The 144,179-nt window shown below is 41.7% G+C and overlaps 2 protein-coding genes and 1 pseudogene across 8 annotated transcripts; 2 read left to right on the plus strand and 1 right to left on the minus strand.

Annotated features, from left to right (window-relative positions):
* The first annotated feature begins 16,135 nt into the window (after positions 1–16,135).
* On the plus strand, positions 16,136–29,614 carry KIAA1191 (KIAA1191 ortholog). Of its 7 annotated transcripts, none has more exons than XM_070377214.1 (9): positions 16,136–16,356; positions 17,346–17,544; positions 17,782–17,868; positions 20,784–20,962; positions 23,549–23,678; positions 25,671–25,795; positions 27,746–27,852; positions 28,004–28,146; positions 28,256–29,614. In XM_070377214.1, the coding sequence occupies exons 3-9, from the start codon at positions 17,841–17,843 to the stop codon at positions 28,462–28,464; spliced, it is 921 nt and encodes a 306-aa protein (XP_070233315.1). In that variant the 5' UTR covers positions 16,136–16,356; positions 17,346–17,544; positions 17,782–17,840; the 3' UTR covers positions 28,465–29,614. The 7 variants fall into 7 exon arrangements, with proteins under 7 accessions (XP_070233315.1, XP_070233314.1, XP_070233317.1 ...); XM_070377213.1 differs by having other exon boundaries at positions 17,432–17,544; XM_005901943.3 differs by having other exon boundaries at positions 16,137–16,356; positions 17,432–17,544; positions 23,552–23,678.
* A 132-nt stretch (positions 29,615–29,746) lies between these two features.
* On the minus strand, positions 29,747–113,299 carry SIMC1 (SUMO interacting motifs containing 1). The gene is made up of 10 exons (XM_070377212.1): positions 113,060–113,299; positions 74,607–76,178; positions 70,833–71,065; positions 69,980–70,049; positions 65,494–65,648; positions 57,857–58,009; positions 55,771–55,899; positions 44,424–44,580; positions 44,200–44,284; positions 29,747–30,528 (listed from the first exon to the last, which is right to left on the minus strand). The coding sequence occupies exons 1-10, from the start codon at positions 113,186–113,188 to the stop codon at positions 30,284–30,286; spliced, it is 2,928 nt and encodes a 975-aa protein (XP_070233313.1). The 5' UTR covers positions 113,189–113,299; the 3' UTR covers positions 29,747–30,283.
* A 22,033-nt stretch (positions 113,300–135,332) lies between these two features.
* On the plus strand, positions 135,333–137,080 carry LOC102274391 (protein FAM151A pseudogene; annotated as a pseudogene).
* The last annotated feature ends 7,099 nt before the right edge of the window (positions 137,081–144,179 follow it).

Raw genomic sequence — 144,179 nt, forward strand, 5'->3', positions numbered from 1 at the left:
AGACTCTTGAGAGTCCCTTCTACTGCAAGGAGGTCCACCCAGTCCATCCTAAAGGAAATCAGTCCTGAATACTCATTGGAAGGACTGATGCTAAAACTGAAACTCTAATACTTTGGCCACCTGATGTAATGAACTGACTCATTGGAAAAGACCCTGATGCTGGGAGAGATTGAAGGCAGGAGGAGAAGGGGCCACAGAGGATGAGATGGTTGGATGGCATCACTGACTCAATGGGCATGAGTTTGAGTAAGCTCCGGGAGTTGGTGATGGACAGGGAAGCCTGGCATGCTTCAGTCCATGAGGTTGCAAAGAGTCAGACGTGACTGCACGACTGAACTGAACTAACTGCTGACAAATCCCATGATCAGGAATTTTGGTCGTTTATCTCCTGAGTGTCTAGCATAGTGCCTGGCACACAGTAGGTGCTCAGCGAACACTACTGAATGAATAAAGTACCAAGAGCACAGGCTCCGCACCCACTGCAGAGCTCCAGAGATGCAAACACAGGAAGGGCAGTGGCAGCAGGACACGGGCTGGAGCTGTCCTGGGCTCCTTGAGGAGAGCGACCCATGGCCCACCCAGCTGTGTGGGCAGCGCTTAAAACTTTTCCTCAAAAAAAAAATTTATGCGTATATGTATGCACTCCTAAATATTTGTTTATACACAATCTACATAATACATAAAAATATCCTCACTCCATATGTGTATATATACATATGGAGTGTATACATATAAAATCAGTTCAGTTCAGTCACTCAGTCGTGTCCAACTCTTTGTGACCCCATGGGCTGCAGCACGCCAGGCTTCCCTGTCCTTCACCAACTCCCAGAGCTTACTCAAACTCATGTCCATCAAGTCGGTGATGCCATCCAACCATCTCATCCTCTGTCGTCCCCTTCTCCTCCTGCCTTCAATCTTTCCCAGCATCAGGGTCTTTTCAAACCCCTCACACCAGGTGGCCAAAGTACTGGAGATTCAGTTTCAGCTTCAGTCATTCTGATGAATATTCAGGACTGATTTCCTTTAGGATGGACTAGTTGGATATTCTTGTAGTCCAAGGGACTCTCAAGAGTCCTCTCCAACACTACAGTTCAAAAGCATCAATTCTTCGGCGCTCAGCTTTCTTTATGGTCCAACTCTCACATCCATACATGATTACTGGAAAAACCATAGCCTTGACTAGATGGACCCTGTTGGCAAAGTAATGTCTCTGCTTTTTAATATGCTGTCTAGGTTGGTCATAACTTTCCTTCCAAGGAGTAAGTGTCTTTTAATTTCATGGCTGCAGTCACCATCTGCAGTGATTTTGGAGCCCAAAAAAATGAAGTCTGCCACTGTTTCCACTGTTTCCCCATCTATTTGCCATGAAGTGATGGGACCAGATGCCATGATCTTCGTTTTCTGAATGTTGAGCTTTAAACCAACTTTTTCACTTCCTCTTTCACTTTCATCAAGAGGCTCTTTAGTTCTTTTTCACTTTCTGCCATAGGGATGGTGTCATCTGCATATCTGAGGTTATTGATATTTCTCCAGGCAATCTTGAATCCAGCTTGTGCTTCAACCAGCCCAGCGTTTCTCATGATGTACTCTGCATAGAAGTTAAATAAGCAGGGTGACAATATACAGCCTTGACGTACTCCTTCTCCTATTTGGAACCAGTCTGTTGTTCCATGTCCAGTTCTAACTGTTGCTTCCTGACCTGCGTACAGATTTCTCAAGAGGCAGGTCAGGTGGTCTGGTATTCCCATCTCTTTCAGAATTTTCCACAGTTTATTGTGATCCACATAGTCAAAGTCTTATGGCATAGTCAATAAAGCAGAAGGAGATGTTTTTCTAGAACTCTCTTGCTTTTTCGATGATCCAGCGGATGTTGGCAATTTGATCTCTGGTTCCTCTGCCTTTTCTAAAACCAGCTGGAACATCTGGAAGTTCACATATAAAATAGGTAAATATAAAAAAATGTGTGTGTATACATATATAATAGGTAAAAAATTACATGTAAGTAAATTAATTCGTGTACAGCCTTGACTGGGAATGGCGAGAGATGGGGCAGGACAGCCGGGGCCACCCCCTGGCCCCTCGGGGACCGCCAGAGTGGAAGGGCGCGGCCGCGGCGAGGTTGGCCTTTCCGGCTTGCTGTCCGCCGCGCCACCGTTGGGTGGGCTCCGGGCTGCTGATCCGGGCTGCGCGGCCCGGGAGCCGGGAGGCTGGCGGCGTCCGCAGCTCCGATCCTGTGCGAGAGCCCCAGGTCGCCCGGCTGCGCGCGGGGCCCCCGTCCCCGGCGGCGCTGGCAGGGCCGGCCCGAGGATGCTCCTGCTTCTGTCCCCCGGCAGAGGTGGGGCGCCGGCCGGCGGAGGCGCAGCGAGGGACTCGTGGAGTGTGGGAGCGCGGGCGCCGCCCCCTGCACGCTGGCTCTCACTTGCGCGGGCTTGCAATGAATGACTCTGGAGGCTGAGGTCGGTGCGACGGGGTCTGGTCACTGTCCCTGTTCCCCGAGGCTGGTAGCACAGGTACTCAAGCCATCCTGGAGTTGTACTGAAATCACGTGAAAAGGTGATCCGTTTCTGTTTTCAGTCCATTCAGACTGAGTATGAGAGAGACTCCCATTGGTCCTTGGATGGTCTTTAATACCTAACACGTGTTAATAAATACACCTTTTCAATCAAGATAGAATAGGCCCCAGGTCAGGAGTTTGGGGTTGGCAACAGCATCTGACCAGAATTTGATAACATTGCTTTTGTTTTCACTTTATTTCTTTTTGTTCACTTATATGTGTAATTAATTTCTATTCGTGGTAGGTAAGGTCGGCTGTCGATGGTGTTGATACAAAGTTGTTTTAAAATAAAGTAAAAATGACTCCATTTATTGAAAGATAAGTAATAGTGTAGTTGGTTTGTGGATGCAGAAAAGTGTGGAAATATAACAGGCTGGAGAATGACTTCCTTGTGTCTAGACTGAACAGGGGTCTTTTTGAAGAGGAGACTTGTCATTTTGAAGTTTTTCCTTATTTGAATGAGCTCTGAGAGCTAATTCCTTTTCTCACACCAGTGTCCTGGGTGACACACTACATCGGTGGTGCAATAGAATTGTTCTTATCACATAATTTGAAGCTGATTACAGTTTAAGCAGAGTTTTATTTTTTAATTAATTTTAATTGGAGAGTAATTACATTATTGTGATGGTTTTTTGCTGCACATCAAAATGAATCGGCCACAGGTATACTCCTATCCTGAACACACCTCCCACCTCCCTCCCACCCTATCCCTCTGGGTTGTCCCAGAGCACCGGCTTTGGGTGCCCTTAAGCAGGGTTTTAAAACAACTGGGTACTTAGTGACCCCAAATGATATGATAATGGTTTTAATTCCATTATCTGCTATGTAGGGCCTTTTTTTTTCTTTTTTTCTATTTTTGGTGTAATTGCCACTTCCCTCCTCTCACTCTTTTCAGAGTTCTGTTTTGAGTTAAGGGGATACATAAACACCCACTCCTAAATTGATACGGTTCCCCACAGAGTGCAGGTTTTCCTGGCCCAGAAGGAAGAGAAAATTTGCCAAATAGACATTTTCAACAGAAGTACTTCTGGGGGTATCTTTTGGAAATGTCCTGTCTTCTTTGCTGGCCGTCATCCGTCTTTCTTAATTTCACTCAGAGTTAACCTTTATAGCAGTCAGTTGTTGAAATGAAAACTTAACAGTCAACTGTACTTACAGCAATGATGGTACCACTTGGGGAAAACTCATTTTAAAACTTTGTTTTGTGAATTTCTTTAGCATGAAAAAGCAGTGTCCCTGCTAAATGAAATAGATATAGGAAGATTTCCATGATTGCTCACCCGAATTCTTCAAAAACTTCACCTGAAGGTTTGTATGTTTGTATTTCTATAGCTTATAATTTGTTCTTATGATTCCACTGCAACTCTAGGTTTCTACTTGAAGAACTTTTTGCAAGGTGCTGTTCTGCATCAATACTGGAGAATACTAGATCTCTAGAAAATTTGATGATCAAAAGTTTGGGAAATTCTGTCTTCATTCATTCTGTCTTCTACTTGTTTAAAAAAAAGTTATGGAACTTTTCAGAGTATATTTTATGGTAGTGTTAATAATAAATATTTAAGGGTGAATATTGTGTGCAGAATTTTTCATATGTATTTGACCATGGAACTGTTTCATCTGTTTTGGGGCAAAGGCTTTGTGGAACTTGCTTTGGGAAAATTCTGATATCACGATTTCATTCTTCCTCTTAATAATAATTCTGTGGTTTTGCCCTCAACCAGTATATAATATTTCTCTTCCACTTTTATTTCAAGGGTGTGGTTATCTTGAAAGTATTGATAGTTGGTAATTCACTGCTTGGTCACCAAACTTAGTTAATTTCTTTATTGGGTTATAGAAGAATTATGAAAATCAGACACAAGAAATACCCAATTCATAACCAGAAACTAGTGTAAGCCAATATACTTTGTTTACAGAAGTCTAGAATGGGTACCATACATTTCAGAAAGATTGCTTTTAAAACTTTAAGTTATCTGATAGATTGACTTGTGGGTACCACCATATTTCCCCATTATGATAATTAGGTTTTAGTATATTAACATAAAGGACAAATCACAGGTGCAAACCCCAGCATATAGAAATGTGTGAGGATTTTGGTTGTTGTTGTTACAGTGTGTTTAGGGTTCTGCTGGCATTTCTCTATATAGAAAAATTAATATTCGCTTTCCATTTCATATTTAAGTTTCTTGGACACTTGGTTTCTAATTTTATAACATGGGCCTTAAATTTTTTCTCCCATTGAGAGGATAAAAGTGAATATATCTCTTTAACTTTCTCTTTAATGCCCACGTATGTGTGGGTTACTTTTGGTACAGAGGGAGAAGTTAAGCTGCTGTTGGAAGCAAATAATGTGACTTATATTTAATATTTATCTGCCCAGGGTTGTCGTTGGGTTAAGATGTTGAAGATGTGTTTGGAACTTTGTTTTAGAGCTGTATTCTCCATTTGTTGTTCTGCTCACATATTTTAAACTCCACCTTATTTTAAGGGTGCGTGTGTCATGTATCAGTGAATGGGGGGAGATAAATGTTTCCTTGTCCCCCTTCACTCCAAACCACTTTATTAATAAAATGCTTTTGAAGATCTTAAGAATGTTTTTTTTTTTTTTTTGCTCTCTTTTTCAAAAAAATCTCACTTTCTTATACATTTTGAGGACATTGAAGTTTGTTTTTCTATGTGCTCAATCACTATTTTTATTTTGTCTAAAAAGCACCTCATTTGGTGTATGTTAAAAGGAATCAGTTGACAAACTTGGAAGTTAGATCGTACATATTCATTGAATTTAATGCAACATGTGGCTCAGTGATTATACATCAGTAATACTGTTATTCTGTTCCTCATATTGACAAACTCTGGTACTGTAAGTCATTATTTCAAGAAGGTATATGGTAGTCACAGATAATTACATTAAGCGATTCATCATTCAGGTTGACCCAAGTCTTTACATTCAAAGACTGCCTTTATTAACTCACATGCTGCTGCTGCTGCTAAGTCGCTTCAGTCATGTCCGACTCTGTGCGACCCCATAGATGGCAGCCCACCAGGCTCCCCGGACCCTGGGACTCTCCAGGCAAGAACACTGGAGTGGGTTGCCATTTCCTTCTCCAATGCGTGAAAGTGAAGTCGCTCAGTCTTGTCCGACCCTCAGCGACTCCATGGACTGCAGCCTACCAGGCTCCTCCGTCCATGGGATTTTCCAGGCAAGAGTACTGGAGTGGGGTGCCATTGCCTTCTCCACAGTTGTCCCTAATCTTCATTTCTGCCAGCTCTTCCCATAAACTTCCTGCACATTAATGTTAGAAAGAGTGATGGATGGTTTCTTTTTTTTCTTTTACATATAAGGAATATTATGGAGAGATGGGTTTTAGGGTTTCTAAGGTCAATGCAGAAGGTGCCGATCTCATAGAGACGAGACTGTTTCAGGGAGGGAGAGGCAGTTCCTTAGGAAAGCATCGCATTGGATCCTAACATGACACTTCTTCATAAGTCAGTTTCAGTTGTATTATTTTTCTTCGGAAGTTTGTTGGAGCTGTTTGCTGTTTCTGTTGAGCATTTAGATTGGAGTGCATGTTTCTCTTTAGCCCTAGAATCACCCTAGTACACATGAGACCTCAGTACACATTGACTGAGGAAACAGAAGACACATTTTGCATCGCACACTCACACTGACTTCAGGACTTAACTTGTTCAGGGAATGGTGGACCTAATTATTTAGTTTAGAGTAGGAAATGGCAACCCACTCCAGTATTCTTGCCTGGAGAATCCCGTGGACTGAGGAGCCTTGTGGGCTACAGTCTATGGGGTCGCAAAGAGTTGGGCACGACTGAGTGACTAAGCAACAACAATTATTTAGTTAGTATTCTATCTCTGTTTGCAAAGTGTACAGTTGAAGTCATATAAGTGAATCCTGTTTGAATTCACATAAACTAAATATGTTACTCTGTTGTATTAACTGATGACTTATTTACACTTTGTCCCTTTTGTGTCTTACTAACTTACGCCTTCAGAATCTTCAGGTTCTCTTGTCTTAAAATTTAAAAGTACTACTGTATTCATTAAAGAAAGTCTCTTACCTATTACCAGTCTCTTACTGATTTATGGGATTAGAGCCTGTGAGGAGAGAGAAAGGTTTCTTAAACACAAACTCACTGGTATTCTGTATTTGTCAGGTAAGTATATTCTTATAAAAATCTTGTAGGTAAACAAATATTCTGTGTGTCCTAGTGAAAAAAAGGAGGGGATAAGACAGTATAGATTTAGGTGTTAACTTTTAAAGTGGGAGGAATGTGAGTATCTTCACGTATGGTGCCAATTTGAGGAATTCTAATATGATTTCCTGTTTTCCTTCAAATTGTACTGAGTTGGGTTCCGTTGCTGCAAGCCAAGTTATTTTAATTGAATTTAGATTCAGACATGACTGTTTCCCATGGCTTCCATTCTTGTAGGCTCTAGTATACTTCTTTGTACAGTAAGGGTTTGCCTTTATTTATATTCACAGCATTAATCACCTATTAATTTTTCATTCTAGGTTATTAAAACATCACATTCATTAGTACAGTAATTAGAAAATCAATTATCCTCCTAAGCACCAAAAAATTTGAGAACGACTGTGATATTTAATTTCTTATATTTTAAAAGGTCTGGCTGAAGATTTTGATTTGAGTTTTGTCCCCATGTTAATATTGTTGTAGGGAGGTTTAGACTTATTAAATAGGTGTGTGTCCTGGAACAAGACATTTTTCTGGATCCTAGTGATTTCTACCATCCAGCTAAAAACTAACTGTATTACATTTGGTAGATAGTGGAGAATAAGGTGAAGGATTTGAAGGTGCATTGATATGTACTAAAAACAACTAAAAACAACACAGGCTTTGGGATCACACTGTTTACCTCTTGGGGAATAGCTGAAGAATCTCAAGCAGGTTACTTACCTAGTTGAAACTTAAATTCTAGTCTGAAAGTTTGGACAATAATAGCAACCTTCCAAGGTTTGTCTGGAATTAAATACAGTGCATGCGTGCTCAGTCGTGTATGACTCTCTGGCAACTCTGTGGACTGTAACCTGCCAGACTCCTCTGTCCATTGGATTTCCCAGACAATACTCTAGTATTGGAGTGGGTTGCCATTTCTTCCTCCAGGGGATCTTCTCAACTCAGGGATCAAACGTGTATCTTTTGTGTCTCCTGCATTGGTAGGTGGATTCTTTACCACTGTGCCACCTCAGAAGCCCTTAAGTATGGTTGGAAATGTTAAAGCATCTATTATGGTACAGCACATTCATATCTTAATTTTTTAAAGAAGTCTTTCCAGTTTAGGGCAGGAGAATAGAAATGCCTAGCTCTTTATAAGGCCATTGTTAAGTTTTGCCAAAAGTGAAACTAGTTGTGAAAGTAGAAGGCATAAAGAAAATAATTCCTGCTTCTTCTTTCTTTCTTTTTTTTTTTTTTTTTACAAATAGTCTCTCTATTGTCTTTAGGATAAATTTAGGAAGAACATGTTTAAGGGAAGATTCAGTTCAGTTCAGTTCAATTCAGTCACTCAGTCATGTCCGACTCTTTGCGACCCCATGAATCGCAGCACGCCAGGCCTCCCTGTCCATCACCAACTCCCGGAGTTCACCCAAACTCATGTGCATCGAGTCGGTGATGCCATCCAGCAATCTCACCCTCTGTTGTCTCCTTCTCCTCCTGCCCCCAATCCCTCCCAGCATCAGAGTCTTTTCCAATGAGTCAGCTCTTCGCATGAGGTGGCCAAAGTATTGGAGCTTCAGCCTCAGCATCAGTCCTTCCAATGAACACTGAGGACTGATCTCTTTTAGGATGGACTAGTTGGATCTCCTTGCAGTCCAAGGGACTCTCAGGAGTCTTCTCCAACACCACAGTTCAAAAGCATAATTCTTCAGCACTCAGCCTTCTTCACAGTCCAACTCTCACATCCATACATGACCACTGGAAAAACCATAGCCTTGACTAGATAGACCTTTGTTGGCAAAGTAATATCTCTGCTTTTGAATATACTATCTAGTTTGGTCATAATTTTCCTCCCAAGGAATAAGCATCTTTTAATTTCATGGCTGCAATCACCATCCACAGTGATTTTGGAGCCCAGAAAAATAAAGTCTGACACTGTTTCCACTGTTTCCCCATCTATTTCCCATGAAGTGATGGGGCCAGATGCCATGATCTTCGTTTTCTGAATGTTGAGCTTTAAGCCAACTTTTTCACTCTCCACTTTCACTTTCATCAAGAGGCTTTTGAGTTCCTCTTCACTTTCTGCCATAAGGGTAGTGTCATCTGCATATCTGAGGTTATTGATATTTCTCCCGGCAATTTTGATTCCAGGTTGTGCTTCTTCTAGCCCAGCGTTTCTCATGATGTTCTCTGCATATAAATTAAATAAGCAGGGTGACACAGATCTATTAAAGGACCTTACTGAATTTTGTTCTTTGGTGCTAGTGACCTTTCTCTAGCTGTTTTAACCAAGTGAAAAAAGGTTAAAGCTCTACAGTAAAACAATCTGACTAAAAATAAAGCTGCATACTTAATAGAAAGCCTGGCCCTTTGCTTATAAGTGGGAGAATATAACTGAATGTTTGATGAATGCAGAACTTTCATAAGATTTGAGACTATATCAGTTCAACTTTAAAATAAAGAGGAAAAGAAGTTCAAAATGTACAGATCATCAGATGAGAGTATAAATTATATGGGAAAGTGTATATAAAATAGAAATTAGAGAGGCTGTGGGCATCCTAATATCACATCTATCCTGAAGATATAAAAAATTAAAGTGTCTTCCAATTTTGCATTTTTAACTAGAGAAAAGTCGTTTTCTGTGAATACTTCTGTTTACCAAACAACCACTGATTTGGTTCTAAAAGAATTACATTCTTTAAGTCCTGTAAGAATTTCATCTGAAATAGTTTTAGCAGCATACAGTATCAGTAATTATGATATGATGTCAGCATAACGTTTGCATCTTCTAAAACTGGTTTGGAATTTGCTTAGTGCAGTTTTACCCAATTATGTTAGTGACCTTGAGAATTAAAAAAAAAAAAAAAAACAGTTGCAGCAGTGTCCTGTGAAAGAAGTTTCTGTAAGCTGAAGTTAATTTAAAATTACTTAAGATTGTCACTTATTTTGGGCTCCAGTTACAATTTTAGGACCTGGCAAAATTCAGTTAAAATTTCTATTTGCTTTATTCAGAGTATGAAGGAGTAAATTTCCCCCCTAATTTGTTTATGGAGACCTACATTTCATAAAGGACTTAAACAAAAGCATCTTGGGTCAAGGATTTGCATAAAATGTTCGTTTCTCTCAATGCAGTTAAATGGATGCTCTTTCAGAAGATGTTTGAGCATGCTTTGGCATTGCCTTTCTTTGGGATTGGAACGAAAACTGACCTTTTCCAGTCCTGTGGCCACTGCTGAGTTTTCCACATTTGCTGGCATATTGAGTGCAGCACTTTCACAGCATCATCTTTCAGGATTTGAAATAGCTCAACTGGAATTCCATCACCTCCACTAGCTTTGTTCGTAGTGATGCTTTCTAAGGCCCACTTGACTTCACATTCCAGGATGTCTGGCTCTAGGTCAGTGATCACACCATCGTGATCATCTGGGCCGTGAAGATGTTTTTTGTACAGTTCTTCTGTGTATTCTTGCCATCTCTTCTTAATATCTTCTGTTTCTGTTAGGTCCATACCATTTCTGTCCTTTATCGAGCCCATGTTTGCATGAAATGTTCCTTTGGTATCCTGATTTTCTTGAAGAGATCCCTAGTCTTTCCCATTCTGTTGTTTTCCTCTTATTTCTTTGCACTGATTGCTGAAGAAGGCTTTCTTATCTCTTCTTGCTATTCTTTGGAACTCTGCATTCAGATGTTTATATCTTTCCTTTTCTCCTTTGCTTTTCGCTTCTCTTCTTTTCACAGCTATTTGTAAGGCCTCCCCAGACAGCCATTTTGCTTTTTTGCATTTCTTCTCCATGGGGATGGTCTTGATCCCTGTCTCCTGTACAATGTCACGAACCTCCATCCATAGTTCATCTGGCACTCTATCTATCAGATCTAGGCCCTTAAATCTATTTCTCACTTCCACTGTATAATCATAAGGGATTTGATTTAGGTCATACCTGAATGGTCTAGTGGTTTTCCCTACTTTCTTCAATTTAAGTCTGAATTTGGCAGTAAGGAGTTCATGGTCTGAGCCACAGTCAGCTCCTGGTCTTGTTTTTGCTGACTGTATAGAGCTTCTCCATCTTTGGCTGCAAAGAATATAATCAATCTGATTTCGGTGTTGACCATCTGGTGATGTCCATGTGTAGAGTCTTCTCTTGTGTTGTTGGAAGAGGGTGTTTGTTATGACCAGTGCATTTTCTTGGCAAAACTCTATTAGTCTTTGCCCTGCTTCATTCCGTATTCCAAGGCCAAATTTGCCTGTTACTCCAGGTGTTTCTTGACTTCCTACTTTTGCATTCCAGTCCCCTGTAATGAAAAGGACATCTTTTTTGGTCTTGTAGGTCTTCATAGAACCGTTCAACTTCAGCTTCTTCAGCATTACTGGTTGGGGCATAGACTTGGATTACTGTGATATTGAATGGTTTGCCTTGGAAACGAACAGAGATCATTCTGTCGTTTTTGAGATTGTATCCAAGTACTGCATTTCGGACTCTTTTGTTGACCATGATGGCCACTCCATTTCTTCTGAGGTCTTCCTGCCCACCGTAGTAGATATAATGGTCATCTGAGTTAAATTCACCCATTCCAGTCCCTTTCAGTTCGCTGATTCCTAGAATGTTGACATTCACTCTTGCCATCTCTTGTTTGACCACTTCCAATTTGCCTTGATTCATGGACCTGACATTCCAGGTTCCTATGCAATATTGCTCTTTACAGCATCGGACCTTGCTTCTATCACCAGTCACATCCACAGCTGGGTATTGTTTTTGCTTTGGCTCCATCCCTTCATTCTTTCTGGAGTTATTTCTCCACTGATCTCCAGTAGCATATTGGGCACCTACTGACCTGGGGAGTTTCTCTTTCAGTATCCTATCATTTTGCCTTTTCATATGGTTCATGGGGTTCTCAAGGCAAGAATGCTGAAGTGGTTTGCCATTCCCATCTCCAGTGGACCACATTCTGTCAAATCTCTCCACCATGACCCGCCCATCTTGGGTTGCCCCATGGACATGGCTTAGTTTCACTGAGTTAGACAAGGCTGTGGTCCTAGTGTGATTAGATCGACTAGTTTTCTGTGATTATGGTTTCAGTGTGTCTGCCCTCTGCTGCCCCTCTTGCAACACCTACCGTCTTACTTGGGTTTCTCTTACCTTGGGTGTAGGGTATCTCTTCACAGCTGCTCCAGCAAAGCACAGCCATTGCTCCTTACCTTGTACAAGGGGTATCTCCTCACCAAAACCATGTTCAAGCTGGTTTTAGAAAAGCTGGTTTTAGAAAAGGCAGAGGAACCAGAGATCAAATTGCCAACATCCGCTGGATCATAGAAAAAGCAAGAGAGTTCCAGAAAAACATCTATTTCTGCTTTATTGACTATGCCAAAGCCTTGGACTGTGTGGATCACAATAAATTGTGGAAAATTCTGAAAGAGATGGGAATACCAGACCACCTGATCTGCCTCTTGAGAAATTTGTATGCAGGTCAGGAACCAACAGTTAGAACTGGACATGGAACAACAGATTGGTTCCAAATAGGAAAAGGAGTTCATCAAGGCTGTATATTGTCACCCTGTTTATTTAACTTATATGCAGAGTACATCATGAGAAACGCTGGACTGGAAGAAACACAAACTGGAATCAAGATTGCTGGGAGAAATATCAATAACCTCAGATATGCAGATGACACCACCCTTATGGCAGAAAGTGAAGAGGAACTCAAAAGCCTCTTGATGAAAGTGAAAGTGGAGAGTGAAAAAGTTGGCTTAAAGCTCAACATTCAGAAAACAAAGATCATGGCATCCGGTCCCACCACTTCATGGGAAATAGATGGGGAAATAGTGGAAACAGTGTCAGACTTTATTGTTCTGGGCTCCAAAATCACTGCAGATGGTGACTGCAGCCATGAAATTAAAAGATGCTTACTCCTTGGAAGGAAAGTTATGACCAACCTAGATAGCATATTCAAAAGCAGGGACATTACTTTGCCAACAAAGGTTCGTGTAGTCAAGGCTATGGTTTTTCCTGTGGTCATGTATGGATGTGAGAGTTGAACTGTGAAGAAGGGTGAGCACCGAAGAATTGATGCTTTTGAACTGTGATGTTGGAGAAGACTCTTGAGAGTCCCTTGGACTGCAAGGAGATCCAACCAGTCCATTCTGAAGGAGATCAGCCCTGGGATTTCTTTGGAAGGAATGATGCTAAAGCTGAAACTGCAGTACTTTGGCCACCTCATGCGAAGAGTTGACTCATTGGAAAAGACTCTGATGCTGGGGAGGGATTGGGGGCAAGAGAAGAAGGGGACGACAGAGGATGAGATGGCTGGATGGCACCACTGACTTGATGGACATGAGTCTGGGTGAACTCTGGGAGTTGGTGATAGACAGGGAGGCCTGGCGTGCTTCGATTCATGGGGTTGCAAAGAGTCGGACACGACTGAGTGACTGATCTGATCTGATCTGATCAGAAGATGTTCTTGCTTGCAAAGATGATCATAAAGTCATGCCTATTCCCATATGGAAGAAAGTTTGTTATATGAAAAAGCTCGAAGGTTTAGGACCCCCTGAGGCAGTTTTTTTGAGGAAGCTTCAAACAGCCCAAGAGAGAAAGGACTCTTGAGGATGAGAGTGATGCAGAGGCTTCTTGGAGCAAAAAGATAAGCCAGAGTTCAAAGGGGAAGACTTGAGTTAGGTAAGGCTTCCCTGGTGGCTCAGCTGGTAAAGAATCCACCTGCATGCCAGAGACCTGGGTTTGTACCTGGGTTGGGAAGATCCCCTGGAGAAGGGAAGGGCTACCCACTCCAGTATGCTGGCCTGGAGAATTCCATGGACTATCCATGGGGTCGCAAAGAGTTGGACACGACTGAGGGACTTTCACTCACTCACTGAGTTAGGTAAGTGGTGGGGGGGTGGTGGTAACAGGAGTGGGTAGCTCAGTAGCTTTGGCCCAAGGGAAGGAATATGGGGAGGTGAGCCTAGATAGGTCACTAGAGTCCATTTTGATGGACCTTCACTGATATGTCAGGGATGTGGGATGTTATCGGCAGAGGGGAGTCACTGAAGTCTTCATAGGAATCAGATAAAGACGTTTCCGATTTAAGAATATCAGCATGACCACAATGTTCTGGGTAAATTTAGGGTAGGAAGAAATTGTGGGCAGTTGTTTTAGGATGAGATGGCAAAACTGAGTGAAGGGCTCTCTCTCTCCCGCGTGCATGTGCTCTTTCTCTTTCTCTCTCCCTCTCCCTCTCTCTCCTGCTACCTTCTAAATAAAATAGAGCTGTAACACTGATTTGCTTAAGAGCCGTAACATGGTTTGTCCCGCACCGAGGGCTTTAATGTCTGTCGCTCCAAATCTTTGTTGTGACGAGACAAAGAACCGAGGAACATACAGGGTGCCATGCTGCTGCTGCTGCTGCTGCTAAGTCGCTTCAGTTGTGTCCGACTCTGTGCGACCCCATAGATGGCAGCCCATCAGGCTCTGCCGTCCCTGGGATTCTCCAGGCAAGAACACTGGAGTGGGTTGCCATTTCCTTCTCCAATGCATGAAAGTGAGAAGTAAAAGTGAAGTCACTCAGTCATGTCCGACTCTTCGAGACCCCATGGACTGCAGCCCACCAGGCTCCTCCATCCATGGGATTTTCCAGGTAAGAGTACTGGAGTGGGGTGCCATTGCCTTCTCCAATGGTGCCATGACTCGGGTTTAACCTGGCTGAAACAACCTCCACATGGAAGAGGCCAAGCACAGCAAGAGCCCAGCTCAGCGAAGCTCCTGCGCTAGAAGCGGAAGGCTACGAAACCCAGCGCAGGGGAAGGCCCATCATGCTGGACACTGGGACAGCGAAAAATGAACTCAGCAGAAAGCTCATGCGGCCCAGTCTCAGATTCCGGAAGACCTCTGGTTAAGGTAAGAGGTCCTCGCTCCTATGGCTGGAGGGGCCTTTACAATCTCTCGTTTCTTGTTTCCTCAAAACTCCGGCGAACAGGCGGGTGGCAGGGGGCACAATTGAGGGACTCTGTGGAGAGGCTAGTCCACAGCATGTCCCAAAGGCGCTATCTGCTGAGCCCCAGTATCTGTTACCCAAGCTGGTGGGGGTTCTTCTGTCCTTTGTCTTCTCTGTGCCAAGAATCAGACCAATGAAACTGTGAGCACTGGTCAGCTATTTAGCAAATTTTCCAGCGGGCTATGAAGGGGATTCCTTGGCACGTTTTTCCCACTGCTTTTTCCTCCTGTCCTTCAGCTCTCTCCCGGGACTCAAGCCCGGCCAAAACTAATGAAACTCAGGCTCTGATGTCTCATTGCAAAAATTAATTGAGAGACAAAGTGATAAGAGGTGGATTTATTAGGATCCAGAGAGAAGCCTGGTGGCTCAGACGGTAAAGCGTCTGCCTGCAATGTGGGAGACCCAGGTTCTATTCCTGGGTCGGGAAGATCCCCTGGAGAAGGAAATGGCAATCCACTCCAGCACTCTTGCCTGGAAAATCCCATGGACAGAGGAGCCTGATAGGTTATAGTCCATGGGGTCACAAAGAGTTGGACACGAATGAGTGACTTCACTTCACTTTACATCACCTGTAATTGCCTAAGATAAGATTCACCTGGAGAGCTTTTAAGTATTGCAGATTTTCATCCGCGAGTGGTCACCCCAGTAGGGCTGGCATCTGACAGGGAATTGATGATTTTAAAAATAGCTCCATGCGGTTTTATCTCCAGATGGCTGGGGAAATGCTGAATATTCATTGGAAGGACTGATGCTGAAGCTCCAAAACTTTGGCTACCTGATGGGAAGACCTAACTCATTGGAATTGACCCTGATGCTGGGAGTGATTGAAGGCAAAAGGAGAAGGGGGTTGCAGAGGATGAGATGATTAGATAACATCACCAACTCAATGGACATGAATTTGAGCAAACTGCGGGAGATAGCAAAAGACGGGATCTTTACTGGCTGTAGTGTATGTTGTCCCAAAGAGCTGGACGCAACTTAGAGACAGAACACCACCACCACCACCTAGAGGAGGCAGGTGCTGCTTGCTTCCCCTTTTGGTCCTGCTTACAAGTATGAACCCTGCTACTAATATGAACCCAGCAGTTCCTGGAAGAGGGTCCCTGCTCACTTCAGGTCTTCTTAGTCAAAGTGCCTTCACATCTCTCCGAACGTCAACTTCCCTAAATGAAAAAGGTTTGAGAGTGTCACTTTACCGTGCTATCTCAATCTGTCCTCAGCCTGTCACAGGCCCAGGCATAGAATGCTGGTCTAGGGGCGCTTTTCTTCTGGGAGCTGGCGGGTTCGACACACAGAGCCCTGGCCCCAAGACCCTCAGCGCCCGCGATGATTCTGGGTCTTGCCCTATCGTGGACTACAACTCCCAGCATACTCCAGCCCTGCCCTCATCCTGCCAGGTCTCGCGTGAAGTGACGCCGCCTCGGGAGAGTTTATCAGGGAGGCTGCCGGCGGCTGGTATCCTGTTCTCCCTCCCAGGTTGGCGTCTGGGACCTTCTGTGTCGTTACAGGCACAGCGCCGCTCACACCATGGCTTGGATCCGGACTGCGCAACAACCTTTCGAGAGACGTGGGTCTTTGGAGCCTCTTTAGTCCCAGGCCGCAGGCAGCTCCGCGGCGGCGGCGGACGGAAAGGTAACTGGAGGATCCGGGCCTGGCCCCTCCGGGGGCTCGGGCTCCGCTGTTTAGGAGGGGCCTGGCCCCCATCCCCCGCCAGGCCCGGGCCTGGGGCCTTGTGGTGCCCTCACTCAGGCTGGCTTATTCAGGCTCGGAGCTTGGCTGGACCGCACTGTGCAGCTTTCGCTCCGCCTTCTGGCGGCGGGGCGGGGCGGGGCGGGGCGGGGTGGGGGTGGGGTCCTCCCACCGCGGGGTTCCTCAGCGCTGACGCCCCCGCGGCCCCGGCACCGGGCCTCGCCTCTACCAAGCCGGCTTAGTCCTGGACCACCCCTGCTCGCCTTCAGCTCCCCAGCCTCCTACTTGCCTTGCCCCGGGGAACCTTCATCTTAAGCCAGCCCCTGCCCCTAGTCTCCGTAACCTTTCTTAGCCTCGCCGGGTGGAAGAGGCGGTTGAGTCAGCCCAGGCCTTTCGCGTCTGGGTGGCGTTGTCTTGCATCTGGTAAAGGAGAAGTCAGCGCTCTGCGGGCGGGGGGAGGGCCGGGCCCCGGGAAGTGAAAGGGGAGGTGGCCTTGTCGGAACGCTCCCTGGGCTCCGAGGTTGACGGAACTTTGGCTTCTGCGATGCTCTTTACTTTGCCGTCTGAGCTTCATCAGGATGGGGGGGTGGGTCGGGGGCAATGTAGCAAGTTGAAAGCAAATAACGGCTCCCTCAGAGCTTTGTTTGAACTCCTCGGTGAAATGGGGCTGAAATCTGCCTTACAAGATGGGCCACTTATCTGTGACCTTGGACAAGTCACTTCTCCTTTTTCGTTTGTTCTAAAGTGTGAATAAACAATGGACTGCTGCGAGGGTTAAAACACAAGATAAGCGTTGTCTGAATGTCGGTCAGTACTAGCAACAAGGAATGAATTTATTGACTTGATCCCTAGCCCCTTGCCGTGGGTCAGGTTATTTTGACCCTGAGCCCTAATTTACTGAAAAGTGAAATGAGTATAGTATCTCTTTTTAGGTTGTTATGGCAAAAACATGAAACACAGGGAGATGTTTGGCAGACTCTGCAGGGCTGTGCCAACGCTGGTTGTTTGTTGTTCTCAGAACCTCTGGAATGGATGGACTCTTCCTGAGCAGCTTTGCTAATTTGCAGCAGCTGGACGATGTTCCTCATTAATACCTGTCTGTAGGCATAATCGTCACATCATCTCTCTCTGGTAAGGGGACCTTTTCACTGTGCATAGTGTCTTTGTCATATCACGGGTGTTAAGATCAGTGACGGGTACGCTGAATCCTTTGACTTTATCCTTTTTTTTTCTCCCTTGGCATGTTTGTCGCTCATTGGCTCTTTTACGTGTTAAAGCCATAAAACTCTGTGTGCCTGTTGAAAGAACAGCATTGGAGCTAGTCTTTGGTGTTCGCTGTAAGAAAATACCCTTTGTTATTTTTATTAGGTGGCGGGGAACTCAGCTCAAAGTCTGTGTAGGAAAAGCGCCTGGATCCCAGTCTTTCAATGGCTTCGAGACAACCAGAAGTGCCTGGTAAACTTAGTTCTTTTTGATAAAGTTATGTTTTTTAAGGTTTTAAACTAGACAGAAACCACTTTTTCTGTACCAGATGTTAGTAGTTACTCTCTGCCATTTAGACTTACTATTTAAATGATGCCAATCTATTATCTTATTAATATAATCCTATTAAATGATTAGTATTATCTTATTATCACATTAAATTTTATCTTATTATCTTATTAACCCACCCAGGGTGTGAACCCAGCATCTAACTTGAAAGAGTACCCTTATTGCACTTAAGGGTATGACAAATTTGTCACTTTCTTATGTATCAAATCAAAATTCAGAAAAGTTCTTGTACCAAAATGACTTAAACTCACCCCTTTTTTTGGTGAGGAGGAGGTAGGAGATTGGGAGGAATGAAAGTCAAAGCAAAAAAGACACCAGCCTGATTTCAAGGCAACTTGAACTTAGTTATGAGAATATTCAGTGCAACATTTAGTGAGTCCTGGGTTCTTTACAGGGTGGTAATTTCTGGGTTAGTGAAGTCATTGATCCTTCCCTGGACTGTTTTAGTGGGAGGGGTTAGTCATTTTAAAAGTCTGAATCACTCAATGTTTAAAACAAATTTAAAATCTGTCCGTTACCATCCTGGCTGCTCTGGGCCTTCGTTGCGGTGCGGGCCGCTCTCTCCAGTGCGGCACCTGCAGGCCTGCCTTGGTAGCTGCGGCCCTGGGTTCTCTAGCTAAGGCCCCGTAATGTGTGGGATCTTAGTTCCTGGCTAGGGATTGAACCCGCGTCCCCTGCACTGGAAGGTGGGTTCTTAACCACTGGACCACCCGGGAAGTCCCTGAATCAATTTTTGATTCTCAGTATAGATGATAGTGCCTGTCTCTCAGGGTTACTGTGAAGATCAAACATAAAATAAATGAAAATTGTGAAGCAAAAGTTAATATTGAGTAGTTACTTACTGCCCAGAAAAATTGTTGTTTTCTATTTATGGGAATATGTGTGAAAGTCGCTCAGTCATGTCCAGCTCTTTGCAACAGACTATGGAATTCTCCAGGCCAGAATACTGGAGTGGGTAGCCATTCCCTTCTCCAGGGGATCTTCCCAACCCAGGGATCCAATCCAGGTCTCCCGCATTGCAGGCGGATTCTTTTCCAGCTGAGCCACTAGGAAATATATTTCCTCATAAATACTACCTGACTTTATTATTTTTAGGAAGGCTATTGGGATGTCTCTAAGATGTTTGTGAAATTGCTCCCAAATTAAGTGGAGGGATAGGAGTCTCCCTTCTGTCTTTCGATACGATCCATCCTGAGTCTCAGACTTCCATCAGCTTGTGCTTCAGTTTGTCTTTCGCTGTGGTTGTGCTGACCGTAGTGGGCGTCTGGGCCCCAGGGTTGCATGCACCAGGTTGCTGCTTGTGGGGTGGGTTGCATGGAGGGTGTGACTGCTGGCTAATTTCACCTCACACTTGCTAGTGGGCTGTTGTTTTTAACTGTTCTGTGCCTCAGTTTCCCAGGCTGGAAAAGGGGAAGAATATCTGCTTAATGAGGATTAGAAAAGATGAGGGATGTGTGCTTGACAAGGAAGGGTACTTGGTGATTGTCATTTGCTTACGTGTTTGTTTTGATTGAGATAATCCACATACCATACAACTCAGCCATTTTAAAGTGAACAGGTCAGTAGCGATTTTTAGTGTAGTGACAAAGTTGTGCAACCATCACCACTAATTCCAGAATATCTTCCTCACCCCCAAAAGGAAGCCTTGTCCCTGCAGTAGTCAGGCCTTATTCCCGCTGTGGCTCCTCCCTCCACCCAGCTCCAGGCAACTACTAATCCTCTTTCTATGGATTTGTTGGTAATTGTTACAAATCGTGATAATAAGGGTAACTGCTTGTCCCCCTCTGTTTACATAGAATGTCTTTGCTGGTTTGGGACTCAACTGCCACACAGGTTGATGTCTTGGAGAGAGTGGTTGTGTAATTGTAGCAAAAGGAAAACGTCAGCCTGAAGGCAGGATTAGGCATTAGTCCTGTTTTGAAAGGATCCGCAAACAAAGTGAACTTTGCTCCCTGGTCTGGCAGAGCTGAGCGCCCCTGAAGTGGGAGCCTGCGTCAGGGTGGGGCGTTCCAGTGGGCGGGGATAGCAGGGTCAGCTGGCAGTGCTTTGAGAGACGATCGTCAGTAGCTTCTGGATGGACGTTGCCTCTGCTCTTTTGAGTCATAGGGAACATTTGAGACTGTTTTGGACGCTGCTGGACACCCAGCGTGTCGGGCATGTCATTGCTCTTGTGGGCATGTCATTGCTCTTGTTTTCTGAGGAGATGAAGGAAAGGCAGGATTTGCCACCTCTGAGCCTTCATTTACTCATCTATAGTATAAAATGGGAACAAGACTTCATGTTTTTTTGTGGGGGGGTGCGGGCCATGAGGGTTGTGGAATCTTAGTTCCCCGACCCTGGATTGAACCCGGGGCCTCAGCAGTGAAAGTGCCGAGTCCTAACCACTGGACTGCCAGGGAATTCCTAAGATTTCACATCCTCAGTTTCGCCTGAGTTGAGATGCTTGGGATTGCCACGGGGGCGCTTCTGTGGCCTAAAGAATACAAGCTTTGAAATCAGGTGGGTTTGGGTTTTGATTCCTTACTGCACTTTGAAGTTATGTGACCTGGCTCAGGTAAATTGAATTGTTTGATTTGCTAATCCATAAAGATGGATTAGGGCTGCTGTGTGGGTGAAGTGGAGAATCCAAAGCGGCAGGCCGAGAGGAAGGGCTTTGTCCTGTTTGCTTACCTTGCCTGGGTTAGCTCTTCCAGAACCAGCTGCTTTTGCTTTGTCCCAGAAGAAGTGTTTCAGAGCCTTCCTGCCTACAGACGAATTAATTTAAAGCTACCAGTATGTTCAGCTGGTGATCCCATCCTCACCGGTGTCTCTGTTCTTAGCTCTTGAGCCTAGTGGGCCTCTAGGCAAGATGTCCCTGCCCATCGGGATGTACCGCCGGGCATTCAGCTATGATGATGCCCTCGAGGACCCTACGCCCATGACTCCTCCTCCATCGGACATGGGCAGCATCCCTTGGAAGCCAGTGATTCCAGAGCGCAAGTATCAGGACCTCGCCAAGGTATCTGACCCTGCCGAGTGCTGCTGGCAGGCCCCACCCCTTCCTTTTCCTTCCTCTGCTCCCAAAGCTGCCGGTGGCTCCCGGCACCCAGCGAATGGGGCACCCGCTCATCTCTGTACGTGGTACTGTTCTCTGTGGGGTTGGTAGGCCTCTTTTCCTTTCTCACTCAGAACTAGAACGGCCATGTCTTCTCCCATTACCCGCCCTTGCCATTTCCACAGCGTTAAGTCCCAGCTCCTTGGTCTTGGTCTGGCTTTGCATGATCCTGGTCCTCTGAACACCGTGCCCCCCACATGCCGCGATCCAGCCTTGCCACTTACTAAGATTTCTTGTACTTAATAGGGTATTTGATGCCTCTGAGTCTTTGCTTGTCACTGCTCTGATTGCCTGGAATAGTCCCAGTCCCCGTCCTGTCGTTCTGTTCCATCTGCCTGACAAATGGCATCTTTGGAGTCTTAGCTCGATCTCAGTCTTTTCTGTGATCTTTCTCTGTCCTCCCAGTAAACTGTTCCCCTGCTTTTCAGGTCTCCGGTGTCCTCGACCCTGTCAGCACCCCTGCTGTGTTAGGCACCCTCCGTTAGCATCCTGGGGGCAGGGCCGCGTCTGATCTGCACCCCTCTGCAGCATCTGGTGGAGGGCGTGGCAGATGTGCTGCGCCACTCCTCGTGCGGTCCTGTCTCGGGCACCGGTCCCGTGGCGACCCGGGAGCTGCCTCCTCGCCGGCCCTCCTGCCGCAGGCACACGCGCCGCTCTGCGCTTGCAGCCCTCTGTGCAGCTGGGCTCACGGTTCTTACATGCTGGCTGCAGGCGTGTCACTGGAGCCTCTGCTTCCTGACTGTCTCTCGCCTCTGACTTCCCATGACCAAGGTGCCAGAAAGGTGGTCCCACTGCCTGAATGAGCTAGGCCTGCCCAGTTTGGTGGCTCCTCCTCACCTGCACCTGCGGTCGCGCTGCAGTGTGGTCGTATGACAGCTCGGGTCCTGAGGGCAGGTAAAGCCCCTGTGTAAGCGGCCCTGGGGGTGAGCCCCGAACAGCCTGTGCCCCGCCGTGAGCCTGGCCTCACCCCCGAGCTAGCGTCTCGTGTGAGAGATGACAATACTTTTGTCACGGAGCTGCTGTGGGCATTAAAGAAGAGACAGCGGGGAGGCTCGTCCAGTCTTCCGTGTGGAGCCGATGCTGTGACTGCGGCTCCCAGCCCACCTCTCTCAGTAGAGCCGTGTCTGAGCCTTCCTTTCTAATGGGGGTGCCCCGCTCACCCACGCCCGCCCCGTCAGGCTCTCAGAATGGGGCGCCTCTTGCTGTCGCCATGAAGGATCCCCTGCAGCTCCAGGGCACGTTCCCCCACATTAGCCATCTACCAAAATCTGACCCAGTCAGTTGTTGAGGTGGAAGCGCTCTGTGTAAAAAGTGCTGGCAGTACCAGCAGAGAAGGGCCCTGGCAGCCTGCCTGTGGCGCCGAAGCAGCAGGCTCCCAGGACTGGAGCAGGAAATAAGGGCGGCTCCTGATGGGGCTTGGGGCTTGGATGGCGGCCCACCACCCTCTGCACCTGTGAAGGCTCCCGCTTGCTTCATGAGGCAAAGAACGTGCGTCCAGTCTTCGGCTGTGCCCCAGCTGGGACAGCTGACGTTTGGAACAGCCGCTCTCCACGGGGAGCCCAGCCCGACTCTGCGTGCATGCTTCCGCTGGTCCTAACTCTCTACGCCCTAGGCATCCGCGTCCCCACCCGCAGCTGTCCTCCCAAGTGAGGAAGCAGAGGTTTATTTAGGTTTTACTCGAGTTAGTTAGATCGTAGCTGAGAAGTTTAAATCCTATTTTGTAACAGGGATACAACATTTCAGTACTCCCTTCTTCTCCCCTCCTTTCTGACCATCTTTCCTCTCAGCTCCTTTGGAGAAGCAGAGAATAAAGAGGAAGCCCACTTCTCTGCTTCCAGTCAGAGCTGAGCACCGTGTCAGGTGCTGAGCTGAGGGAAGGCAGCATGCTCCAGCTCGCTCGCATGAAAGATGAGGCGCTATGGAGACTTTCTGGTCTGTTTTAAAAGACCATTATTGGACCTTTAGAGCCATGGCCCAGAAAGTGTGGTCTCAGAACCTGCAGCATTAGCATCACTTGGGGGTTTGTTGGAAATAACGTTCTTGAACCCTGACTCAGACCTCCTGAATCCCCTCTGGGTGGGGCCCAGCAGTCTGTTCAATAAGCCCTCTGGTGGATGCTGGCAGGATGTCGGCAGAGTTCCAGAACTACTTAGTAGATGCAGTGGTTCATCATGCAAAAGCAGGGGTGGTGCTCGGGACACAGTCAACGCTTAGTAATAGGCGTCTGCATCCTTAGGGCCTTGGTAATATAGTGTATTGGACACAGTCTGGGACGACAGTAAAGCCCAGAGCTTCAGATTCTGGCTCTCCCACTTCTATAAGTATATAAATACAGACTCTTTGTATCAAGTCATACGTGCTGTCTCTGTGCATCTAACCAGGTGGGGATGACAGCCCCCTTCACGTGTTTCCTCATGGATCTGATGGCTCCCGAAGGGGGGCTGAGGCTGTGACTTCCGTGTCTGCTCACGTACCCCATCCCCTCTTGAGCAGGTGGAGGAGGGAGAGCCCAGCGTCTCCCCGCCTGCCCCGGCCCCGCCGCCGGCCACTGACAGTGCAGAGAAGGCCCCTGTGGTGAAGGCCAAAGCGACCCATGTCATCATGAGCTCTTTGATCACAAGTAAGCCTCTGCGCCCTCGGAATAGAGTCAAGTGGGGCGGGGGAGAGCTGAGTCCCCGCATCAGCTGCCAGGGGCTCTGCACGCCCGCCTGCCTCAGCCTGTCCTCAGCGAGCCCCGCCGAAGCCAGCCTGGCTGCCCAGGCGGCACCAGTGCTGAAGCTCCATCGAGGCGGGAGGTTGACCCAGTGCTCAGCATCGTGGTTCATTCAGGGCACTACCGCCGCTCTGTTGCTACAGCCTTGCTTTCCCCGTCCATCAGCGTGGCCTGGGGCAAGTTGTCTTAACTGTGGCAGCTGTTTCCCCTCCATGAGGTGGGGGATCTGGCCGGCAGTAAGTGGCAGGGTTAGATAGCACAGTGTCAGGGGCCAGGGGCTGCTGCCACTGCCGTCTCAGGCTCTGCTAGAGGAGGACACCCACGGAGCCATCGCCCACCTGCCCCGCACTTACTTTTTTAAATTAAATGGCGCAGAGTTGTTCCTCTCCCTGGACCTTGAGGCACCAGTCTTTAGTCTTAAGAATATGTGATTTATGGTCCTGATAAAACTAGAAACAAGATAGCCTGAATTAAAAAATCCTAACAAGTTATCTGAACTCAGTGGTTCTGGAGGGTCCTTCTAGTTGCTGTGGGAAGTTAACAGTCACTAGATACAGAGTCCTGCTTGTCAGCAGCAGCCTCTGCCAGGGCAGGGCATGTTGGAAGTCAGAAGCCCTTGTTCATGTGCTCTGGGAGGGCATCAGTTAGTCTTGGGCAATTCCTGAAGAACTCACCTAGGAACCAGAAGTTCAAACTCTTACCTGGACTTTTTTCTTATTCACACAGAAATGCACTGTTTGAATCAGCAGCTACTACTTGTATTTTGCAACCTTGAGAATGTGTCCTGGCAGTGTTAAGAAGCTCAGTCATTGTTCTTTCTGTGCAGTACAACTTCTTTATTGAAAATACAGGTTACCAACAGCATAAAACATCATAGAACCCCAGTATATATTATTATCACTCAGATACTTATTTGGCTTAGTTATGTCCACCTGTAAGCATATTTTTATATAATTGCAGGTATAATAAACCATTTTATTTTTTTAGTTAATACTGCCATGAACTTTTGATGTTGCTATAATCTTAAATTTTTTTTTTTAAAGCCGCATTTAAATTAGTGTATTGTATTCACGAAGAAGTCCTTTCCTGCTTTTAAAATTTTAAGGTGACTACCTGGCAAGAGTGGAAAACATCCTCATACATTTAGTGTGTGTGTGTGTTTTCCCTTGCTTCTGTTTCTGATGGAAATAAACTAGCCCCTTCGAAGGGGAAGAACTCAGTCCTGAAGGACCTGTGGCGTCTGCACTTTGGTCCACAGCTGCCGCATTCTCACCCATGAGGGGTGTATTATGTAGAGTGTACAGATGAAGCAGGAATCCCGCTGTCGTCCAAGGCATCACTGACACTGATGATGAGATAATCAGATGCTGTGCCAGGCCCCGTGGCAGGCAGCTGCGCACACCGTTGGAAGCACTGAGTCAGTAGACCTTGGCCAGTTCAAGGCACATTATTCTCTCTGGTTCGGATCTTACCGCTACCCTGGTGCCGTCTGGCCTAAACATGGCCTCTCTTTGGGCAAAGGTCTTAGAGAGGGTGGTGAGTCTCTCCAAGAAAGCTTTGTATTGGAGAGCTTGCACTGTTTCTGAATGTCAGCTGCCTTCTCCGTGTTGCATTTCTAAATATTAATACAGTGTCCTGGGGTACAAGTGAGGACAGTAAGGAGTGCTTCCCTGGAGGCTCTCCGGCTGTCTCTCTAGCTTGTGTCAGGGAGGCTTCCTTCTGCTCAGAGGGGCTTTGTGGGAGATTCAGAATTGCTGCTACGCCGCCTGTCTGGGGGATGCCCTCTCAGACTGCCGGTGTGAGCTCTTGCTCCCGGGGAGAACGGTAGCTATCTGTTGATCTCCCCCAGGTTGCGATGGGAGGGGGGATGGCCATGACTATCATCTCCTCTGTCCCCAGAACAGACCCAGGAGAGCATTCAGCGTTTTGAGCAACAGGCAGGGCTGCGAGATGCTGGCTACACCCCCCACAAGGGCCTTACCACTGAGGAGACCAAGTATCTTCGAGTGGCGGAAGCACTCCACGTAAGCTTGTTCTTAGGAACTGAACACACAAACCTCGTCATTTACAGCCTGAGTGTGGCTGTGGTCCAGGAGCTCCCAGCTCAGCTAGTTGGGGGTTGAGGAGAGGGGTGGGAAGAGGCTTGAATGAGGAATTGAGAGCTTGTTTAGTCCCCCTCCAGGGTGGTCGCACTTTAGCTGAAAGGTCCGGGGCTCTCAACCTCATTGTTTCTGCTTATCTGCCTATAAAGCTTGGGTTGGAGGGTCAAATGAGATTCTGGGCTGATCGTGTGAGCATGTGATGAACAACAGAGCCAACACGGGTCACTCTGTGTACTAGTGAGTGACCGAGGGTGAGAAAGGAGAGTTGGGAACCTCAACAGAGGTAATGCTGGGTGGGAAGGAGTGCCAGGTTCTAATTTAATTTTTAAAAAATTAAAATAGGGTAGAATTGGGATGTTTTTGCTCTTTCATTTTTAAAATTGGAATGGATAAAGAATTTTCGGTAAGGCTTTTGTTGTTTAGTCACTAAGTCATGTCTGACTCTTGGCAACCCCATGGACTGTAGCCCACCAGGCTCCTCTGTCCATGGGATTTCCCAGGAAAGAGTACTGGAGTGGGTTATCATTTTCAGTTTCTCCAGAGCATCTTCCCGAGCCAGGGATTGAACCCACATCTCCTGCACTGGCGGGCAGATTGTCATTGAGCCACCTGGGAAGCCCCTTCAGTAAGGTTAATAATGACCAAATAATTGTATCAATAAAATAGTTTTAAGTGATTTTCTTTCAGGGACTACCACTTTATAATTAATGCTGCTTTTATCAAGCACTCATATTGACTTCATCTTACTAATCCTCTGACATAGACACTATTATCTGTATATTGTAAATGAAGAAACAGGGGTTTAGGGTTATGTATTTAAACATCCACAGTATCTGAACTCAAATCTCTGGATACCCTAGTCCCTGTGGATTCTTTCTCATATTCCAAAATCTTCTGAGAGTCTGGCTCCTGAAGGGGCGTACTCAGAGGCATGTTATACAGTATACAGACAGAGGAATAATGTAGTGTTCGTGGCCTGTGGCAGAGATACAAGACCCTGTAGACGATGGTTGCATTTTGTAATGAGTGTCCCAGGTGATTTTTGCACACTACACATAAAACTATGCTGTGGGGGAGTCAGGGTTGGCTTGGTGTTCAGCTGAAGCTCTCAGACAAGACAGATGCTTCTGGAGAGGAGCACTGTCAACCTTTGACACTGAGAACTTTCCAGGGTGTCATTCTGAATTCAGTTGCCCAGTTCACTCCATGTACCCATGGGACTGCATCTGGCACATCCTCTGCATCCTGGCCATAGGAGTAGAACATGAGGATGGCTGAGATGCCAGCTCACACAGTTTCCCGTGCTGAGGATGGAGAGGATTCACACGTGGGCACTTAAGCGTAGCCTGGGCATTGGCATCCTAGCCACGGGGCATGGAGACGTGTGGAAGCCTTGGCCCAGGAGCAGTGAGATAAGCAGGCTTGTCTCCCCGGGGAAAGTGCTGGTCTGTGGTTAGGCGTCTGTTTACTGCACCCAGAGCACCGGGTGGCTGGGTACGGGCGGGCGAGGTTCACAGAGGGAGCGCTGAGCTGGAGAGAGTGGCGTGCCGAGGCAGAAGGGGTGCTGAGGGCCCACTGCGGGGCTTCTGGCTCCTCCACTTACTGGCTGTAAATGTGCGGACGTCAGAAGCTCTGGTGTGAAGTTAGTACAGAGGTGTTTGAGATGTATTTGATGAAAACATGTTTTTAAAAGACGGCCTTTTACCTAGCATGGCAGAGCCTGAAGAATATCTGGCCTGTGATCCAGATGGTGCACCTGTTAACATTTCCTTTTCTTGAAGTTAGTGTGAAGCAGGTTGTTTACACCCTAACTAGCTGTTTTGTATCTGCTCTGACTTTTACAAAGTCTCTCTTCTTAACCCATGTGAGCAGAAACTAAAGCTCCAGAGTGGAGAGACAGCAAGAGAGGAGAGGCAGCCGGCGTCCACGCAGTCCACCCCGAGCAGCAGCCCCCAGGCCTCCCCTAAGCAGAAGAGCAGGTGAGCACCTCAGCGGGCCCAGCAGCCAGGGGCTCAGCCCGAGGCTTCCGAGTCAGGGGCAGGAGCTGGCGGTCCCTGGCCTCAGCAGGGAACACTTCTAGAGCTGGAGCAAAAGGATGTGTTACCTGGCATTTTATCCTTTCTCTTCCAGAGGCTGGTTCACTTCTGGTTCTGCCACAGCCTTACCTGGCCCCAGCCTTAGCACCATGGATTCTGGAAGCGGGGATAAAGACAGAAGCTCGGCCGATAAATGGAGCCTCTTTGGACCAAGATCCCTCCAGAAGTCTGAGTCAGGTAAGGCACCCTCTTCACTAAAGAAAGCAGCGTGGCGGGCATTTGACCATGTATGCTGGTACCTGCCGACAGGTCTTGAGATCATCTGCTCTGTGGTTTACTTCTGCAGGAGGCTTTGCCATCCAAGCCTACAAAGGAGCCCAGAAACCTTCTCCAATGGAAGTGATGCGCGCACAAGCCACCCGAAGGGCGGAGGAGCCAGCAACGTTCAAGCCGCCCAAGATGGATATCCCAGTTACGGAAGGGACGAAACAGCTGCCACGGGCCCACAGCCTCAAACCCCGGGACTTGAATGTTCTCACACCCACTGGCTTCTAGAGTTTTCTGTCCCGGGGACTCTGCATCAAGGGTATCGAGCCCAGCTCCCTTTACCTTGGCTCTGACATAGGAAAAGTTTTGTCTTTGTGAAAATCAAACTGAGGCTAGATGGAGACATAATTGGTTTTTGCGAAACATTAGTGCAAAGCTTGTCCTTGTGTGGAAAAGCCGTTTTGTATTGCTTTAACGTTAGACTAAACTTGAGCAGCAGTCCCCAGAACTTAGACCACTGCTTACTAGGTGACTGTCTGCGTTGTTCCAAAACCAAGGCTTCAGGATTCCTTCACCATGTCCAGGTGTGCATGGGGACCATGGCGTGGGGATGTCCGCGGACTAATGCAGGCGACTTCGGCCCTCACAGCTGTGCTGGCGCCGGTCTGGTCAGTCAGGGAACCCAAGGCCTGCTTGAGATCTGGGTACAGCTAGGAGCCAGCCCCGGCAGGGACCCCCCGTTTGTGCTGGCACCGGCGTCTCCTCACGTCCTGGGGGACCTCGTGGGCCCCTGTGTCCCACAGCCAGCCCTTGCTGTGGTACCTCTGGGGCCTGTGCTGTGGGAGGGGTGCTTCTCTTCTGCGTGTCACAGAACAAACACTAGTCTTAACACAGCCTTTGTTGCACTTTAAAGTGACATTAATTTAGCTTCCATTTGGTTGAAAACGTCCTAAAGGAGAAAATTCAGTCTACTGGCTTGCTATAGATAAATGGATGTTAGACTTTTAAAAAGAGGTGGCAACTGCAGTTCGAGTATAGTCTGGAGGTTCATGTGAAACTAGTGTCACTCTATTTTGATTTTCTTGTTCAGGCTAGGGCTTGAAAATGTTTTTCCTGGGAGGCAGGAGAATTAAAAAATTTCTGTATGCAATCATTTTCCCCTCAAATGAGCCTCCTACCTTTGTACACATACCTTGCTGAGGAGAGGAACCGGGAGGCCACTCTCACTTCTCTTCACTGCACACGTGCAGCCACCGTCTTGAGTGCTGTCTCCCGTCCCTGCTGTCTTTTGCTTTGGACGGTATTGTGTCTACACAAGGAGTCGAGCTGACCTTCCCCCAGAGACCCTGGAGTCTCAAATGATCAGAATTAATTTATTCGTGTCTTCCGTTATGCTTGTATCTCTTACTTGTTTTGACAATAAAAATCCTTACTACTTTCTCAAATATAGATGGAGGTTTTTTTCATTGTTATTCCATTCTGCCTGCTCAGTCATGAAGCCTAAGTACGATAAACTTGGTCTTTTGAAACACCATTGCCTTTTTATTGTATCCTTTTCACATCAATTCTTTTGCAGCACACTCAGTATTTTTGTTTCTATCCCCCTTCATTACACTAGGTCTTAACAGACTGGCCACAAATAGGCAGTATCACAGGTCCAACATAGGATGTTTGTTTTCCATTAGGGAGACAAACATCTTTCTCTTTTGAAACAGGTTCTCAGTACCTTGAATGACGTAACATTGACGTCTCGAATTTTTTCAGCACATGGATTCTTTTTTTCACATCTTGAATGGAAATGTTAGACATATAGTGCATACAGTATTACCTGTTTCAAAAAAGTATACATAAATAATTTATTAAAAAATATATACACCATGTGTATTTAACTCATATCTGAGAAGAGGCTAGGACAGGGTTGTTAAAAAAAAAGATGTTTACTAAAGAGTTAGAAAGTTATCATAGCCTACAGATAAATAAGGTAGGTTTGGTCCTGTTAGATTTTAAACTACTTTCTATACTTCTGGGACTTCCAAGCAGTTGGAGGTGGACTTCAGGAGGTATTCTCGGTGTTCAGTGCCTTGGACGACCTTGGGCTGCTCTGGGCCTACGGAGAGGCCTCCGAGTCAGGGTTCAGGTCTGCGGCAAAGAAGAGCAGGAGCCTGAGGAGGTGCACCTTGTCCTGCAGCTGCGGGACGAGCGGCTCCCCCAGCATGCGGACCAGGCGGCTGCGGAAGGCCTCGATCTGCTTCTCCACGTCCACCACGGAGATATCGTCTCCCTGCTGGGGCTTGGGCTTGATTCTTTTGATTATTAAGTCTTTCCGGTCAATCACTGAGCTCCGCAAGTGCTCTGCAAGAGGGAAAAAGTCAGAGGCACTGTTCTGTACGACTTTTATTCTATGACTGGGGAAGATGGAAATTTGGTAGGTAGGGTCTACGCAAAGATTTGTTGACGAGTGACTAGGCTACAAGTCAAAGGCCCATTTCTGAAAGGTCCTTTGTTCTGGTTCTCTCTGGACCTCAGGTTTTAGTATTAAAAAAAAAAAGCCTTGGTTTTAGTTCTTTTTCCTTTGTTGATTTAGACAACGAACCTATATTAAATGAAACTATTTCAAATGGATATAAAATGGAGAACTATTCTTTGAAAAGAATTGCAAAGAAATACTAAGTTTTACATGGTAAGTTTGTCATGATTTTGGTTTATTGTAATTCTATTTAAAAGAATCCATTTTGTATGTATGGCAGGATAGACCAAATGAATAAATACATTCGTGTTGTTGAGAATAAAGCAAGGGTTCTCACTGTGGGAGAAAAGATTGAGTTAAGGAACAGGAAGAGGAAGAATTCTGTGGAAGTGGAAACAGATCAGTATGGACTTTTTTTTTAATTACATAATTTACTAGCTCTTGTCAGAAAGGGCCTAGAAGCAATAATAACTGATGGCTGTCCCAGTAGCAGTCAGCATGCTCAGCACCTAGATCTTGGTTTCAAAATACTATTTCCCACTCCCCACTAAGAGATGCCAGAACTCTTGGCAAAAAGGCTGATTTTAGGATCATGGCAAGGAAGTTACAAGGTGAACCTGGGACTTTTTTTCATAAGAAAGTAAGGGAATGCTTAGAAACTAAGGGGGACACGTTAGAGAGTTCCTGTTGGCCACATTTTGAACAATATGATGGTAAATAATGGCAAAAAAAAAAAAAAAAAAAAAAATGGGACTATTAACACACTGAATTTTAAAATGTCCCAAATCCATAGTAAATAAGAATGAGTGCAGGGAGAAGGGAAAGGTCATTTTTACCAGAAGGCCAGTTAAGAAATGTAGAAGGGATACATAACTAGAAAGGGACCATTTTTTCAATCTACTAAATCAATTTAGTAGTTCACCAAATGAAAGGCTAAACAGGATATTGAGTCTCAAAGTTTTATCCTCTGGGAAGAAAACACAGGAGAAATCTCATAGACACTCCTTGACCATATGGTCCAACTTAACATCAATGAGACCAAACTGATGTTCCTGCCTCTTGATGTAACGCACTGGAAAGGGGTGGACACCCTCATCTCTTCTGTGTTCTTGCTGCTCATGAGAGAATAGCTAGGCAACCCCAACTGTGCAGTGTTCTATGAAATAACTGACCTGGACTCTTCAAAAATGTCCCATTACGAGAGACAAGCAAAGGCTGGCAGCTGTGCTAGATGACAGGAAGCCGAAGAGCACACCAACCTAGTACAGCGTGTGATGTCTGACTGAATCCTGACCCAAAGCAAAACCAGACACCAGTCAAGGGTATTACTGGCACATATTAGGTAACATTGTATCAAGGATAAAATCAGTGGGATAATGAATAGTGGTATGTAGGAGAATATTCTTAAGCTGAAGTATTTAACCATGAAGGATTATGATAGCGCAACTTACTTTTAACTGGTTCAGCAAAAAAAGTATGTGGATAGATGAATAGATAAGCCAAATATGGCAAAACATTAACAGCTTCTGAATCAAGGTAAAGGTTATATGAGTGTACATCATACTACTCCTTAAACTTTTCTGTAGGTCCAAAAATAAAATGCTGGGGGAAAGTAAAAACTTCTAAAGGTATCCATTACAAAACCATGAGTCGGTCCCAGCAGGGCTCTGGAAGTGTGTGGAGTCGAGGCCCAGGAGCACAGGGTCACAAGTAAGGCAAACGGAGGGAAGGGCCCTGCAGGCCTTGAGTCCGGGTGCACCAGAGACCATGCCAGCGTCATTTCTCCATCTCATTTATAAAAGGGGGCGATGGCACCTTCATTAACGGTTACTAGAAGGACTGAACTACAGGGTGTAGAAATTTGAGAAAACAATCAACTGAAAAAAAAAAAGTGTAATAGATTGTAGAATATCCAAAAAGTCTGGAAACAGGAGGCACAGCAGCCCTGAGATGTCATCATAGGGGCATTTCAACATTTAAACAGCGTTTACAGTGAGCGTCTACCCTGCCTCTGGGACAGGGCTAGGCTCCAGGGAGACAGTGCGATCAGAGACCTGGGCCCAGCCCTCATGGACTGACGTTCTAGCCGCAGGAAGCCTGACAGTGAACCAGTCAACAAAGACAGTTGTGGTTTTGGTGAGTGCAACCAAATAAACTGGGTGCCGTGATAACAGGAACACTGAGGATACAAGGGAACCGGCGCATTCTAGTTGGGGAGGGCCTCTTAGTTGAGTCCCAAAGGATAAGGAGGTAAGCATGCAAAAGTCTAGCGGAAAAGCAGTCCATGTAGCGGGAAAAGGTGCAAATGATACAGGAAAAGCTTGTTTGGAAAACTAGAGGTTAGAGCTGGGTAGTAAGAAAGAAAACAGGACTAGAAGAGACTGGCAGGCAGCCTGGGTCACAGACCAGTGTGGAGTTTGTCTTCTGAAAGCAAAAGGAGGTATGTGGAATGTTTTAAGCAGTGAAATGTGCAATACTTCAGTCTTCTACTTGGGAAGAATGGTCACAGGGGACAAAATCCTTTTAGTAGAATTTGATTTTCTTAAAGCATGTGCTACTCTGAAAAACATGAAAATGACTTCAAAATAACAAAGAATTGGCTGCAAAGAGAGGGATAGGGGAGACTTGGGAGCAAGAGGAACTTGGAGTCTATTAACACAGGAAGTTCAGAGAAGCAAAGGTTAGCAGTGCCTACCTACCCACCGCCCAGGGGGAGGAAGTCCTGGCCAGTGGACTTGAACCATCCTGGCCCAGCCGGCGGGGGCCTTGGATTTTATGCTTCAGTAGGGATGAGAGTTCTTACCGCAGAGTTCTTGGGGTTGTTGTGTGAGGCAGTCTTTGCAAAGGGCTTATGTGGCACAAGGCCTGGCTCGAGATACTTGGGCTGGGAGTGCGGTTACTAGTCTCTGGGTCAATACTAGGGCTAGCGATTATCATGTGTCAAGGTCATTGTCACCGGGGCCTCTGATCTAAAGGTCACATGGAGCCCTTTACCGTCTCTGCAGCTCTTCCATGTACCTCCGTGTCAATACCGGCCGAACCCTGGGTGTATCTTCAGCCTCGACACCCCTGGCCTGTCACACCCTCGTCACCATTGCCCTCCCCGATCTCTCACGTCCTCAGCCTGTCCGCCACCCATCGGGCCTGACGTCAACCATCTTGCTGGGTTCCCTTCACTTGGGAATCAAGGTGAGTGAGCTCCCTAGCCGGAGGGCCCTTCACGCCCGCTCCTGTCTAGGCCTGCGGTCTTGCTTCCCACTCTCCCCTTGCTCACTGAATCCTAGTCCTACTAGTCTGTTCTGTGTTCCTTGGACTCACTAAGTAGCTTCTGGCCTCAAGGTCCCTGGACATGCTGTTTCTTCTTTCTGGGAAACTTTGCCCTCCCCATTTGCCTGGCTAATACCAGTACTTCACATCTTAGTCTGAGTATTACTCCTTCAGGGAGGCCTTCCTGAGTTCCCCCATAAACAATTTAAGTCCCACTTTTTCCCTTCACAGCATTTATTTTCACTGCAATTATGTTACTAGTGTGATGGTTTGTTTCAAGCCAATCACTTCACTAGACAGTTAAGCTCTAGGAGGGCAGGGGCCATGTTAGTTTTAGACACTGAAGTTTTCCCAATGAACCAGACACAGAGGAGGCGTTGGGTAAATATTTGTTGTCTGGATGAATGTATGAACTGAACTGATTGTGCCTGAGTCTGCTTTTCTCCACTCTGTGGATGAGGCTCCTTGCAGGAAGGCTGTGTGTGAGACTCTCCTTGGAATGAACAGGTGTCTGACTTCCGCATCACCCTCAGTGGCCCAGAGTGAAATTCAGGAAAAGCATTTTGTTCATTTAAATACCATATGTTTAAATTCCTAGATTCATAGCTTTAAAGTATATTCTAATTACTCACATGCATCAGGAGAACTCACAGCATATGGCAACTCGTTATTTTGCTGAGGCTCGGACTTGAGTTTCACGGGTGTGAAACTGGGGTGTGGGGGCTCGCTTCCCTCAGCTCAAGTGACAGCCCAGCATCCACCTCTCAGGGGCTGCTGTGACCTCTATGGGAACATTTACAAAATGTGGGGGTTCAAGATACATTGCTCCCCAAGGTCAAGGGTCAGTATGAAAGTAATTTAACCATGTATAGAGAGTTTAGAAAGTGGGCATCAGAAATTCCTTAGAACCTCATCTAATCTCATCTGGGATTTCACAGAAAGTTAATTTCCTCCAGTGTGTTTCCGCCATCCACAGACTCTGGCAACAGACCTAAGTTTGAACCCTGGCTCTGCCTCTACTTTCCTCTCAGCTTCTGTTTGCCCATGTGTGAAAGGGGGTTGGTACTCATCTCACAGGCTTACTGGGTTAGATAAGCCAGTGTATATGAATTTGTCTATGCTCCCTTCCTCTCTTCCTCCTTAGAAGTTCCCATAAACAAAGGGCAAACTTGGACTCCCCAACCTCTTTCTTTCCTCCCCAACCCTTGGAGTTGGACAACTCTGTGTGTGCTCAGTTGCTTCAGTCGTGTCTGACACTCTGCAACCCTATGGACTGTAGCCCGCCAGGCTCCTCTGTCCATGGGATTCTCCAGGCAAGAATACTGAAGTGGGTTGCCATGCCCCCCTCCAGGGGATCTTCTCCACCCAGGGATCGAACCTATGCCTCCTGAATTGCAGGGAGATTCTTTATCTGCTGCGCCACCTGGAAGCCCATTGGACAACTCTGGCTGACCTCAAAACGCACTCAAATGACGTCCTCCCCCAACTTGAACTGGGCAGAGATGACTACGGAGCTGTCACAGTAAAATGCCTCCTGATCAAGACATTGACTATTTCAGGGAACCATTCAGTTGTGTTTTCTGCAGGACACTCTTTTCAAACTTCTGGTTCTAAATATTTCTTCTCCTTCTTAACTCTTTTCCAAAGAAGCTGAAAAGGATGCTGCCGGGAGCCGGCATATTGCATATTGAGTGCATATTGCATATTGAGTGCAGCACTTTCCACAGCATCATCTTTCAGGATCTGGAATAGCTCAACTGGAATTCTATCACTGCCGGGAGCCAGCGTGAGGAACTCCGCCCATGACAAAGGTCATGAGGAAGGAGGCTCGTCATACGCAAAGGCGGGATTGAGCTTCAGGAGTCCCCCTGGAAATTCTCGAGCATCTACCCCCAAAACCAGAGTCTGCCTACTTTCTGCTTTGTGCTTTCACCTACACCTCTGACTTTACGGGGGGCTGTCCCCCACTACCTCTCTCTGAAAAAAGAGTTAGCTTACAGTTCCAGTTAATAATTCCTGGGTGTGACAGTGTTTCAACCTACAAACTCCTTTGGAAGTCCTCTAGCCTGCCTGAATAGGTTTTTCCGGCCACATGTGATTGCTCAGAGCCTCCCAACTGTGAGAGGCAGGAGATGTTCTAAACTGTCTAAACACAGATTCCTTTGAGTAGTTAAAAGATTGATTAGAAATTGTATTGGTGAAGGGTTTTTCACTTATTGGGCCAATGTTTGCTGCTAAGTCTCCATACTCCTTACCTACTGTGTCCTTGGCAGTGTATTGATTGATATAATGGGTGTATAGAAATGTAAGTAGTGGCCTCAATGTTTGTAACCTTGGACCCTTGAGTTAAGTCTTTTCTTGATTGAGCCCACCTCACCTTTGCCCTATAGGAATGCAGCTTTGTCCAAGGCTTTTTTGGAGGCTGGTACCCGACTTTGGAATAATCACCTTTAGAGAAAGATAAGTTTCTTAAAATGTTAACAGGCCTCCTGGCCAGAAGATGATGCAATTCACCTGAACTTTTGCATATGATAAGTTTGAAAGCCTGGCTTCGATTAGGACCAGGAACTGCTGTCCCTGCATGACTCCACCCCTTCCCCCATTATCCTCTATGCACAACTTAAGGTATAAAAACTACTTTGGAAAATAAAGTGCGGGCCTTGTTCACCGAAACTTGGTCTCCCCATGTCGTTCTTTCTCTTACCTTCTGGCTGAATTATTCAGCCTCTTTTCTCCACTGAATTTCCTCACTGAGCTAGCCTTATTCTATTACTCTTTATATCTTTGATAAATATTTAAATAAATAGGTCGCCTATGCTGTCTCTCCTTCGAATACCCTGGATCAGCCGGGGCTGGACCCCGGCAGATGCTAAGGATAAAACAGGATTGGAATACCCCATTTATTCTTGGTCAGTATACACTGGTCTGAGAGCTTCCTCTCCCTTATTCAAGGCAGAAGAGAATATTCTGTAATAAAAGTAGTCCCATGTCCACCTTAAATCACTATTGCCCATGACCCAGGTATATTCCCTGGGAAACAAACCAGAAATGAACAAATATTAAAGGTGAACTTTAAACAAAACCAAGCTGCTTTAATATTAAACTTTCTGCTAGATCTCCAAAAGAAACAATTACATAAACTTCAGTGAGGCTGAGGACACATGGAATTTGCCTTTGGGGCTTTGTTCTTAAAAGGACACGTACCTTTCTTTGAGCGTGTTAAAAAATGCACAAACCACACAACCACACGTCATGGCCTTGACAATGCTCTGTTATGTTTTAGTTACAAGGGTCTGAAGCAGAGAAGACCCTGTAGCATACTCCTGGCCTGGCAACAGGCAGCCTGACAGTCAGCTAACATTGACTGAGCACTTTCTGCTTTATTTCATGCTGCTGCTGCTGCTGCTAAGACACTTCAGTCGTGTCCAACTCTGTGCAACCCCATAGGCAGCAGCCCACCAGGCTTCCCCATCCCTGGGATTCTCCAGGCAAGAACACTGGAGTGGGTTGCCATTTCCTTCTCCAATGCATGAAAGTGAAAAGTGAAAGTGAAGTCGCTCAGTCGTGTCCGACCCTCAGCGACCCCATGGACCACAGCCTTCCAGGCTCCTCCGTCCATGGGATTTTCCACGCAAGAGTACTGGAGTGGGGTGGCATTATTTCATGCCTATTAGCAATTAGTCTTGGCAAGTTATGTATTATCATCCCTATTCTATAGAAGGAAGAAACTGAGGTCTAGAGATATAAAGATAGCTGCCCAATGCAGAGTAGGTGATTAGGTGATGGAACTGTGATTCAAACCCAGAACTTCTATATTAAATCCAGTGCTTTTAATTTTTTTTAAATGTTTCTGTAATACCTTCCTCAATTCCAGGCAAAAGAGGGTGTAAGGACCATCTTATCTTCCCAAGAGCATTACCGAGCTAAAATCAACCTCAATATGATCATGGCAGTTAGATCATGTATGTGTGTATATAGGTGTATATATACACACACACATATATATGCAATATATATATATATACTAAAGACAGAATAAAGAGCAGAAATAGCAAGAACCTAAAAGAAGCAGAAGAGATTAAGAAGAGGTGGCAAGAATGCACAGAAGAACTGTACAAAAAAGGTGTTAATGACCCAGATAACCATGATGGTGTGGTCACTCACTTAGAGCCAGACATTCTGCAGTGTGAATTCAAGTGGGCCTTAGGAAGCATTACTATGAACAAAGCTAGTAGAGGTGATGGAATTCCAGCTGAGCTATCTCAAATCCTAAAAGATGATGCTGTTAAAGTGCTGCACACAATATGTCAACAAATTTTGAAAACTCTGCAGTGGCCACAGGACTGGAAAAGGTCAGTTTTCATCCTACCCAATCCCAAAGAAAGGCAATGTTGAAGAATGTTCAAATTATCTTACAATTGAGCTCATTTCACATGCTAGCAAGGTAATGCTCAAAGTCCTTCAAGCTAGGCTTCAACAGTATGTAAACTGAGAACTTCCAGATGTACAAGCTGGATGTGGAAAAAGGCAGAGGAACCAGAGATCAAATTGCCGACATCTGTTGGATCATAGAAAAAGCAAGGGGATTACAGAAAAAACATCTACTTCTTATTCATTGACTATGCTAAAGCCTTTGACTGTGTGAATCACAACAAACTGTGGAAAATTCTTAGAGAGATGGGAATACCAGACCACCTGACCTGTCTCCTGAGAAACCTGTATGCAGGTCAGGAAGCAACAGTTAGAACTGGACATGGAACAACAGACTGGTTCCAAATTGGGAAAGGAGTACGTCAAGGCTGTATATTCTCACCCTGCTTATTTAACTTCTATGCAGAGTACGTCATGAGAAATGCCAGGCAGGATGAAACACAAGCTGGAATCAAGACTTACGGCAGAAATATCAACAACCTCAGATATGCAGATGATAACAATATAATGGCAGAAAGTGAAGAGGAACTAAAGAGCTTCTTGATGAGGGTTTAAAGAGGAGAATGAAAAAGCTGGCTTAAAACTCAACACTCAAAAAACTAAAATCATGGCATCCAGTCCCATCATTTCATGGCAAATATGCAGCAGGACCATTCGCCCTATTCTTCATAGCAGAATACACAAATATCATCATAATAAACATTTTTACAGCAATTTTATTTCTAGGAAGATCCCACAACCCATACATACCAGAATTCTACAAAATCAATTTTACCATTAAGTCCCGACTACTTACAATCTCCTTTCTATGAATCTGAGCATCCTATCCTCGATTCCGTTATGACCAATGAATACATTTACTATGAAAAAACTGCTTACCTCTGACACTAGCCCTATGCATATGACACGTATCACTACCTATTCTTCTATCAAGCATCCCCCCACAAACATAAGAAATATGTCTGACAAAAGAGTTACTTTGATAGAGTAAATAATAGAGGTTCAAACCCTCTTATTTCTAGAACCATAGGAATTGAACCTACTCCTAAGAACCCAAAACTCTTCGTGCTCCCAATTACACCAAATTCTAACAGTAAGGTCAGCTAATTAAGCTATCGGGCCCATACCCCAAAAATGTTGGTTCATACCCTTCCCGTACTAATGAACCCAATCATCTTTGTTATTATTCTATCAACTAGCATACTAGGGACCATTATCGTTATAATTAGTTCCCACTGACTACTCATCTGAATTGGGTTTGAAATAAATATACTTGCCATTATTCCCGTTATAATAAAAAACCATAACCCATGAGCCACAGAAGCATCAACTAAATACTTCTTAACCCAATCAACAGCCTCAATACTATTAATAATAGCCATCATCATCAACCTGATATTCTCAGGCCAATGAACCGTAATAAAACTATTCAACCCAGTAGCCTCAATACTCATAACAATAGCCCTCGCCATGAAACTGGGACTAGCCCCATTCCACTTTTGAGTCCCAGAAGTAACACAAGGCATTCCCCTATCCTCTGGCCTAATCTTACTGACATGACAAAAATTATCACCCATGTCTGTACTCTACCAAGTCTCCCCATCAATTAACCTAAATCTAATTCTAACCCTATCAATTCTATCAATTATAATCGGAGGCTGGGGAGGACTAAATCAGACACAACTTCGAAAACTTATAGCCTACTCATCAATCGCTCACATAGGCTGAATAACAGCAGTACTACCACACAACCCCACTATAACACTACTAAACTTAACCATCTACATTATTACAACTTCCACCATATTCACTCTATTCATAGCCAACTCCACCACCACCATCTTATCACTATCACACACAAGAAATAAAATACCCGTTATAACCATCCTAGTTCTTGTCACCCTCTTATCAATAGGAGGACTCCCTCCCCTATCAGGATTCATACCAAAATGAATAATCATCCAAGAGATAACAAAAAATGACAAAGTTATTCCAAGAGATAACAAAAAATGACAACGTTATTCTACCCACCCTCATAGCAATCACAGCACTATTAAACCTATATTTCTACATACGACTCACATACTCCACCACACTAACAATATTCCCCTCTACAAACAATATAAAAATAAAATGACCATTTTCCCTCACAAAAAAAATAACCCTCCTACCAACAATAGTTGTACTATCCACCATACTACTACCGCTCACACCAATACTATCAGTACTAGAGTAGGAATTTAGGTTAAATAGACCAAGAGTCTTCAAAGCCCTAAGCAAGTATAATTTACTTAATTCCTGACAAGGATTGCAAGACTATATCTTACATCAATTGAATGCAAATCAACCACTTTAATTAAGCTAAATCCTCACTAGACTGGTGGGATCTACCCCCACGAAACTTTAGTTAACAGCTAAATACCCTAGTCGACTGGCTTCAATCTACTTCTCCAGCCATGAGGAAAAAAAGGCGGGAGAAGCCCCGGCAGAATTGAAGCTGCTTCTTTTGAATTTGCAATTCAACGTGTAAATTCACCACAGGGCCTGGTAAAAAGAGGAATCAAACCTCTGTCTTTAGATTTACAGTCCAATGCTTTACTCAGCCATTTTACCCATGTTCATCAACCGCTGATTATTCTCAACTAATCATAAAGATATCGGGACCCTATACTTCCTATTTGGTGCCTGGGCCGGCATAGTAGGAACAGCCCTAAGCCTGCTAATTCGCGCTGAATTGGGTCAACCTGGAACCCTGCTCGGAGATGACCAAATCTACAACGTAGTTGTAACTGCACACGCATTTGTAATAATCTTCTTTACAGTAATGCCAATTATAATTGGAGGGTTCAGTAATTGACTTGTCCCTCTAATAATTGGCACCCCCGATATAGCATTCCCCTGGATAAATAATAAAAGCTTCTGACTCCTTCCCCTCTCCTTCCTACTACTTCAAGCATCATCCATAGTTGAGGCTGGGGCAGGAACAGGTTGAACCATGTATCCCCCTTTAGCAGGTAACCTGGCCCACGCAGGAGCCTCAGTAGACCTAACCATTTTCTCTTTACACTTGGCAGGTGTCTCCTCAATTTTAGGGGCTATTAACTTTATTACAACAATTATTAACATAAAACCCCCTGCAATGTCACAATACCAAACCCCTCTATTCGTGTGATCCGTAATAATCACCGCCGTACTACTACTCCTCTCACTTCCTGTACTAGCAGCTGGCATTACAGTGCTACTAACAGATCGAAATCTAAATACAACCTTCTTTGACCCGGCAGGAGGAGGGGACCCTATCCTATACCAACACTTATTCTGATTCTTTGGACACTCCGAAGTCTATACTCTTATTCTACCTGGGTTTGGAATAATCTCTCATATTGTAACTTACTACTCAGGGAAAAAAGAACCATTCGGATATATAGGAATAGTTTGAGCTATGATATCAATCAGATTTTTAGGGTTTATCGTATGAGCTCACCACATATTCACGGTCGGAATAGAGGTCGACACACGGGCCTACATCACATCAGCCACTATGATCATTGCTATCCTAACCGGGGTGAAAGTCTTTAGTTGACTAGCAACACTTCACGGAGGTAATATCAAATGATCTCCCGCTATAATGTGAGCCTGGGCTTCATCTTCCTCTTTACAGTAGGAGGCTTAACCGGAATTGTCCTAGCCAACTCTTCCCTTGATATTGTTCTCCACGACACATATTATGTTGTCACACACTTCTACTATGTTCTGTCAATAGGAGCTGTATTTGCTATTATAGGAGGATTTGTGCATTGATTCCCACTATTCTCAGGCTATACTCTCAACGATACATGAGCCAAAATTCACTTTGCAATTATATTCGTGGGTGTTAATATGACTTTCTTTCCACAACACTTCTTAGGACTATCTGGCATGCCACGACGATACTCCGATTACCCAGACGCATACACAATATGAAATACTGTCTCATCAATAGGCTCATTTATCTCTCTAACAGCAGTCATGCTAATGGTTTTCATTATCTGAGAAGCATTCACATCCAAGCGAGAAGTCTTAACCGTGGATTTAACCACAACAAACCTAGAATGATTAAACGGGTGCCCCCCGCCATACCATACATTTGAAGAACCCACATATGTTAACCTAAAATAAGAAAGGAAGGAATCGAACCCCCTACTACTGGTTTCAAGCCAACATCATAACCACTATGTCTCTCTCAATTACTGAGATGTTAGTAAAATATTATATAACTTTGTCGAAGTTAAGTTACAAGTGAAAACCCTGTACATCTCATATGGCATACCCCATACAACTAGGTTTTCAAGATGCAACATCACCAATTATAGAAGAATTACTTCACTTTCATGATCACATGCTAATAATTGTCTTTTTAATTAGTCATTAGTGCTTTATATTATTTCACTAATACTAACAACAAAATTAACCCACACCAGTACAATAGATGCACAAGAAGTGGAGACAATCTGAACTATTTTACCTGCTATTATTTTAATTGCCCTCCCATCCCTACGAATCCTATACATAGTAGATGAGATCAACAACCCATCTCTTACAGTAAAAACCATGGGACATCAGTGATACTGAAGCTATGAATATACAGATTATGAAGACCTAAGTTTTGACTCCTATATAGTTCCAACATCAGAATTAAAGCCAGGAGAATTACGACTGTGAAAAAGCAGAAACAGTGGCAGATTTTATTTTCATGGGCTCCAAAATCACTGTGGTTGGTGACTGCAGCCATGAAATCAAAGGAAGCATGCTCCTTGTAATAAAAGCTATGAGCAACCTAGACAGCCTATTAAAAAGCAGAGACATCACTTTGCCAAAAAAGGTCTGTATAGTCAAAGCTGTGGTTTTTCCAGTAGTCATGTATGGATGTGAGAGCTGCACCATAAAGCTTTTTTTCAGGATCCCCTCCAGGATCATGTTTTGCATATAATATCATGTGTTTTAGTTTGATTTTAATCTGGAATAGTTCTTCAGCCTTCCTTTGTTTTTAAGACATTGGGACTTTTGAAAGTACAGGCCAGTTAGTTTGTAAAAGGCCCTTCAATCTGGGTTTGTCTGATGCTTCCTTCTGATTAGATTCAGGTCATGAATTTTTGGCAAGAACATTACCTAAGTGATGAGGTGTTCTCAGGGTATCACATCAAGAGGACTGTTAGTTTTCTCCCTTGTAAACTTACTATCTTTCCTTATGTAATTTATAATCATGTTAGTTTTCCTAAGGGCCTCATTAATCCTTGGCTGATCAAATCACTCCTATTTGAAGCACCTATTCCACCATTTTCCTTTTTGATATTTGCCCCTGAGTGCTAGTTAACTAACTAATCTAACTCTCTCAGCTCCTTACTGGCTTTGCCTGTGACTGGGGCAGAGCCACATCCACAGTCTTACATGGTTTGGAAGATGTACATGTTTACCTTGCCACTGATTTTCTGTGTATTTGTACCATACTGACAGATGTTTACAACATCCAAGTCAGTGAGCACCACACCCAACAAAGATTCTGCAGTGATGGGCCCGGGAAAGCTCTCAGGGCTTAGTCAGGTCATTACTGAATCTTGCTCATGTTAGGGTAACTTTCATTTACCTACACAATGCTAAGGACTGTGAGGACCACTGTCGTATGTACTGTAACAAAAATACTATGTGAATTCTTCTGTTTCAGAGCAGCGATTCCAGCTATGTCCTTTCTCGTTTCTTGCAGTTACACTAAGGAACAATGATTTACTGAAGTTAATAGAGTCCCTTATGTGACTTTAATACATAATAATGTCCATTGCCAGATTCACACACCACCTGGTTTGTGCCCAAATGCTCCTTACCTCTTAAAACATGCTGGTAACTGGATAACAGGAACTGCAGGTGCTCGACCAGCTCATCCCATTTCTGCCACTGGGTTTTATCTGACTGCAGAGATAGTAAAAGCAGTTGGTAATAAATTCTTTCCTCAGTAAGAGGTTTATACAGTTTTTAAGTAACTTACAAAAAGCTCACGGATTTAGGAAAAGGTGGTCTAGGCCTGGAAGTGAAGTAGGGAAAAACATACCTGACACTTGAGCAGTGATGTGGAATGGTTCAGAAAATAGAGGGCCTGGGCCAGAGACAAGGGTAGGCGCGTGGGCGTCTCACAGCTGTGGAGAAATATGATTTCCAGCACTTTGCAGCGTAGGAGGTGGCTTTCCATGGTAGTAAAGAACATCTCTCTGCATGGAGAAGAGAGAGAGTGCACCATTGCAACTATTGTTTCAAGGAACATATACCACAATTCTCCCCGAATGCTCTAACCTTTGCCTAAACCAGAGAAGGCTAAGAAGGAATACAGTGAAGGCCTACAAAATCACAAAGCCTGTGGACAGGGCAGAAACAGGTTCATTCATGAACTGACAACTGCCAGACCGGGGGGTGGGGGGTGGGGTGGGGGGCAGGGGGAACTCCTTGACCTTTGAGAGCGAAAGACTAGTTTAGGACACTTGAAGAATTACAGCATACTCTAACCAAGAGAATTAATCGTAAGATGAAATGTTTCTGAATGGCCATAAAGTGCCATAATTGGCACAAAGGAGGAATATTATTAAGAGGAATAAAAGAGGGTATTGCTCTCGAAAAGCTGATGGTTGAACAGGGGCGAGAAGTGTGCCACAGGAACCTGACGCACAGGGCCAGTGTGTACACAGTGTGGTGGTGCCCCCGTGGCGCAGACGGCAGAGCACACTCGGTCGGGGCTGGGAGCAGCCTCTGGCGGGGGAGGTGGCACGGGCGGCAGTGAGCTAGGGGAGTAAGGAAGGCCCAAGGTAAGAGGCGCTCCAATGCCAGGACACACATGGCGAAAAGCGAGAGGCCAAGAGATACACACATCTGGGGCACCACAGCCTTCTTCAACTTCAAGCGTCTAGGACCGAGGAGTCCCCAAGGGACTTGGCCAGCGAGGGTGGGCTGGAGCACACTCAGAGGCTTCTGAGAGGGAGAGCTGTAAAACAAGGGCTGAGCTTCGGGAAGGTGAATCCCACTCACTGTTCTAAACGCAGTGTGGGCTTCCCTCCCAGACTCTGATGAATCTCAGATGCACAGGGTGCATCCCTGGACTGCCTAAGGGCTTTTGCCTGCAGGTTTGGTTGATGGTTCTTGCCAGGTCTGCGCATCAGAGCAGTTTCTGAGGAGTAGGCAGGGAGCAGACAAGGAGACGGCAGCAATAGAACCTGCCCCAGATAGCAGGGTTCTTTCTTCTACAGCTGTCCCTTTGCAGTGGGGCAACATTTGGAAAAATAGGGGACTCTTGGTGCCACTGCCGCTTATAACAATGATAAATAACAAAGTATCTATTCATTTTTATTTTCTTCTTCCCTTTCCTTTTGCTGTTCCACCAGACACGTGTTATTAGTGTAAAAGCAAAATTTTAAAAAGCAGAATAAATAATTTTAAAACCTTTGCTTACCATTCTAAAGTATAAAAAAAGTCTAAAATATTTATGAAAATCCATTTGATCTCTTTAATGTATTTTTTAGTACCATTCTATACATTCTCTGACAAATTTTCTTTAATACAAAGGACTCCAAATTATTACATTCATAAGATATTCTCCAAATTCTTTTAAAGTCTAATTTCTACTCTGCATTTGGTATATGACTTTTACAGACAGTTGATCTATTCAATAACTTTTAATTCCAAACTGTATTTTCTCTTCCAGTTTTGACTCCAGAGCCTGCACTTGTCCTGGTTTTATAATCCAATATGGCAAACCCAGAAATATACAAAGGACAAGAAAGTAATTTTAATGTGTTGGACATAGTAGGAAATGGAGGTACAATTATCTATAGCAATTCAAATTCAAATTTTAAAAACAAGACAGAGAGGAAGGCTAACTTCCAGATCCAGCCTTAACAAGTATATCTGGTATTGGATTGACTCTCCTTTTATCAACAATTGTAAACCTGAACAAAATATATGAAATAACTATTTTCAGGCATTGGATAAGCTACTGCAAATGACTACTGTTCTTGAGAGAAAGGGAAACAAAGGTGGTGAACCCCGTGTTTACCCTAGATTTCCTGCTGGGGGCACTTTCTACCTAAGGCCAAGGAAAGTATGGGTCCTAAACAGAAAGCAGTGGATTTGTCGGGCAGAGCAGAGACTGGGGGTCAGGGGAGCTGAGGTGGCTGGAATATCTGTAATGGTCCTCCTTGGCACATGGACAGGAAGATAGCCAAAGCCTGGGAGAGAACAATTAGTGAGGGCTATGAGAGGAGTGGGGATTCGGGAAAGTGCCCAGTGTTGAGAGAGATGGGGTTTCAATGAACTAGAAGAGAAATCTCATTACATGTTGGGCATTCGGATGCAACCCCAGAAGACTAAGCTACAGGACATTAGTCTCTTAAGAAAGGCTGCTTTAGATTATCCTTATAATTCCTAGAAACAAGCTTCAAAAGGAGAAAGCTAATCTGCTAAGAAATCACTATCTGCCAGATTGAAAGTCAATACTCTTTAAAGGAAGTCAGCAAATTTCAGATTCTCAACAACGGACCATTCACAATGTTAGGCATACAATAAAAAAATTACTAGACAAGGGAAAAAACAGGAAAATGAATCCATAACCAGGATCAAAATGCCCACAGAAACAGACCAATAGATGGCATAAATGTTGGAATTAGTAGACAAGGACTTTAGAACAGCTGTTATAAATATGCTTAAGATTAACCAACCAACCAACCAACTAACCAAGATACATAAATGAATAGATGGGGACTCTCAGCAGAGAGAAATGGACACTCTAAGGATGAACCAAATGGAAGCTCTTGTTCTGAAAGATATAATATCTGAAATTAAAAAAAAAAATCCACTGGATAGGCTTACCAACAAATTAGGCACCACAAAAGAAAAGAAAAATCAAGGAGGAGGAAGTGCAACAGAGAGAGAAAAAAAGACAAGTCAAAACAAAATAAAACAAACAAAAAACAAAAGCAGAAAACACAGAGCCGTAATGTTCTGTGGAACAGTGAGACACAGCCTAGCATATATATACTCGAATTCCCAGAAGATGAGAATTCAGGCCAAAAAATTTTTTAAAAATGCCCAAGATATTTCAAACTTTGATCAAAAATATCAACTCACAGATTCAAGAATCTCAATAAACCCCAAGCAGGGTAAACATAATGGAAACTACAACTAGTTACCATAATCAAGGAGACGGAAAAAAAAGAGCAGCAGCCAGAGGAAAAAAGACACGTGACATAAAAGGGAGCAACAGTAAGAAATTCTAATGACTTCCCAGTAGCAAGCCAGAAGAAAGTGAACAGCTTTAAACTAAGGAAAAGCACCTATCAATCCAGAATTCATATCAAGTAAAAACACTATTCATATATGGTGAGATAACATATACCGATAAAAGCTGAAAGAACGCATTACAAGTAGACTTGCAGTACAAAAACTATTAAAAGAAGAGAAGAAATTAATATTTCTCTTCTTTACGTGGAAGAGAAATAATACCAAATGGAACTTGGATAGTCAAGAAAGAAAGAACGCCAAAAATGGTAACTGTGTGGATCTGACATGTGTTTTTTCCAGCAACACTAACCAATTAACTCGATTTTAATACTAAAGCATCAGATTCCGCAGGTTAAGGGCTCAGTCCTACAAGGCTGCCCTCGCACTCTCTAGATGCCAACCGAAAGTCCAGGTTGTCAACCTGTGTGCTTCTGAACCGTGTAGCTATAGATGGGAGGTTCCCAGGACACCCACTTAGCTTTGATTAATTTGCTACAGCGGCTTGCAGAACTCAAACTCTTTGCTTACTAGGTTACCAGTTTATTATAAAAGGTATAACTCAAGAACAGCCCAATGGAAGAGATGTATAAGGCGCGGGGCAAAGGTAAGGCACTTCCATGCTCTCTGGGTGCATCACTCTACAGGCAATCTCCACCTATTTACCAACCTGGAGGCTCTCTGGACCTAGTCCTTTGGGATTTTCAAGGAAGCTGCATCAGACAGGCATGGCTGATTAAATCAGTGACCACTGGTAACTGAACTCAACCTCCAGCCCCTGTCCCTTCCCTTCAGGAGGGGATGGTATGGGAAGAGGGAGGGCAGTGGAGAGCTGGAACGGAGAGTTCCACTCTCTAATCACACGGTTCCCCTGGCAACCAGCCCCCAACTTTCAGGTCACCAAGTGGTTTTCTGAGAGATACCTCATTAACAGAACAAAAGATAACTTTATTAATTACTCTTATCACTTAAAAAACTCCCAAAGAGCCGGGAACAGGACGAAGGTCTCTCTCAAACCCACACACATACAAGCTTGGATGGTGAAGAATCTGCCTGCAATGTGGGAGACCCAGGTTTAATCCCTGGGTCAGGAATATCCCCTGGAAAAGGGAATGGCAACCCACTTCAGTATTCTTGCCTGGAGAATTCCATGGACAGAGGAGCCTGGCAGGCTACAAAGAGTCAGACATGACTGAGGACTAACACTTACTTCCTTTATAAATATATTCGTTATTATAGGTTACAATATCATAGATAGGCGGAACAAAGAGTGTTCCCCACCCGCATCCCTGAATTTCTTTTAAAAACAACTGTTTAAAGCAAAAACATGATTCCATCCCAGAGTAAAATGCATGACAACAATAGCACAAACAGTGGACAGGAGTGGATAAATGAAAAGATGGCTATTAAGATTTTAACATTACATGTTATGATACAGTATTAATTCAAGGTAGACTCTAATAAGAACGCATATTGTAATTCCAAGAGCAACCATTAAAAAAATAAAACATCTCTGAAAAAGCATTTGATAAAATTTAATACCAACTCACGATAAAAACAGAAAACAAGGAATAGAAGGGAAATTCTTCAACTTATTAATGAACATCTACAAAAAAAGTCCTAGAGCTAGCATCATAATTAATCATGAACTGATATTTTAATTAATCAATAATTAATTAATGAACTGAATGCTTTTCCCTAAATCATGAACAAATCAAAGATGTCTGCTCTCTCCTGGATCATAACCAAAGCAAAGATGTCTGCTTTTGCCATTGCTATTCAACATAATATTGGAAGTTCTAGTCAGTGTAGTAAGGCAATAAAAGGCATACTGATTGGAAAGAAAGAACTAAAACTTTCCCTACTTGCAGATGACATGACGGTCTACACAGACAATCCCAAGGAATCTTTGGCATGAGAGCATTTTCCGTAAAAGAAAATCTGATAAGACAGATTACATCAAAATTTAAAACGTGCTCTGTGAAAGATCTTGTTAAAGAGGATGAAAAGACAAACTACAGAATGGGAGAAAATATTTGCAAACTACAGATCTGAAAAGGATTATATCTAGAATATATAAAGACTCTGAAAACAGGAAAAAGCAAAAACCCTGTTAAGAACATGAGAAAAGAAATATTTTAGCAAAGATGTTATACAGATGGCAATTAAGCACACAGAAAGATACTCAACTTCATTATTGATTAAAGAAATGAAAATGAAAATCACGAGATACCATCATACACTTATCAGAATAGCTAAAAAAATTAAAAATTGTTTTAACAACACCAAATGCTGGTTAGGATGCAGAGAAATTGGATCATTCATACTGCTGGGGAGAATGTAAAATGGTAAAGCCACTAAAAGAAACAGTTTGGCAGTTTCTTAAAAAAAACTAAGTAAGTAGCTACTATATAATGCAATGGAGAAGGCAATGGCACCTCACTCTAGTACTGTTGCCTGCAAAATCCTATGGACGGCGGAGCCTGGTAGGCTGTAGTCCATGGGGTCGCTAAGAGTTGGACACGACTGAGTGACTTCACTTTCACTTTTCCCTTTCACGCATTGGAGAAGGAAATGGCGGCCCACTCCATTGTTCTTGCTTAGAGAATCCCAGGGACGGGGGAGCCCGGTGGGCTTCAGTCTATGGGGTCGCACAGAGTCGGACACAACTGAAGCGACTTAGCAGCAGCATATAACGCAATGGAGAAGGAAATGGCAATTCACTCCAGTATTCTTGTCCAGAGAATCCCATGGACAGAGGAGCCTGGTAGGCTATGGTACACAGGAGCGTGAAAAATCAGACACGACTGAGTAACTAACAAACAACATATAAAGCAAAAATTGCACTCCTTGACATTTATTCCAGAGAAATGAAGATTTATGTTTATTCAAAAATTCGTACATGAACGTTTATAAAAGCTTTATTCATAATAGTCCCAAATTGGAAGCAACACAGATATCCTTCAATGGGTAAAATGGTTTAAAAAAAATACCAAAGGTATACCCACACCATGGAATACTATTCAGCAATAAAAAAAGATACCACAACCTGAATGAATCCCAAGAGAACTACACTAAGTGAAAAAGTTCTTCAGTGTATAATTCCTAAAAACAAGAACATTTTCTAAGGTAACCAAGTACAATGACAAAAAAAAAAAAAAAAAACCAGAAAATTAATCTTAATGCAACAGTATTATATTAACCATAGACTTTAATCAGATTCTTTTCATTGTCCTCATGTTGCTATTAATAGCAAAAGAAAATTGCAGGTTATACACTGCATTCAGTTGCCTGTTTTTTTCAGTGTCCTTTGATCTGGAACAATTCCTCATTCTTGCTTTGTCTTTTATGACACTGACATTTTGGAAAAGTGCAGTTCAGTTTTTTGCATAGAACATTTCTCATTGGGGATTTCTCTGATATTTATCCATGATTTGATGGAGGTTATGCATTTTTCGGCAAGAGGACTGCAAAAATGTTGTGTGCATCCTATCAAGGAGCATATGATGTCCGTTTGCCCCACTGCTGGTGTTAACTCTGATTACTTGACTCCATAGTAAAGTTAGTTTTCACTTCATAATTAATATCTTGTGAGAATATACTTTCAGACTATGCAAATATTTTGGTATGCCACAAATTCCATCATTTTAGTACCCTGTCATACCTGAATTCATTCTTATTATGATGCATGCCAAATGGTATTTTCCCCCCAGATTATCATTTCTTCTTATATTTATTAGCTGGCTTTCTACTATAAGGAAGAGAGTCCTTTCTCTTCCTTCCTATCAGTATTAGAATCATGGGTTATTATTCTACACAACAGTTTGTAGTCTTTTACTGTCAATATTTATTTTGATACTCAAATTATCTCAGATTTAGCCAGTGGAAGATCTTTAAGCTTCTTTTGTCATGTTCTGAACATTCCTTGAATATTTCCTCATTTCCTCATTATAAAGATGTTCTAGGCTCATTTTATACTTTATCTCAGGTCTGGAATCGGGCATGTCTTAACAAACTGGTTCCTTTTAGTGTAAACTAGAATTTAGAAACAAAGATCTGAGTACTAGGTCTGCTCATTGCTACTAGGGTGTAGTTGTTCCTAAGCTCTCTTAGTGGGTAGAGGTAGGAAAGAAATGTATGAATGCACACACACACATATAATATATATATAAATGCTGACACATCTACATTTATTCCTATATCTATTTATTAGGAACCACAAGTTCATATTGATGCCTCCAAATCCACAGGGTTCCTTCTATCCTTTCTCCTTTTCATATGTGTAACTCCCTTCTCTGACTGAGAAACTTGGCTCTCATTATCCACAATACATTTAAGTGTTTAATCCTAGAATACACATAAGATAGTTTTTGAATTGTTAATACTTTCTGTGAAAGAGAAATTTACTAACTAGAGTTTAATATTTATTTACACTTCATTTTTTGTCTTTAGCCTCAGGGTATTTAGTCCAAATACTACGTTTTAACTTACTTGGATGGGCTGGGGAAGACGAATAGTTATTGTAAAAGGGTAGTACTAGGGATCTTTGTGGAGAAGGCAATGCAACCCACTCCAGTACTCTTGCCTGGAAAATCCCATGGACAGAGGAGCCTGGTGGGCTGCAGTCCATGGGGTCGCGAAGAGTCGGACACGACTGAGCAACTTCACTTTCACTTTTCACTTTCATGCCTTGGAGAAGGAAATGGCAACCCACTCCAGTGTTCTTGCCTGGAGAATCCTAGGGACGGCAGAGCCTGGTGGGCTGCCGTCTGGGGGTCGCACGGAGTTGGACACAACTGAAGCGACTTAGCAGCAGCAGCAGGGATCTTTGTGGTGATGGAACAGTTCTGCATATGTTGATTGCCTTGGTGATTATATGAAGCTACACATGTGATAAAACTGCTTAGAACTACATATGATGAGTGCAATCTGGGTGAAATTTGAATATGTTCTGTAGATTATACCAATGTCAATTTTTTGTGTGTGATATTGTTACAGTTATGCAAGATGTAACCACTAGGGGATAGTAAGTGAAGGGTATAGAGGACCGCTCTTACTAGTTTTTGCAACTTCCTGTGAATCTTTATTTAAAAATATAAAGTAATTTGAAAAAAAAGTTGCTTGGGCTTGTCCTCCCCCCAACCCTCACCCCTCAGCCCCATTTAAATGAATAATAATTCATTTACAACACAGGTTAATTTCTGTTTGTATTGTTTGTTAGGCTCTCCTCCAACTTCCTTACTGATTTATTTTTCTTTTTTGAGTATATAAAACAATAACATGGTTCTAAAAGTCTAAAAGTTATAACTATACAAAGAAGTATATTCAGGAAGTACTATACTATCAATACCACTATTAAGGTCATTATCACTCCAGCCCAGCACCCTAGCTCCTTTCCAGCCCATCTACCCTTGTATGTAAACAATTCGATTGGTCTGCATTTATCTTAACTTTGCTTCTTCTTCTTTTTTTTTTTTACAATTATAATCATGTATATTAAAAATGTTCTCCTTCTTATATGTGTATTTATTATGCATACTCTATGTATTTTGCTTTGGTTTACTTAACAATATATTTTGGAAAACAGTTCATAAAAATTATGCTATTTTTAATATTTACTTTTTTATAGCTACATCTTCATTGTGTAGATGTACCACAGACATTCAACCACTGTCGTATGTATGGGAATTTGGGTTGTTTTTAGTATTTTGCAATTACAAACATGCTGTTGTGAATATCCTTTTGCATTTGTATTTTCATACTGTTAAACATGTATCTTTAGGATAAATTCCTACACATGATTTTTCTGGGTCAAGAGGTAATGTACATTTAGTTTTGTTAGATACTGTAAAATTCCACCACACACACCCCCGCCCCCCACCAGCCATAATGCTTGTACCACTTTTCATTACCACCAGCAATGTATGGGCACCTACCTGCTTTCTCAAACCTTCACTAACAGCGTGTTTTATAGTACTTTAAAATTTTTACTATTTGTATAGGTTAGAAATAGTATCTCAGTGTAGTTTTAATTTACATTTATTTTTTATATGCATTTCTTTAAATATAAGTGAAGTTGGACATTATACAAAAATAAAATTACCATCTCTAGTAAACACAGATGAAAAAGCCCATAACAAAATATTAGCAAATTGAATCTGTCAATAGAAAAGAATATTATATCACAATCAAGTAGGGTTTTTTATTCCAGGAATGCAAGGTTGGTTATAATACGAAGAAATCAATCAATGTAATTCATCATATCAATGGAATGAGGGAGGAAAAACTATGATTATTTCAAAAGGTGAACAAAATACATTTTATAAATTCAAATACCTATTCTTCACAAAACACTGAATATCTTAGACAAAGAAGGAGGCCTCCTCAATCTGACAATGGCTACCTATGAAACATCCACAGCTAATATTATACTTAATGGTCAAAGACTGAATATTTTTCCTCTAAGATCAGGAATAAGGCAAGGATGTCTGTTCTTATCACTTCTCCAACATTCTATTAGAGGTATCAGCCCTTGCAATAGGGTAAGACAAAGAAGGAAAAGGCATACAGATTGGAAAGGAAGAGATTAAACTTTTTATTTGCAGACAATATATATTGTGTATATAGAAAATTCTAAGGAAATCACAGAAAATTCCTACTAGAATAACTGAATTCAGCAAGGCTGCACGATTTCTACCACTATCAATGAGCCACTGGAAAATAATAGGTCATATAAGTTATACTTTTGTCAGAACTTTGGAATGATACCTATGTAAATTAGTTTATATCATTTAACTGCATGTAAACTATACATAAACTTTAAAAGATTAAAAGGTAAGGCCATATAAAGTATCTTCCAGTATAATTTGGGGTGGTTGCAAATTTTCCCTTCCTGAAAAGTTTTAAATTAGGACCAGGTTTCATTTAAACTATTTTTGTCTATGTTTAGTTTAAATTTGTTTACAGTTACCCACTCCTTAGATTTCCCATCTCTCACTAGAATCTGGGCATAAATAAATAAACAGTATGGGCACTGGATCCAAATGAAATACTAACGAAGCGATACAGCAAGCGTGATTTTATGAATGCTTCCTTCTGGCTGACCATTGTAACGTACTGCCTTCTTTGAACTGACCTTGCAATTAGGAAGTCCTAGGTTTAAATCTGGATTCTAAATCTGATTAGCAATGTAAACTTTGGCTAGTTATTTAACTATTTAAAGTATTTTTTTTCATTTGTTAAATGGGAACAACATTATAAAGCTTTATACAAACATGAGATAATTAATGTAACAATGACTGGCACATTGTACAGATCCAATAAATGTTTGTCTTAATCTTAGCAGGATAGTTTAACTAAATCTTTATTACAATTCTATTTGGAATGACATTTTCTTCTAACAGAGGAACCAGAAATGTACAAGAGTAGTCTTGGTTACCAACTAGGAGCTTAGGGGATGAGGTGGGAAGCAGACAAGGAGCTGACAGAGATTCCCTCGGGGGTCACCACCCTACAGAGGCTCTCCCATAGTTATTTCCTGTCCCAGCAACTGTTCATGAAATTACAGTCATGGTAGCTTATTTTCCTTCCTTTGGATTCTAAAATTACTGGTTCAAAGGAGGAATCATTGGTCCTAGCCAAGAACTCTTATTTCTTTGTCTCTTCCTAATGGAATGCTTCACTAATTAATGTTTAGAGAAAGTGAATTCCTTACTCTTGATATCTGGGCTCATTCTACAGGTACAACTGTAGTCACTCTTGGATCACCTCTTCTTCCCCTCATATGAACAGGCCTATTTCACCCAACAAGACTTTAGTAAACATTTATACCAGGCTCTCTGGCTGAGGGTCAGAGAAGATGGTAGTGCTTAACAGCTGAAAACTTGAGGGATGAGTAAAGTTATTAGACAAATGGATAAAGTAGGAAATTTGGGCTGCATTTAAGGTAACCTGCCTCTTCCTAAGAAATTATGCCTTAGTTGCAAATAATAACAGTTGGTTGAGAAACTATTTCTTTCAAAGGTTAAAGAGACAAGAACTATTTCTCTACCTTTTTTCCTCCTAATTTAACTACTGTTTGGAATTTTCTTTTGAAATTATGTTCCCAGATCAAAAAATAAAACAAAGCTAAGACTCACCTCTGACTCCTCTCAGGAATGTCCAGCACAAACCCAAACATCATTTCAGCAATTTTATTGGAGCTGCACGTGGGGGTCCTGTCCACCTCTACAGCGATAGACAGCATCCTCTGGAGCTGGCATATAATCCTGAGTCCAGAACACAGAACATAAATGAGTGGGAGGGTCCCTGCTGGCTGGGATGAGGTGCCCGCCAGTGTACTAAAGGCTCTTGTAAAGCACACACTAGGTCAGGGAGAACTACTCAAGCATCAGCATGCTTTTATTAGCAATTTCACCTACCTGAATCCCTTTTGCCAGATCATACTATCAACCTCTCAGAACCTGGGGTTGTGCTGCAAAAGCAAGCTGCTTTTAAATTTGAAAATAGAAACATACAATCTTTTTAAAAATAGAGTTCTTGTTGCTTATCTAATTATTAAAAAAAAAAATTTGGCTATGCCACAAGGCAAGTGGGATCTTAGTTTCCTAACCAGGGATCAAACCTCTAGAACCTTCCTCAATCTGCCCCTGCAATGGAAGCATGGTGTCCCAACCACTAGACTGCCAAGGAAGTCCCTAGGAACATATAATCTTAAGGATCTAGAGAACTTTAAGGATATCTAGCCTAAAAATTCTATATTCTACAGATGAAGAAACAGCTCCAGAATGACTAACAATTATCTGAATTTCTTTGATAGGAGAAAATACAAATTTACTACGTAGTTTTCTCCTGTTACTGGTTCCTTTACAACAATCTTTACCTAAGTTCAGTGTCAGAATTTCAACTGGTGAAACGTGACCCGCTCTCCCATCAGACCTAACTGTGGGAGAGACCCAGGCTGAAGGAAGGAATCTGAGCAGCCCCTCAGAAGGTGAGCCTCACCTGAAGCTGGCCTTTTCTAATGTGCGCTGTTATTTGTGAGGCAAAGAGGGGCTCTGTTTGCAGAAAATCTGCAGCCAGGGACACAATAGGTAGACCAGAGTCAGATGAGATTCTGGCTCTGCAATGACAAGCTATTCAAGTTTTGACAAATTACTAAACTGCTCTGAGTCAAAACTCTCTCATCTCAAAAAAGGGGACATAACACCACCTATTTCATAAAGTTGTGCTGAGTAACAGATCTGGCATATAGGCACTAGTTAATGGTAAACAGCAGTGCCTATTGTTGTTAAGATCATGATAAATTGATTTTCAAGGACTCTAATTTTGTTCTTCTAATATCTACTTATAATTACTATTATTATATTAGCTTTCTCTTAAGAAACAGTGTCTGCCTCTCTCTTGGTCTATATCCTGGGGTTCTTACATACTTATTTTCCTACTTTAGGACCTTCCCCACTCTGCCCAAGCAAACGCTTCATCGTTCCAAAACATACTCCCTTTAGATACACGATTGTCTCCTAGATTAGTTAAAATCCATAGTACTTATTTAAGAATCCGATCAGTGCAACTAAATTATAGCACTGTGAATTTAGGCACAAATGCTGTATTTGAAATATCAAGTTTAACTGGCTTTTTAAACATAACTGACATAGAATAGCAGGTTACTTGTACAAGGGCAGCTCCAGCCCATGAAATCCTGGCATTTCCCCAAAAATGCCACGACCACTTTTAATTCCATAGAAGAAATGCCAGAATTTCTTTCCAGTGCAGGCTGAGGGAATGGGACCTGATCTGGTCTGAGCCACTGCTGTTACAACCTGTTGGAGCCTGCAGGTTGAACTGCTGTTCTTCTTCCAGGACTGGAGGAGAGAGACCCAGGCCCTTGAGGATTAGAGACTGCTAGAATGCCCACTGCCCATGATCCTGTATTGTCTCTGGGAATCTAGGAAGGGGAGGGCACGGTTGTTTAGCTTTTGCTCCACTTCAGCTGGTGAATTCATTTAGTGAAGTCCTGTTCATCTAGGGGGAAAGTATCTGCTTTTGTTTTACCTCTGGAATTAGGAACTTAGCCTTTAGTCAAAATAAGGTAGTTTTTAGTAAGAATCAGCCTATGTTATAAGAGCTGTTAATTTTGGGGAAACTGCTTGTAGAGAGTGGTGCTAGTCTCCAACACAGTAAACCCCAGAGCTCTAGGAAAGATAACTTCTGTCCGCTCCTTACAGCTGATTGGCGTTCTTTGTCAGGTTAGGTTGGGAAGAAGGGTGGCTACTGCTGGTCTTCAAGATTCCTTTTCCTGGAGAGGTTTGATTCTCATTTGGGGGCTGGATTAATCTGTCTTCAGTTACTGCTCTGATCAACCACTTGATGACATCCCTGCAATGGAGAAAAAGATAAGAAAGAAAAAGTTTAAATTTCTGTCTTACTGTTAGGGTGCTCAGAACTGCAACTTTAACATGGTCTCCTAGACACCTAGATTTCCCTAAAGGCAACAGAGAGGAGCCCTTAGGCTATTTTCAATATTTTACAAGTCTAATGGAAACCCTGCATTTAATTGCAGGAAGGTTACAAAAGATAAGTAAAATGTCAACATTTTTCTTTAAGTTAGAATTATTGAAAGGTACCTCCAAGGTTAAAGAGTACTATCTGTGGCTTCCTGACCAGGAACATGCCTTGACAAAGCAGAAAGTTGGATTAGACAATCTTGTTGGCTTTCTATTATTAGGCTAATAAACAAAGTGTCAGACTTTATTTTTTGGGGCTCCAAAATCACTGCAGATGGTGACTGCAGCCATGAAATTAAAAAATGCTTACTCCTTGGAAGGAAAGTTATGACCAACCTAGATACCATATTCAAAAGCAGAGACATTACTTTGCCAACAAAGGTCTGCTAGTCAAGGCTATGGTTTTTCCAGTGGTCATGTATGGATGTGAGAGTTGGACTGTGAAGAAAGCTGAGTGCTGAAGAATTGATGCTGTTAAACTGTGGTGTTGGAGAATACTCTTGAGAGTCCCTTGGACTGCAAGGAGATCCAACCAGTCCATTCTAAAGGAGATCAGTCCTGGGTGTTCTTTGGAAGGACTGATGCTAAAGCTGAAACTCCAATACTTTGGCCACCTCATGCGAAGAGTTGACTCATTGGAAAAGAACCTGATGCTGGGAGGGATTGGAGGCAGGAGGAAAAGGGGATGACAGAGGATGAGATGGCTGGATGGCATCACCGACTCAATGGACATGAGTTTGAGTGAATTCCGGGAGTTGGTGATGGACATGGAGGCCTGGCGTGCTGTGATTCATGGGGTCGCAAAGAGTCAGACACGACTGAGGGACTGAACTGAACTGAACCAAAGTTTAGAGTATGTTCAGTGCAGTCATACTTTATACAGGGTGTAGGCGCTCAGCATTTGTGAGATAAAAGCTTCTCATATAGGCCACATCTAATTTTGTTGCCTTCTAAAATCTCACTAATAGTAAATAATGTTTTAAAAATCCACAAAGAAGGGAAAAAAAGGAAGGCAGATAATAACGGTAAAAATCTGGAAGCTGGAAGGAAAATGAGTATTTCACAAAACAGAATATTATATAGTAGTGGAAATGAATAAGCTACAGTGGATAGGTAACAATATGGACAAATTTTAGTATACTGTAATATTAAGTGAAATAAAAGTACCAATTGATTACATACAGCATGATACTCTTATAAACAGCTAAAAGGAACTAGAATAAAAATATATACTTCATAGGAACACATATAGATGCAATAAACTACATTAAAAAAAAGTAATGAACAGTTGGGATGCCAATTACTTTGGATGCAAAAAGGTGTAAAAGTGAGTGATAGAGGATGGATGTGTGGTTAGCTGTAGGTAACTGTCAAGGTCCTAGCCTTTGATTGAAGGGGTGAGGTAAGAGATGCTGATTACAAAATTCAGAGTAACCAATTAGCTAAGTAAATCAGGCAAGTGTCATATTTAGGTGATGTTTAATCTAACTCTATGCCTTTGGCAAAGGGATACATTTGAACTGACTTGGCAGAATTGAGGAAGCTGAGTCCTAAGCCACCAGCAGAGAAGAGTAATCCTATTTAATCCTATTTAAAAGGCAGTACAAGGTTTCCATGAAGTTAGGATAAAAGAGGGTAAATTTAAAAATAAATGGTTTATAATCTGTTTAAGAAACTTTTAGAGCCCTAGATCTTATTTTCCAACCCTGAAGACTACAGGTTAATTCTGTGGAGAGATAAACAGGGTCTCTGGACTACGATATCAGGCACAGCTGGGAAACAAAGGCATCAAAGCAGAAACAGGGGCGGTAAGTGGACCTGAGCGTGCTCAGTGCAGAGATCCTCGCCATCTTCCCACACCTGTCTTTCAGAAGTGACAAGTCCTTACCTGTACTCAGAGCTTCCATCAGCTGTGAACACATCAGCTTTTTGCCCTTAAACAAGAATAGAGCACCAGATTTTTCCAAACATCTATGGACATATTCTAACAGAAGAGATTAAGGCAAAAAACCCAAACCAACCTGTCTCTCTCCTCAAAAGAGCAACTTGGAGAAAACAGACATTATACAGAAAAGTAACAAAAACAAAAGCTATCATTAGTAACATCAAAGATATGAAAAGACACAGATCCATGAAAGAAAAAGACAAGAACAGATTCCTATTTACTAAGTTTAAAAAGGAACATTTAAAGAAAAAGTAAAAGAGCTCTTGGAAATTAAAAATATGGTAACAGCAATGAAAACTCTATTTTCCAGAAATGAAGGATATGAAATGGCCCACTGAATGTCCAGCATAACAGATGAATATAGACCTAAAACAAGTATATTGGGAAAAAAGAAGAGTCTGCAAACATCCAGAGAAAAAAATCAAAGCACATACAAAGAATTAGTAATCAGAGTAGCCTATGGCTTCTTCACAGCAAGAAGCTAGAAGACAGTGGGAAATTTGGAAAATTTCCTTTAATACTCTGTAGAAAAGTTATTTGTAACCTAAATATCTATACTCACATGAATCAATGTGTGGAAGATAAAGATATTTTCAGACATACAAAAACTCAAATTTTACTTCCCACATACCTTTCTAAGAAGCTACTGGAGACTGATCCATCAAAACAAGGGAGTAAACCAAGAAAGAAAAGATATGAAACACATCCAACACTGGGAACAGGTGAAGGGAATTTCACATTTATGATAGAGACTTGGCAAAGAGGACAGCCAATCCAGGTTAAAGGAGGTCAAAGTACTCTACCACAGACCTTAAAGAAGAACCTCATAAGTGTGAACAAACATCTTGACAGGATATTTAAATCAAACGGCAGAGAATCTATGGTTGACTTCTGATATACAAAAGAATAGGAGGAAACTAAAAATGAGGCAATTATTAACTCTGAGGAAAACAAAAAGTAATGAGTGGAAGGAAAAGTAATCAAGTTTAGTACTGGGCTCAACTCTGACTAGCACACAGTTATAGTGATCAGAACATCAAATACTGATCTAAACAAAATTCTGATTCAGCTATATTATGGTGTGGGGGCTGGGAAGTGTGTGTGTGTGTGTGTGTGTGTGTGTGAAGAGGGAGAGAGTAAAAAGAGCTAACTCCTCATTTTCAGGTGAGGAGTCAATAGTCAATAATAGTCAATTACAGCTAACAGTGGACAAGCAAGGAGATTCAACCAGTCCATCCTAAAGGAGATCAGTCCTGAGGGTTCATTGGAAGGACTGATGCTGAAGCTGAAACTCCAATACTTTGGCCACCTGATGTGAAGAGCTGACTCATTTGAAAAGACTCTGATGCTGGGAGGGATTGGAGGCAAGAGAAGGGGACAACAGAGGATGAGATGGTTGGATGGCATCACCAACTCAATGGACACGAGTTTGAGTAAAGTCCGGGAGTTGGTGATGGACAGGGAGGCCTGGTGTGCTGCAGTCCATGGTGTTGCAAAGAGTTGGACACGACTGAGTGACTGTAGTGAACTGAACAATAAAACATCAGCAACACAGGCAAGTTACTCAGCCATGAAGAAGTTAAATCCAAGAATCTCTTAAATCAAAGAGTTGAAAGCAGTTACCCCTGTGGGAAAAGAAAATGTGGGTGAGGTCATCTGGCGACAACTATATTTCCTAAATTGTGTAGAACTAGATTACTCTTTGTATGCACAGTTAAAAAGAAAAGAAAATCCCTTAAGGGGCCACATGGAGACTGACTTAACCACCACTCTCTTTTAAAAGTTTTTCAATTTTACACCCAGTTACGCTATCCTGTGCTCTTGTAGTTTCTCTACTTACTGATTTTCTACCCCTATAATTAACATTTAAACTTTACATAAAATGCTACATCCACGGAAATGGATGGAAGCAGGCAAACCTAGGGAGAAAAAGCCGTTGTCATTGTTATTGCTCAGTCGCCCAGTTGTGTGACTCTTTGAGACCCCATGGACTGCAGCACGCCAGGCCTCCCCAGCCCTCATCATCTTCCAAAGTTTGCCAAAGTTCATGTCCACTGAATCGGTGATGCCATCCAGCCATCTCATCCTTTGACGCCCTCTTTTCCTTCTGCCCTCAATTTTCCCAGCTGGCTGATACTCAAAAACATAATAAAATGTCCTTCTTTTTTAATTAAAGGAATTATAAGTCAATATCCCATATTGGCCTGTGAAAACTATTCTTAACAAATATGCAAGAACATATGAGAATGTATATGACTGACAAAAATCTCAGTGATGAAGAGAACGGTTTCCAAAAGAAGCAAAAGAAGGGGGTAGTTCCAGGATGAAAATTCTAGTCTGAGATCCCTACCCTAGAAATCACATTTCCCCCTACTTTTATAAGGATATGGTAGTTTCCCACTCTGAAGCTTCCAGAAGCTTTAGCCCTGATTTTACAGAAAAAACGTGTTGCTACCTTATTGTATCTTGTTCCATGTAACCTATTATCATAAAAGATTTCTCAAAACAGTTCAGTTCAGTTCAGTTGCTCAGTCGTGTCTGACCCTTTGCAACTCCATGAATCGCAGCACACCAGGCCTCCCTGTCCATCACCAACTCCTGGAGTTCACTCAAACTCATGTCCATTGAGTCAGTGATGCCATCCAGCCATCTCATCCTTGGTCGTCCCCTTCTCCTCCTACCCCCAATCTCTCCCAGCATCAGGTTCTTTTCCAATGAGTCAACTCTTCGCATGAGGTGGCCAAAGTATTGGAGTTTCAGCTTTAGCATCAGTCCTTCCAAAGAACACCCAGAACTGATCTCCTTTAGAATGGACTGGTTGGATCTCCTTGCAGTCCAAGGGACTCTCAAGAGTATTCTCCAACACCACAGTTTAACAGCATCAATTCTTCAGCACTCAGCTTTCTTCACAGTCCAACTCTCACATCCATACATGACCACTGGAAACCTAAAAAAGATGTCCTTTTCATTATAGGGGACTGGGATGCAAAAGTAGAAAGTCAAGAAACACCTGGGGTAACAGGCAAATTTGGCCTTGGAATACAGAATGAAGCAGGGCAAAGGCTAATAGAGTTTTGCCAAGAGAACGCACTGGTCATGGCAAACACCCTCTTCCAATAACACAAGAAAAGACTCTACACATGGACATCACCAGATGGTCAACACTGAAATCAGACTGATTATATTCTTTGCACCCAAAGATGGAGAAACTCTATACAGTCAGCAAAAACAAGACCGGGAGCTGACTGTGGCTCAGATCATGAACTCCTTATTGCCATATTCAGACTTAAATTGAAGAAACAGGGAAAACCACTAGACCATTCAGCTATGACCAAAATAAAATTCCTTATGATTACACAGTAGAAGTGTGAAATAGATTTAAGGGACTAGATCTGATAGATACAGTACCTGATGAACTATGGATGGAGGTTCGTGACATTGTACAAGAGACAGGGATCAAGACCATCCCCATGGAAAAGAAATGCAAAAAAGCAAAATGGCTGTCTGAGGAGGCCTTACAAGTAGTTGTGAAAAGAAAAGAAGTGAGAAGCAAAGGAGAAAAGGAAAGATATAAACATCTGAATGCAGAGTTCCAAAGAATAGCAAGGAAAGATACGAAAGCCTTCCTCAGTGATCAATGCAAAGAAATAGAGGAAAACAACAGAATGGGAAAGACTAGAGATCTCTTCAAGAAAATCAGAGATACCAAAGGAACATTTCATGCAAAGATGGGCTCAATAAAGGACAGAAATGGTATAGACCTAACAGAAGCAGAAAGTATTAAGAAGAGGTGGCAAGAATACACAGAAGAATTGTACAAAAAAGATCTTCACAACCCAGATAATCACGATGGTGTGATCACTCACCTAGAGCCAGACATCCTGGAATGTGAAGTCAAGTGGGACTTAGAAAGCATCACTACGAACAAAGCTAGTGGAGGTGATGGAATTCCAGTTGAGCTATTGCAAATCCTAAAAGATGATGATGTGAAAGTGCTGCACTAAATATGCCAGCAAATTTGGAAAACTCAGCAGTGGCCACAGGACTGGAAAAGGTCAGTTTTCATTCCAGTCCCAAAGAAAGGCAATGCCAAAGAATGCTCAGACTACTGCACAATTGCACTCATCTCACATGCTAGTAGAGTAATGCTCAAAATTCTCCAAGCCAGGCTTCAGCAATATGTGAACCGTGAACTTCCAGATGTTCAAGCTGGTTTTAGAAAAGGCAGAGGAACCAGAGATCAAACTGCCAACATCCTCTGGATCATTGAAAAAGCAAAAGAGTTCCAGAAAAAATCTATTTCTGCTTTATTGACTATGCCAAAGCCTTTGACTGTGTGGATCACAATAAACTGTGGAAAACTCTGAAAGAGATTGGAACCAGACCACCTGACCTGCCTCTTGAGAAACCTATATGCAGGTCAGGAAGCAACAGTTAGAACTGGACATGGAACAACAGACTGATTCCAAATAGGAAAAGGAGTACGTCAAGGCTGTATATTGTCACCCTGCTTATTTAACTTCTATGCAGAGTACATCATGAGAAACGCTGGACTGGAAGAAGCACAAGCTGGAATCAAGATTGCCGGGAGAAATATCAATAACTTCAGATATGCAGATGACACCACCCTTATGGCAGAAAGTGAAGAGGAACTAAAAAGCCTCCTGATGAAAGTGAAAGTGGAGAGTGAAAAAGTTGGCTTAAAGCTCAACATTCAGAAAACTAAGATCATGGCATCTGGTCCCATCACTTCATGGGAAATAGATGGGGAAACAGTGGAAACAGTGGCAGATTTTATTTTTAAAAACATGTGTTTGCTACCTTATTGTGTCTTGTTCCATGTAACCTATTATCATAAAAGAGTTCTCAGAAAGTAGTAGTGACAAATGAGGTTTATCCTGGGTTACTCACAGGGGTGGAAATAAATTTAGGCTTATAGCAGCTGTGAAGTTTTACACAAGTTCATGTTTTCCACTGTATCTCCTGAGGCTGTCTGAACAATACTGAAATAGATTAAAGGAAGTCTGATGGTCTCAGGAGGAAAAACCACACAAGTTTTGGCACCTGACACAGAGTTGGTATTGAGGCTTTTTTTTCTAGGACTGTCTATATATCTGCCTGCAATGCAGCAGACCTGGGTTTGATCCCTGGGCCAGGAAGATCCCCTGGAGAAGGGAATGGCAACCCACTCTAGTATTCTACCTGCAGAATCCCATGGACAGAGGAGCCTGGTGGGTTAGAGTCCATGGGGTTGCAAAGAGTCAGACATGACTGAGCGGCTAACACTTTCACTTTTATAGTAATAATAACTATCCCTGTTACATTATCTAGTTACTAGACAATCTCATCCACCTGTTGTGTTCTCCGGACTTGATGACTCTTGTCATCCCAGGCTTCAGATGGCTGATTACCTGACATTGTGGGGTTGCTTGTCACAGGACAGCACAGTGCTTGCGATGGCTTGCTGCAGGTGCTGTCGCTGCTTCCTTAGGATCTGCTGGAAATCGTCTTCCAGGGTCTGTACTACATAACGCAGAAAGAAGACTCGCCCGGGCAGGTTTTGTCCCTTGGGGAGAAAAAAATGAGTAAATAAGTATTTGCTCTCAGTCTCCTGGACACTGAGCACTGGGCTCTCATAAATACCAAGTCAAGGGAAGATGCATGAGTCAACAAGTGTGTCTGTATCTAAAAGAGAGGCCTGTGGGAGAGAGCAAGCAACCTAGGTCATTACAAAAGAGGGCAAACAAGGCAATCCTAGAGCTTGAAAAGTCAGTCTCTTTCTCTCACTGAACCTCAGTGATGAACCCCACTCTCAGGATAGGCCCTAAGCTGTGTATATTTGAACAGAGAGACAGAAAAATGACTGCTAAGCTGCTAGGTCAAACCACCATGATCTTCATCCCACTGCCAAACTTCTAGTAACATGAGCTGATGTACAGTCTGTTGTTTAAGCAACTCTGAGCTGGGTTTTTTGTTACAGGTGAAATGATCCTAATTGCTGAAGCCCAGCTAGTGCAGGTAAAGAGCATGGGCTTTGGTGATGCAGAGACCTGATTTATTTGTTTGTTTGAAACTCAGCCCCATTCCTTATTTAACTTACTGCTCCGAGTCTCAGTCTCCTCATAATTCACATGGTGATCACCCGAACCTTACCAAAGCCAGGCAGGCATATGTTGGTTTCCTTTTACTGATAAAGAGAGCCTTAAATCTGGCCTTGTTCTATTTGTTTTCTAAATGCCTTATAGTTTTTTGGTCCCTCATTTCCTACATTATTGTCTTTTGCCTTTAGTTGATTTTTTTTTTGTAATGAAATGCTTACATTCTTTTCTAATTTCCTTTTCTGTACATTCTATAGCTAGTGTCCTTGTGGTTACCATGGGGATTACATTTAACATTCTAAAATTATCATACTTTGAATTTATACTAGGTTCACTTCAATAACACACAAAAGCTCAGCTCTTTATTGTGACCAAAAATAAACTAATAATTCTTTAAAAAATTTTTGATTTATTTAGTTTTGGCTACTCTGGGTCTTCACTGTTGAGCTCAGGCTTTCTCCAGTTGCTGCAAGTGGGGGCTACTCTCTAGTTTCGATGTGTGGGTGACGACTTCTCTTGTTGCAGAGCATGCTCTCCAGGACGCGTGGGCTTCAGTAGTTATGGCTTGCAGGCTCTAGAGCATGGGCTCAGTAGTTGTGACACAAGGGCTTAGTTGCCCCATGGCATGTGGGATCTTCCCAGCCCAGGGATGGAACCTGTGTCCCCTTCATTGGCTGGCAGATTCTTAACCACTGGACCACCAGGGAGGTTCAATAATTCTTTTCAGTTCTTTTCAATCTTTCAAATTATGTAGAAAATACAATGTGGAGTTACAAAGTTAAATAACACTAGCTTTTAGATTAATAATTTAAAAAAGTGTTAGTCACTTAATACATTATAGATAGCCAATGTAGAGTTACAAATCACTGTCATAATAGTTTTTATAATTGCCCATGTATTTATCTTTATTAACGTCTATTTCTTCATATGTCTTCAAGTTACTGTTTAGTGTTTCATTTTACCCTGCAGGACTTCCTTCAGCGTTTCCTGCTGAGTAGGACTAGTGGGAATGAATTCCCTCAGCTTTTGTTTATCTGGGAGTTTCTTTACCTCTCCCTCATTTTTGAGGGACAGTTTTGTTGGATACAGGAATCTTGGTTGAGTTTTCTTCTTTAGCACTTCAAATATATCATCCCACTACCTTCTGGCCTCATTTCTGATGAGAAATCTTATTGAGGATCTTGTATCGATGTGTCACTTCTCTCCTGCTGCTCATTCTCATTTCTTGAAGGCAAGTTTTGCCAGATATGGTATTCTTGGTTGACAGCTTTTTTCTTTTAGAACTTTGAATACATCATCCCATTACCTTCTGACCTACATGGCTTCACTGAGAATTTGCTGAGAGACTTATACAGACTCACTTATATGTGATAATTCACTTTTTCCTTGCTGCTTTTAAGTCTGACTTTGGACAGTTGATTATAACGTTTCTTGCTTTGAGTCTCCTTGGTTTATCCTCACTGGTGTTAACCTTCTTGAGTCTGTGTGTCTATTTCTCTCCTCAGAGTTGGGAGGTTCTTTGGTCATTGGGCTCTCTGCCCCCGTCTATTCCTTCTCTGGAACTCCCATAATGTACGTGTGGTCCGTACACGTAATGATGCACCATAGTCCCACAGGTGCTCACCAATTTTCTTCAGTTTTCTTTTTGATCCTCTGTCTCAATGATTTCAAAGACCTTTCTTCATGTTCACTGATATGTTTTCCTCCTGCCTGATCAAGACTGTTGTTGAACTCCTCTAGAGAAATTTTCAATTCTGTTATTATACTTTTCAGCTCCAGAATATATTTATTATCTACAGTTTAAAAATTTAATATTCTCATTTTGTCCATGCATCATTTTCCTCCTTCATTTTGTTTGTGTTCTCTTTTAGCTCCTTGAGCATCTTTAAGATGGTTTTAAAAAATTCTTTCTCAGGAAGTTGAGAGATTTGTATTTCTTTAGGGTCACTTTCTGGAACTTTATTTCATTTTTTTGATTGGGCCACACTTCCCTGTTTCTTTGTGTGCCTTGTAATCTTCTTTTGAGATTTAAACATTTGAAAAAAACAACCAACTTTCCCAGTCTTTATGCACTGAGTTCATGCAGGGCAAGGCCCTTAACAATCAGTCTGGCTAAAGGTTCTCAGTGCTCTCAGAACTTTTCTGGAGATGTTTTCTCTGAGCTTGTGTGTATGCTTTTATCTGTCTTAACTCCCCAAGCAGCTTGCCCTTGTTTCTTCTCAAGAGCTGACAGTCTCTTACTCCCCCAGTACCTGTTTATGGAAATGCATACTCTCTGAAGCTCTAAAATGCTGCAGTGCTCATCTTTTTTTTCAGCCAGAAAACTAAGCCAGGGTTTTCAATAGTGTTCTAAGTCAGGTGAGACAAAAACTATCCCCATAACAAGCCAGAACACTGGACTTGATGTTCTCTCCTTTGTTTCCATCCCAAGGGGGAAGCCAGGGTGTGGGAGATTTCCTCCCAGTAGCGTTGTGCTAGGCTGGGTACAGGGAAGGGCATGGACACACAAAAATACCAAAAACATTCCTACTCCTTTTAATGGAGTCCCTTCTTGGTTATGCTTTGGCCTGGGTACTGCAACGTCTCAACTGGTTTCTAGAGTTTTCACAAAGGTATTCTGGTCCATATATTGTTGTTAAGTTGGTGTCTCCATTGGGGAACAAGGGCCTGGAGAGTCCTCGTCTACCATCTTGGTGGTTATTTCCCAGATCATCCTTTTCTTAAAGCCCTGTGTTTTTTTGCACCAATCTGGAGTGACTTTAGGTCTACTATTTGTGGTAATCTCAGGACTTCTCTTTCTTATACTTCTGGATTAGATCCAGTGTCTTTTGGATCCTATGCCTCTTTCTCTTTTGATTTCTCCCTATTCTTTGTATTGCATATCTTCAAGTAACCTATGAAATGGGGTATATTTTTTTGAAAATATTTTTTCAAGCTTGTACATGTCTGGAAATGTCTTTATTCTAGCCTCACACTTGATCAATATCTTGGTTGACTACAGAATTCTAAATTGACAATAATTTGTTCCATCCATGTTCTTTTGGGTAAGTAGACAGAAAGCTGGCAATTAAGCTCAGGGATCTCTAAAGGTCAGGATGTAGACTTTTCTCTGGAGCACCAACTCTACACTGAAAGAAAGTGAAAGCGAAGTCGCTCAGTCGTGTCCGACTCTTTGCGATACCAGCCTACCAGGCTCTGGTAGGACTGCAGCCTACCAGGCTCCTTCATCCATGGGATTCTCCAGGCAAGAGTACTGGAGTGGGTTGCCATTTCCTTCTCCAGGGGATCTTCCCGACCCAGGGATCAAACCCAGGTCTCCCACACTGCAGGCAGACGTTTTACCCCCTGAGCCACCAGCAAAGCCCAGAGAAGAAATCCAAAAATTCTCTGTTCTAAAGGGCAGATTTCCTTCCTTTTTGGCAAGCCTGTGTTCTAGCCTGTAGCTTTTGCTGCCTAGCTTCATCAGTCATCACTTATACATTTCCTTTAGCTTTTCCAGTCTTCATTCAAATCTGTTATCTTTCCCCTTATTTTCAGTGCCATAGGTTCATAACTTCTATTCATTTACTGTTATTTTAAGTGAAATCTTAAGAAGGGGAGGGATAAATGAGTATATTCAATCTTGAATTGGAAGACAGCACATACTGTCTCAATAAAAATATTTTGGTCTGGATCTGTGGAGTAAAAGCTAAAAGAAGTCTTGCTAAATGGCAAAGACTGTACTACCAGATTTACTGTCACTTTTGTTTCTAGTTAAAACTTCCTCTGCAAAAGACTTCTGCATGCAAACTGTTGTTACCTCTTCCTCCATGACATAAGCGAGAAGCTTCCAGTCCCACTCCACTGTCTTGGCATTAGCTGGATGTAGCCTGAAAGTCAAGTGATAGCAGTTAGAATTCTGGAGATTTCAGTGGAAGGAAGGATGGGATCTGGAAGACAATAGAAACAATAGAAGACGACAGAAGCAAGAAGCCTCTTCTTATCCTCAGTGTTCTTGCCCACCCTCTTTCCCACCCATGTCACTGAGGGAAGTGGAACTTCATTTTCTTTTGCTGGCTACCTAATATCTACTTCTCTTTTGGGAGGCATTAGCACTCCAAATTTGCCTTGAAGAAATCAACTATTACTCTTAGCCCAGTGGCTTTCACCCATTAGGACCCTGGGATGAAGCTTATGAAGCATGTTGAGCTAATCATGATATTCTGTCCCACAGTTCACATGACTGGCTCAAAGACAGACTCATGTCTTATATCATGCCAATTAAAATTTGTAAGACTCAATTTCAGAACTCTCGCGTGATTATAAAGGAAATGGACACTCTCTTGTATTAAGAGTGTCTGAGAAAGCCACCATATGAAGCCTAGAAACAAAAGCAAAGTACAGCTGAAAAATGGATATTGGTAACCATTTCGGAGCTGAACTAAGTCACATCTTACTCCTAGGTTTCTAGGTTTTTAGTAACATGTGTCATTAAGTTCTCTTTTATCATTTGTTAAAGCCAGTTTGGATTGAGTTTCCTGTCACTTGCAATCCAAATAATATTAATATACTGTCACCCTCTCTAATGTTTAGTTGAATAAATCTTAGGCAAGAGAAAATTGTGCCCTGAGTCCAGGTTCCCTAAAAGATTTGCCAAAAGCCAAGGTTCATACTGTTGAATTTTCATGAGAAGCATGTAGGCCTCCTTTAGAACATCCAAAGTCTCAGAGCCACTGAGCAGGATTTTCTGGATGATGTGAGCCACAATTTCTCGGGGCGGGTAATGCTGGGGTGACACAAAGTCCATCAAAAACTGCACAGTCCCCAAGGGGAAATTTTCTTCAATGGTGTTTGTCACCATCCTTAATCTTCGATGAGGGATAGGTTCTAATTTTTGACCCTTGTTCTGTAGAGATAAAAAGAAAATAAATTAGGATAGGTTTCTATAGACAAAAATGCAAGAGGTCCTAGAAAAAGTTGAAGACAGCATTTGAAATATTCATAATTAGAAAAACTGAGATTGGAAAGCCTTATCTAAAAAACTTCTAATGATATGGGAAATGCTTATATTAAGTTAAATAAGAATTCAAAGTTCTACATGTAAACATGACTTCATCTACTAAAATATAGCATAGAAAGGAAAGTACAAGAATCAAGAGCTAGCCTAAGTTGCTTCTGAAGTGAGGGTGGTAAGATATTTAGGGGTAGTTATGATACTATATCAGATACTAAAACAAAAAGATGAAGAAAGATGTTTTAAATATGTTTTATTGTTAGAAGAATTTAATTCTGTTGATTTTTTTTTTAGTCAACAGTAAATATTAAGCTGCTTCACCCCTTGCCCCTACCCTCAAACAGTATGTACATAAAGACTGAGAGTGTATGAAAAAACTTTCCATTATCTAGGTGGTGAAATGATGGATACTTTTTCCTCTGTATGTACCTTTATATTTTTCACTTTTTCTGTAATAGACAAATAATCAGAAGAAAAACAAATGTCTGATATGGGAATAGTATAATAACAATAATTTTTTTAACATCTAATTCATTCTCACTTAATTCTCACAACTCTGAGAAATACATGTTATTATTATTCCTATTTCATACATAAGGAAACAGATTTAGAGAGAAAATACTTGTCATGCGACAGAAGTTGGTTTCATATGGTGCTATTACTTCAGTGCTACCCTCTACATTCATACTCTCTACAAACAACAAAACCAACAATAATAAATATATTTTTGTTAAAACTCCCAGTTATTAAAAAATTTAAAGTGCCTACAAAAAGGCCAAAAGGAAGGAAATATACTCAACTATTAATATTAATAAATGCTGATTGATAACATCATGTGGGTAATTATTTTTTAATATTATATACTTTAAAATGTTTTATACTAAGCAAGCAAGCATTTCAAAATCTGAGAATAAGCATTAATTTTGAAATACCAGACAAAATTTTGACAGTTTATGTGTAACAGTAAAATAGTGATGGCTAGAATTGCCCTTCTTGGAGAAGGTGATGGCACCCCACTCCAGTACTCTTGCCTGGAAAATCCCATGGACGGAGGAGCCTGGTAGGCTGCAGTCCATGGGGTCGTGAAAAGTCGAACACGACTGAGCGACTTCACTTTGACTTTTCACTTTCATGTACTGGAGAAGGAAATGGCAACCCACTCCAGTGTTCTTGCCTGGAGAATCCCAGGGACGAGGGAGCCTGGTGGGCCACCATCTATGGGGTCGCACAGGGTCAGACACGACTGAAGTGACTTAGCAGCAGCAGCAGCAGCAGCAGCAGCAGCAGCAGCAGTGCCCTTCTAGGGAGAGGGCAGTTAGCATTTTGGAGGAAAGAAGTCCAGCTAGCTTTCTTATGTCTCAATCCACCTGAGTGTAACTCCTCTGATCTCACTAATGAGAAACCAACACTGTAAATAGCATGTAACAAGAATTAAGAGCAAGAGAAGAACAAAAATCTTGCTTTGGTGACTATTTTATGTGTGATGCACTTTATGATCTTGAAACTGTATTATTCATTCAGTTCAGTTCAGTCGCTCAGTTGTGTCCGACTCTTTGCGACCCCACGAATCACAGCACGCCAGGCCTCCCTGTCCATCATCAACTCCCAGAGTTCACTCAAACTCATATCTATCGAGTCAGTGATGCCATCCAGCCATCTCATCCTCTGTCGTCCCCTTCTCCTCCTGACCCCAATCCCTCCCAGCATCAGGGTCTTTTCCAATGAGTCGACTCTTTGCATGAGGTGGCCAAAGTACTGGAGTTTCAGCCTCAGCATCAGTCCTTCCAAAGAACACCCAGAACTGATCTTGCCTACAAATGGAGAGCTCTACAAATTTTAGATAAGGTTTATAAATTGTTCTAATGCCCTTATCCTTAAGGGGAACTACTATTCATATAACATTCCTATAAACCCTGAGAGGTTGCTTCATGTGTCTATGTGTTTACCTTTAAGCCAAACAATGACATGATACAGGCGTTATGACCCATTCTAGAGCTAAAGAGAAAGACTCAGAGGAATTAAGGTCCTTAATTAAGGAATGAAGTGGCAGCATAGAGCCTGGCTAAGAAGTTACTGGGCAAATTTACTATATAGCTTAGAAACCGGCTTTTAGGGGCTTCTATATAGAAACCCCTATTAGTTGCAGTGCATGAGCTTCTCTAGTTGCAACACATGGGCTTCTCTCTAGTTGTGGTATGTGGGCTCTACAGCATATGGGCTCAGGAGTTGCAGCACATGGGCTTAGTTGCCCCATGGCATGTGGGATATCAGTTCCCCACCCAGGGATTGAACCAATGTCCCCTGCATTGGAGGGGGACATTGGAGGGTTTTCTATATAGAAACCCCTATATAGGGGATTATATTCAACATCTTGTGAAAACCTATAATGGAGTATAATCTGAAAAAATAATGGAATCACTCTGCTATACACTTGAAACTAACATGATATTGTAAACCAACTATATTTAAATAAAAATATTATTAGAGCCATCTTAGTAGATGTGATTTTTTTTTTTTGCAGTTCCCTAATGACTGACTTAAGACTCAACATTCAAAAAACTAAGATCATGGCATCTGGTTCCATCACTTCAAGGCAGATAGATGGGGAAACAATGGAAACAGTGACAGACTTTATTTTCTGGGGTTCCAAAATCACTGCAGATGGTGACTGCAGCTGTGAAATTAAAAGACACTTTTTCCTTGGAAGAAAAGCTATGACCAACCTAAACAGCATATTAAAAAGCAGAGACATTACTTTGCCCACAAAGGTCCATCTAGTCAAGGCTATGGTTTTTCCGGTAATCGTGGATGGATGTGAGAGTTGGATCACAAAGAAAGCTGAGCACTAAAGAACTGATGCTTTTGAACTGTGGTCTTGGAGAAGATTATTGAAAGTCCCTTGGACTGCAAGGAGATCAAACCAGTCAATCCTAAAGGAAATCAGTCCTGAATATTCATTGGAAGAACTGATGCTGAAGCTGAAACTCCAATGCTTTGGCCACCTGATGCAAAGAGTCGACTCATTGGAAAAGACCCTGATGCTGGGAAAGATTGAAGGCAAAAGGTGAAGGGGGCACCAGAGGATGAGATGGTTAGATAGCATCACCTACTCAATGAACATGAATCAGAATAAACTTTGGGAGATAGTGGAGGACAGAGGAGCCTGGCACGCTGCAGTCAATCGCGTCACAAAGAGTCAGACATGACTTAGCGACTGAACTACAAAAAGTGATGTCTCCAATGCTGGTTTCTAAGTGTGAGGCTGAATTTGAACCTGGACCTGATTCTACATGGGATGGCATCAGTTCTTTAGTGCACATTTCTAACAATGTGAAACTCAACTGGTCCTGTTCTCTCATGTGTGGACCCCCTTGAGCATATACAAGGCCTGTACAAAGGACACTTGATCCCCAAGGAAGGCATGTTAGCTCACCTCTCTTGTGTCTTTATCTGGTATTAGTGTCTGGAAGAAGAGGTGATGCACCGGAGGTCGTAAGAAGTACTTCAGTCTATGTAGGCACGGTCTGTTGTACAACCCGCCTTGCGGTATCTGTGTCTGTATCAGGGCACACCCGGGGTTGACAGGCTCTGACAGTGATCTCTCTTTTCTGGCTGGATTTTCTGTGACAGAGAGCCAAGGAACTTTCTCTAAGGAAGTCTCAAACTCTGGGGACTGTGGGCTGGGAGAGGAGCTTGGAGAGGATGGAGCCGAGACATCCATAGGGGTGTCATGGTTCTGTATGTCATTCTGGGGACAGGCAGGCCTGATTTTTGGTAAATGAGCCAACTGTCCAACTGTGGGTGGCATGTCTACCAATGAGCGTGACATGTCCCCAGGTGAATGAAGGGCATCTCCTGATAAGCATGAGACTTCTCTAGATGAATGCGGTACACTTGCTGGTGACGGCGGCGCATCTCCTGGTGACGGCGGCACATCTCCTGGTGACGGGGACGCATCTCCTGGTGATGGAGGTGCGTTGACAGGTGACTGTGACACATCTGCTGGTGGCTGTGGCATGCTGACCAGAGACGGTGGCATGTCTCTTGGTGACTGTGGTATGCTGACCGGTGACAGTGGCATATCTCCTGATGACTGTGGCATATCTTGTGGTGTCTGTGGCATGTCTTCCAGGGACTGTGGCACATCCTGTAGATGGGACACATCTTCCAGATATGATATCTTCTGAGGTGGAGCTGGTGCATCTTGAGGTGGGCCCAGTGAGTGTTGAGGTGGGCTTAGTGAGCGCTGAGGATGCCATGATGAACCATGAGGTGGACTCGGCATACCCTGCTGGGGGCCTGGCACATTCTGAGGGTAGGGCATGTCTTGAGGGGGACACAGCTCTTCTTGAGGCAGGCGAGACAAAGTTTGTAGCTGGTACTGCATGGTTTGTGATGGGCATGACAAGGCTCGAGGTGGGCATGAGGAGGCTCGAGGTGGACATGGCAAGGCTTGCAGTGGGCATGGCAAGGCTTGCAGTGGGCATGGCAAGGCTTGTGGTGGGTATGGCACATCTTGCTGTGGGCATGGCAAGGGTATCCTTTGATTGCTACTGCTACTATTATTGCTGGTTTGGGGGAGGGAGTGAATATTTGAAGAGGGTTGTAGGCTTGCCAAGAAGCTGAGGTCACCTTTGAATATGGTTGAGCTACAGTTCGGCTCTACTGGGTAAACAGAGTCCCCACTGATAGACATGGGTGGCTGGGGACCTTCGAATGCTGTTTCTTCCAAAAGGTCCAAATCCACAGGATCACTGTTGATAATTCTCCGTGCTGCAGGCCTAGAGCTTCTGTCCACCCACCCTTCCACTATCTCTTTGCTGCAGAGGCTGGCACATGCTTGAAGACTGGCTGGCTCTTTCTGGGAAGGAGCAACAGGTTCTAGAGTCAAGTCAAGAGTGGCAATAGGTCTATTTTCTTCCTCAGATCCTGTCAGGTCAATCACACAGAGTCCACTGCGATCCTTTGCCCTTGGTCTGGTTTCTCTAGTTAAGTCAATGAAGTCCTGTTAAAAAAAAAAAAATGAAGTCCTGTTGAAGGATTGTGAGAAGATAAGAGGTTAAGTGGGGGAGGGGGTGTCTTAGCTTTTTCTAAGAGGACTTAAAGCTTAGCTTTTAAGGCTAAACCTATTTTACCTTTTCATTTCATTGACAATTTACGTATCTTGTATAACATAAGTATTAGTTTATTTCCTTTGGTCAAAATTTCACTGTTGTCAAAGCTGCCAACTTCCATACCTTCTTAAATTATCCAAAGGCCATAAGCACATAACAGAGGGCACAGAGGGAAATGTTTTATGGTCCACAGTAGACTGGGGAGTAGTAGGGAAGATTTCAGGGGAGTAGTAGGGAAGATTTCAACCTTAAGTCAAAGTGAAAAGCCACCTTTGTTTGGAAAAGCAAATACATAGGATAACCTACAATAGAAGCGAAAGAAGGGAAGCTAGTACAAGAGAATCTACTTTGTGCTAAGAACACGGTGAGTACTTCTATACATCTTTAATTTTCACAGTTACCCTATCAGGAAGGCATTTTATCATCAGGAAGGCATTATCATCTCCATTATACAGATTGGGAAACTAGAGTTCAGAGGGTTACGAATTATTTAGCTATGAAGCAGAGAAAGACACTCAAACCCAGGCCTGTTTCTTTCTTTTCCTGTTAGGCCCTAGGAATGTACAACCTCATTCAATGTATAATCAGCTTATAGTCAGATATGGAGGATAATACAATAAGAGTTATAAACCTAACCAGTGTAAGTTTAAGCCTACATTAATTACAAAAATATCTTCTATCTTCACTACCATTCCTTGGCAAAATGATGAAGCAGTTCACAAAGCCTAATGATGCTAGTTGAGGTACTTAAACAACCTCTGTGTCAGGAGCCAGGAATAATATTGCTCTATCTTCCAGGTGTCTCTTCACTTGGTTGGGTACCACTGCCACTGGTATATTAGGTAGCAACTGCTGGGCTACCAACGCTATTGCTGCTACCACAGTTTCCACGCTATTTCTTTTATCAAATGTGATGGTTACCACTGTCAACAGTACCAAAGCTGGACACAGGATTCTGAGTGAGTCAAGTGAGAAGTTGGCATGCATCTCATCCTGGAATAGGGATTGCTTGATGAAACCAAATGCCTCATTCCTAAGAAGCAGCAATAGAGTATCACTGCCTCTCTACTGCTAGCTGAACTCAACATAAATAGCTATAAGGGTCTGAATTGAATTCCTCTGCCATGGCCAACTCCTAAAACACAATATTATCATGTCTCTTTCACTTAAAACCCACCATATGAGGTACAGGATAAAGGACAAAGGCCTTAGTAAGACTCATGAAAAAGTTGAAGTCCCTCAGTCGTATCCCACTCCTTGTAACCCTATGGACTATATAGCCTGCCAGGCTCCTCTGTCCATGGAATTCTCCAGGCAAGAATACTGGAGTGGGTAGCCATTCCCTCCTCCAGGGGATCTTCCCAACCCAGGGTTCAAACCCAGGTCTCCCACATTGCAGGCTGTTTCTTTACTGTCTGAGCCACCAGGGAAGCCCATAAATACTGGAGTGGGTAGCCTATCCCTTCTCCAGGGGATCTTCCAGACAACAGGAATCGAACTGGGGTCTCCTGTATTGCAGGCGGATTCTTTACCAGCTGAGCTAGAAAGTGAAGTGAAGTAGCTCAGTCGTGTCCGACTCTTTGCGACCCCGTGAGCTATAGCCTACCAGGCTCCTCCCTCCATGAGATTCTCCAGGCAAGAATACTGGAGTGGGTTACCATTTCCTTCTCCAGGGGATCTTCCCAACCCAGGGATTGAACCCGGGTCTCCCACATTGCAGGCAGACTCTTTAACCTCTGAGCCATCAGGGAAGCCCTTTAGCTGAGCTAGAGTCCTTCATAATTTAGCGTCTTCCTGATTTCTCTTCCTCATTTGAGCAAATCACATAGAAATACTTCAGATCCTTAAATATGCCATGCTTTCTCAGTATTTCTATCTTTATGTTTGCTTATGGTTCTTTCTTTTGCCTGAAATGACTATTATCTGTTTGATTGTTTGAAAGTTACTTGTCTTTCAAAACTCAGCACAGATATCACTGTGTCTGAAAATTCTTCCAGATCACTTCTGGTCTCAAAGTATTTGTTTCCTTCCTTATATTCCCACTGCATCTGTACAAACCTTTTTCTTTTTAAATAGTAAACACTTTTTAAAAAATTTATTTTTAATTGGGGGAAAATTGCTTTGCAATATTGTGTTGGTTTCTATCATACAGCAATGCAAATCAGCTATAATTACACATATATCTCTCTCTTGAAGAAACACTTAAAAAAATATATTTATTTATTTGGTTGCACCATGTTGTATTTGCAGCATGTAGGATCTAGTTCCCTGATCAGGGATTAAAGCCAGGCCTCCTATATTGGGAGCATGGAGTTTTATCCACTAAACCACCAGGGAAGTCCCCAAAACTTTTCTTTTGATCCCAAAGAACTTGATGCTTTTAAATTATATTGAAAATGGAAAATTTTTTTTCATTTTCCAATTATTCATTGCTAGTATAAAGCAATACTATTGATTTATGTATGTGTATTATCCCTGTGTCCTTTGACCTAGCTAAATTCACTTACTAGTTCAGTAACTTTTTTTTATACATTCCTTAAGGTTTTCCATATAAGAAATCATGTCTGTAAATAAAAGAGTTTTACTTCTTCCTTTTCAATCTGCATGCCTTTTATTTCCTTTTGTCACCATTGCAGTGGCTAAGGCATTCAGTACAATTCTCAATAAAAGTGCTGAAAGCAGACATATAATCATTAAGTACCATGTTAGCTGTGTTGTTTTCATAGATGCCCCATATCATGTTGAGAAAGTTTCCTTATTTTGTTTTCTGAGAGTTTTAATTGGGAATGGTCATTAGTCAAATGATTTTTCTGTACCTCTTATTTTATGATTTTCCCTTGTACTATTAATATCAAAAATTATATTCATTGATTTTCTAATGTTAAATTAGTCCTGGGGAAAACTCCACTTGGTTATAATGTATTACTCTTTTTCAACAGTTTGGTTTAACATATCAATATTTTGTTAAGAATCTTTACATATTCTTGAGGGATATTCAGTTCAGTTCAGTTCAGTCCCTCAGTCGTGTCCAGCTCTTTGTGACCCCACGGACTGCAGCATTCCAGGCCTCCTTGTTCATCACCAACTCCCAGAGTTTATTCAAACTCACGTCCACTGAGTCGGTGATGCCATCCAACCATCCCTTCCCCTTAGTTTGTAGTTTTCTATTCTTATAGTCTTTTACTGGTTTTGCTATTAAAATAAAATTGGCTTCTTGAAGTGACTCGGGAACTATTCTCATCCCCTCTATTCAGGCTGTGTTGGATTGGTACCACATCTTTCTTCAGTGTTTATAGAAGTGAAGCTATCTGGGCCTAGAATTTGCTTTGTAGTTAAAATTTGGAAGACATAAGGCTATTAACATTTTCTACATCTCGTGTTAATTTTGTGACTTGTGAAACTGGTCTGTTTCATCTAAATTGTCAAATTTATTAGCATAAAGTCTTTCAAAATGTGTTTAATATCTTTTAAATTCTAAACTCCATATAGACTTATCCCCAGTTTTCTTTTTTATGCTCAATATTGGTAACTTATATCCTTTGCATTTTTCCCCCTGATCAGCCTAGCTAGAAGTTTATCAATTTTACTGATATTTACAAAGGACCAGGTTTTTCATCTATTTATTTCTATTGTTATCATTATCATTGCCTTCATTCTATTTACTGTGGGTTTGAATTTGCCTTCTTTTTCTAACTTCTTTTTTAAACAATTTATTCATCTTGTATTTATCTTTGGTTGTGCTGGGTCTTCACTGCTGTGCTGAGGGGCTACTCTTCATTGCAGTGCATGAGTTCTCATTGTGGTGACTTCTCCTGTCGTGGAGCATAGGCTCTAGGTGTGTGGGCTCAGTAGTTGTGGTGCATGGGCTTCACTGCTCCACAGCACGTGGAATCTTCCTGGACAAGATGGAATCTGTGTCCCCTGCATTGGCAGGTAGATTCTCATCCACTGTACCACCAGGGAAGTTCTTCTACTTTCTTAATGTGGAAGCTTCAGTTCAGTTCAGTTCACTTGCTCAGTTGTGTCCGACTCTTTGCGACCCCATGAATCACAGCACGCCAGGCCTCCCTGTCCATCACCAACTCCTGGAGTTCACCCAGACTCATGTCCATTCAGTCAGTGATGCCATCAGCCATCTCATCCTCTGTCGTCCCCTTCTCCTCCTGCCCCCAATCCCTCCCAGCATCAGAGTTTTTTCCAATGAGCCAACTCTTCGCATGAGGTGGCCAAAATACTGGAGTTTCAGCTTTAGCATCATTCCTTCCAAAGAACACCCAGACCAATCTCATTTAGAATGGACTGGTTGGATCTCCTTGCAGTCCAAGGGACTCTCAAGAGTCTTCTCCAACACCACAATTCAAAGGCATCAATTCTTCGGCGCTCAGCCTTCTTCACACTCCAACTCTCACATCCATACACGACCACAGGAAAAACCATAGCCTTGACTAGACGAACCTTTGTTGGCAAAGTAATGTCTCTGCTTTTGAATATGCTCTCTAGGTTGGTCATGACTTTCCTTCCAAGGAGTAAGCGTCTTTTAATTTCATGGCTGCAGTCACCATCTGCAGTGATTTTGGAGCCCCCCAAAATAAAGTCTGACACTGTTTCCACTGTTTCCCCATCTATTTCCCATGAAGTGATGGGACCGGATACCATGATCTTCGTTTTCTGAATGTTGAGCTTTAAGCCAACTTTTTCACTCTCCTCTTTCACTTTCATCAGGAGGCTTTTTAGTTCCTCTTCACTTTCTGCCATAAGGGTGGTGTCATCTGCATATCTGAGGTTATTGATATTTCTCCCGGCAATCTTGATTCCAGCTTGTGCTTCTTCCAGTCCAGCGTTTCTCATAATGTACTCTGCATAGAAGTTAAATAAGCAGGGTGACAATATACAGCCTTGACGTACTCCTTTTCCTATTTGGAACCAGTCTGTTGTTCCATGTCCAGTTCTAACTGTTGGTTCCTGACCTGCATACAAATTTCTCAAGAGGCAGGTCAGGTGGTCTGGTATTCCCATCTCTGGAAGCTTAGATAACTTGATTTTTGAAATCTTTCTTTTCTAACATTAGCATTTAAAGCTAAAAATTTTCCTGTAAGTACTGCTGTAGCTTCATCCCACAGTTTTTAATACAAAGTCATTTTATTATCATGCAGTTCAAGCTTACCTTCACTACGGTCGGAAAACAAAACCCTGTAAGATTTCAATCTTTTGAACTACATTGAGGCTTGTTTTATACCCTAACACATGGCCTACTTGCTGAATGTTCCTTGTATATTTGGAGGAAAAAATGTGCATTCTGCAATTGTTGGCTATAAATGTCAATTAGGTCATGGCTGTTGACGACTTTTGGATCTTTGACTTTCTTCACCTTTGAAGCAATGCAGTTGTGCTATTAATTACTGAGTGTATTAAAGTGTCCAACTAAGATTGTGGGTTTGACCATTTTCCCCTTGTGTTTGGTTAGTTTTTGATTCACGTATTTTGAAATTCTGTTTATTAAGTGTAATAATATACTTAAAATTATTCTACCTTCTTAATGTATTAGCCCATTTATCATTATTAAAACAACATTTATCCTCTCAAGTCTCCAGCAATCTTCCTTGTACTGATGTCTATTTTTTCTGGTAAATAATAGAGACACCTTCTTAGGCATACTGTTTGCCTAGTGTATTTCTATCTTTCTATTCTCCACATATTTGTGTCTTTGTATTTAAAGTGCACCACATATAAATAGCTAATAGTTGTTACTGCTTTTTGGTCCAATCTAACCACCTCTGCCTTTTGATTAGTTTTTGGTTCATTTACACTTAACTGTTGATATATTTGCGTTTATATCTGCATCCATATATTTCTTATTTGTCCTGTTAACTCTTCCTCTGTTCCTCCTAGCCCACTCTCCTTTGAGTTAATCGTATGTATTTTGGAATTCCATTTTAATTCCTCTGTTGGGGTTCTAGCTATTTATTTTTTAATTATATTTTTAACGGTTACTCAAGGGCTTCTCTAGTGGCCCAGATGGTAAAGAATCTGCCTGCAATGCAGGAGACCTGGGTTTGATCCCTGGGTCAGGAAAATCCCCTGGAGAAGGGAATGGCAACTCAATCCAGTGTTCATTCTTGCCTGGAGAATTCCATGGACAGAGGAGCATGGTGGGCTACAGTCTAACTCCTCTCTTCAGCTCTTATTTGGGCTTTCCAGGTACTGCTAGAAGTAAAGAACCCACTTGCCAATGCAGGAGATGTAAAAGACATGGTTTCAATCCCTGGGTTGGAAGATTCCCTGGAGGAGGGCTTGGCAACCCACTCCAGTATTCTCACCTGGACAATCTCATGGACAGAGGAGCCTAGTGGGCTACAGTCCAAAGGGCCGCAAAGAGTTGGACATGACTGAAGTGACTTAGCACACATGTGGTTACCTGTGGCTCAGATAGTAAAGAATCAGCCTGCAATGCAGGAGACCTGGGTTCGATCCGTGGCTTGGGAAGATTCCCTGGAGAAGGGAATGGCTACCCACTCCAGTGTTCTTCCCTGGAAAATTCCATGAACACCGGAGCCTGGAGGGCTGTAGTCCATGGGGTCCCAAAGAGTCGGACACAACTGAGTGACTAACACTTTTACACTTTTCATGTGGTTACAGTATACAGATTCAATTTATTCCAGTGTACTTAGGAAAAATATTAACATACTCAAGATAAAAAAGTAGAAATCTTACAAAATACTTCTTGCCTTGTGCCCCATTCTTTATTTTTGTTGTCATATATATTATACTTATATATATATATATAGCATAAGTCTTTACTTTCAGTTATTCATTTTTAAGGAAATTAGTAGAAGAAAATTCTTTATTTTATACACATTTACAATTCCTAGTTCCTTCATTTGTGTAGATCCAACGTGCCATTTGGTGTCATTTCCCTTCAGCTAAAATATCTTGTAGTACAAGAGTGCTAATGATAATTCTCTCATTCTATCTGAAACTGTCACTATTTTGTCCTTATTTTTTTTAATAATTTTATTTATTTTTGGCTGTGTTGGTTCTCCATTGCCATGCAGACTTCTCTCTAGTTGCAGCACGTGGGGGCTACTCTCTAGTTGAGAGGCACGGAGTTCTCATTGCAGTGGCTTCTCCTGTTGTGGAACACTGGCGCTGGAGCACAAAGGCTTCACTAGCTGTGGCTCTTGGGCTCTAGAGTGCAGGCTCAGTAGCTATGGTGCATGGGTTTTTAGTTGCCACAGGATCTTCCTAGACAAGGGATCAAACCTGTGTCCTCCACACTGGCAGGTGGATTCCTAATCAGTGGACCACCAAGGAAGTCCCTATGTAACATATTTTTTTCTGGACAGTAGTGGTTTTCTTTGTGTTCATCTTGAGTCTGCTCTGCTTCTAGGATGTATAACTCATTTTTTTCCTCACCAAATTTGAGAAAATTTCAGCCATTATTTCTTTAAAAATTTTTTTACAGTTATACCCACCCCTCCTTAAAAGACTCTATTTTTTGAATTACTTGGCATTTCCTTGCAGATCTCTGATGTTTTGTTCAATTTTTTCCATCTTTTACTGTACTCTATTCTTAAACTTGGGTGGTTTCTACTGTTCCATCTCAAACATCTCTGTCTCTCCCCACCTGCCATCACCTGCTTTCTTTCCTAATTTGCCACTGAGCCCATCTAGTTATTTTAAAAATTTAGTTACTGTATTTTTAAACTTCTGAACTTTTCTTTTCTAAAAATTACAGAACTTTATTGTCTCACAGCTCTGAAGTCCAAGATCAAGGTGTCACCAGGGACGGGCTCTAACGGCTGTAGGGGAGGTGACTTCCTGGGCTCCTCTAGCTTCTGCTCGTTAGCAGTGACACTCCTTGGCTTGCAGATGCAGCACTCCCATCACATGGCCATCTTCTCCCTGTGTGCCTTCACATTGCCTTCCCTGTGCATGTCTCTCTATATCCAAATTTTCTGTTTTTATAAACTGAATTTCTGCTTTTTATAGCTTTCATTTCTCTGCTGAGATTTTCTATCTATTCACTCATTGATGTCATTATTTTCTTTAACCGAATAAATGTATTTATAGTAATTATTTTGAAGTTTTTGTTAAATCCAACACTTAAGCTCATTCCCATCAGATTCCATTGACTGCCTCCTTTTTTTTTCCTCCCCAAGAATGAGTCACACTTCTGTTTTTTTGAATGTCTAGTAATTCTTGGTTGAAAATTGAGTTTTATAGATACATGTAATGATTTGATTGTTTTCTTCCAAAAATTGTCCTTTCATTGTTGTTGTTGCTCTAGTAGTTAGTCTGCCTGAAGTCAAACTGCAAGCTTCATCTCCTTCACACAATGTAGGTGCTGCTATCTTTGTTCTTATGCTTTCCAACTGCTACCCTTTTAACCTGACCTTTTGGTGGTGAGGGACAGGGTGGTTCTCATTTGGGCAGACATTTTACTTTAATTTTGGGGTTTGCCCTTCCTGTGATTTTGTTGCTTCAAGAGATTAGGGATTGCAGCCCTAATTCTTTGCTGCTCTGCTATCCTTTACCTCTATCTCCTGACATTTCAAAACCATAAACATTTCAGCTTTGTCACTTAAGTGGCAAGTGATTAGGGAATGCAGTCTGTTAAAAGAGCAGCAAATTCATAGATATTGCCCTATGCAGCTATCTTTCAGTAGATTTCTCACTAGTGTCTCCCTGACACTAGTTAAAAATCTGCCTGATTCTTAACTACCCCACTCCAGTACTCTTGTCTGGAAAATCCCATGGGCGGAGGAGCCTGGTAGGCTGCAGTCTATGGGGTCGTTAGGAGTCAGACACGACTGAGCAACTTCACTTTCACTTTTCATTTTCATGCATTGGAGAAGGAAACGGCAACCCACTCCAGTGTTCTTGCCTGGAGAATCCCAGGGACAGGGGAGCCTGGTGGGCTGCCGTCAATGGGGTTGCACAGAGTCGGACACGACTAAAGTGACTTAGCAGTAGCAGCGGCAGAGAGTATTTTGGCAGGTCAAAGAGTTTCACAGATTGGAAGCACAATTCAACTGCATTGCTCAACCTTGGAGAGCTTATTGCTTCCCTTTTTGATTACTCCAAAGCACTCTGTACATACCAATATCACTTTAGTGCATATCACAGAGCACTTCCATATCCTTCCCCTCATTAGACAGTAACTTATTCTTGTATCCTGTACCCTTACATAGTGTTTTAGACTCAACTCATAGTATTTATTAACTCATTAGATAAATGAATAAATTTAATCTAATGACAATTGTTTACCCTCTCATCTCATTGTCCTCTGATAGTCCTAACTCCTAATTAACTAATTTGCATTTTATCACATATTACTCTAAGTTTTCAGAGATAACAAATTATCTTTCTAGTTTTAATAATTATGTCATCAGATGGAAATACAGATGACTAAGACTCTCCAATGGGCTTCCCTGGTGGCTTAGTGGTAAAAAATCCGCCTGCCAATGCAGAAGACTCGGGTTCAGTCCCTGAGTTAGAAAGATTTCCTGGAGAAGGAAATGTCAACTCACTCTAGTATTCCTGCCTGGGAAATCCAATGGACAGAGGAGCCTGGCAGGCTATAGTCCATGGGGTCACAGAAGAGTTGGACGTGACATAGCAACTGAACAACAAGAAGGCCCTCTAACAGTCTGCGTCTGCAGAATGAAACACAGCAATAAGCCCATAAAGCCCTTGTCTACCCCAATAACCCTATTTTCTGACCCAGATGCCTCACAACAACCCTGTGAGGTGAATATCATTCATATTTTCTAGCTATAAAAATTAAAACCCAGAAAGCAAACTACTTTTAGGTTTCTGGATCTGTTTAAATGAGAAGTCTCGTTTATTTACAGCTTCAAAGGGCTGGTCCAAGACTTACTTCCTGATTATGGTGCTGATAATGGGATTTGCTCTTCACCACTCCAGGTTATCTCAAGATTTTGGTTTTACTGTTCTCCTCCGAGATTTCTGTTAATTCCTGCCAACCCAGCAAGCAGGAAAAATTAGTTTATTTCAGAATCTAGTTGTTGTTTTAGCAGAGATTCCTTTAAAGTCAGTCAGTCATATTGCTGAAGGAAGAATTTCCTAGGTCCAGGTCTTTTTACAATATTCCAATATCAGTTGCTTATCTTTCCCACTAGGACTGAATATAATACCATAATGACTGGCACAGCATCTTTTGGAAAATGGCAAAAGTGCTCAAGAAACATCAACTGAATCTAAAAAAAAAAATTTTCAGGGGGAAAGCTCATCTTCCATACCTCACATATGGACCTTCCATTCAACAAGACTGAAAATAATAGAGATACTTCAGGTTTCTCTCTATCACTCTTTTCCAAAAAGGTAAATGGAATGGCTTCATTATTTGGTGAAACTAGAACCAAGGGCTGAACTCAGAGTTCCCTTTCTTTGTTTTAAGCCCCCTTCCCTAAAGATCCTATCTGCTTTTCCCATGGGTAAGGTTACCATGCAGGCTTTTAACTTGAAACTTGTTAGGTACGAAGGGGACTGCTGCGGCTGCTAAGTCACTTCAGTCGTGTCCGACTCTGTGCCACCCCATAGACAGCAGCTCACCAGCTCCACCGTCCCCGGGATTCTCCAGGCAAGAACACTGGAGTGGGTTGCCATTTCCTTCTCCAATGCATGAAAGTGAAAAGTGAAAGTGAAGTCGCTCAGTTGTGCCTGACTCTTAGCGACCCCATGGACTGCAGCCCACCAGGCTCCTCTGTCCGTGGGATTTTCCAGCCAAGAATACTCGAGTGGGATGCCATTGCCTTCTCTGAGGAAGGGGACAAAGGAGCATTAAGTTTAATTATAGTTTTAGGGAGCCAAATTGAGCTACAGATCCATGAGGCTTATTCTAACTAAGCATTATTAGTAACATAGCTATTACATCAATCTCCATCTATCTGACCTATATCCTTTTCCTGTCTCTATGAATTTGCCCATCCTAATATTTCATATAAATGGAATCATAATTATGTGGCCTTTTATGTCTGGCTTCTTTTTTATTAATATACATATTTTATTGAAGTATAATTGACTTACACTGTTTCAGGCGCACAGCAAGGTGATTCAGTCATACTTACATACAAATATTATTTTTGAAATTATTTTCCATTATAGGTTACTAGAAGATATTGACTATAGTTCCCTGTGCTATATAGTAAACCTTTGTTGCTTGTTGCATATCTGTTTTTTTAATTAGAAATCTAGCACTCTACTCATACTGAGTCAAACAAGTAGAATCAAAGTTTCATAAATTTTTAGGCAAAAATTGGTAAGTTTTCTAAAAAATATATATTACACATATTATATATATGCATACAAAAGCTTTTCTATTAAACTTGATAAAGGCTTGAGAAAGAACACCAGAAAAAAAAAAAGAGATGGAGAAATTGGAAAACAAACTAAATGAAAAGAAAGCACTGAATATTAAATAGAAAAAGTGAAACAAACTAGATAAAAGTAAAAGATCATCATATAGTCCAGTTGTTTTTAAACATGACTGCTTATTAGAAACCTATCTGGAACTCTGGAGATAAAAAAAGCAATACACGAGCATTTGTATTTTTCAAAAAATTTCAGGATAATTCTGATATGCATCTGGATTTTAAAAAGTGATTACAGGTTTTTCTATGAAATTATAGTTTTGGTGATATAAAATTCTATTATTTCTCTGTTGACAAATCATGATACAATGGTACTAAGTGACTAATAGTTACACAGTCACCATAGTGAAAGATGTTTATCAGTTTTCAAAATGAATAGCCAGAAAAAAAACAAGTATAACTGCAAGCCATAATAAGAATATGATTCACTTAACAATAGAAAATAATTACATACAATCTGGGGGGTCAAAAAGAGTGATGTGGTAAGTGGAAGTGTATACATGCACATGTTTTCATCTGCCTAGCCAGTCTATGTCTTGTGGTTGGTACATTTGATCCATTTATGTTTTAGGTAATTATCAGTCTGTATGATCTAAGCCTTGCTCAGTGATCAGTGCAAAGAAATAAAGGAAAACAGTAGAATGGGAAAGACTAGAGATCTCTTCAAGAAAATTTGAGATACCAAGGGAACATTTCATGCAAAGATGGGCACAATAAAGGACAGAAATTGTATTGATCTAACAGAAGCAGAAGATATTAAGAAGAGGTGGCAAGAATATACAGAAGAACTATACAAAAATGATCTTCATGACCAAGATACCACAATGGTGTGATCACTCACCTAGAGCCAGACATCCTGGAATTCGAAGTCAAGTGGGCCCTTAGGAAGCATCACTACAAACAAAGCTAGTGGAGGTGATGGAACTCCAATTGAGCTATTTCAATTCCAGTTGAGCTATTCCAAATCCTAAAAGATGATGCTGTGAAAGTGCTGCACTCAATATGCCAGAAAATTTGGAAAACTTAGCAGTGGCCACAGGACTGGAAAAGGTCAGTTTTCATTTCAATTCCAAAGAAAGGCAATGCCAAAGAATGCTCAAACTACCCCCACAATTGCACTCATCTCACATGCTAGCAAAGTAATGCCAAAATTCTCCAAGTGAGGCTTCAACACTATGTGAACCATGAACTTCCAGATGTTCAACCTGGATTTAGAAAAGGCAGAGGAATCAGAGATCAAATAAACAAGATCTGCTGGATCATCAAGAAAGCAAGAGAGTTCCAGAAAAAAATCTACTTTTGCTTTATTGACTACGCCAAAGCCTTTGACTGTGTGGATCACAACAAACTGGAAAATGCTTAAAGAGATGGGAATATCAGACCACATGATCTGCCTCCTGAGAAATCTGTATGCAGGTCAAGATGCAAAAGTTAGAACTGGACATGGAACAACAGACTGCTTCCACATTGGGAAAGAAGTACGTTAAGGCTGTATATTGTCACCCTGCTTATTTAACTTCTATGCAGAGTACATCATGCAAAATGCCATGCTGGATGAAGCAGAGGCTGAAATCAAGATTGCCAGAAGAAATATCAATAACCTCAGATATGCAGATAACACCACCCTTATGGCAGAAAGCAAAGAATTAAAGAGACTCTTGATGAAAGTGAAAGAGGAGAGTGGGGAAAAAAAAGGCTTAAAACTCAGTATTCAAGAAACTAAGATCATGGCATCTGGTCCCATCACTTCAAGGCAAATAGATGAGGAAACAATGGAAACAGTGACAGACTGTTTTGGGGGGCTCCAAAATCACTGCAGATGGTGACTGCAGCCATGAAATTAAAATATGCTTACTCCTTGGAAGAAAAGCTATGACCAACCTAGACAGTATGTTAAAAAGCAGACACCACTTTACCAACAAAGATCTGTCTAGTCAAAGCTATGGTTTTTCTAGTAGTCATGTATGGATATGAGACTTGGACTATAAAGAAAGCTGAGCACTGAAGAATTGATGCTTTTGAACTGTGGTGTTGGAGAAGACTCTTGAGAGTCCCTTGGACTGCAAGGAGACCCAACCAGTCCATTCTGAAGGAGATCAGCCCTGGGATTTCTTTGGAAAGAATGATGCTAAAGCTGAAACTCCAATACTTTGGCCACCTCATGCGAAGAGTTGACTCATTGGAAGAGACCCTGATGCTGGGAGGGATTGGAGGCAGGAGGAGAAGGGGACGACAGAGGATGAGATGGCTGGATGCCATCACCAACAAACATGAGTTTGAGTGAACTCTGGGAGTTGGTGATGGACAGCGAGGCCTGGCGTGCTGCGAATCATGGGGTTGCAAAGAGTCGGACACGACTGAGCGACTGAACTGAACTGAAGCTTCCTGATGGGAGCGAATGGCAATGGGAAAAACTGGGTCTTGCTCTGGTGGGCAGGGTCTTGCTCAGTAAAGCTTTAATCCAATTATTTGCTGATGGGTGGGGTTGCACTCCATCCTTGGTAGTTGTTTGGCCTGAGGCAACCCTACCCTGTCATCTATGGGTTATGATAGGGTTAATGGTGAACTCCAAGAGGGTTTACACCAAGAGGGACCTTTGTTGCCTGATGCTGCCAGTGTGCCTGTCCCTGTGGTGAGCCCCTGCCAACCCATGCCTCCACAGGAGACCCTCCAACACTAGCAAGTAGTTTTGGTTCAGTAACCTATGGGGTCACTGCTCCTTTCCTCTGGGACTTGGTGCACACAAAATGTTGTTTGTACCCTCCAAGACTGGAGTTTCTGTTTTCCCCAGTCCTGTGGAAGTCCTATAATCAAAGCCCATTGGCCTTGAAGGCCAGATTCCCTAGGGATTCCCAGTTCCTTTGTCATATTTGATTTTTATCATGATTGCACCCCTCCTGCTGTCTCACTGTGGCTTGTCGTTGGATGTGGGGTATCTTGTTTTGGTGGGTTCCAGTGTTCTCTTGTCAAGGATTGTTCAAAAGCTAGTTGCAATTTTGGTGTTCTCACAGGAGGGCATGAGCGTACATCCTTCTACTCTGTTGTCTTGAACCAGAACCTATATGTGAGCTTCATGGTAACCACAAAGCAAAACTCTCTAATATGTACATAAAAGATAATGTGAAAGGAATGTATGTATAACACTAAAGAAACTCATCAAATCACAAGGTAAGAGAGCAGAACAGAAACAAACCAGAAAACCACCAGAAAACAATGAACAAAATGGCAGTAAGTACATATCTATCAATAATTACACACCTATCGATAATTACTTTAAATGTAAGCAGACTAGATTCTCCAATCAAAAGACATAAGAGTGGCTGGGTGGATTAAAAAAACAAGACACTGAAAAAACAAACATATACTGCCTGTTAGATTTACTTCAGATGTTAGGACACACTCTGACTAAAAGTGAAGGGATAGAAAAAGATGTTCCATGCAAATGGAAACCAAAAGAAAGATTGGGTAACTATACTTATATCAGACAAATAAACATTAAAATAAAGACTGTAGTAAAAGACAAAGAAGGGCATTACATAATGATAAAGGGGTCAATCCAACCACAGGATATAATATTTGTAAATATTTATGTACTCAACATAGCACCTAAATATATACTGCTACTGCTAAGTCACTTCAGTCGTGTCCAACTCTGTGCGACCCCATAGACGGCAGCCCACCAGGCTTCCCCGTCCCTGGGATTCTCCAGGCAAGAACACTGGAGTGGGTTGCCATTTCCTACTCCAGTGCATGAAAGTGAAAAGTGAAAGTGAAGTCGCTCAGTCGTGTCCGACTCTAGCGACTCTATGGACTGCAGCCTACCAGGCTCCTCCGTCCATGGGATTTTCTAGGCAAAAGTACTGGAGTGGGGTGCCATTGCCTTCTCCGCCTAAATATATAAAGCAAATATTAACAGATGTAATGGGAGAAACTGACAGCAATAAAAATGTGATACACTTTAATATCCCATTTACATTAATGGACAGATCATTCAGACAGAAGATTAATAAGGAAACACTGGTCTTAAAAGATACACTAGGCAGATTAATTTAATATATATAGAACATTCCAGCCAAAAGCAAGATATTATACAAGCTTCTTATGTGCACATGCAACACTCTCCAGGATAGATCCTATTTAACAAAAAAAAGTCCCAATAAATTTAAGGAGAAGTTAAAAAAAATACCTTGAGACAAATGAAAATGGAAATACAACTTACCAAAATCTACAGGATGCAGCAAAATCAGTTTTAAGAGGAAACTTGACAGTGATACAGTCCTACTTCAAGAAACAAGACAAATCTCAAATAAATAATTTAACTTTCCAACTAAAGGAACTAGAAAAAGAAGTGAAGCCTAGAGTTAGTAGAAGGAAGGATAAGACTGAATCATGAAAAAATAGAAAATCTGAATAGACAGATAACTAATAATAATGAGATTTAATCAGTAATCAAAAATTGCCCATCCCCCAATAAAAGTCCAGGACCGTGGTTTCATTGGTGAATTCTAAGATTTAATACCTATCCTTCTCAAATTCTTCCAAAAAACTGAAGAGGAAGGAATGCTTCCAAATTCATTTTACAAGGCCATCATGGCCTTGATACCAACCAGACAAGAACATCAAAAGAAAAGTACAGGCCAATATCACTGATGTACATAGATACAGAAATCTTCAACAAAATAATAACAAACCAAACCCAACAATTTATTCTAGGAATGCAAGGATGGTTCACCACATACACACACACAACAGAATACTACTTAGCCATAAAAAGTATGAAATTTTGCCATTTGTGACAACATGGATGGAACTTGAGGGTATTATGCTAAGTAAAATAAGTCAGACAGTGAAAGCAAATACCATATGATTTCACTTACATGTGGAATCTAAAAACAAAAACACACAATATGAAATTCACAGGTACGAGGATTATAATGGTGGTGGCCAGGAGGTTTGGGAGGGTAAGCAAAGTCCGTTAAAGGGTCAAGAGGTATAAACTTTCTATCAATAATGTTTTATAATATATTGGTGTATGATAAATGATGTAGACAGACTTATTATGGATGTCATTTTTGCAGTGTGTATAAATACTGAAGCATTATGATGTACACCTGAAACTAATATAATGGTATATGTCAATAAAAAAGTGAACGATTTTTGGAAAGTGGGACATGACACTAAATTTAATTTATAATGTGTGAAACTTTGATTAAAACATAAAAACTTTATTAAACTTTATTAGTTCAATCACCATGATATATACTTAAAATATCTTAGTTTCGTCAATTATAAATCAACAAAGCAAACATTTTAAATAAATAACTTAAAACAAGAGAAATGTGAGAAAACCTAGAAAAAACTGTGGAAAATAATGAGCTGGGGACCAATACTACCCTAATTTTCATTGCATACCATTCTCTAGTATTTGAATTTTTTGGACTGGTACATTTTTTAAATTGATAAACTGTACTTTTTAGAGCAGTTTTTGGTTCATGGCAAAATTGAACAGAAATATGGAATGTTGTCATATAGTCCAATTCCCCACATATGTACAACTTCCCAAGTATCAGTATCCAGCATCACAGTGGTGTATTAGTTACAACTGATAAATCTACATTGGCACATTATCAATATCCAAAGCCCATAGTTTATATTAGGGTTTACCCTTTTACATTTTATGGGTTTTGACAAATATATAACAACATGTATCTACCATTGTAGTATCATACAGAACAGTTGCACTGCCTGAAAAATCCTGTGCTCTGCTTATTCAGTACTTTCTCTCCACTAACCCCTGAAAACCAGTAATCTTTTCACTGTCCCCTTAGTTTTTACTTTTCCAGAATGTCATATTGTTGGAATCACACAGAATAGTCTTGTGTGATAGAAAAGACTATCACACATATAGTCTTTTCAGACTGCATATTACTAAGTGAAAAAAGCCATTTAAGTTTCCTCCAAGTATTTTCATGGTTTAATAGATCATTTCTTTCTAGTGCTGAATAATATTTCAGTGTCTGGAGGTAACAGTTTACTTATCCATTTACTTATTGGAGGACATTTTAGTGGCCTTCCAAGTTTGGGCAATTATGTATGAAGCTGATATACAAACATCTATATTCAGTTTTTTTGTGTGGTTTTAAGTTTCAATTCATTTGGGCAAATACCAGGGAGCACAATTGTTGGTCTGTACTATAAGAATACATTAGTTTTGTAAAAAACTTCCAAACTTTTTTCCAAATTTGCTGTATCATTTTGCTTTCCCACCAGTATTAATGAGAATTCTATTATTCCACATCCTTACCAGCATACGTTGTTGTGTTTTGGATTTTGCCTATTCTAAAATCCAAATGTAATAATAGTTCACTGTTGTTTTAATTAGCAGTTCCCTAATGGTGTATGATGCTGAACATCTCTTCATACCCTTATTTGCCATCTGTATGCCTTCTTTATGATGTGTCTGTTTATGTCTTTTGCCCATTTTTTAATCAGGTTGCTTGTTTCCTTATTGATTTTAGGAGTTATTTGCATATTTTCAGTAACAGTCCTTTATCAGATGTGTCTTTCATAAATATTTTCTTCCAGTCTGTGGCTTATCTTCTCATTCTACTGTCTTTCACAGAGAAGTTTTTAGTAGTAGTGAAGTTCAGTTTAGCAATTATTTCTCCCATGGATTATGTTCTTAATGCTATATCTAAAACATCATCGCCAAACCCAAAGTGATCTAGGTTTTTTCCTATCTTCTAGGAATTTCATAGTTTTGCATCCTAGGTTCAGGTCTATGATCCAGGTTTTGAGTTCATTTTTATGAAAGTTGTAAGGTCTGTATCTAGATTCATTTCTTTGCCTGTGACTCTCCAGTTGCTCCAGCACCATTTGTTTAAAAGACTATCTTTGAGAATGACTCGAAGATGGCGGAGGAGTAGGACGGGGAGAACACTTTCTCCCCCACAAATTCATCAAAAGAACATTTAAACGCCGAGTAAATTCCACAAAACAATTTCTGAATGCCGGCAGAGGACATCAGGCACCCAGAAAAGCAACCCAAGTCTTCGAAAGGAGGTAGGAAAAAATATAAAAGACAAAAAAAGAGACAAAAGAGGAAGGGACGGAGTTCCGTCCTGGGAAGGGAGTCTTAAAAAGAGAGAAGTTTCCAAACACCAGGAAACCTTCTCACTGCCGAATCTGTGCTGAGCCTTGGAAGCACAGAGGGCAACATAACAGGGAGGAAAAATAAACAAACAATTAAAACCCGCACATTGCACACCCTACGGTAACTCCCCCGGCAGAGAAGCAGCGCAGACGCCTGCATCCGCCATTATCAAGCGGGGGCTGGGCAGGGAGGCGTGGCATGGGCAGGGAGGCACGGTGCGGGCTGCATCGCAAGGATCTGGCCTGAATACCCCAAGCTCTATCTGAGCGAAATAATTTGGGCTAGCAAACCAGACTGTGGGATATCTACCACGCGAAAAGCCAGCCCTAACCTAAGACACCGCCAGGCCCGCGCACGGAACAAAGGACTGAACAGAGATAGCCGGCGGCAGACCATCCCCCTCCGGTGATAGGCAGCCAGAGCTGGTAGGGGACAACTGCAGCCCCAGAGAGACATTATCTATAAAACTGTAAGCAGGCTTCTTTGCTAACTAAAACTTCTTAGGGGTCTGGACGGTCAACATCTGCCTGAGAAGGTGCACCGGTGCACACCTAGATAACCGAGCGGCAGGGAGGCGACAAGTAGCAGCAATCGTGTGCGCCAAACACCTCATCACCTGAGCTGCTCGGATCTGGGAAGGGCACAAAACGCAGGCCCAACCGAGAGTCTGCGCCTCTGAGGACTACCCCAGTGCCTGAACCTGAGCGGCTTGGACCTGGGAGGTACATGCAGCCCAGGGCCGGCCACAGATGGTTCCCGGCGGAGCAACCTAGAGCCTGAGCAGCATGGGCAGGGAGGCTACACGCACCATGAACGGGGGGCAGACCCAGTGTGGCTGAGGCACTGCGAGCACACGCCAGTGTTATATGTTTGCAGCATCCCTCCCTACCTCCCCTCAGCGTGACTGAACAAGTGAGCCTAAAAAAAAAAAAGTGTCCTCCACCGTCCCCTTTGTGTCAGGGTGGAAACCAGACACTGAAGAGACCAGCAAACAGAAGAAGCTATAACAGAGGGAACCGCCTTGGAAGCTACAGGCAATAGATTAAAACCCTGTGGTTAGTACCAACTACATAGGAAGGGGCCTATAGATCTTGAGAAATATAAGTCGGACCAAGGAACTAGCCAAAAATGAACTGAACCCACAATACTCAGAACAAAACCAGAGAAAGTCCTAGATATATTTTTACTAATTTTACGATCATTTTTTTTTGTTGTTAATTAAAAAAAAAATTTTAAGTTCTCTATTATTCCTTTAATTTTCACTTTTATAACCGATTACTTTGAAAAAAAAAAAAAAAAAAAGACCCCATTTTTTTTAAAGCAAACTTCATATATATATATTTTTATAATCTTTTTGACCTTTTTTTTTTTTTTTTTTTCCTTCTTTTCTTTAACGTTGTAGTTTTGAAATTCCAAACTCTACTCTAGATTTTTAATTTTAGCTTTTTGGTATTTGTTACCAATTTTGTACCTATAGTTTTTTTTTTTTTTTGTAATTTCTGTGACCCTTTTTATTTTCTCTTTTTCTTTTTCTCTGTTTCTTTCTCTTCTTCTTTTAAATAACATTGCATACCTGAAATTTCACACTCTACTCTAGATTTTTAATTTATGCTTTTTGGTATTTGTTATCAATTTTGTACCTGTATTTTCTTTGTAATTTATGCGACTTTGTTTGTTCTTGTTTGTTTTTTTTTCTCTTTCTTTTTCTTCTTCTTTTAACATTGTATTTTTGAAATTCCAAACTCTACTCTAGATTTTTAACTTTTGCTTTTTGGTATTAGTTATCAATTTTGTACCTATATTTTCTTTAAAATTTTCACGACCTTGTTTGTTCACTTTTTCTCTCTTTCTTTTCCTTCTTCTTTTCTTTAACATCGTATTTTTGAAATTCCAAACTCTACTCTAGATTTTTATTTTTTGCTTTTATGTATTTGTTACCAATTTTGTACCTTTAAGAACCCAATCTTCAGTACCCATTTATCACTAGGGAGCGAGATTACTGGCTTAACTGCTCTCTCTCCCTTTGGACTCTCCTTTTTCTCCACCAGGTCGCCCGTGTCTCCTCCCTAACCCCTCTTTACTCTACCCAACTCTGTGAATTTCTGTGTGTTCCAGACGGTGGAGAACACTTAGGGAACTGATTACTGGCTGGATCTGTCTCCCTCCTTTTCATTCCCCCCTTTTATCCTCCTGGCCACCTCTGTCACCTGCCTCATTCTTCTCTTCTCTGTATAACTCCGTGAACAACTCTGAGCGGTCCAGTTATGGAGTGCACATAAGGAAGAAATTACTGGATAGCCCACTCTCTCCTCTATTGATTCCACCTCATCTCATTCGGGTCACCTCTAACTCCCTCCTCCCTCTTCTCTTCTCCATATAACGCTGTGAACCTCTCTGAGTGACCCTCACAGTAGAGAAACTTTTCATCTTTGATGTAGATGTTTTATCAATGGTGCTGTATAGAAGGAGAAGCTATGAAACTACTGTAAAAATAAGACCGATAACTGGAAGCAGGAGGCTTAAGTCCAAACCCTGACTCCAGGGAGCTCCTGACTCCAAGGAACATTAACTGACAGGAGCTCATCAAATGCCTCCATACCTGCACTGAAACCAAGCACCACACAAGGGCCAACAAGTTTCAGGGCAAGACATACCAAGCAAATTCTCCAGCAACAAGGAACACAACCCTGAGCTCCAAGATACAGGCAGCCCAAAGTCACCCCAAAACCACAGACATCCCATAACTCATTACTGAATATTTCATTGCACTCCAGAGAGAAGAAATACAGCTCCACCCACCAGAACACCAACACAAGCTTCCCTAACCAAGAAACCTTGAAAAGCCACCTGTACAAACCCACACAGAGCGAGGAAATGCCACAATAAAGAGAACTCCACAAACTGCCAGAATACAGAAAGGACACCCCAAAATCAGCAATTTAAACAAGATGAAGAAACAGAGGAATACCCAGCAGATAAAGGAACAGGATAAATGCCCACCAAACCAAACAAAAGAGGAAGAGATAGGGAATCTACCTGATAAGGAATTCCGAATAATGATAGTGAAATTGATCCAAAATCTTGAAATCAAAATGGAATCACAGATAAATAGCCTGGAGACAAAGATTGAGAAGATGCAAGAAAGGTTTAACAAGGACCTAGAAGAAATAAAAGAGAGTCAATATATAATGAATAATGCAATAAATGAAATTAAAAACACTCTGGAGGCAACAAATAGTAGAATAACAGATGCAGAAGATAGGATTAGTGAATTAGAAGATAGAATGGTAGAAATAAATGAATCAGAGAGGAAAAAAGAAAAACGAATTAAAAGAAATGAGGACAATCTCAGAGACCTCCAGGACAATATTAAACGCTACAACATTCGAATCATAGGGGTTCCAGAAGAAGAAGACAAAAGAAAGACCATGAGAAAATACTTGAAGAGATAAATGTTGAAAACTTCCCTAAAATGGGGAAGGAAATAATCACCGAAGTCCAAGAAACCCAGAGAGTCCCAAACAGGATAAACCCAAGGCGAAACACCCCAAGACACATATTAATCAAATTAACAAAGATCAAACACAAAGAACAAATATTCAAAGCAGCAAGAGAAAAACAACAAATAACACACAAGGGAATTCCCATAAGGATAACAGCTGATCTTTCAATAGAAACTCTTCAAGCCAGGAGGGAATGGCAAGACATACTTAAAGTGATGAAAGAAAATAACCTACAGCCCAGATTATTGTACCCAGCAAGGATCTCATTCAAATATGAAGGAGAAATCAAAAGCTTTTCAGACAAGCAAAAGCTGAGAGAATTCAGCACGATCAAACCAGCTCTCCAACAAATACTAAAGGATATTCTCTAGACAGGAAACACAAAAACGGTGTATAAAATCAAACCCAAAACAATAAAGTAAATGGCAATGGGGTCATACTTATCAGTAATTACCTTAAACATAAATGGGTTGAATGCCCCAACCAAAAGACAAAGACTGGCTGAATGGATACAAAAACAAGACCCCTACATATGTTGTCTACAAGAGACCCACCTCAAAACAGGACACATACAGATTGAAAGTGAAGGGCTGGAAAAAGATTTTCCATGCAAATAGGGACCAAAAGAAAGCAGGAGTAGCAATACTTATATCAGATAAAATAGACTTTAAAACAAACGCTGTAAAAAGAGACAAAGATAGTCACTACATAATGATCAAAGGATCAATCCAAGAAGATATAACAATTATAAATATATATGCACCCAACACGGGAGTGCCGCAATATGTAAGACAAATGCTAACAAGTATGAAAGGAGAAATTAACAATAACACAATAATAGTGGGAGACTTTAATACCCCACTCACACCTATGGATAGATCAACTAAACAGAAAATTAACAACCAAACACAAACTTTAAATGATACAATAGACCAGTTAGACCTAATTGATATCTATAGGACATTTCATCCCAAAACAATGAATTTCATCTTTTTCTCAAGCGCACATGGAACCTTCTCGAGGATAGATCACATCCTAGGCCATAAATCTAGCCTTGGTAAATTCAAAAAAATAGAAATCATTCCAAGCATCTTTTCTGACCACAATGCAGTAAGATTAGATCTCAATTACAGGAGAAAAACTATTAAAAATTCCAACAAATGGAGGCTGAACAACACGCTGCTGAATAACCAACAAATCACAGAGAAATCAAAAAAGAAATCAAAATTTGCATAGAAACAAATGAAAATGAAAACACAACAACCCAAAACCTATGGGACACTGTAAAAGCAGTCCTAAGGGGAAAGTTCATAGCAATACAGGCATACCTCAAGAAACAAGAAAAAAGTCAAATAAATAACCTAACCCTACACCTAAAGCAACTAGAAAAGGAAGAAATGAAGAACCCCAGGGTTAGTAGAAGGAAAGAAATCTTAAAAATTAGGGCAGAAATAAATGCAAAAGAAACAAAAGAGACCATAGCAAAAATCAACAAAGCCAAAAGCTGGTTTTTTGAAAGGATAAATAAAATTGACAAACCATTAGCCAGACTCATCAAGAAACAAAGGGAGAAAAATCAAATCAATAAAATTAGAAATGAAAATGGAGAAATCAAAACAGACAACACAGAAATACAAAGGATCATAAGAGACTACTATCAACAATTATATGCCAATAAAATGGACAACGTGGAAGAAATGGACAAATTCTTAGAAAAGTACAACTTTCCAAAACTCAACCAGGAAGAAATAGAAAACAGACCCATCACAAGCACGGAAATTAAAACTGTAATCAAAAATCTTCCAGCAAACAAAAGCCCAGGTCCAGACGGCTTCACAGCTGAATTCTACCAAAAATTTAGAGAAGAGCTAACACCTATCCTACTCAAACTCTTCCAGAAAATTGCAAAGGAAGGTAAACTTCCAAACTCATTCTATGAGGCCACCATCACCCTAATACCAAAACCTGACAAAGATCCCACAAAAAAAGAAAACTACAGGCCAATATCACTGATGAACATAGATGCAAAAATCCTTCACAAAATTCTAGCAATCAGAATCCAACAACACATTAAAAAGATCATACACCATGACCAAGTGGGCTTTATCCCAGGGATGCAAGGATTCTTCAATATCTGCAAATCAATCAATGTAACACACCACATTAACAAATTGAAAAATAAAAACCATATGATTATCTCAATAGATGCAGAGAAAGCCTTTGACAAAATTCAACATCCATTTATGATAAAAACCCTCCAGAAAGCAGGAATAGAAGGAACATACCTCAACATAATAAAAGCTATATATGACAAACCCACAGCAAACATTATCCTCAATGGTGAAAAATTGAAAGCATTTCCTCTAAAGTCAGGAACAAGACAAGGGTGCCCACTTTCACCATTACTATTCAACATAGTTTTGGAAGTTTTGGCCACAGCAATCAGAGCAGAAAAAGAAATAAAAGGAATCCAAATTGGAAAAGAAGAAGTAAAACTCTCACTATTTGCAGATGACATGATCCTCTACATAGAAAACCCTAAAGACTCCACCAGAAAATTATTAGAACTAATCAATGATTATAGTAAAGTTGCAGGATATAAAATCAACACACAGAAATCCCTTGCATTCCTATACACCAATAACGAGAAAACAGAAAGAGAAATTAAGGAAACAATTCCATTCACCATTGCAACGGAAAGAATAAAATACTTAGGAATATATCTACCTAAAGAAATTAAAGACCTATATATAGAAAACTATAAGACACTGGTCAAAGAAATCAAAGAGGACACTAATAGATGGAGAAATATACCATGTTCATGGATTGGAAGAATCAATATAGTGAAAATGAGTATACTACCCAAAGCAATTTATAGATTCAATGCAATCCCCATCAAGCTACCAACGGTATTCTTCACAGAGCTAGAACAAATAATTTCACAATTTGTATGGAAATACAAAAAACCTCGAATAGCCAAAGCTATCTTGAGAAAGAAGAAGGGAACTGGAGGAATCAACCTACCTGACTTCAGGCTCTACTACAAAGCCACAGTTATCAAGACAGTATGGTACTGGCACAAAGACAGAAATATTGATCAATGGAACAAAATAGAAAGCCCAGAGATAAATCCATGCACATATGGACACCTTATCTTTGACAAAGGAGGCAAGAATATACAATGGATTAAAGACAATCTCTTTAACAAGTGGTGCTGGGAAAACTGGTCAACCACTTGTAAAAGAATGAAACTAGAACACTTTCTAACACCATACACAAAAATAAACTCAAAATGGATTAAAGATCTCAATGTAAGATCAGAAACTATAAAACTCCTAGAGAAGAACATAGGCAAAACACTCTCCGACATACATCACAGCAGGATCCTCTATGACCCACCTCCCAGAATATTGGAAATAAAAGCAAAAATAAACAAATGGGACCTAATTAAACTTAAAAGCTTCTGCACAACAAAGGAAACTATTAGCAAGGTGAAAAGGCAGCCTTCAGAATGGGAGAAAATAATAGAAAATGAAGCAACTGACAAACAACTAATCTCAAAAATATACAAGCAACTCCTATAGCTCAACTCCAGAAAAATAAATGACCCAATCAAAAAATGGGCCAAAGAACTAAATAGACATTTCTCCAAAGAAGACATACAGATGGCTAACAAACACATGAAAAGATGCTCAACATCACTCATTATCACAGAAATGCAAATCAAAACCACTATGAGGTACCATTTCACGCCAGTCAGAATGGCTGCGATCCAAAAGTCTACAAGCAATAAATGCTGGAGAGGGTGTGGAGAAAAGGGAACCCTCTTACACTGTTGGTGGGAATGCAAACTAGTACAGCCACTATGGAGAACAGTGTGGAGATTCCTTAAAAAACTGGAAATAGATCTGCCTTATGATCCAGCAATCCCACTGCTGGGCATACACACTGAGGAAACCAGAAGGGAAAGAGACAAGTGTACCCCAATGTTCATTGCAGCACTGTTTTATAATAGCCAGGACATGGAAGCAACCTAGATGCCCATCAGCAGATGAATGGATAAGAAAGCTGTGGTACATATACACAATGAAGTATTACTCAGCCATTAAAAAGAATACATTTGAATCAGTTCTAATGAGATGGATGAAACTGGAACCTATTATACAGAGTGAAGTAAGCCAGAAAGAAAAACACCAATACAGTATACTAACACATATATATGGAATTTAGAAAGATGGTAACAATAACCCTGTGAACGAGACAGCAAAAGAGACACTGATGTATAGATCAGTCTTATGGACTCTGTGGGAGAGGGAGAGGGTGGGGAGATTTGGGAGAATGGCATTGAAACATGTAGAATATCATGTATGAAACAGGTCGCCAGTCCAGGTTCGATGCACGATACTGGATGCTTGGGGCTGGTGCACTGGGACGACCCAGAGGGAGGGTATGGGGAGGGAGGAGGGAGGAGGGTTCAGGATGGGGAGCACGGGTATACCTGTGGCGGATTCATTTTGATGTTTGGCAAAACTAATACAATATTGTAAAGTTTAAAAATAAAATTAAAAAAAAAATAAAAGACTATCTTTGTTCCATTCTATTACTTTAGCTCCACTGTCAAAGATTAGTTGACTAGAGTAATTTGGGTCTATTTCTGGGCTTTCTATGGTGTTCCACTGATCTATTTTGTCTATTCTTTTACCAATTCTATATTGTTTTGATTACTGTGGTTTGTAATAAGTTTTGAAGTCAAAAGTGGCAGACCTCTGACTTTGCTCTTCCCCAATATTCAGTTGGTTATTGCATCTTCTTAAAGAGAAAGGGCGGAGAAGGCAATGGCACCCCACTCCAGTACTCTTGCCTGGAAAATCCCATGGACGGAGGAGCCTGGTAGGCTGCAGTCCATGGGGTTGCGAAGAGTCAGACATGACTGCGCAACTTCACTTTCACTTTTCACTTTCATGCACTGGAGAAGGAAATGGAAACCCACTCGTGTTCTCGCCTGGAGAATCCCAGGGATGGGAAAGCCTGGTGGGCTGCCGTCTCTGGGGTTACACAGAGCCGGACACAACTGAAGCGACTTAGCAGCAGCAGCAGCAAAGAGAAAGGGAATACCAGACCACCTTACCTGTCTCCTGAGAAACCTGTCTGTGGATCAAGAAGCAACAGTTAGAACCAGACATGGAACAATGGACTGGTTCAAAATTGGGAAAGGACCACATCAAGGCTGTATATCGTCATGCTGTTTGTTTAACTTATATGAAGAGTACATCGTGTGAAATGCTGGGCTGAATGAATCACAACTGGAACCAAGATCACTGGGAGACAATGTTCACTACAGCACTATTTACAATACCTAGAAAATGGAAGCAACCTAGATGTATATCAACAGATGACTGGATAAAGAAATTATGGTACACATACATAATGGTTATTACTTAGCCATAAAAAGGAATGCATTTGAGTCCAGTCTAATGAGGTGGATAAACCTAGAGCCTATTATACAGAGTGAAGTAAGTCATAAAGAGAAAGATAAATACTGTATACTAAAGCAAATTTATGGAATCTAGAAAGATGGTACCAATGAATTGATTTGCAAGGCAGCAATGGAGACACAGACATAGAGAACCGACTTATGGACACAGGGAGAGGGGAGGAAAGGATTAGACATATGGAGAGAGTAACACGGAAACTTACATTACCATATGTAAAATAGATAGCCAATGGGAATTTGCATGATGTCTCATGGAACTCAAACAGGGGCTCTGTATCAACTTACAGGGGTGGGATGGGGAGGGAGATGAGAGGGAGGTTCAAGAGGGAAGGGATATATGTATACCTATGGCTGATTCATGCTGATGTTTGACAGAAAACAACAAAATTTCTGTAAAGCAATTATCCTTCAAAATAAATAAATAAAAAGATTACCTAAACCTCAGATGTGCAGATGATACCACTCTAATGGCATAAAGTGAAGAAGAATTAAAGAGCCTCTTGATGAGGCTGAAAAGAACAGAGTGAAAAAGCTGGCTTAAAACTCAACATTCAAAAAACTAAGATTGTGGTATCTGGTCCCATCACTTCATGGCAAATAGAAGGGGAAAAAGTGGAAACAGTGGCAGATTTTATTTTCTTGGGCTCCAAAATCATGGTGGATTGTGACTGTAGTCATGAAATTAAGATGTTTGCTCCCTGGAAGGAATGCTATGACAAACCTAGATAACATATTAAAAAGCACAGGCATCACTTTGCTGACAAAAGTCCATATACTCAAAGCTATGGTTTTTCCAGTAGTCATGTATGGATGTGAAAGTTGGGCCATAAAGAAGGCTGAGTGCTGAAGGAATGCTTTCAAATTGTGGTGCTGGAGAAGATTTGGGAGTCCCTTGGACAGCAAGGAGATCAAATCAGTCAATCCTAAAGGAAATCAACACTGAATATTCATTGGAAGAACTGATGCTGAAGCTGAAGCTCCAATACTTTGTCCATCTGATGCAAACAGCCAACTCACTGGAAAAGACTCTGATGCTGGGAATGATTGAGGGCAGGAGGAGGAGGGGGCAGCAGAAGGTGAGATGGTTGGAGAGTATTACCAACTCAATGGACATGAGTTCAAGCATATTCAAGGAGATAATGAAGGACAGGGAAGCCTGGCATGCTACAGGCCATGGGGTCTCAAACAGTCAGACATGACTAAGTGACTGAACAACAACAAATTGCCTCTCCATGCTATGCTATGCTAAGTCATTTCAGTCGTGTCCGACTCTGTGTGACCCCATAGATGGCAGCCACCAGGCTCCCCTGTCCCTGGGATTCTCTAGGCAAGAACACTGGAGTGGGTTGCCATTTCCTTCTCCAATGCATGAAGGTGAAAAGTGAAAGCGAAGTCGCTCAGTTGTGTCCGACTCTTAGCGACCCCAGGGACTACAGCCTACCAGGCTCCTCCATCCATGGGATTCTCCAGGCAAAAGTACTGGAGTGGGGTGCCATTGCCTTCTCCGGCCTCTCCATATAAACGTTAATCAGTTTACTAATACCTACAAAATAACTTGCTAGAATTTTGATCAGGATTGCATTGAATCTATAGATAAGGTTCATAAGAACTGACATTTAACAATATTGTTTTCCTTTCCATGAACATGGAATCAGTTCAGTTCAGTCACTTAGTCATGTCTGACTCTTTGCAACTCCATGAACTGCAGCACACCAGGCTTTCTTATCCATCACCAACTCCCAGAGCTAGCTCAAACTCACCGTCCATCAAGTTGGTGATGCATCCAACCATCTTATCCTCTGCTGTCTCCTTCTCCTCCTGCCTGCAATCTTTCCCAGCATCAAAGTCTTTTACAGTGAGTCAGTTCTTCTCATCAGGTGGCCAAAGTATTGGAGTTTCAGCTTCCATATCAGTCCTTCCAATGAATATTCAGGACTGATTTCCTTTAGGATTGACTGGTTTGATCTCCTTGCAGTCCAGGGGACTTTCAAGAGTCTTTTCCAACACCACAGTTCAAAAGCATCAATTCTTCAGCACTCAGCTTTCTTTATGATCCAACTCTCACATCCATATATGACTACTGGAAAAACCATAGATTTGACAAAATAGATCTTTGTTGGCAAAGTAACGTTTCTGCTTTTTAATATGCTGTCTAGGTTGGTCATAGCTTTTCTTCCAAGGAGCAAGAGTCTTTTAATTTCTTGGCTGCAGTCACCATCTGCAGTGATTTTGGAGCCCAAGAAAATAAAGTCTGTCACTGTTTCTATTGTTTCCCCATCTATCTGGTATGAAGTGATGGGACTGGATGCAATGATCTTAGTTTTTGGAATGTTGAGTTTTAAGCATCACTCTCCTCTTTCACTTTCATCAAGAGGCTCTTCAGTTCCTCTTTGCTTTCTGCATAAGGGTGGTGTCATCTGCCTATCTGAGGTTATTGATATTTCTCCCAGCAATCTTGATTCCAGCTTGTGCTTCATCCAGCCCAGCATTTCACATGATGTACTCTGCATATAAGTTAAATAAGCAGGATGACAATATACAGCCTTGACGTACTCCTTTCCCAATCTGGAACCAGTCTGTTGTTCCATGTCCAGTTCTAACTGTTGCTTCTTGACCTGCATACAGATTTCTCAGGAGGCAGGTCAGGTGGTCTGGTATTCCCATCTCTTTCAGAATTTTCCAGTTTGTTGTGATCCGGTCAAAGGGTTTGGCATAGTCAATAAAGCAGATGTTTTTCTAGAACATGGAATATATCTCCATTTATTTATTTCTTCTTTGATATATTTTATCAGTTTTATAATTCTCCTCATATAGATCTCTCTTGTAGATGTTTTATGAGATTTGCATTTCATTTTTACAGTTTTGATGTAAATGGTATTATGTTTTTAATTTCAAATTCCCCTTGTTCATTGCTGGTATATGGGAAAGTGATGACTTTTGTAAAGTGACCTTGCATCCTACAATGTTGCTATTATTACTTACTAGTAATTTTTTTTTTTGGTTGCTAATTCTTTTGGATTTTTTCTACATAGGCAACAATGACATCTTTGAGTAAAAATTTTATTTCTTCTTTCCTAATGTGTATACTTTTTCTTGCCTAATAACATCAGCAAGGACTTCCAGTATTATGCTGAAAAGCATTGGTGAGAGAGGATGTCCTTGACTTGTTCCTGGTCTTTTTATTGTTTTTCACAGTTCTGGAGGCTCAGAAGTTCAAAATTAAGGTGTCTGCAGGAAATGCTCTCTTAAATGCTGTCGAGAGAAACTGTTCTGTGCCCTTCTCTTACCTTCTGGTGTTCATTGATTTGCAATTGCATAACTCCCATAGTCTCACAGTGTTCTTACTCTGTCTTCACATCTTATAAAGATATTACTTATATCAGACTAAGGGTCCACCTTACTTTCTATGATCTCATCTTCACTGATTACATCTGCAATGACTTGATTTTCAAATAAAGTCACATTCTGTAGTGGCAGCGGGGGCTTCAACACATCTTTTTGGAGGACCCAATCCAATCTATAAAAAGTCTTTACTATGTAAGTAAAACTATGCTAATTTGCTTCAGTCATATCTGACTCTACTGATTGCAGCCTGCCAGGCTCCTCTGTCCATGGGATTCTCCAGACAAGAATATGGGAGTGGGTTGCTATTTCCTTCTCCAGGGATCTTCCCAACCCAGGGATTGAACCCACATCTCTTTTGTCTCTTTACCACTAGTGCCACCTGAGAAGTCCAAGTAAAACTGACAAATTAGTAAAAACAAAAACAAAAAAATCCACAAAAAATCCACCAGGACAAGAACAGGCAATTAACTCACATAAACTATACACACACACACATTCACACATATATAGCACACTACATTTAAGAATTCATGAATCCTTCCTCTAACCCTGTTCCTCCTCAAGACATCCTCATGTCAGTGACTGACACCAACCTGCATCCAGTTGCTAGGGACAAACCAAGGCATCATTCAGGAATCCCCCCTTCCCCTCATTAACCACAACCAAGGATCAGGACTGTAACCAAAAGCAGGGTCTGGCTGCTTGTCGTTCAAAAAGTCAATAAAGGGGCAAGGTTGTTGGAAAGGGAAGTTTGCTTTATTTTGGATGCCAGCAGCTAGGGTATGGGGGGTGTAGAGGGTGGACACCTGTCCAAAGGCCAACTCCGCCCCCTGAAAATCAGTGGACAAGAGCTTTTATAGGCTGAGGGAAGGGGCTACATGCAGAAACTGTACAGTCAACTCTGACAATCATCTTGAAATTGGTCATCAGTGGTCTGATCAGTGTCACCTTGATTATTTTAAGTACAGTTAGTCTTCAGTTCCAGTGTTGGTTTGTTCTCACTTCTTTGAAGCCAATTCTTGGAATTGTGGCAGCTTATGTCATGGTTACAGTCTGGTCATTATGTGGTTAACTTCTACCTGGTTGGGGTTTCAGTAACCATAAGACAGCTCACAGGATTTGGCTCAGAATATTATCTATAGTGCCTGTGAAGGAAGGAAAGGTCCTTGACTTTGTTTACAGACTAAATTATCATTACTTGGTCTCCTTGACTGCTTTCCTTTGTTTCTGCATGTTCTCACTTCTCTGATTAAACTTACTATGTAGCTAGAGTTTTTCCACAGACAAAAGGCAGGCAGAGGACGTACAAGGCAATGACCACAGGGTCCTGCTGTTTTATGACCAGTTGATTTTACTTCATTGGTACCTTCCATAACCCTCCAGTTATCTAGTCGCACCACCTACAAAGCTACGATGATCTCTGGTCTGGACTACTGCTGCAACCTCCAAGACAAATCTCTTTGATTCCACTTTTGTCCCCTTACAGTAAGGTGAAACTGGTTTGTATGGGAAAGTTTCAGCTTTTACCTGTTGTTTGACACCCTGTCCAGTTAGCAACCTCTTTCATTTGCAAAAGGATCCCCATCTGGATGATAAATTATATGGTCACCCTACCTTACAGTCTTTTCTTCTCACAGTAGCTAAAGTCACTTTTTAAAAATGTAAATTAGATCATGTTATTCCCCTGCTTAAGACCCTTCAAAGATTTCTTGTTACATAAGAGTAAAATCCAAATTCCTTATCATGATCTACAGGCTTTATATAGTCTAGTCCACCTACTTCTCATCACTTCCAACTCTGTCTGTCTCTTACATTCTAGCCCCACTGGCCTTTTGATTCCTCCAGTTAGTCATGCTCCTTCTTATTTCTAATCTTTGCTTTTGCTACACCCTTTGCTGTTACTTTATTCCCCAAGATCTTCTCATAACAAATCTGTCATTTTGTTCTCAGATCAAATATTAACTCTTCAGAGAGGCCTTCTTTGAAGACACAATCTAACGTTCCCAAATCCACCCAAGTTGTTCTCTATTATATTGTTCACTTAGTTCTTAGTTTATTGCTATTTCCCCACTAGAACACAGGTTCACTGTCACCTTGTTCACCTTTGGTACCCAGGGGCAGAGCATGTGCTCAAAAAGTATTTAATGAGAGAATGAATCACTACCTACAACCAAAGAAAAAAAATTAAACCATGAAAGTTCACAGAATCTAGCTATCAAACCAGCAAACACTGAAAAACCAAAAATGCCTTACTTTTCTTTCTAAAACTCTGCGTATCATCTGACAGGACACCTATGTGATTGTTTACTCTTTGTTTCCCTCTGACTAAAATGAAATCTCCACAAAAACAGGGACTTGGTTTTGTATTTTTAGCTGTATTCTTAGCAACTATATGCCAACAAGAGTGTCTGGCATATACTAAGTGTTCCATAATTATTTACATATTCGGTAAATTGACGGTATCTAAGGCAATGGCACCCCACTCCAGTACTCTTGCCTGGAAAATCCCATGGACGGAGGGGCCTGGTAGGCTGCAGTCCATGCGGTCGCTAGGAGTCGGACATGACTGAGCGACTTCACTTTCACTTTTCACTTTCATGCATTGGAGAAGGAAATGGCAACCCACTCCAGTGTTCTTGCCTGGAAAATCCCAGGGATGGAGGAGCCTGGTGGGCTGCCGTCTATGGGGTCGCACAGAGTCGGACACGACTGAAGCGACTTAGCAGCAGTAGCAGCAGCAGGGGTGAGTAAATAGTAGAGAAAGGGGTACTGTGCGAATATAATTGGTGTACAATTTCCGTAGGAAATTTGACAATATATATCAAAAGTTCCTGAAGAGGGCATACCTTTAGACTCAGCAATCTCACTTCTAAGAGGAACTTATCCTAAACAAACAAATGAACAAAGGTACAAAGATTATTTATGAGGAAATTTCTGATTTGTTTTATAATAGAGAAAATTTAGAAATGGCAGCATAATACCCATTTATAGGAAAAGGTACATGTAATTATAAATCTGTACAATGGAATACATTATAAATATTGGTGAAAATGTATATTTGTTGATGTAGAAAAGTATATTAAGACAAAAAGGCGAACAAAAAAAAAGTATAGCAAGATTTCATTTTTGCAAAAACACATGTGTCTCCCATGTGGGAGACACATGGGTATGTATGAGCACACACTGGCACTCACAAAGAAATGTTTAAGCAGGCATACTTCAAAATGTTAGCATTGGTTATCTTTGCATGGTGAGATTAATGGCAATTTAAATTTTCTTTTGTATACATTTCTCAATCTTTGTAATTAGGCCAACCAAAATTAGCTGAACATGTTCTGCTTTTATAAATGTGTGTGTGGGGGGAGAGGAGGAAGCAATAAATATAAAAAACACAGACACATTTCATCACCTTACTGAAGTCTAAAGCCCAGGTTAAGAGCCAGAAGTTCAGAAACATCAACTTCAGCATAGGAGGTGGCTTTTTGATTTCCTGAATTCAAGCAAGTTGTTTCCCCTCAGTCAATATTTGCAAAAAAGGGAAAAAAACCCACAAAACTTGTTTCTTTTATTTCATTGCTTGCCAAGCTTGAGAAAACAGCATAAAGTGTAGCAAAAGCTATCATTTATGCTGGGCACTATCCTTGCATTGTTTCATTAAAAACCTTCTAATGATCCTGCCAGGTGGGTATTAATGTTCTCAAATGCAGAAGCTGAAAGAGACAACAGAACTTGCCAAAGCTTCTAGAGCTGTTGGGTGGATTGGGAAGTAGAGTTAGGGGAGTTCTTGATTCAAACAGAGGTTTCTCTGACCTCAGGGCCTTGAGGAAAAGCTGGACAAAGGTGCTTGAGAGTCTCTTAATGTCTCTGATATTTTGTGTGGTTATCCTACCACCCTTATAACTTGCAAGAAGCATAAAAGGAGAACCAGCCAGGAGATCTGAGAAAGCTGGAGTAAGTATGTGGAGAAGCGAGATTTACAATGGGTGCTACTCTGGAACATGCCTTTCACTTCTCTTCAGTTCTAAACGGCTCCAACTCAAAATGCTTGATTGAGTGGTCACAGAGGAGGAGGGGAATTTTGTGAGCACCCCTATGTATGTGCAAGAAGGGTTATAGCACATACCACAGACTTGGCTAAGGATGACATTTGGACACTTGAAGAAGGAAGCTGGCTCAGGATGACCGGAGGTGGACACCCCTTGGGAGGAAAAAGCAAAGTTGGTATGAAGTACAAAGTTAAAGGGGGACTGAGAGAAGGAGGAGGAGGGAAGAGGAAAAACTAGGAGAGGCAGTTGAGGGTTATTCTGCAGTACTTTTTTCTTCCACCTTTTTTCTTTTTACATTCTTTCCCTTGATTATCTCAATCTTAATTAGACCTTCAGTGCTTTTTTCTATTTAGATGATTACCAAATCCCTCCAATCCTGACTGTTCTCCAGAGTTCAAGTCCTCTGAGGTCCAAACTGAATGCAGCTTTTCTGCCACCTCAAGTCTGCTTCTGTTATATTCACTCTCACCATCAAACGACTGTCTGAACTGCTCTCTTCCCCATTCCGTCAACCATTCTTTCATCCAACAAATATATCTAGTATGTCCCCCACACTGTACTAGGGACATCCAGTCACTTTTACCTTGCAAATCTCTTGTCTGTCCATCTCTTCTAAATTCTTTACTGAAAGTTATAGGGAATTCCTCTTGCTTGAACCATGGCAACACAGCAGTGTAAGTTAATTGGTTTTACATGCCATTCATTCTTATAGTGACCTCCTAGATTTAACACTATACCTGAGACACAGAAGTGGCTCACAGTGGAGGCTTAGGGACTAAAAACGCTGGGAAGGGGACTGGAGGAGCAGAAGCTGAACTTGTCTTGATTAAGTACTTACATAGGAAGAAAGGCGTTTACAAATAACACTACAAATAACAATTCTTTTATTTCTGGGGTGTGGCTAATTAGAAGGCTAGGAAGATTGTTGGAAGTCTGATGTTGAGAGTCTCCTGATACAGAAAAAGCCCCGCCCACCTTCCATCCTTTGAGTATTCTATAACTACTTGTTGATTCTATCACCTTCTATGACAAGCCAGGATGTTGTGTTCTTCATCGTATCCCCAGCTCTTAGTACACCTGGCCCATAGTAGGGGCTCAATAAATATCTGTGGAGGATTCTAGAAAGGCAGGAACCATAGATGTTTTATTCACCACTTTAGGCAGAAGGACAAAGACTAACGAGCCCAAGGGGTAAAGAAATCGTGGATGTTTCCCTCCCTATTCCTTTAGAGCTTGGTAAATGTTTGCGAAGCGCCATAAACTGCCCTCCCGCACAACTCCAAAATCCTGCCCCTCGCTCGACTGCCAGGCCCTGGAGCTTGGCCACCGTCGGGCCCAGGCCCCAGCTTCCCTCCCTCCCCGCCCGGGCTCCTGTTACCTCCCTGCACACATCTGTACACACCACAGGCCAAACAATTACGCGCTCCCGCACGCCCTCCTCGAGGTCCGGGTCTCTCCAGAGGACCCCGTGTGTCCCTGGCCCCCGCCCAAGGCTCAGGGCAGCCCGCGGCCTGGCCTGAGGACCGCCGCGGCTGTGGGCTCCAGCGACCCCCGCACCTGGCGCGCCAGGACCTCGTCCATGTGCCCGGCGGCCACTCTCCAGCCTCAGCCGCTCTCGGGCTTGAGCGCGGAGCCCGGGAGGCCCAGCGTCTCAACCCGGGGCCCGCCGCGCTCCTCCGGGCGGGACGCATCGGGAAGGCGGGAAGCGGCTGCAGCTGTAAGGCGCCCGGGGGCGGGCGGCGGAGCCGCGGAAAGCAGCGGGCTGGGCCGAGGGATGTACGAGCGGCAGACGGCTCCGGCCGCAGCGGGGCTCGGCGAGCGGCGGCTCGCTCACTCACCACAGTCCGGCGGGGCAGCGCGCCGGGGGTCCGGGACAGGGCCCGGCGGAGCCTCCGCGCCCGGCTCGGGCGGGTCCCCCCGGAGCTCTCGGAGCCGCTGTCGTCCGAGATCACAATGAAGTCCTCCATGGCTGCGGGACCGGCCGAGACAGCGCGCGGGCGACCAGTGAGCCAAGCGGCAGCGACTTCGGTTCCTGCTGCTGAGGTAGGGGCCGACGACGACCGGAGCTATCAGCCCACCGGCCCCGCCCCTTCCCTCCCCGCCGGCCCCGCCCCCTGCCCTCCGGGGGCCCGCCCCCTGGCGGCGGGCGGCCGGCGGCGGCCGGAGGGCCGCCGTCACGGTACTTGGCAGTGGCCCTGGCCCTCCCTTCCCGAGGAGAAAACGGAGAAGGGGAAAAGATCAAGTCGCAGCAGGCTTGGGCTGGTGTTGGGGCCGGTCGTGCGGGACGCTGAGGCTGTGAGGGCTTTCCCCGCTGCTTCCAACTGATTCCAGTGTGAAGTGAGGTGTGAATAAGCCTTTCTGATCACCGTAAAGGGCTTCAACGGACTCACCCGGAGAGGCCCTTTGAGGATGGGACCCAGGCTTGGACTGGCGGGGTGCGGTTAGGTAGAGGGGAGTGGCTGAGGGTGGGTCAGCTGGCCTTTGGTTGAGTAGGGGGAGAAAGGCCCCTTTCTTTGTGCACACGTGCAGGCCCCTCTCTAGGATCACTTCCCAGAAGTGGAAATACTGAGTCGAAGGCGCTTTTACTGTTTCGATAAGTGAGGCAGAATACTAAACTGTACCAATTTGCAGGTTTCACCAACAATCCATGTCACTCAGGATTTTAAACTGAGATTTAGAGATTTGTTCAGTTGATAGCAGGATCAGAGATTGTAAAAAAAAATGCACCAAGGGAAAAAAAAATGCACCAAGAGAAGCAGTGAAGGAGCAGACATTGTGAATAATTAGTTGTGATGAAGAGCAAAAAAGATAACCCAGTGGAAGGAGAAGTGGTCCGTAGTTGGTATAGGATAGGAATTGTGTTACAATAAATGTGGACTATTGACCCAATCTTGCTGCTCAGGCTCTAGCAGTTTGGCAACATGGTATTAACAGATCCAAAGGAAAATGAGTTTATCAGAAAGGGGATTGGTTCCTAAAGGAATGGCTATCAGGTGCTATCTAAGCACCTTCTAGAGCAGCGATTCTCAAGCTTTAGTGAGGATCAGAATCACCCAGGAGGCCTGTAAAAACAGACTCCTGGACCCCACCCCAGACTTCCTGATTTAGTAGGTATGAGGTGGGGCCGCCCAAATTCATTTTTAACGAGATCCTAGGTGATGTCAATGCTGCTATTGTGGGGTCCACTGCATCGAAAACCCACAGGCCAGTGGCCAACAGATTTCGGATGTTCTGATGGTATGTTTGAAATCATCCTTGTGAAGGGATTCATTAAGTTTTTTATCTTCACCAAATGCCATCAAACATTTAGTTTAACTTCTTTTCTGGGTTTCTGTGACTCGCACCTCTGTTACAACTTCTTTTCATTTTCCTTAGCTGACTTACTTAGTAAGTCCTCTAACTTACTCCTTAAATCATAGAGTTCCTCATGACCTTCGCATACTCTCCCTACACAATCTCAACCATTTGCATGCTTTAATGACACTTTTTATGGTGGTGGCTCCCATATGTTTATCTTCAGCCCAGCCCTGTCTTCAGAGTTCCGGATGTATATATCCAAATGTCTGTTGAGCCCCACGGGCATCTCAAGTTGAGTCTGCCCAAAAGTGAACTCAAAAATACGTGTCCCCTACCCTGTTCTCCAGAAATAAAGCCTGTTTCTTCTCTGTGTTCCCTCCTTCAGTGATCAGCCAGTAATTGCTCAAGTCAGAAATCTGAGCTTTATGCTCTCAATAAATCCTGTCTCTTTTACCCCCTAAATAATTCTTGCACTCACTTGCGTCTTTAGGTTTCTCGCCTTAGCTCTTGCTCCTGCTAAGTAAGGATGAGGAGAAGGGAGAAAGAATGTTCTCTGCAAGACTTTGTATGAAGAGTTGTCGGCTCATTTTCTTCTGGTTTTTGCTACTTTAGTAACAGTTCTCCCAATGTGTCAGGAGTCCAGATGCCAGCTCTCTTACTTGGACTGGGAACATCCTTGCTTTCTGAAGCCTCCCCTGTGCACTCTCTAATGTAGGAGGGGTCAGTCTCAACTCTTTCTCCCAGGACATCCCCATCAGTCCCTGCCAGGGGTAGTCTAACATATAGCCTTTTGTTGTTGGGAGATCCTTGTCTAGAGGAGCTTTTTGGGGAGCGATAGCAAGGGACTGAAGTCTCGGCCATCTCCTGTGCTCTACAATTGACTCATGCATGGAGAATTTACATGGGTAACTCAAGGAGGAAAGGAATGCAGGCAACTCCCATCTTGGTGCCCTTCTGTCAGCATCAACTAGCTCTCTCCCTCCTTCCTTCACTACAAAGGTTATCAGGGGCTTGTGGAGGCAATAGTTCAGTGACTTTGAGACTCTCTACTCTTGGGGAGTAGAGAGAGTAGTTTATTGCATTTTAAACTTGTGCAAAGGGATTTGAGAACAAGATGACTGGCTTGCATCTTCTTTAGCTAGGGAAAAGCAAATGGATGGTTGCTATCTACAATAAGTGATGTTCATTCATGGATATATGAACTAATTGGAAAAAATTCAAATATCTACCTCTGTTGCAGAAAATATGATAAAGTGATTAATATTAGTAGCTGACTTTCAAGCATATAAATAGTGATAAGACTTTAGGGGTACAGCAGTTTTCTGATTGTATGTATCTTTCTCATCAGCCATCCTGCCTGAAACTCAAGAAATATAGAATCCCTGGGAATGTAATGTGAGCACACTTGCAAAGTTCCTTGTCCTTAGCTGGCAACCTAAATGGAGGAATACTGGCCCTGAAGTTGCCTTTCTTAAAGCCATAAGTAGTGTCACTTATGTTTTCTTGGCCATCCTGGATCTTTCTTGAAGTAGGCTGTTTACTCAAGACTTCCAAATTTATGATGATGTCTTTTTCAGAAATTAGTATGTATGTGTATTTTTCTTTTTCTTCTGGGTGACTTATTTTTTCCAGATTTAATGAGATACAATTGACATATAACATTGTGTAAGTTTTAAATGTGTGATGTTTTGATGTATGTATATGTTGAGAAGTGTTTGCCACAATAAGGTTAGTTAACACATCTTTTCCCAGGTAGCACTAGTGATAAAGAACCCACTTGCCAGTGCAGGAGACGTAAGAGATTTGGGTTCAACCTCTGGGTCAGGAAGATTCCCTGGAGGAGGGCATGGCAAATCCACCCCATGCCCCACTCCATGTATTCTTGCTTGAAGAAACCCATGGAGAGAGGAGGCTGGCAGTCTATGGTCCATTGAGTCACAAAGAGTCAGGGACAACTGACTTTTTATTTAACACATAGCACAGCACATCTTTTATGTCACATAATAACCATTTTGTTTTTGTTTTTATGGTGAGAACAGTAAAGAAATGTTCAAGTATATTATACAGTATTGTTATCTGTAGTCATCATGCTATGCATTAGATCCCTGGAACTTATTCATCTTATAATTGAAAGGTTGTAATTTTAACCAACATCTTCCCCAGCCCCCAGACACCAGCAGCCCCCATTCTACTCTTATTTTCTGTAAGTTTGGTGTTTTTAGATTTCACGTGTAAGTGAGATCATAGAGTATTTATCTTCCTCTGTACAACTATTTCACTTAGCATAGTGCCCTCAAGATCTATCCATATGGTCCCAAATGGTAGGATTTTCTTCTTTTTTTATGGCTGAATAATATTTGTGTGTCTGTTTTTCAAGGTGACACTTCTTCATGACTTATTCCCCTCTATCATACATAAATTGGGAGGATAATGCAGCCATTTATTCCTCAAGTGTATACTCTAATAAATGAGTTCCCACTAGGTGCCAGGCACCTTGTTAGGGGTTAGGAATGCAACAGTGAGCAAGACAGCCCTGGCCTCAATCTCCACAGTGTTTTGTTGTTATTCAGTCACTCAGTTGAATCCAGATCTTTGGAACCCTATGGACTGCAGCACGCCAGGCGTCCCTGTCCTTCACCATCTCTTGGAGCTTGCTCAAACTCATGTGTGTTACGTTGGTGATACCATCCAACCATCTCATCCTCTGTCGTCCCCTTTTCCTCCTGCCTTCAGTCTTTCCCAGCATCAAGGTATTTTCTAATGATTCAACTCTTCACATCAAGCAGCCAAAGTATTGGAGTTTCAATATCAGCATCAGTCCTTCCAATGAATATTTAGAACTAATTTCCTTTAGGATTGACTGCTTTGATCTCCTTGAAGTCCAAAGGACACTCAAGAGTCTTCTCCAACACCGCAGTTCAAAAGCATCAGTTCTTTGGTGCTCAGCCTTCTTTATGATCCAACTCTCACACCCATACATGACTACTGGAAAAACCATAGCTTTGACTAGACAGACCTTTGTTGGCAAAGTAATGTCTCTGCTTTTTAATACGTTGTCTAGGTTTGTCATAGCTTTTATTCCAAGGAGCAAGCATTGCCACAGAGTTTAGCAATGAAGAAAAAATATCTCTTGTCTATGAATCAAGAAAAGAAATCCTGATCCCTTACTTTCTTTTTCTGAAATAATTTTTAATTAAAAATTTATAGTACATGAAAAAATAATATGTAAAAATGCAAATCAAAATCACAGTGAGATACCATTTCACACCCATTACAGTGGCTTATTATTTTAGGAAAGAAGGTGGGGTGGGAAACAAGTTTTGGCAAGGATGTGGAGAAATTGGAACCCTCAATCATGGGAATTTAAAATGATGTAGCTGCTGTGGAGAACAGTTTGGCAGTTCCTCAAAAAGGTAGACTTACCATATGAACCAGCAATTCTACTCCTAGATATTTTCCCCAAAGCATTGAAAGCAGAAACTCAAACAGATACTTATCCACCAATCTTTATAGTATTATTCATAATAGCCAAAAGTAGAAATCAAGTGTTCATCAACAGATAAATGGATAAACAAAATGTGGCATATCCACATAATGGAATTCTACTCAGCCTTAAAAAGGGTGGAAAATATGACATATGCTATACCATGGATGAAAGTTGAGAAACCTATGCTAAATATAATAAGCCTGTTAAAAGGAACAAATATTTTATGATTCTACTAATATGAGTTACCTTTAATAGGTAAATTCATAGACAGAAAAATATTGGTTATCAGAGGTAGGGGGAAGGGAAATGGGGAGTTATTGAATGGGTGCAGAGTTTCTATTTCGGATGATGAAAAAGTTCTAGAAATGAAGAGTGGTGAAGTTTGTGTAATACTGCGACTTTAATATACTACTGAATTGTGCATTTAAAAATGGCTACAATGTGAATTTTATGTGTATTTTAATCACAACATGTGAATACTTTCCTTTTACTAGAAAATTGAAACATTATAGACAAGGTTAGAGCCCTCTTTGACCACTTTCTTCATCCTGATTCTAGTCACCCCTGTTCAGTGCTTCTGTGCTTACTTTTCTAGAGTTTTTTTTTTTTTAATATTTATCTGTATTCATATGTACTTACCAAAATGCTATGTATTTTCAGCTTTATCCAAAATCATACCTGCTTTAGTATGGAGATGTGAATCCATGGTTTGCAGTGAAAATGTTCTAAGCAGCAAGGCTACCTGGCTTATTAATGGAGGGTTCTTTTTTTTGTTTTTTTGATGGATGTACATCTTTAAAAGTTTTTTTTTTTTTTTCCAGTTTTCTTTTTTTTGTTGTTGTTGTGGCAGGGTTAGTGCCTGCAGACCCACTTTTGTTTATGCTAAAGCTAACCAGCTCAGGTTTCACTCCTGCCCTAGGGAACACTTTGTTCTCCTTGCTGAATTCCAGGTATAGACTCCCAGTTTCGGGTCACTGCTCTCTTTTGCACAGGGCTGCTTTAGTAGGCAGTCTCTTAGTGTGCATAACTTTATTTAAATCATTTTCTTTTCCTTTTCCCATTTCCATTACAGCTTCCAGTTTGCAGAAATATCAAGTAGATGTCAGAATTTATATTAAAAAATTGTTATCTTCTGTGTTCAAAGATGATGCATCCTCATTCTGAGAAAATTAAGGCAATTTAGAATGGTTGCAAAGCAGAATGTATATGCACTTTGATAATCTTTCCAGACATTTCTTAATGTAATTACCCACAGGTGCCAACACATAATTTTACGTAAGTAGGATCATACTATGCACGTTGTATTGCAATTTGTTTTTTTAAATTAAAAAAGGAAATATGTATAGTTTTCTGTGTCAGTGGATATAGATATACAAACCCATTTTTGACTCACCACAATATTTTTAAAAATAGAATGGGATTTGCTCTTATTCTATAGAAAAGCACAGAGAAGCAAACATTTTCCCAACCTTGAATGTCTACATGGAACAGTTTGTTGAATTAAAAGAAACACATCTATGAGATTAGAAAATTCATGCTACAAAAAGTTCCCTTTTTGGGGGGCTGGCTTCCCTTGTGGTTCAGCTAGTAAAGAGTCCGCCTGCAACACGGGAAACCTGTGTTTGATCCCTGGGTTGGGAAGATCTCCTGGAGAAGGGAAAGGCTACCCACTCCAGTATTCTGGCCTGGCGAATTCCATGGACTATCCAGTCCATGGGGTTGCAAAGAGTCGGACACTACTGAGCAACTTTCACTTTCAAAAAGTTATAAAATAAAAAGTGAATATTGAGAGCCACCCTCCTTTTCTTAGTTCATTTACCCAAGGCTAAAATGCCTTTCTTAGTTTCTTGTGAATCCTTCAAAACATACAAAATTATTTACATATACTTATTTCTGTCTCTTTTTTGCCTGTTTTTAACACAAAAGATCATAGTATACAGTTACTTACTTTGCTTTTACATTTAATATATTATGGGGTTAGTTCCCTAAAAGGAAGATATAAAATATAATATAGTGTAATATAATATGCATGCATGCTACGTCACTTCAGTTGTGTCCAACTCTGCAACCGTATGAACTGTAGCCTGCCAGGCTCCTCTGTCCATGGGATTCTCCAGGCAAGAATACTGGAGTGGGTTGCCATGCCTTCCTCCAGACCTTCCTGACCCAGGGATCAAACCTGCATCTCTTATGTCTCCTATACTTGCAGGTGGTATTTGCAGGTGGGTTCTTTACCACTGCTGCTACCTGGGAAGCCCATAATATAATATATAATATATTTCTGGGCTGCTAAAAATGTCATTTGTTAGAATGTGCCACAATTTATTTAATCAGTTTCCTATCATGGTAATTTTGACTGTTGCTAGAGTTTTCCTTGTTTGTTTATTGTAGGTTTTGATTTTACTGTTACAAATAATATTACAAGAATACCTATGTACTTATGTTACTGAGTCCAGGCTTGTTTTGCTGGCCACACAACAGGCCAATGAATCGGAGATGAGGTGCTAAGGCAAAGTATGTGACTTTTTTGCATTCGCAATGAAAAGCAAGTCAAAGAAATGATTACAACATAAAGTCAGAATTGGTTCTTCTCGTCAACATTTATCTTAAGAAGTCTTGCCAGCATATCCACAGAGAGAATCCTAAGCAGTGAGGACTGGGTTAAAGGATATATGTGTCTTATATTTTGAATGAAATTACCAAATTATTTTCCAGAAAGCTTGTACATATTATGCCAATAAAAGTGTCTGAGGACTTGTTTTCTAAAATTCCACAAGCACTGGTTATCAAAAGTTTTAGTTGTTGCCAATCAAATACATTAAAATTAGTATCTTGTTCTGATTTGCATTTATTATATTATGAATGAAGTTGGGATACTTTAAAAATGTTCATTGGCCATTTGTAGTTTTTTTCCTTGAAATGTTTATTCATTGTGTTTTTCTCCTGGGCTGTTTATCTTTTTCAATAGTTACCAGTAGAAGATGGCGGAAGAATAGGATGGGGAGACCACTTTCTCCCCCACAAATTCATCGAAAGAACATTTGAACGCTGAGCAACTTCCACAAAACAACTTCTGAACGCTGGCAGAGGACATCAGGCACCCAGAAAGTCAGTCCATTGTCTTCCAAAGGAGTTAGGACAAAATATAAAAGATGAAAAGAGAGACAAAAGAATTAGGGACAGAGACCCATCCTGGGAAGGGAGTCTTAAAAGAGAAGTTTCCAAACACTAGGAAACTCTCTCACCGGCGGGTCTGTGGGGAGTTTTGGAATCTCAGAGGGCAACATAACTGGGAGGAAAAATAAATATATAAATAAAACCCACAGATTATGTGCCTAACAGCAACTCCTAGCAGAGAAAGTAGCCCAGACGCTCGCATCCACCACCAGCAAGTGGGGGCTGAACAGGGAGGCGTGGGCTGCAGTTGCTTAGGGTAAGGACCGGGGCTGAATGCCCTGAGGTTCAATCTGAGGGAGCTAACGTGAGACAGCAACCCAAACTGTGGGATAGCCAGAGAGAGAGAGAGAAAAAAAAAAAGAGGAAAGAGAGAGAGACAGAACTTTCCCATGAAAATCTCTAACCTAAGGCACTGCCGGTGGCTCACAGAACAAAGGACTGAGCGAATACCAGAGGAGAGTTAGCCGGCTGCAAACCGGCTCATCCCCCACTGGAGGCAGGGAGGCAGGCAGGCAGGCAGGCAGGCAGGTGGGAGGCAGCCAGAGCCGGAAAGGGGCAATCTCGCCCCTGAGACGGCATCCTCTACCAAACTGTGAGCAGGCTCCCAGTTGCTAACGAAGACTTCCTGGGATTCTGGACTCTTGACATCCGCTGGGAGTGTTGCAGCCAGAGATCAGCGCACCAGAGGAGACAGATGGCACACCTGAGACGACGCTCCTGCTACGCACCCAGGAAACCAAGCGGCTGGGACAAGAGAGGTGATAAGATGCACCACCCCACCCGGGGAGAGTGTGCTTGCCAAGCACCTGGTCGCCTGAGCTGCTCGGACGTGGGAAGGGCACAAAATGCAGGCCCAGCCAAGTCTGTGCCTTTGTGGAGTACCTGAGAACCTGAACCTGAGCAGCTTAGACCTGGGAAGTACACGCACCCAGGGCCCACTTTAGACAGTTCCCCTGCAGAGCAGCCTGGAGCCTGAGCAGTGTAGATTTGGAAAGCACACATGCTGTGAGCAGGGGCAAACCCAGTGTGGCCCAGACACTGGGAGCACTCCCCACATACACCAGTGATATTTGTTTGCAGTGTTCCTCCCTCCCCACAGCACGATTGAACAAGTGAGCCTAAATAAGTGACCACCTTCACCCCCTTGTGTCAGGGCAGAAATTAGACACTGAAGGGACTTGAAAACAGAAGCCAAAATAGAGGGAACTGCTTTGGAAGTGACAGGTGCAACAGATTAAAACCCTGTAGTTAGCACCAACTACATTGGAAGGGGCCTATAGATCTTGAGAAGTATAAGCTGGAACAAGGAACTATCTGAAACTGAACTGACCCCACACTGCCCACAACAGCTCCAGAGAAATTCCTAGATAGATTTTTACTATTATCATTTTTTAAATTAAAAAATTTTTTAAAAATTTTAAGCCCTCTATTACTCCTTTAATTTTCATTTTTATAACCTACTATTACAAAAAAAAAAAAAAAAAGACCCTATTTTTAAAGCAAACTTCATATATATTTTTTATAATTTTGTGATTTTGTTTTGTTTTTTTTAATATTGTATTTTTGAGAGTCTGACCTCTACTCTAGATTTTTAATCTTTGCTTTTTGGTATTTGTTATCAATTTTGTACCTTTAATAATTCAATCTTCAATACCTATCTTTACTTAAGGGTGTGATTACTGGCTTGATTACTCTCTCCCCCTTTTCACTCTCCTATTTCTAAATAGAGGGACACCTCTCTGGGTGTCCCTCACTGTGGAGAAACTTTTCATCATTAACCTAGATGTTTTATCATTGGTGCTGTATAAATGGAGAAGTCTTGAGGCTACTCTAAGAATAAGACTGAAAACCAGAAGCAGGAGGCTTAAGTCCAAATCCTGAGAACACCAGAAAACTCCTGACTCCAGGGAACATTAATCGACAGGAGCTCATCAAAAAGCCTCCATACCTACACTGAAACCAAGCACCACCCAAGGGCCAACAAGTTCCAGAGCAAGACATGCCATGCAAGTTCTCCAGCAGCGCAGGAACACAGCCCTGAACTTCAATATACAGGCTGCCCAAAGTCACACCAAACCCATAGACATCTCAAAACTCACTACTGGACACTTCATTGCACTCCAGAGTGAAGAAATATAGCTGCACCCACCAGAACACTGACACAAGCTTCCCTAACCAGGAAACCTTGACAAGCCACTCGTCCAACCCCATTCATGGGGAGGAACCTCCACAGTAAAGAGGAACCACAAACTGCCAGAATACAGAAAGGCCACCCCAAACACAGCAATCTAAACAAGATGAAAAGGCAGAGAAATACTCGGCAGCTGAGTAAATGCCCACCAAACCAAACAAAAGAGGAGGAAATAGGGAGTCTGCCTGAAAAAGAATTCAGAATAATGATAGTAAAAATGATCCAAAATCTTGAAAACAAAATGGAGTTACAGATAAATAGCCTGGATACAAGGATTGAGAAGATGCAAGAAATGTTTAACAAAGACCTAGAAGAAATAAAAAAGAGCCAATCAATAATGAATAATGCAATAACTGAGATCAAAAACATTCTGGAGGGAATCAACAGTAGGATAACGGAGGCAGAAGATAGGATAAGTGAGGTAGAAAATAGAATGGTAGAAATAAATGAAGCAGAGAGGAAAAAAGAAAAAAGAATCGAAAGAAATGAGGACAACCTCAGAGACCTCTGGGGCAATGTTAAACGTCCCAACATTCGAATCATAGGAGTCCCAGAAGAAGACAAAAAGAAAGGCCATGAGAAAATACTTGAGGATATAATAATTGAAAACTTTCCTAAAATGGGGAAGGAAATAGTCACCCAAGTCCAAGAAACCCAGAGAGTCCCAAACAGGATAAACCCAAGGCAAAATACCCCAAGACACATATTAATCAAATTAACAAAGATCAAACACAAAGAACAAATATTCAAAGCAGCAAGGGAAAAACAACAACACACAATGGGATTCCCATAAGGATAACAGCTGATCTTTCAATAGAAAGTCTTCAAGCCAGAAGGGAATGGCAGGACATACTTAAAGTGATGAAAGAGAAAAACCTAAAACCAGATTACCGTACCCAGCAAGGATCTCATTCAAATATGAAGGAGAAATCAAAAGCTGTACAGACAAGCAAGAGCTGAGAGAATTTAGCATCACCAAACCAGCTCTTCAACAAACGCTAAAGGATCTTCTCTAGACAGGAAACACAGAAAGGGTGTAAACTCTGACCCAAAACAACAAAGTAAATGGCAACGGGATCATACTTATCATAATTACCTTAAATGTAAATGGGTTGAATCCCCCAACCAAAAGACAAAGACTGGCTGAATGGATACAAAAATAAGACCCCTATATATGCTGTCTAGAAGAGACCCACCTCAAAACAAGGGACACATACAGACTGAAAGTGAAGGGCTGGAAAAAGATATTTCACACAAGTGGAGACCAAAAGAAAGCAGGAGTAGCAATAGTCATATCAGACAAAATAGACTTTGAAACAAAGGCTGTGAAAAGAGACAAAGAAGGACACTACATAATGATCAAAGGATCAATCCAAGAAGATATAATAATTATATATGCACCCAACATAGGAGCACCGCAATATGTAAGGCAACTGCTAACAAGTATGAAAGGGGAAATTAACAATAACACAATAATAGTGGGAGACTTTAATACCCCACTCACACCTATGGATAGATCAACTAAACAGAAAATTCACAAGGAAACACAAACTTTAAATGATACAATGGGCCAGTTAGACCTAATTGATATCTATAGGACATTTCACCCCAAAATAATGAATTTCACCTTTTTCTCAAGTGCACACGGAACCTTCTCCAGGATAGATCACATCCTGGGCCATAAATCTAGCCTTGGTAAATTCAAAAAAATTGAAATCATTCCAAGTATCTTTTCTGACCACAATGCAGTAAGATTAGATGTCAATTACAGGAAAAAAAAAAAAAACTATTAAAAATTCCAACATATGGAGGCTAAACAACACGCTTCTGAATAACCAACAAATCACAGAAGAAAAAAAAAAAAATATATGCATAGAAACGAATGAAAATGAAAACACAACTCAAAACCTGTGGGACACTGTAAAAGCAGTGCTAAGGAGAAGGCTCATACAAATACAGGCTTACCTCAAGAAATAAGAGAAGTCAAGTAAGTAACCTAACTCTACACCAGAGCAACTAGAAAAGGAAGAAATGAAGAACCCCAGGATTAGTAGAAGGAAAGAAATCTTAAAAATTAGGGCAGAAATAAATGCAAAAGAAACAAAAGAGACCATAGCAAAAATCAGCAAAGCTAAAAGCTGGTTCTTTGAGAAGATAAATAAAATTGACAAACCATTAGCCAGACTCATAAGAAACAAAGGGAGAGGAATCAAATCAACAAAATAAGAAATGAAAATGGAGAAATCAAAACAGACAACACAGAAATACAAAGGATCATAAGAGACTACTATAGCAACTATACGCCAATAAAATGGACAACTTGGAAGAAATGGACAAATTCTTAGAAAAGTATAACTTTTGAAAACCGAACCAAGAAGTAGAAAATCTTAACAGACCCATCACAAGCACGGAAATCGAAGCTGTAATCAGAAATCTTCCAGCAAGCAAAAATCTAGGACCAGCCGGTTTCACAGCTGAATTCTACCAAAAATTTAGAGAAGAGCTAACACCTATCCTACTCAAACTCTTCCAGAAAATTGCAGAGAAAGGTAAACTTCTAAACTCATTCTATGAGGCCACCATCACCCTAATACCAAAACCTGACAAAGACGCCACAAAAAAATAAAACTACAGGCCAATATCACTGATGAACATAGATGCAAAAATCCTTAACAAATTCTAGCAAACAGAATCCAACAACATATTAAAAAGATCATACATCATGACCAAGTGGGCTTTATCCCAGGGATGCAAGGATTCTTTAATATCCACAAATCAATGTAATACACCACATTAACAAATTGAAAAATAAAAACCATATGATTATCTCAATAGATGCAGAGAAAGCCTTTGACAAAATTCGACATCCATTTATGATTTAAAAAAAAACCTCCAGAAAGCAGGAATAGAAGGAATATACCTCAACATAATAAAAGCTATATATGACAAACCCACAGCAAACACTATCCTCAATGGTGAAAAATTCAAAGCATTTCCCCTAAAGTCAGGAACAAGATAAGGGTGCCCACTCTCACCACTACTATTCAACATAGTTTTGAAAGTTTTAGCCACATCAATCAGAGAAGAAAAAGAAATAAAAGGAATCCAGATTGGAAAGGAAGAAATAAAACTCTCACTGTTTGCAGATGACATGATCCTCTACATAAAAAACCCTAAAGACTCCACCAGAAAATTGCTAGAGCTAATCAATGAATATAGTAAAATTGCAGGATATAAAATCAACACACAGAAATCCCTTGCATTCCTATATACTAACAATGAGAAAACAGAGAAATTAAGGAAACAATTCCATTCACCATTGCAGTGAAAAGAATAAAATACTTAAGAATATATCTACCTAAAGAACAAAAGGCCTATATATAGAAAACTATAAAACACTGATGAAAGAAATCAAAGAGGACACAAATAGATGGAGAAATATATCATGTTCATGGATTGGAAGAATCAATATAGTGAAAATGAGTATATTACCCAAAGCAATCTATAGATTCAATACAATCCTATCAAGCCACCAACGGTATTTTTCACAGAACCAAAACAAATAATTTCACAATTTGTATGGAAATACAAAAAACCTAGAACAGCCAAAGCAATCTTGAGAAAGAAAAATGGAACTGGAGGAATCAACCTGCCTGACTTCAGGCTATAGTACAAAGTTACAGTCATTAAGACAGTATGGTACTGGCACAAAGAAATATAGATCAATGGAACAAAATAGAAAGCCCAGAGATAAATCTATGCACCTCATCTTTGAACATCTTATCTTTGACAATGGAGACAAGAATATACAATGGAGAAAAGACAATCTCTTTAAGAAGTGGTGGTGGGAAAACTGGTCAACCACCTGTAAAAGAATGAATAGAACACTTTCTAACTCAAAATGGATTAAAGATCTCAACGTAAGACCAGAAACTATAAAACTCCTAGAAGAAAACAAAGGCAAAACACTCTCTGACATAAATCACAGCAAGATCCTCTATGACCCACCCCCCAGAGTAATGGAAATAAAAGCAAAAATACACGAGATCTAATTAAACTTAAAAGCTTTTGCACAACGAAGGAAACTATAGCAAGGTGAAAAGATAGCCTTTAGAATGGGAGAAAATAATAGCAAACGAAGCAACTGACAAAGAATTAATCTCAAAAATATATAAGCAACTCCTGCAGCTCAATTCCAGAAAAATAAACAACCCAACCAAAAAATGGGCCAAATAACTAAACAGACATTTCTCCAAGGAAGACATAGAGATGGCTAACAAACACATGAAAAGATGCTCAACATCACTCGTTATCAGAGAAATGGAAATCAAAATCACAATGAGGTACCATCTCACACCGGTGAGAGTGGCTGCTATCCAAAAGTCTACAAGGAATAAATGCTGGAAAGGGTGTGGAGAAAAGGGAACCTGCTTACACTGTTGGTGGGAATGCAAACTAGTACAGCCACTATGGAGAACAGTGTAGAGATTCCTTTAAAAACTAGAAATAGAACTGCCATATGACCCAGCAATCCCACTGCTGGGCATACACACCAAGGAAACCAGAATTGAAAGAGACATGTGTACTCCAGTGTTCATCGCAGCAGTGTTTATAATAGCCAGGACATGGAAGCAACCTAGGTGTCCATCAGCAGATGAATGGATAAGAAAGCTCTGGTATATATACACAATGGAATATTACTCAGCCATTAAAAAGAATACATTTGAATCAGTTCTAATGAGGGGGATGAAACTGGAGCTTATTATTCAGAGTGAAGTAAGTCAGAAAGAAAAACACCAATACAGTATACTAATGCATATATATGGAATTTATAAAGATGGTAACAATGACCCTATATGTGAGACAGCAAGAGACACAGATGTAAAGAACAGACTTTTGGATTCCATGGGAGAAGGCAAGGGTGGGATGATTTGAGAGAATAGCATTGAAACATGTATATTATCATATGTGAAACAGATCACCAGTCCAGGTTCAATGCATGAGACAGGGTGCTCAGGGCTGGTGCACTGGGATGACCCAGAGGGATGGGATGGGGAGGGAGGTGGGAGGGGGAGTTCAGTATGGGGAGCACATGTACACTCATGGCTGATTCATGTCAATGTATGGCAAAACCCACAATATTGTAAAGTACAGTTTACAGTACTTTTAAGTACAGTTTAAAGTACAGTACTTTACAATATTGTAATTAGCCTTCAATTAAAATAAATAAATTAAAAAAAGAAATGCTGCTAATATATATATATATAAAAATAGTTACCAGTAGAATTTGTATGAATATCTAAGGCAAAGCATTACATTATTTTATAATTTATTCAACTACCTAATAATGAACACTTAGGGCATTTACACATTATACTGCAGTTTCAAGTATTCTTATACTGACATACTTATCTGTACCAAATATCCCTTTAAGTTAGATTTTTAGAAATGGAATTCCTTATTTACAGCCAAACTATTTGTCAAAAATTTCAAAACACCATTTTTTAATGGGGGAAAGGTGCATGCAGGAGAAAAGAAGAGGAATGAAATAGTTTCTCCTAAGTGTAAGGCTAATTAGCTGTAAATTAGAGTTGAACTGTTAGTCTAATTGATGATGTTATCATCCTCATTGCTTTCATTAGTAAGCTTCTAAAAAACCCCAAATCTCCTTCTCTGTTTGTGTTTCTCTATTTACAGACCTCCTGGGAGTCGATAAATCCTATGGAGAAAAAATGAAAAAAGCTATAATAGCTTTGCAACTTTAAATTGAATAATAGTGTTCAAAAATTGTAAGCACATTCTGAATCATTTTATGGCCATGCAGTTTTTATGTTGGCCTTAAATTTCTGTTTACAATTATCTGAGTTGGTACATACTGTTTGAAGGAACATTTAACATTGTGGTAGTTCATGGATTTAAACTGAACAGAGAGAAGTAGTGGGAGAGTTAAGTCCGTTACCTATGGCACTAGTGGACTCCTGGGGAAGCAGAGCTCAAAAGAAACTGCACAAAGCAACCCATTAAATCAGAAAAATGCAGGAGACTATTTGGTGGAGGATGAATTACTTAAATCCTGTCTTTGTACCTAACATGTTAATTAGTGATAAGTGTGGTAGAAAATATAGAGTGAAGAAACTTTCAGTTCAGTTCAATTCAGTCACTCAGTCATGTCTGACTCTTTGCAACCCCATGAATCGCAGCACGCCAGGCCTCCCTGTCCATCACCAACTCCCGGAGTTCACTCAGATTCATATCCATCGAGTCAGTGATGCCATCCAACCATCTCATCCTCTGTTGTCTCCTTCTCCTCCTGCCCCCAATCCCTCCCAGCATCAGGGTCTTTTCCAATGAGTCAACTCTTCGCATGAGGTGGCCAAAGTATTGGAGTTTCAGCTTTAGCATCATTCCTTCCAAAGAAATCCCAGGGCTGATCTCCTTCAGAATGGACTGGTTGGATCTCCCTGCAGTCCAAGGGACTCTCAAGAGTCTTCTCCAACACCACAGTTCAAAAGCATCAATTCTTCGGCACTCAGCCTTCTTCACAGTCCAACTGTCACATCCATACATGACCACTGGAAAAACCATAGCCTTGACTAGACAGACCTTTGTTGGCAAAGTAATGTCTCTGCTTTTCAATATGCACATACATACATATAAAACAATCTGTTTTTCTTTTTTCCAGTGTTACTTACTTGACAAAAACTCCGAGATGAAAATCTATGACATCATTTAAGTTTTCCTTTGTCCTCATTACCACTACATTCAGTTTTACATACTCATTTGTAATGTTATTATTACTAGAATTATGATTTCTACATTTCATTTAACATGTACCATAGTTTTCCATGTTTTAATCTGATTTTATTCTTATTTTCTTTTGCCTATGCACTCTTTCTTGACGATCATCATGTAACTTATGTCATTTGCCCAGGTATATGAGCCCACACATTTTTCTCCATAACCATGTAAACATCTAATATAGATATAGATATATACAAATAAATACGTAAAATATATGGAAGATTGTGAGTTTATCATTTGGTTTTACAAAAGTGAGATAATAAAATCATAAACCATATATATTTCTTAGTTATATCCTTTCTTACTTAATTTATCAGGGTAGTCCACCAGAATAGGAGCTGTAGATTCAACTTGATTTTTAAAAATAGCAACATAGTTATCCGTACTCCACATGGATACATTAATTTACTCTTCTTCCGTTGGTGGAAATTAAAGTTGTTTTCAAGTTTTTTGTCATTATAAATAATGCCACAATAGATATTCTCATAGGTTCATCCTTGGATGGTTAGAACTGGAACTATTAGATCAAAGGATATGTATATTTTTTGTTTTTAATATATAAGGCCACATTACTTTAAAAAGCTGTGTATGGACCTTATTTGGATCTCAATTCACACAAACTATGAAAATATGACATTTGTAAGACAATTGGAAATTCAAACACTGACTATGTATTTCATTAAATCGAGGAATTTTTGTTATTTTTTAGATTTGATAATGGTATAGATACAAAATGAAATATTTATGGATGAAATACTTCAGAAAATTGCCAGAGAGAGAGAAGTGAATGAAAGGATGGATGAAATAAGAGTGGTCGTGACTTGATAGTTGTTGAAGCTGGTATAATGGGAGATTATTATACCATGATCTTCTTTTTTATATGTTTGAAATTCTCCACAATAATAATTTTCAAAAAATTAACAAGTCATACTGTATCTAGTGGGAAAACATTTCCGTACATTTCCCTTAAAACTGAGCGTTACTGCTTTCTATTTTTGAAAATCTGATGTGTGAAAAAAAGGTGTTAGTTGCGGTAATTTGCATTTCCTTTATTGTTAGTGAGGTTTATCATCTTGAGAGAGTGTAAATCTTCCTCACTGGCAGTTAGCATCTAGGCCATGGTGTTCCCAAAGGAACTTACATAATACTTTCTAGAATCTAAATAAGCTGTACACAAGGCCACTCTGACATATCTGGAACGAGAGAGACAAGACCACTTTGCAACCATAGAAACAATAAAACATCCCCCCACTCTGCCTAGCCTGAGTGACAGCTGCTCTTTTACCAACGACAACTTTAGCCTTGCTTTAATGCTACTTACTAGATAAAAATTATGAATCTATCCAGCTACTAAATTGCCCCAGTTTCTTGACAACCTTCAGTCCGTAACTGGTCTCCACTTTAACTTTTCTGGAATAATCCAGCACAAGTGCAAGTTCTGTGAGAAGCCCCTTGCAATCCTCTTGTTGAGGCCTATAGTTCCACTGGAGAACTTTCTCCCTTGTGGCAGCAAGGAAAAGAAACCTTTTCTTTTTTTTTTACCTACAGATATGATGGTAAACAATCCACCTGTAATGTGGGAGACCTGGGTTCGATCCCTGGGTTGGGAAGATTCCCTGGCGGAGGGCATGGTGGCAGCCCACTCCAGTATTCTTGCCTGGAGAATCCCCATGGACAGAGGAACCTGGCGGGCTATAGTCCATGGAGTCTCAAAGAGTTGGACTTGACTGAGCAACTAACCACAGTGCAGCACATGTTCCTGAAGGTCTTTGGTCAGATTGTTTTAAAGAAACAATCTTTGCAAAGTTTATCGTCCATTTGAATTTCCTCTTCTCTGGGACATTTTCCCAGTTTAGTGGGTAGTTCTGAAATTTTCCCTTTTGTTTTAGAGTCAGTCCCATTGATAACTCTAGGACCTGTATGTACTACTTCTTAGTCAGAAGGGGCAAAAGACAAGGATTCTTACTCAGGTTGGATCATTCCAGGCTTGATGGCATTAGCAAGAATTTTCAGGATCTTATTAACTCATCAGTAAGGCTGCTGAGAGATGAGGTTGAAAGTAGGAGCTCAGCTAAGTTGGACTTCTCTATTTGCTGCAGACAATTCTGGTTATTTTCTTGGCCACCAATCTTATTTGGCCAGTGTTGATGGAGTGTGTGTGTAAGTGTGTATGTGTGTTTGTGTGTGTATACCATTTATTACTTGTTGAATTAGGTACTAAAAGAGAAAATTTATGATCGTAACTGAGAAGTCTAATGTTTCTATTAGATTTTGTTTTATATTTTTACAAGGTCTAATGTGAGATAAATAAAAATTAAATGCTACTTTGTTCTTTGTTAATTGTTCTTGTATTGACATGAAATATTACTGTTTGTCCCTTTTAGTGCTTTTCATCTTGAATTCTACCATTTGTTACATTAATGTTGTAACATACATAACACAGTCTTTGTTTGGTATGCTGGGAAAATATTTTGATATTCAAAGCCCTGTGTTTTTATCCAGTATGTAACTGTTTTTCCATTTAGATGACTAAACCCTTAGTCATCCTTTGCCGTAAGGGAGATTGTCACAATAGAATCAGAGTAAAAGAGAGGGAAATTCTTGGCTAGTGAAGTTCCTGGCTGAGGCTCGGGTATAGCTATAGGACGTTCAGAGCCAGGCTCTTCCCCTTCAGTTAGCGGAGAGAAGAGACATGTCCTGTTCTGTCTGCCTATTAGTTCTGTTCCCTTACGTGTTTATGTCTGTCTTTTGTGAGATGTAGTGTTTATCAGTTTTGATGTTAGAATGTTTCTCAAATGTTTTGTAATTCTTGGGTTAGGTGTTCATTTTGATTTTTCAAGTTCCCTGTTAGTCCACATGTGAGTGCTAGATCTGCCAGGAATTTCAGGAGAGTTTGAATTTGCTGCTGGACGTATCAGTGAGGCAGATATGATAAACTCTACACTATGGAAACCAGCCTGGATGGTCTATATTAGTGTCCAGTCTTCTGGGACCAGGGACGACCACATTACTGCCATAGGCACTGCAGTGCCCTGCCTCTGTGGCTCAGTTACTTAAACTCACTCCCCTTACTGGAAGCCAAGGTCTCTACTGCTAGTTGCTTTGCAAAATCTGGGGAAGATTATTTTAGTAGTTGCCTCAGCAAAGTCTCATTCCTATTTCCCTGCATTCTCCGTCTCTGAGGTTGGAGAAACTTCAAGTTGCTGTCCACATTTGCTTCAATTTTTTCCTCTGAATATTTTCGGTTATAACGTTCTCTTCCCAGTAGTCATGTATGGATGTGAGAATTGGACTATAAAAAAAGCTGAGCACCAAAGAATTGATGCTTTTGATCTGTGGTGTTGGAGAAGACTCTTGAGAGTCTCTTGGACTGCAAGGAGATCCAACCAGTCCATCCTAAAGAAGATCAGTCCTGCATACTCATTGGAAGGACTGATGCTAAAGCTGAAACTCCAGTACTTTGGCCACCTGATGCAAAGAGTCAACTCATTAGAAAAGACCTGTTGCTGGGAGAGATTGAAAGGCAAAAGGAGAAGAGGATAACAGAGGATAAGATGTTTGGATGGCATCAATGACTCGATGGACATGAGTTTGTGCACACTCCGGGAGTTGATGATGGACAGGGAATCCTGGTGTGTAGTCCATGGGGTCACAAAGAGTCAGATACGACTGAGTGACTGAACTGAACTGAATGTTCTCTTTCAACCTGATACCATTTGCTTTCTATTTTCCAAAAGATTTCCTTATCATTCCAGCAGATTAATGTCATTATCAACATCGTATCAGCCCTCAACATTTCTGGATAATGCTCCACTTTTAAAAGCAGTTGGATTTTCTGCTCCATATTTATTCTATACTGCTTAAACTTTTGACTATTCTAAGTCAGAAGGCCTTGCCATTTACTGCATTACCCCATATACTCTACAGAAATGGTGCTTACTCAGTAAATCTGACTTCTGTGGTGGTTTTAAAATGTGGGTACAAATTCTTTAATCTTCCTTCTTCAAAATGTAGAGTCTTATTCCCCTACCCTTAAGTGTAGGTTGTACTACCTGACTTGCTGCTGATGAATAGAATGTGCCAGAAGTGGTGGTATTTGACTTCCAAGACTGGGTCACAGTGTAGCTTCAACTGCTCTGTCCTGGGTTGTTTGCTCTGTGGAACCCAGCTGTGAAGGGGCCCTGCTGGGAGGGGGTCCTCCCATCCTGGAAGGGGGTCCTTCCATCCTGGAGGGGGGTCCTCCCAGCCTGCAAGGGGGTCGTCCTGTCCTGGAAGGGGTTCCTCCTGGCCTGGAAGGGGGATCCTCCCATCCTGGAGGGGGGGTCCTCCCAGCCTGCAAGGGGGTCCTCCCAGCCTGGAGGGGGGTCCTCCCAGCCTGGAAGGAGGTCCTCCTGTCCTGTACACTCTGCAGAGGACCACAGCCTGCCTGGTGTCCTGACTGTAGTCTTGTGGGAGGCTGAGCCAGAACCATAGCTCAGTAGCTCCTGGACCTTCCTTTTTGAAATCATATTCCATTGCATGTATATAAAGACTTCTCTGGTGGCCCAGACGGTAAAGCGTCTGTCTGCAATGCGGGAGACCTGGGTTTGATCCCTGGGTTGGAAAGATCGGCTGGAGAAGGAAAAGGCAATCCACTCCAGTACTATATTGCCTGGAAAGTCCCATGGACAGAGGAGCCTGGTAAGCTACAGTCCATGGGGTCGCAAAGAGTCAAACACGACTGAGCGACTTCACTTACTATATACTACATTGTGCTTATCTGTTCACTCACTGATGGACACCTGAGTTTGTGCTGCTATGAACATGGGTGTAAAAATATCTTTTGGGGACCCTGCTTTCAGTTCTTCTGGATATATACCCACAAGTGGAATTGCTGTGTCATGTAGTACACTATTTTTAATTTTTTGAGGAACTGCCACTTGAACCACCTGGGAAGCCTATGTTGATGCAGAAGATAAGATAAATGGTTTTCAGGTCAAACCTCATTACACATTTTTGCCCTTCTACTTAAAAGATTTTACACTTTGGTTAGTCTCTCTTATCTTCCATATTGCTATCTATGAAATGGGGTTAAAATGTATTTTAGTTGCTCCGGATCCCAGCTCTCAGAGCTTCAGGAGACTCTGCCCTTTGAGGGTATTCCCCTCATAGGGTCACCATGGCCAACAGGAAAGGGTGCTGGAAGTGGGCCATTGTTGGCGGCATCAGTACAGTTCTAGTGTTTGCCATTGCAATGATCATGGGCTTCTCACTGCAGAAGCGCACCGTCCTGCCAGGCCATGCACAGGATGGGACCTGCTGCTCTGACGCAGACATGCTGGGCTGCCTGCTAAGTTTGGGTCAGATTATCCAAAGGACGGCCTGCTGGTCACCTGGTACCATGCTGCCAACAGCAAAGAGCAGATGAAGGCTGCCCTCAGCAACAGCATCACGGTCCTGGAATCAGACGTCACAATAGAAGGGCTTGACACAGTCAACGAGACAGGGGTCCCCATCACGGTGCACCCCCCAGCCATCTACAGTGACAACACCTGAGAGCAGTGGCTGGAGGCTGTGCTGACCTCTTCCGAGAAGGGCATCAAACTGGACTTCAAGAGCATCAAGGCTGTGGGCCCCACCCTGGACCTCCTGAGGCAGCTGACAGAGGAGGGGAAAGTTCAAAGTCCTGTGTGGATCAATGCCAACATCCTGAGGGGTCCCAACATGGTCAAACCAATAGAGATCAATGCCCCCACAGTTCCTGGCCTTGGTCCAGGAGAAGTATCTTGAGATAACCCTGTCTCCAGGCTGGACTACCGTCTACCTGCCCTTGTTCCCAAATGGGACATACACCCAGACCATGGTGGAGAAGATGCAGGAGCTGGTGGGAGCAGTGCCACAGAAGGTGACCTTCTCCATGTGGGTTGTCATGGCCAGGGCCGCCCAGCCCCACTTCAGCCGGCTGCTGGGCCAATCTGACAGGTACAGCCTGACAATGAGGCAGTCCACCTCGGACCCCGTGACAGTGGATGACTTCCTCTATATCCAGGACCATACCACCACCCACCAAGTCTGCTATGACTTCTTTGAGCCTCTCCTGTCTCAATTCAAGTAGCTTGCCGTACCTCATGGAAGCAAAGGTACTACACCAGGGGCAGCCTGACCCCTGTTCTCCAAACCCTGGAGGCCAGGGTCTGAGCGTGGAGTAACTGGTTCCTGACATCCAGGGCAAGGGAAGCAGAGCCACAGTGCGTCTCCCAGACTGAGAAGGCATGATCCTGCTGGACGTGGGCCTTCAGGAGCCTGCAGCTGGGGATCCCGTGCCCATCATCCACGCCCCAGATGGCCATGCCCTGATGCCTGAGTCCTGCCTGCAGCAGCTGGCCATGCACCCTGGATGCTGGGGCCTGCATTTGCACATAACAGAGCCCACCACTCTGCAGCCATCCCTGGCCACACTGGCCACCCTGTGCGCCCTTGGCCACCTGTCTAGGGGTTGGGGCCACAGTCTCCCACGGGAGTTTCATGCTCCCTGGCTCTGTGACTGGCAGGGAGTTGCTTATAGCTGTGGCTGAGGTGTTCCCTCACGTGACAGTGGCACCAGGCTGGCCCGAGGAAGTGCTGGGCAGTGGCTATAGGGAACAGCTGCTCACAGATATGCTGGAGTTGTGCCAGGGCCTCTGGCAACCCATGTCCTTCCAGCTGCAGGTTGGGCCTCTGGGCCAGAGTCCCGCTGGAGTCGTGATCCAGCTGCTGGCAGCCTCCCCCCAGGCCATGGTCACAATGGAACACAGCCCTGGCCAGGGCCACTATGTGTCTATGTGGGCAGTGCTGCTGGCAGCCAGGGCCATGGAGAAGACCCTAGTCTACTACAGGCTACCCCGGAGCTACTGCCAAGACTTGCAGGCAGATATTGGCAGACACTGAGCACCCAGGGGCGCTCTCCTGGTGGACCCCAGCTTCCCACGGGGGAAGCAGAAAGGAATAAATGCCTCTGCTTCCTAAAAAAAAAAAAAAAAAAAGTGTTTTAGTCCTTTTGTTGTAAGGACTAAAGGGGAATTTGTAGGTAAATGTGAAGGAATCAAAATTGTGATCCTTAACTGACAGTTCCCTCCACTGAACAGGATCCTCTAAAATGAACCTTTGAAGGAGAGCGCTCTGGTCCTTTCCCCCAGGATAGTAAAATCAACTCCTTTTTTTTTTTTTTTTTTTTTTTTTTTTTGTGCAGTGTGGCATGTGGAATCTTAGTTCCCTGACCCGGGATCAAACTCATATTTCATGCAGTATAAGTGTGGAGTCTTAACCACTCAACTGCCAAGGAAGTCCTTAAAATTGGCTTCTTTTAATTAACAGGTTCTCTATCACTTCATTTCTCTTACAATTTATCCTTTGAAAACCCATGACCCATGGAAAATAGTATTCCCATGACTCATAGAGATTCTCCAAGTCTGAAATTTGCTGATTCCATACTTTTGACACAACTGGGCATGCTCCTCTATCTTATATTCTTCCTGCACGTTGGCTGTTGTATCTAGAGGCTTGATCAGATTAGTTTTAATGCCCTTGGCAAACTGTAGATGTTGTGTGCTTTCATCAGAGGCTCGTAATGTCTGACTGTCCCTTTTTTTCTGTGTGAGTGTTGCTTGCAGCTGTTGGTGCTCATTGCCAAGGATATTAATTTATGATTGCAAAATAGTGCTATTCTAATTCTATTATTTCTTTTTAATTTATTTGTTAAATGTTTTTGTAAAGAGATATTTACCTTTATATGGTTACTTAGTGATTCATTTCTTTTCAAAAGGTTGGACAAATGTTTGATTTTTTCCTTTGTTTACCAGTTCTCAAAACAAAAAATTTTCTATCCTTTACTTCAAAATGTGGTTAGTTTTTTAAAAAATATTATTGTGACTTTATGTCCTTAAACATATTTGATATGTTTCACTGTATTCTAATTACTATTCTTATTGAAGCACAAATTAAGCTCCAGATAATATTCCTTAGGAAGTGCTCATGCAAATAATATTCCCTGACTTCTTGCTTATTACTAATAAAGTTGATTTGTGTCCTTTACACTTGAAATTTAGTTTTGCTGGATATAAAAATCCTTCACTTGAATTTTCTATTTTGTTTATGTTAAATGTTTCCCCCTTTTTATCTGTACAGATATGTGGCATAAAGCGTGGCTTTCAAAAAGACTGATGATTTTTAACTTATTTTCCTTCAAGAAACATCAGCTTTTTGTGTAGATGCCCAGAGACTTTTTCCAGTAATTTATTATAGTATGTGCCTTGATATTGGTTGTTCTGGGTTCAGATTTTCAGGTTCAGTTCAGTTCAGTTCAGTCACTCAGTCGTGTCCGACTCTTTGCAACCCCATGAACCGCAGCATGCCAGGCCTCCCTGTCCATCACCAACTCCCAGAGTCCACCCAAACCCATGTCCATTGAGTCGGTGATGACATTCAACCATCTCATCCTCTGTCATCCCCTTCTCCTCCTGCCCTTAATCTTTCCCAGCATCAGGGTCTTTCCAAATGAGTCAGCTCTTTGCATAAGGTGGCCAAAGTATTGGAGTTTCAGCTTCAACATCAGTCCTACCAATGAACACCCAGGACTGATCTCCTTTAGGATGGACTCCTTGGATCGCCTTGCAGTCCAAGGGACTCTCAAGAGTCTTCTCCAACACTACAGTTCAAAAGCATCAATTCTAGGGCACTCAGCTTTCTTTTCGTAGTCCAACTGTCACATCCATACATGACCACTGGAAAAACCATAGCCTTGACTAGACGGACCTTTGTTGACAAAGTGATGCCTCTGCTTTTTAATATGCTCTCTAGGTTGGTCATAACTTTCCTTCCAAGGAGTAAGCATCTTTTAATTTCATGGCTGCAATCACCATCTGCAGTGATTTTGAGTCCAGAAAAATAAAGTCAGCCACTGTTTCCACTATTTCCCCATCTATTTCCCATGAAGTGATGAGACCAGATGCCATGATCTTAGTTTTCTGAATGTTAAGCTTTAAGCTAACTTTTTCACTTTCTGCTTTCACTTTCATCAAGAGGCTCTTTAGTTCCTCTTCACTATCTGTCATAAGGGTGGTGTCATCTGCATATCTGAGGTTATTGATATTTCTCCTGGCAATCTTGATTCCAGCTTGTGCTTCTTCCAGCCCAGCGTTTCTCATGATGTACTCTGCATATAAGTTAAATAAGCAGGGTGACAAGATACAGCCTTGACGTACTCCTTTTCCTATTTGGAACCAGTCTGTTGTTCCATGTCCACTTCTAACTGTTGTTTCCTGACCTACATACAGGTTTCTCAAGAGGCAGGTCAGGTGGTCTGGTATTCCCATCTCTTTCAGAATTTTCCAGTTTATTGTGATCCACACAGTTATATGATGTGTTCTTTCAGTATGTCCCTTGAAATGGTTTTTTATTTCAGGAAGCCTTTCTTGAATTAGTTTTGGATATTTGTTGTGTTGTTTTACTTTGGTTTTCTTCAGGTTCTCTTATTATCTTCTTAGGATTCCAGTCCGCTTACCAGTCTATCTTGTTTCTCAGCCACCCAGAGCTCAAGCCTGTGTGCTCATCCTTCTAACTGTGTCCATATCAGGTTTGACCCATGGAGAAGTACTTTGTTTCCTGAAGTGCAGGTGCTTTGGTCAGCATTGAGGGTATGGATGAGTTAGTTTGGTGCAATTGCTTTTTCCAGGTAAGCTGTTCTGCTACTACTTTCCTTATTGGATAGTTTTATTTCATCCTGGGTGAAATTGTGCCCTCCCCTTATTCTTTATACATGGGAAATTCTCTTTCTATCCTATATTATAGCCTCATTGGTCTGTGAGGACCCTCAATTTTAGCAATCATAGGCAGATGCTAGCTTCAGTATTAGAGGATCATTTTACTGACACTGCATAAGTAGAGACAGGTAACTAAAACCCCCATTTCCATAGTGAGAATCATATCTTTCATCTTCAGCCATCAGAACTTCTTGAATATCATATGTTTTTAATTTCTGCACATTGCTACTTCACCAGTATTAGCATAAATGAATTTACCTCCTTAAGACAAGTTTGTTTATGTCATGACAATCACTGCCAGGTAACAAGGGAGCAAAAGGTTTGAAAAGAAAGTGGCAAGTCACAAGGAAAATTATTTGTAAAAATATTTTACATTTTACTAATTTAAAATTTTTCCTAAAAACGACTTATTTTTTGCACTGGGTCTTATTTGCAGCACACAGGATCTTTAATCTTTTTGTGACATGTGGGATTTTTTGCTTTATTGCAGCATGTGGGATCTTTATTTTTTTAATATTTATTTATTTTTAGTTGATTGATGATTGCTTTACAATATTGGTTTGAGTTCTGTCATACATTGACATGAATTAACCATATATATACACATGTCCCCTCCCTCTTGAATCTCCCTCCCACCTCCCCCAATTCCTACCCCTCTGAGTTATTAGAGAGCCCAGTTTGAGTCCCCTGAGTCATTCAGCAATTCCCATTGGCTATGTATTTACATATGTTAGTGTATATGCATCCATGCTACTTTCTCCATTTATTTCGCCCTCTCCCTCTTCTCCCCTACCCTTGTTTGTAAGTCTGTTCTCTATATCTGTGTCTCCAATGCTGCTCTGCAAACAGATTCGTCAGTATCATCCTTCTAGATTCCATATATATGTGTTAATATACAATATTTGTTTTTCTCTTTCCGACTTACTTCACTCTGTATAATAGGCTCTATGTTCATCCACCTCGTTAGAACTGACTCAGATGTATTCCTTTTTATGGCTGAGTAGTATTTCATTGTATATGTATGCTACAACTTCTTTATCCATTCATCTGTCAGTGGACATCTAGGTTGCTTCCATGTCCTAGCTATTGTAAATAGTGCTGCAGTAAACACTGGGGTACATGCACCTTTTTCAGTTTTGGTTTCTTCAGGGTATATGCCCAGAAGTGGTATTGCTGGGTCATATGGTGGTTTTATTCCTAGGTTTTTAAGGACTCTCCATACTGTCTTCCATAGTGGCTGTATCAATGTACATTCCCATGTGCGATCTTTAGTTGTGGCATGCAAACTCTTAGTTGTGGAGTCTGGAATCCAGTTCCCTGACCAGGGACCAAACCTGGGGCCTCTGCATTGCAGATGTGGACTCTTAACCAGGGAAGTTCCCCAACTTTTTCATTATAAACACAAATTTTAAATACAGAAAGTAGGTGAAAGAAAGAAGAGTAACCTGTGGTGTCGTCACCTAGAGACTAGCTGTAGTAATGTGCATTTCTTGTTCTTTTTTAATATATAAAATGTGTTAGTCGCTTAGTCATGTCCAACTCTTTGCAGACCCATGGCTTCTTTGTCCATGGAATTCTCCAAGCAAGAATACTGGAGTGGGTAGCCACTCCATTCTCCAGGGGATCTTCCCAACCCAGGAATCAAACCGGGTCTCCTGTGTTGCAGGCAGATTTTGTACCATCTGAGCACGAGGGGACTTAAATATATTTGTCATGAATTACCAAAATAATTTTGCTTTGCTTTTAATAACGCTCCCCCAAAAAACAAAGCAGAACTTGAAAATGGAAAAATGGAGAAGAGTATTCATATTACAACAGAAATTCCCTCAGACTTATTTTTAAATGTGATTCTATTGTTTTTGGAAATACCATACCCTTAAACAATTTCAAATTACACAAAAGAATAAGAGAAAGTAAAAAAGTTGACATTCTCCTATTTAGAATGAACTACTGTTGGGTTACAGCTAACCAATTGTTTTCCGCTTCCCAGGTGGCACAGTGGTAAAGAATCTGCCTGCAGTGCAGAAGATGCAAGAGATGTGAGTTTGATCCCTGAGTCAGGAAGACCCCCCTAGAGTACGAAATGACAACCCACTCCAGTATTCTTGCCTGAAAAATTCACACAGGGTTGCAAAGAGTCAGACACAACTGAGCACACACATACATACAACCTATTGTTTAGAGATGAACTCATGGCTATGGGTTTTATGTTGAAAAGAAGAAAGAACTCAAATTAATAACTTAATCTTCTATTTTAAATAACTAGAATAAGAGTACACTAAACCCAAAGCAAGCAGAAGGAAATATTAATGGACAGAGTAGGAGTAAATGAAATAGTAGAAAAACAGTAGAGTAAATCAAGGAACACCAAAAATTTTCAGCAAAATTGGCCAACTATTAGCTAGACTGACCAAATGTAAAACAGGGAAGATTCAAGTTACTAAAATCAGGAATAAGAGTAGGGACATTACCACCAACATTATAAATGAAAAGAATTATAAGGGAATGCTATGAACAGCTATATGCCAAAAAGTTAGATTATGTAGATAAAATGGACAAATTCCTAGAAATACACAAATTACCAAAATTAACTTGAAGAAATAAAAAACCTGACTAGATCTGTGACAACAAAAGATACTGAATTAGTTATCAAAACCTTTTCACAAAGAGATACCTAGGACCATATAGCTTCACTAGTGATTTCTACCAAACATTTGAAGAAGAGTTAAAATCAATTCTTCACAAATTACTCCAAAAAAAATGGAAACAAAGTGATATCTCCCAGCTCTTTCCAAGAGACTAGTATTACCCTGTTGCCAAAGTCAGAGACAAACGGCATAAGAAAACTATAGACCAATATCTATTATGACTCTAGATACAAAAATGCTCAGCAAAATACTAGCAAACTAAATACAGTAGCATGTAGAAAGATTGTACACCAAGACTAAATAGGATTTACCTGAGGAATGCAAGGTTTGTTCCACATATGAAAATCAATCAATGTGTATTCAGCTCAGTTCAGTTCAGTCGCTCAGTCGTGTCCGACTCTTTGCGACCCCATGAATCTCAGCACACCAGGCCTCCCTGTCCATCACCAACTCCCAGAGTTCACTCAAACTCAGGTCCATCGAGTTGGTGATGCCATCCAGCCATCTCATCCTCTGTCGTCCCCTTCTCCTCCTGCCCCCAAGCCCTCCCAGCATGAGTCTTTTCCAATGAGTCAACTCTTCGCATGAGGTGGCCAAAGTACTGGAGTTTCAGCTTTAGCATCATTCCTTCCAAAGAACACCCAGGACTGATCTCCTTTAGAATGGACTGGTTGGATCTCCTTGCAATCCAAGGGACTCTCAAGAGTCTTCTCCAACACCACAGTTCAAAGGCATCAATTCTTCAGCGCTCAGCCTTCTTCACAGTCCAACTCTCGCATCCATACATGACCACTGGAAAAACCATAGCCTAGACTAGACGGACCTTTGTTGGCAAAGTAATGTTTCTGGTTTTGAATATGCTATCTAGGTCAGTCATAATTTTTCCTTCCAAGGAGTAAGCGTCTTTTAATTTCATGGCTGCAATACATTGTAATAGAATAAGGGAGAAAATCCACATGATTATATCAATAACTTCAGTTAAAGCTTTTGATAAAATTCAATACCCTTTTAAGACAAAGACAATAAACTAGGAATAGAAGGTAATTTTCCTAGCCCATAAATAATATCATACTGTATGGTGGAAGATGGAGAGCTTTTCCTCTAAGATCAGGAACAGGATAAGGATGTTTGTTCTATTCAACACTGCACTGGAAATTTTAGCCAGAGCAATAAGGCAAGAATGTAATAAAAAAAACATCCAGATTGGAAAGGAAAAAATAAAATTATGTGCATGTGTGCTAAGTTGCTTCCAACTCTTTGTGACCCTGTGGATGAAGTCCACCAGGCTTCACTGCCCATGGATTTCCCTAGGCACGAATACTGGAGTGGGTTGCCATGCTCTTCTGCAGGGGATCTTCTCCACCCAGGGATCAAATCCACATTTCTTAACGCTGCTACACTGGCAAGAGAGGTCTTTACCACTAGCACCACCTGCAAATGATACAATCTTTTATATAGGAAATCCTAAGGCATCAAGTAATTCAGTAAAGGTTGCAGGATACTAAGAAACAAAAATCAGTTCTATTTCTATATGCAAGCAATGAACAATCCAAAAATGAAAACAATTCTATTTACCAGTAG

Source organism: Bos mutus, chromosome 10 (assembly GCF_027580195.1).
Source record: "Bos mutus isolate GX-2022 chromosome 10, NWIPB_WYAK_1.1, whole genome shotgun sequence".
Classification (NCBI taxonomy): domain Eukaryota; kingdom Metazoa; phylum Chordata; class Mammalia; order Artiodactyla; family Bovidae; genus Bos; species Bos mutus.

Coding starts and splice junctions, on each gene's coding strand:
- KIAA1191 (XM_070377214.1), top strand. CDS start 17,841: ATGGCTTCGAGACAACCAGAAGTGCCTG. Junction 27,853..28,003: donor TCCCCTAAGCAGAAGAGCAG/GTGAGCACCTCA, acceptor TTTCTCTTCCAG/AGGCTGGTTCACTTCTGGTT. Junction 28,147..28,255: donor CCTCCAGAAGTCTGAGTCAG/GTAAGGCACCCT, acceptor TTACTTCTGCAG/GAGGCTTTGCCATCCAAGCC.
- SIMC1 (XM_070377212.1), bottom strand. CDS start 113,188: ATGGAGGACTTCATTGTGATCTCGGACGACAGCGGCTCCGAGAGCTCC. Junction 65,649..69,979: donor CTTATGTCATGGAGGAAGAG/GTAACAACAGTT, acceptor TTTCTCCCCAAG/GGACAAAACCTGCCCGGGCG. Junction 30,529..44,199: donor TTACCAGCATGTTTTAAGAG/GTAAGGAGCATT, acceptor TCCCTCTTGCAG/AGCACTTGCGGAGCTCAGTG.